The sequence below is a fragment of the Plectropomus leopardus genome, chromosome 17 (assembly GCF_026936395.1).
Source record: "Plectropomus leopardus strain MGB_pleo_1.0 chromosome 17, ASM2693639v1, whole genome shotgun sequence".
NCBI lineage: Eukaryota > Metazoa > Chordata > Actinopteri > Perciformes > Serranidae > Plectropomus > Plectropomus leopardus.
In genome coordinates, this window is record NC_142192.1 from 7,216,980 (window position 1) to 7,361,158 (window position 144,179).

Below are 144,179 nucleotides of genomic sequence, written 5' to 3' on the forward strand. Positions count from 1 at the left end.
GTGAGGAATGAGCTCAGTTAAGATGTAGCTCAGAAAGCCGTACTTGAAATGACACAGAGATAAAGTGATAGTGTGTGAGCTTTAAGGCTGATATTACAATCTTTAAAGGCCCAAAAGAATGATGCAGTCTCACTCCAAATGTGACTTCTCACACTTATCTTTCTTTTTTTCTGTTAAAAGATAGGCGCTTATGCGTTGTTAGCGTTGCTTTACAGCGAGTGATAATGTAGTGGCTGACAGGATGATTTGGAAACAAGAGGAATGTCTGATGGAGTGCCGAGATAGGACCACAGAGCATTACATCAAAAGTTAACTTCTGGAAATATCACTTCCAGTCAGTTGAAAATGCATCACTTCCATAAAAAACAGTCCTATTACAGTGACTGTAAGACCTCGAAAACCCTGTTTATCAATTTTATTGCCTGATGGCTCAAACAGAAGACAATCAGGAAAGTTACAAAGTGAGAACAAAGTTTTCAGAAAAAATTCCATACCTTGTATAAAGACTTCGGGAAAAGTACAAAAACCTTATTTATCAGAAAGGTCACATCTTACAGACGAGGTTTTCTGCCAGGACCCAACAAAGTCTGTCTGTCAGTGATGACACATCGTCTGTTCATGGACTTACGGACACAATGTGACTCCGCAGAACATACAGTTTCGTGTAGACAGTTGGACAGAAGATTTATGCATTACAGTCGGAGGGAGCATTACAGTGGCACACTGTCTTACAGACAGTTTGTAAGAAACATAGTTATTTTAAAGGTACTGTCTGTATGTAACTTTTTACATGTATTATTATTTTTTTTTGTCAATGGGTAAATAGATTGCAACATAATTGAGACCTCTCCTGACCTTCTCAGTGGCCTTAAACAGCCTGTTGCTTTGCTTCCATGTAAAGGACTCGGGACAACTTTCTGGAAAAATCCAACCTTAGCTAAGAAATACCTTTCTGGCAGGATGCCCTCAAGCCAAATTTCTCCCAACAGTATGCTGCTTCTATTTTCAGAGACCACACAATATTTTGAATGGGTTAATTCTTCTGTATCTCTGTCTGCTGTGACCAGGCTTTAACACTGTAACATACTGCGTGGCAAAGTGACCTACTGCCGCCGCCCACCCCCTCTCCTGTCATCAAGAATAAAGCCCATCATCCTGGGCATCCCCGCTCGATAAAGCTAAGGATGGGAGTACACCCAGAGCAACCGGAGCATCACGGAAACTTGATAAAGAGGTTTTGCGAGGAAAGGTTCTTTGTTTGAAGGGAGATTCCTCAGACTATAATTAGTTCCCCAAAGATCTGCAGAGTGTCAGATATATTTAGGCTAGAAAATAAAACAAAGATGTCTGAAGTTATGGAACTTGTGAGCTCGTAGATTCATAAGATCAACGTTTGAGCCGGTGTCTGTGATGTTTATAAGAGGATAAACATTCCCAGTAGGGCATTAGATCAGTTTTCCCCCACATGTACAGTAATGGCATGTTAGTGTCTCAGACTGAGATGGAATTCACCCATTGGAACTTACATTCCTTTGCGAACAAGGTCATTGTAATGGTTTTACCGCCCACATTTTTGGATCAACATGTTAAAACTAAAAGAGGAAAATCCAGCCAGGAGAGAAGCTTAAAATCAAAGATATCTGAACATATTAAAAAGAAGATTAGATAGTAATGTGCTGAGGATCATAGTCCAAATATTACCTGAAGACACTGTTCATGTTTGAAGATAATCTGCTTAATTGTGTTCACTGTGGTTTGAGTGGGTAGCACAAATAAAGGGTGTCATTGCCATGCAAATTGCTGCTATTGTCTGATCTTCAATGTGCATTAGCATGTTAGCTGCAGAACGAGCAGAGAGCCTGAGGCTGGGGTAAAAGTTGTGTTTGGATGAGTTGAGACATGGGTCAGGGTATCATGTGGTCTGCAAAAAAACAAACAAAAAAACACAGTGCCCGCTGGTTTCAGGAGAAACAAGCCCTAGGTGAACAATTTGGCAAGAAGAGAGAAGAAGGAATGAGGGAGAGAGAAATTATTTATCTTTATTCATCCAGGATAACCTGCTTTTTTTTTATAGTGCTATCCTTGAGGAAGAGCCATATGTCGTTGTGACAAAGCTAGAATCAGGATGTGGTTAGCCTAGCTTAGCCAAAAGCACAAAAGCAGTGGAAACTGCTAGCCTGGCTCTAAAATCAAAGTAACACCTGCCAGCACTTGTAAAGCTAACTTCTTAAATAAATAATTTGTATATTTTCTGGCAACCCACGTAATAACCAGCAACGCTCCATATAAATACTGGAATACACAACAGCTTCAATGTGGAACTTTTTATGTGTTGAAGCTTTAAGGCCATACACTGTAAAACAAGATGGACGATATGCCCCCACTTTTCCCCACCATGCAGAAGTGATGCCAAAATATCCCAGGTATCCCAACAATTCTCAGCACATTCTCTTCCCAAGGCTTCACAAGTTGCCGCTTTGCTATGAATGTCCATGTCTAAATATAAAGCTCTAGGTATCCTTATGCGCCGCTACTGTAATATCAGCACAAGCACATGGTGGGATGACACTGCACGTGGTTATGTTTAGACAACACAAGCACATGGCAACCAATGCTGGGATGTCAACCAACGCACATGATGGCTAGGATAAAGCAAAAGAAGCAAATGGTAAGGTGTAGAAAAAAAAGGAAGAGAACACCAGACTCAAGTCCGGAGTTTGTTTTGACCCATCCACTGCCCCTTTCACCTGTCCTAAAAGAACCTTTGTTCTCCTTATTTTACATCATTACCGACAGTGTTTCAACCTGATGCTATCCAGTGATGTATCATGGAGATGCTACAGATTCCATCCGGCCACGCTTTCAACTGACACCACCCGTCTGCACATCATGCTGATGCAGAGGATGCTGCCTGGCCATCCCATTGCATATATTTACACCCCGTATGGTTCTGTCCAGCCTTATTCTCAGCTGATGAAATCCAGCAGCATATCATGGGGACATGAAAGGTAGCTTTTGGTGTTGGAATTTTACACAAAAAGTTACGGTATTTGATGGCTATAGAATGAAAAGGGGCTAGATACAGCCGCTTCCATCTTCATGACATCATTTGGAGCAAGATTGTGCGTAATAGCGATCTCCGCGGTGGTGGAGCACTGCGAGCACTGCCATATTGATCACACCAACTGGCACAGTTGCTGTCTATCAAGGCATCAAATCCCCTTTTAAAAGCATCAAATAACTAAATAAAATCACATTGAACTGAAAACACTTGGAACATACATCAGGGTTAGAAGAACTACTTAAAATGACAGAAAACATCTTTGGAAAAAATGTATTTGACGTGTATTTTGAGTTTTTAGTTCGGCCCATGTTCCATCCGTTAACATGGAGGGGGCAGGGTTTATTATCTATGCTGCAGCCAGCCACCAGGAGGTGATCGCATTGTTTTAGCCTCACTTTTGGGGAGCTGTCATGTTGTCAATCTTTTGTTGTCATCTTTTGTTTACAGTTTCTGATAATTCCTGCCTAGTGCACCTTGAAGTGGCTCTGCCAGAATGATATAAATCACGTTGCAAATAAGCAAAAACAAGCCGTTAAAGCATTCGTCTTTTTCTGACTGTCACTTCTATTTGACTTTCTGAGAATTGGCAGTGCACTGTGCTTTAGCATCAGATGACGAAGAGCGTATTTCTGGGTAATGGTGAGAAGGTTAATCTGTTCCAGCGGGCAAACAAACACTGCTTTGTTAGATGAGGTGTGAGGCGAGGTCTATGGAGGTTTAGTTCTGCAGGAGTGCGAGCTTCTTCAGAAAATCAAACAAGCACTGCATGCCTGATGCCCGTTTCAGAAGATTAATGGGCAGATATACACAGCATTACATTGATCCACCGCTCACTCGTTTACTCTCTCTCCCTCTCTAGCTGGTAGTGTTGTGGTGGGAGGGCACAGAAGATTTATGGCCCGCATAATGGTTAAAATAGGTGAGGAGGCACTTAATAAACAACCCAGTGGATACCCCACGTGGAGATGAATGACGATAGGAATTCTTACTGCATGACTTCCGCGTGTTTGTGTGCATGTGCATGTCGATATGCAAAACTGCACCTTTTTTGGAGATCATCTATGTAGATGACGTTATTGTGAGTCAAGCCGAGTCCTTTGAGTTTTGAATACCAAACATCTTAAACTCCTCTCTGAGTGCAGGACAGTCTCTTAATAGCAGAAAGACTACGTATGATGCCAAACTCAGCTCGCCTTTGGTCTATTTAAACAACTTTTTTTTCCAATTCCTTTCAAGATTAACAAGCTGCTGAAAATGGCATAGAGGTAAAAATCAGAATTTCTGATACCAATGTATAGAAAACATTGTTTGACAAAATAAAAATACCCTAAAGGCTAAGTTGGCATACATCTTAAGCATCAAAAACAAGTACACAAAATACATTTTTCACATATAAACTTGAATTATTTGAATGAGGAAAAAAAGAAAGCAAGAAAAAGAAATATATATATATATATATATATATATATATATATATATATATATATATATATATATATATATATATATATATATATATATGGGGAAAAGTATATTTATAATACAATAATTACAAATACAAAATTATGTCACAAAGTTATTATTTTAAGTACCTTCCCCAGGTAATTTCCTTCTTTTTTAATACAAAATTTTTCCTGTAATTTTCACAAATTTCTTGCTAGATTTTGGGTCATTTCTTCTTTCATTGCTCATTACCTTCTTCCCATGTATTTCAATGAAGTTAAACATATTTGCTCAGGTTTCAAAGGGTTAAAGTGATCTATAAAAATACAGTGGAATTTGTCCTTACACAAGAAGACACAAATTTTATACAAATTTGGCCTTGACTGACTGTGAAAAGTGTTTTTGGAAGGAATTTTAATGTTCTGAAGTTTTCTGTTGAAAGCAGTTTCTGTTTCCCACTTTTTTTTTCTGAACAGACTTTATCAAAAAGACTGGGGAAGCTGCAAATCAGTGTGAGCTGTCGCAGCATTCCAGAAACTCACCTACACTCAGTCATGCGTGGAATGGGTGTTCAGCTGAGCCCATTGATAGTCATTACACTAACTCAGCTCAGCGTGCTGTTATTTCAGAATGACTGACATTTTCTGATACTTCTGCCTGTCACCTTCAACTGTCAACTATTCCAGAAAAGTAGAATTTTTTTTTTACTGTTCTGATGATACTTTTCTACCATTACTCACTATATGGTCATTGTCCGTTAACATCACACCCGATAAATGTGCCATTTGACTGCATGTTGGCATTGAATTCAGTTATTTCATGTCTCTACTATGAATTATTGGGCTGCATGGCCTAGTTTTTTTAAATGTTTCAAACAATAAAATAACACAAGGTTGTTAAAATAATATATAAATATACTGAATAAACCAATGGGTAGCCATCTCCCTATGCAAGTCTTGTTTTTTTGTGATTTTGTCAATTTACTTTTCAAATTGTGATAAACCTGGATTTGTCTTTCATTTTATGAATTAATATTAAAGATAGTTATATTTTATTCTACAGATACTATTATCATAAGTACTGTATTGATGGCTTATGTTGTACTTTGCATGTTGTTTGATAAAGTTTTGTTTTTTTTAAGTCTTTTAATATACAAAGCTCACACTATACATTTATTGTTTATAGTTTTATGATTGGACACTAGAATCATGAAAAGTCCATACTGTGCAGACAGTCATCTATGCAGTATGTGTCTGCCTTGTCCCAGCAGACATGTATGTTACCACTGTCCCTCTGTCCTCGCTGACACTGGTCTGCCACAGTCCATCACGTATTCACCTGCTGTACCTGTCTGATAGCAGATGGACATCGTCAGGTGCCTGAATGAGACAATTAAGATTTGGATCAGTGTCACACAGAGGACAGTGGCTGTTTACAGAGCTGTGTATACTCTTGCAATGTGAGTGGCTATCGTTGTATCTGGCGTACGTGTGCCCGCACACAGGAGAAGATGACAATCTTAGAAGTATAATGTGAAGAATGCCGTCCAGTACAGGCACGCTGGTGAGCTGTATTAAAAAATAAAGATGTCTGGAGGAGGAATGTCTGGGGCCATTTCTGCAAGAAAAATGACAGACAGGCCATTTCCCTGTAGAAACACTGCCCACACATACTGTTAAATATACTTTCTGTGTGCTGTTAAACACTTTGTCATTGAATGATTAGACTGCTGCAGTTTAATGAGGCTCACCTCTGAGCTCAGTGAGGAAGCATCCAGGAATGCGAGCTATCCAAAACAGCTATGTCACTGTTTCACTGGAGGTTCTTTGAAGTCGTGACACAAAATGATTTCTGCAGAGAAACAGCGTCTCCTTCTCTCCCTAAACGAGCTGGCTTCCTTCCTGCTGCTCCTGGCTGTTTGGTTATGACTAGACTTGATGTTTTGGTATCAGCGGGCATGTTCGGACCAGCGGTGCTGATAGGCCAGTCTGTCCCCGAGCCGCTCTGGTCCCCCAGCAAACAAAACCAGGAAGAGGAGGAATGTACCGACGCCGGCTTTTACTGTAATCGCAGCCGGTCGGGACTGGATCTGTGCAACAGAAAGTAAAAACACGAAAACACTTTTATGTGTTTTATAGTGTAAACATCAATTAAAACCATATATCATAATAACATATCAAACACTGACCCGTTATGATCCAGTTTGCACCCTTAGATCCTCAGGTGGGGCCCTTCTGGCCTTTTCAAAGTCAAGGACTTAAATCCAGAGGTGACCATGCCTTTGCCATCAGGGCCCCTCGGCTTTGGAACGACCTGCCTCAGAGATGTGAATTTTTATTATGTATTTTAAGCATATTTTAGCAATATGGGGCATATTTGAGTATAGGTCAGGATGGTTCCTCTATGATATTATAATTACAGTCCTAGCCATGCAGTGAAAATGCATCAAAAGTTGGATAGACTTACCTCCAAGAGAAAAAAAATCTAATTGTATTTATCTGTATTTATGGAGCTCTAATGTTAAGGTATTAAGACCACTGGACATCTATTCTTTCATCAAACCTTGTAACCACAATATATGATCCCATAACTTTATAACCTCAAAATTTCCATGTACAAACTTATCTAGACAGAAATTATTTCAGGTACTTTTCATCTTTTAAATACTTTAAACTGCACTAGATGCTAGATTTATTCATTACTCTTTGTGAATTTCAAGCCTTAATTTATGTCATTCTTATATAGTTTTTATATTTTAACCAGTTTTTTTTATCAAATGTGGTGGCCTGGATGTGTAGTCTGAAAATGAATGTTTCTTGTTTTCAGGTCTCTTGAAAAAGACTCCTCAATGACAATGTGAAATCGAGTTTAGAAAACAGAGGATTTAACATTGCTCCTTACCCCAGTCATTTTCATACTCTCCCGAAATGAGTTTATCTCTAAATGTATGTCATGTACAATAACCTAACCCTTAATGTACATATGCAAAAACAACAGGCGGGAGCTCGGTCCGACTTACACAAACATCATAATCACACCATCATGATTTACCATCAGCCAGTACGTCGGGGATGAAAAAATGAGGGCAGCAACAACATCGAATAATGACTAAAACAAAGCAATACAGTGCAGCTAGTGTTATGACAACAGCGTGATTAGGGTTGCAATCTCAATCTCCCGTCCAGCTCATATCAGTTCCCTGAGCAAACAGCACATATGCTCCTGTTTTTCCTTTGTTTCTTTTCCTCTCCCGGTTCTCTCCTGCATTAAAGGAATTCAGGAGGAATGCAGAAAAAGCATCCTGTTTTCATTCCACTCTCTTAGTCAGCTATTCACTCTCTGTAGCGTACGCTGGGGGGTCTGAGAGTTCCTCCTGACGTCAGGGTAAATAACCAGGATGTCCCTACATGGAGTAATGGAGACACAGGTGCACATTATTACCGCATGGCCTAGTTTGTTTTTGCGTCCCACAATATCTCTACTTCTGCACAAGCACGAGCCAAAATCACTGCAAAAACAATACAAAAACATTAACCTGTGATTGACTCTGAATGGTGCTAATGCATGACTTGTGTTATCTGTCATTCCTTTAAAACTTGACCTGTAACCTGGGATGTCCTGTAGATAATTGAAAGTCTCCAACATCCTCCACAATAAACAGTCTGAGCTCACGTCCCTCTTAAAGAACAGCCTATCTAAAGTAAACATCGGTGTATGGAGCAACAAAGCAAAAGACTCAACATGATAATCAGCGCACGTTCCACTACAGACAAAGAAATGCTGTGTGTAGTAACCACATACTTAAGCAAGTTCACTGTGTCACTGTTTTGAAGCTAAACGTTGACCTCTGAGTAGACACACCTGATTTTTTTTTCTGTATAGTCAGGCTAAAGTGAAAATTGTTGAGTCATTTATTGACAGCAACATGCTGCAGGTGGCTGTTAAGTTTTTTTGTAGTTTAATTTTATTCTGCGCTCCATTCAAATCCAAATTTCCCATTAGAAATTTTCGACTTTTAAGCTTTCCAGGTGCACAACACCAAACGAGAAAACATGACAGACATTGACAAACTGGTGTTTCTGTGGCTAGTCCATGGACGACTGCACCATCAGCAGGGCCGCCTCTTTGCACATATGAGCGAAACAGAGGAAAACTAGAGTAAACTAGTACTACTTTTGTACTTGAAATGTATCAAAACACGTTATTCACTAGCCTATGTGCTAATAGCTAGGCTAATGTATTGTAGGACTCAAGTATATTGTGATGCTCTGTATATTTTGTGTATATTCACTCCCTCCATGGATGCTGCCATTGATGTGTGACGTCAGGCTGCTGAAGTCGGCGTACAGGTGCTGTGTGGATTTCACCCAAGTTCACAAGTAGGAGCTCGAACTTTGAACGCCGTCCAATTAAATTTTTTCTAGTAGAAGGTCGGAATATCTTGACTTCCAAGTTGTCTGGAACACAGCATTAATTCATTTATATAGAGAGTTACACCTATGTGGACCTATCCATGGATTTAGTTCTGCATGTAATATTGGTTCATACTGAGGCTACACCTTTATCAAGGTTTCACAAAATGCTTTTCATATTCTCAAATGTAAGTCAGCCCATTTTATTTTTGATTTTGTGGTATTTGTCACTAGCAACTCTCCACGAAAGCAGCCCAGCACGAGGACTTCATGTGATGTAGATTTTATTTAGACCAAATTAAACAGGTTAGGCATAAAATCTAAAGTGTGAGGCTTTTGGTGACTATCAGGAATCCTTCTGTTCATAATTACTTTCACAATAATATACACTTGCAAGTACAAACACACAAACAGTAAAATAAATAAAACCTCAACCAATATTAAATGAAGGTAGACAGCTTTTTCCCATAACTTTCTGAAGGACATACTGGCCTCGCTGAAGTTTCTTTATCAGTATGTCAGATATTCTGCACTAGTCGTGTTGACAAGTCTTTAACGCATTGTTTGAAAAGCTGTTTTTTCATTGTTAATTTCTTACTAGACGAAAGAGGAGGAAAAGGTTTTGACATCGTTCATACACTGAAATCATTAGCTGTGGGTAGGCCACTATTGGCACTTTTGTTTAAATGTGGTGTCACACCCAAAGACCAGCTGTAGATGTTCTTTTGTTTAGGTCCAGGAATCATTAGGTTCTTAACAATTGGGGGTCAATGTTTATTAAACAGATGACTAAACTGCTAGAATATTGTACAGCACCAGCTTATATAACCCCAGAGAAAGTTCAGTATGTCAGGGAACATAAACCAGTGGTGCACCCTCTGACAATATTGTCAACTTGACGGTGCAAACTGTCATATCAGTAATAAATTAGTTCAAACAATAATTCAGAGTGTTTACTGGAACATGTATTTTGGAGATCCAGTGAGAAAGGGAAATAATATCATCAATAGTATCATAAGTCAAATAATGAAATCACCATTCTGCAACAGAATATTTTTCTTGCATTTTTATTTTTTTATACGCAATTCAGTGCATCATTCATACAAATATAAATACATCTCAGAATAAGTTAGAGAATAAATAAGTTGTTCCATTTACAATTCAGCATTTAACAGTAAACTCCTAAGGCAGTAAACTATCCATCTTATACAGCATTGAGATATTTAAGGATGAATATTTCCTGAAAACAGGGCAGATGGAGTGAATGGATTGGTGGTAGACGAGGAAAAAGTGCAGACAAATAGCTTCTGAAGTGCATGACACAAGTCAAGAGTCATTATTTCCCAGTGGCTAATTACAGAGGAATTAAGCAAACATTTTTCAGGGAGAAAAAAACAATTGTTGCATTTTTATGGCAAGCTGCGTGTCATTGAAACCTTCTGGCTTATCTTCAATCAAAACATTAAACAGGAGCTATGCAATAAACACTTGAGCCAACACAATAGACCCACAGGAGAAAGTATGTGTTTGTGTGTTGAATAGCTGACAATGGACCTTGTGTAAAGCTAATTGTTCATGAGATAAATCCCAAAGAGATGACCTTCATTTCACTGGGGTCGTGTGTGCCATGAGTGAACAAGCTGCCATTTCAAGCACTGCCTGATTGCCCTGAACATAAAGCAGGACAGCAGATTCCAGCTCTGATACAGAGGAATATTAAACTGAACCAAAGGTCAGCAGTGACAGAATAGTTTAAAGATAATTTGAGTAAACATTGGCAAATAATTCCTAACTAAATACAGAGTTGACATGAGTCTGGAAGAAGTAATGATCCTACAATCCTCAGTGAAGGTGAGTTGAAGGTGAGGAGAGTTCTTTGTCCATAGAAACCAAAGACTTGACAGAGATTCATTCTTCATTGTAAACTTTCTTGATGTGGGTTCCTCAAAATGATGGACAAAAGTTTCCATGTTCTTGGCTTTATGCGTCCTTTATTGGCATCTGTTGTTAAGTTCAAAGAAAGTTCAAGAAATTACTTCAAAATGTCTCCACCCAACATTGTTCCTGCTGTAGGACTTCTGTCTCTGCAAGCTGCCAGTCCTCTGCAGATCTGTTTTGTTGATCAAATGCTCTACCCATTCGCTCTTTGGCCTTCCAACCTTTCACCTTCACATCCTTAGAGTTGGTGAGACCCTTGAGACCCTGGTTCTGGCATTGAAGGTAGCTGGACAAGTGTCCTGCACATGGAGGTTGAATCCACTGATGTTGAACTACTTCAGTATTTACTCAGTCCTCTACCTCCTTGTTCTGCTTTTCAGCCTATTTAACCCGTTCTTGTTTGATAACAGAATCTTTTGTGCGATCACAACATTGGACTTGACCGCGGATCTGCAGGAAGAGCAAAGAAAACAGGTAAGACTTGCTTCATATGTCTTAGTAATGACAATCAAAGAGCACTATGTGCATTTTTAAAGGTTGAATTCTTCTTTATTTACCTGAAAGATGCCAGTAATTTGTTGCTGTTTGATGATTCCACCAATGGGACCACAACATCAGTCCTTGGATTTTCAGAGCTATGGACGGGAAAAAAACAGCACTGGTATTAAACTCTACAAAGTGAGGATCTCTTTTGGCATTTTTCTTTAAATTCAGTCAAAAGTACTTCAGGGCCAACTAAGTAATTTCCTTGGAATTCCTCACTAACATATCATTGATGACTTATGGGCAGACATTTAGGGTGTGTCTTCCTAAACATCACCTTGGATAACATCTAGAGACAGTGACTAATCCATACAGGTGGTTTCATGACAGCATAACTCCAAGATGCAACAAAAACCCCCTTGAGCAAAAGCAGAACTCTAAACTATTCAAAAATAGTTTCACTTCTAATAAACCTTTATGATTTCTTTCAAGAACTTCAAGGAAATGCGGGCTTTTTTCTGTGCTGTGACTACTACCCCTATACTGTAGTAACAGTATCACACACTGTATCATTTTGCCTCCTCCCTGACTCGACATCAACATGCTGCTCGGGCTTGTCACACATGGCCAACATTGAAAGGAGACACAAAAAAGTCTTTGATACTATCTAGTATCCAAAGAGGAGTACATGATAGGACAGTCTTGCTTTGCTGTAGGTCTAGGTAGATGGAAGAAGGAAGGGAGTGGCACTCACTTTTTATGGCAGAAGCCGGTGCAGGTTTTATCGGCTGGGTTGAGGCATTTGCATCGCTCAGTGGAGCGACGGCGGCGACGAGACAGGGGACTTCCAAGACCGTAAGGAAGGAGTTTACTGTAATTGAAACAAAACATTTTAGGATTCATTTAGAAATCACCCCTGATTGCCTTTAGGGGTTTCGGGTTAGGGTTTACCCAATCTCCAAGCCTAGTAACCAATGCAGCTCTCAGAGTGTGTCTGAAAATCTCTGCAGCCTCACCTGGGTGTGTTGACCCAGATAATATCCAGGTGGCAGAAGTAGATGCATTCTTTATCGTCCCAGCTGTTGCAGGAGCAGCGTTTGGTCCTGACGTGGCGTGGATGTGAAGTCTGAGCTGGCAGCTCAGCCCCGTCTGATAAGGGGAGTCCACAACCTAGAAAAACACAAAGGTTCCCGAGATTAAAATGTGCCAACTAATGTTTTGCAGTATGACTGTGCAGTTGGTGACTATCACATGTAAACACAAAGAAATCCACTCAGCGGGTTGACACCTACTTGTGCGGTTTAACAAATGAGATTGTGATTAATAGTGAGACATATTAGCTAGAACTGGTTAAATCAATAATGCTGTGGTAGCAATTTGATTACTTTACAATTAAGGTGGGTAACTTATCAAAGGGAAATATTTTCTGGAGGGCCTATCCCAGTTCTTGTATTGTACTCTCTGTGGTAACTGGCAGACAGTCAAAGGCTGCAGTTAGCCGTTAACCAGCATCTTCCTGCTTTGCTCAATTAATGTGTGCTGTTTTACTATTTTGTAACATTGCTTATTTTGATAAACCTCAATCCCCAACCCCAAAACCTTTAACTAAACCAGCTAAGAGTATAAGTTTCACTGCAAAATTGGATGGGACAGATGTGAAACTGAACATTTTGAGCACCAAACACTAAATATCTTGCACTGTGGTGAATTTTATGCACCATTTCATTAACTGATGCTGAAAATGTCTTTAATTTTGTATTCTAAAGCTTTCTGCTACTTCCATTTTTGTGTTCATGGTCCAAAAATTTTAAAGAAATTTAACTAAAACGCCAAGAAATTAAAAATTGTTACTCACCCTCTTGCAGAGCCATGCAGATGACAAATATAGCCAGTGTCTTGCACATGAAGGAAGCCATCATCATATCTTGATATGTAAAAGCAGCAGCAGCAGTCAGTTGACACACTCCAAAAGGTACAGATGAGTCTTTTCAGATGTGTGTGTTGAGGCTGGAGAGCAGCAACAGGTGCTTTGTGTTCTCGGTCCTGCCTGGATGTCTACTTTATACCCCCTCCTGTGGATGATATCATGATGGCCCCTCCTACTTGTCAGAACAGTGTTGTTACACAATGCACACATACTCCACCTGCCCTCCTCACATTCCAGCAGTGACCTTAACAAACAGTGCTGCCAGCACCCCCAACAGGCCGAGAGAGGTAAGGACAACATGTAAGGGACAGCTGATACTGAAGTTGTTATAGGTCGTAAGTCTTTATAGTCTGCTGGAATTCAGCATATTTAAATTAGATTGAAGTTTTCACACCCAAAAATTAGATCAGATGTGACTAAAAAGCACAAAGATCATCAATGGACATTGAACTGAACTAAACTAAACTAAGAATGTCCCATACTAAGACCGGGCCAAATTTAAAGTAGTGTGCGGTGTACATGAATTGTCCTAAAAGTTACATATGCACCAGAATCTTATCGTATTTTTGTATATTTTATTCATAAGAGTGTTTCTTTCTCTCTTTCTCTCACTGGGACATTCTGGTAAAATAAAGGTAAAATGATATGTTCTTTAAGTAAAAATAGCAATACTACAGTGTAAAAATACATATTACAGTGTATGCATTCAAAATCTTAAATGATGTTAGCATCAAATATACTTAAAGTCCCCAAAGTAAAAGTACTAAATATGCAGGATTGCCCATTTCTGAATGATATTGATCATATGGATGGTAAGTAGCAATTAATGTGTGAGCAGCATTATTAATGTTCCAGATGGGGCTCATTTCAAATTAATGCACAATAACACATCCCATATAAGTTATTTATATTTGCTATTTATAATCTGAATCTGCGAGGTAACTAGTGACTGGTATTGGCATAAAAAGTGCAAAATAAGCATCCAAAATGTAGAGAGGTAGAGGAATAAAGTTGATTTATTTATTTTTTAAAAAAATACTAAACTACAGTGCAAGTTCCTCAAAATTGTATTTATGTGCTCAGTTACATTCCACCAGTGTTCTGGACAGAGACAAAATTCCAAGACAATTAACAGCTGAATTTCAGCACAGTAACGACAGCGGTTATGTAAGTAAATGTCAAACTCAGGTTAAGTGTGAGTGTGTGTTTCAATCTGGGTGAAGACAGAAAAGCAAAGAAATAGGAGACAATAATTTGATGAGGAAAAAAATGAGGTAACAGAAAAAAAAACAAAACAAGTATGCCAGCAACAACAATGCAAACTTCCAGTGTGAGTGTGAGTTTCTATATCCACATATTTGTTTTACAGTAGTAACATTTCATTCTTTTACCAAATTACTAATTACTAATTATTTGACATAACACACAACATTACCTCCCTTTATATATTCCATGAGGTATACACACTTGTTTAATGGAATGTAATACTGTGTGCAGTGCAACGAAAAGGGGTTGTTTTTTTTTATCAAGACATTTTGCATTTCCAACTGGGATAGCACCCTAAAAAGCTGTCAATATTACAAAGTCAATATGACATTTCTAGCAGGGAAAGCGCCATGAACAGCAGTTATTTTTTATAAAGACATCACTGCATTTCCACTTATGATTATGCCACCAAAACCAGGCATTTTGGGTCAAAACATGAACTTTTCCTTGCCATAAAAAAGTAGTTTTTGTACTTGGTCTAACCACAGGTGAACCCTAGCATTGTTGAAGTACGAATAACATACAAATGTAACGTATCCTTGGTTTGCAGACACGCACAATGCCAACATTTACTCTGGCTACTGGGCTGTCATCAGCTATTGAAGAGAACGTATTTAAAATGATTACACTATATTGTCCATAAAGGTTGACACACTAGCTACAGAAGCTTCAAGAAATTACTGACAAATACATTGGGGAACACTTAATCTGCTTGCAAATACATCGTACTGTATTGACCATTTTACTGATTGTCTATGTACATGTTTTACATTTTAAATGGAGAATTAATTCTGTCATCCAGAATAATAAGAATTGAGTGGCAGCAGATGCATGCCACAGAGACAGGAGGTTATGTGAGGCCATGACATGCCTTGTGTTTTTCTCTCCCTTTTTTTTTTTTTTTTTCCCAGAGGCGTCGGTCATGCAGGATGAGGCTGGAGGCGGCAGAGGAAGAGATGAGTGGTGGCATTAGAAACACACAGAGGGCTCGCGTGTGCCACATGGCTGATATGAGGATGATGAAGTCAAGGAGAACTGTCAGCAACCCCCCCGCAGGAAAGTGAGGTCATGGCACCATCGTCCGTCACGCCCCTCTACTGTCACACAAACAATATCTCAGCGAGCAACACGCTTTGACCTCCGTAAAGAGATACGCAGCAGCCTGCCACATCAGCTCTGTGTAACCCACACACACACTCACACCACCATGGGTATAGTGGAATCTCACACACACACACACACACTGTCAGTTTACTCTGCCTATCTCTTACCAGTGACAAAAACAGACATCATGGCTTTGACCACAGAGCCTGGCTGTCTAAACAGCTACAGTGTGTCATGCAAACACCCTCAGGTATTCCACGCTCCTATCAGCTATAGAATGAGTTACATAATCCAAATCCACAGGTATGCACAATCATAGCAGTTAATGAAGTATGTGTATACCTCAGGGAAGAATGAATGGATTGGGATGAATTTGCAATGAAACTCAGATAAAGAAACGGTCGATGTAAAGAACAAACCCAACAGCAACATATTATGTAATAATACAGGCAACCCAGCAAAGGACCGCATGTTTTTATTCTACTGCCTTCATATTAGGAGAATCAGTCAGGAGACAACAAAAGCGAAACAGTTTCAGAAATTTCTGTTTCATTATGTAGCTTATTGTATATTACATATTCTTCCTTTCAGTGGAATTTACCTATTACCACATTCAGTGGTGTCGAAAAACCTGGGTGTCCGAGGCTTTAGCCCCAAATGTTAAATGAGTAGACCCAGATCTATATATGTAGGCCTAATAACAATAATAATAATAATAATAAAAGCCCTGTATCTAATAATCTGTTATTCCTTTCATACTTGTGCTTGAATAGATGTACTTTTTACATTCTACATTACATTCTACCATAGTTATCATACATACTGTACATAACTATTTTTCCATTTCTAGTCAAAAATTGTTATTGATGGCATTCATAAAGTATTTTATACTTAAAACGTATTACTTATTACAAGCAACTACTAATAAAAAAAGGTTTTTAAGGGTAAATAAGGTTAAAATAAAATAAAGCATTAAAATTCCCTGCAGAAGAATCCCCTTGGACCCCCCTACTGAGGTCTGAGAACGCCCCTGCCCACATTTCTCTTGTCAAATTAACAAGTTCATCTTAATATAATCCACTATATAATTCTTTATCTGTTATATTTACTATTTTTTAGTTATACTTTAGTTATATTTACTATTTGCATTTTTTTTTTAACTTGAAACCTGGAGAGATGATTTTCTCGTGCTGCTTTCAGGTGCAGGTAATGTTTTGTAGTTTTTACTAATTTCTTGATCATTTTTGGCTTAATTCTTCTTTCATTCATTCGCTGCCTGCCTCCCATGTTTTTGAAAGAAATCAAGCCAGTTTGCTCAGGTTTCAAGGGGTCAAGTAAGACTTGTGTTAAAAACTATGTTTTTAAATTTCTTTTTCCTTTTTTCATATTTTCTTGCACAATGGCTTCCAAAATGCATTAATTTTATGCTTAAATTTGTGATGTTTTGTGTTCTATCATTAATTAAATTAAAAAGTAAAAGCTGTATAATTCAAGTAAAAAAAGAGTGACCCTCCCTTGTAAACATAAAACATTTAAATTTCAGTCATTTATCTAAGCACTGTGACAATTGAAATATTTTTTGATAATTGTAGGTAAATATTACTGTTTTCTTATCTGCTAAAATGCAGTGGTGCCCCTACACATTTTTCATAGGGCTGGGTACTGAAAATCTGGGGGTGGTAAAACTATGTTAATTAGAGTTAAGGAATTGCATACTGATATAGGCTACTTTGGTTTCTGTTTTTCATTAATTGGGGTGGGGGGCAAGTAATTGTATTAGGGTGGCCATAGCTCCCCCACAATGTTAAAAGAAACTAGTTGTTTTAACTTTGAAAAGCTTTAAATTTTAAGTAGACTAAATGAGAGAAGATAAGTTGAGGCAAAATTATTCTGAACACAGCCTGAACACTTTTTGAACATCTTTATTTTTCAGTTAAAACAAATATTTCCTTTCTATAGCGCACACACTCATTTCCATAAATGGTTTTAAGTCCAATCAAAGCAGAAGCCAGACCAAACAAAGGCAATTTGAAACAGGAAAAAATGCAATTGTTAACTCCTTACAACTAAAGAATGGAAAGTCTTGCAAGTGTTTTTGAGGAATTTTACATCAGAAGTCAAGCAGGGACCCAGACGACAGAAAGAGACACCTACAGAAACCGGAAAAAAAACAATACTGAGCCATGCTTACGTATGTGGTCATAGGGGTTAAGTGGTGTGGGGAAATGCAAAAAGGACATTACAATGCAGAGAGACTGGCATTTGACTAACTATTTGTCACAGTGAAGAAGAAAAAAAAAACTCATCTAGAGCAAATATTTGTTCAGCGGTGCAGACTGGAGGAATGGGCTCAATCTAAAGGAACCTCTTCCTCTGCTGCTGTCTCCAGACAGGGCAGCAGAGGAACACAGTGACTCCGCAGTCACAGTGTAAAAAATGTGCCCTTATCTGTTTATCACTTCCGGCTGCTGCGGAGGGCGACAGAGGAATGTGAGGCGGCATGATGATCAACAAATAGCGGAACCGTGGTTGCAGAATCCTTTGAAATTCCTCTTGGATGAGGTTAAACGTATATGGGCTGTGACACAATAACACACAAACAAGTCCTCATAGTCAGGATACAGTGGACAGGTTAAAAATGTGTCCGCTAAGTCCACTGTAGAAATGATGTCATGAACAGAAAAACAGTGCAATAAATCAGTGTAGTGAAAGAAAATGTGTTTATCTGTTCTCTTTAGCTGTACAGCATGGCCAGTTAACTCGCTTAGCCTGCTGTCATCAAAAGTCAGTTGATGCAGCGTTAGCTTCCAAGGCTTAGACTTCATAATTAAGTAACTACATCTTGTGGGTGAGTTTACAAAACAAGCATATGAAGGCCTTTCCTGAAGGCCTTTCCTGGTTGCTAGTTACATGCGAACAATAGGCTAACGCATAAATCCAGTCTGTGTTGTTTGCCTCTGTTAGCCGCTAAGTAGCTAACTAAGCATCCAAACAGGTTATTTCAGATCAATTAACAGTCACATTCACTTTTTTTTCTTACAATTATAACAAGGGATAACTAACTCTACAGTACAAAAGCAGCTGTTTCTTTGTCTCCTACATGGCTCATCTAAAGATGGTGACATTTTGCTGGGGACCTGTTAGCTTTAGCCTCCATCTTTTGGCATGATATCATTTATGTTGCAATAAAGCATGTCTTTCAGACCTAACATTAGCTTAATTAGCTAGCCAGCTACAGCTGATAGCTGTAGGCTAATATCTTCCAGCTACAGAGTGCCCCAGGGATGACATTTTTATGTAGGCCGATGCAGATGTTATCATCGCCCTGGTTCCATTGAATTTTTCCATTGAATTTTGGATTATGGCAGAAAAAGAGCTCTGTGGTTAACAAACATTTGTGATACTTACATGTTTTGTTCAGCTAGATAATCTTCACAAATGAACACTACTTTTACGTTTTTTTACTTTTACGCTAGCCTATAAACAAACCACACCACAGTTACATAAATCAGCATCACCACAGCAAGGCTGTAGAGCCGTGTTCAGCGGAGCTCAGTGTCATTACATTCTGTAGTTTCCTTTAGCCACTAACCCTCTTTTTAAAGACACATAAAGGCTTCTTGTTATTGTCTGACTCGGGATCACAGTGATGGATAGCAAACTTCAATAACTTAATAAGCCAAAACCCATGGCAACAACAAGTGTGCCCCAGCCTTGTGCATCACCAGTTTCCATGGTGTAAGCTCTTGCAGCACTTTTTCTGTTTGATAAAATTGATGGTTTTGTGTGTTGTAAAGTTGGTGAAGATGTTATTTGCGTATTTACATGTCTTTTCTTATTTGCTTTGTGTCAAAGCTCTCAGGGCCACCATAAACGTGCCATGCCAGACTGAAAAACTTGAAGTGTGGTAACACAAACTAACACAGGAATCAGACAGGGGTTCAGCACATCTCCCAGTAATTTGAATTGTGCCACGCTTCCATCTAACAGAATTCTTGGTCAGGACTTGTCAAATGACCATCACAAAGCAGAACAAGCATACATAGGCACAAACACACTCTTCTCTCAGGTGATTGTGATCTGCTTGATTGAGAGTCAGACAACTCTCAGGCTGAAACAATCAAGTCAGTCTGATTAGAGCAAAGCTGAATGACGCTTTCTGACACTCCCACGTGCACTTATACCTTAATAATATATTTGAGCACCAATTCAATGGTTGCAGATAATTTAAGGGCAATATACGGTTGTAAATAAGATGAAATAAAATAAGATACAAAACTTGCAAAAGTTGTTAACAGTTGCTAAGCCATCTCTCTGAAACTCTGTCCTGTGGCCTATGTGGCCTATAATATGTGGCTTATGTTTTTACTCTCTCATGGAAGCAGCTATTGCAATTGTCTACCCCCGTTTTCCTGTTGTTCTCAATTCAGCTGCTGGCATGACATGAATGCATCGTAAGTTGGAAAGAAAATTTCAACACACCTTCCATGAGATCAGCAGGACTCACTCATCTTGGCTCAATTTGAAATCATCACTGCTGTCAGGAATGTGACACCACATCAGACAAAAATGCAACATGCCATCCCTCTTCTTTACTGCTACACGCGCACATGCACACACACACACACACACACACACACACACACACACACAGAGACTCAACCCCTATATGAGTGAGGTGGAGACTATGTGCCAAACCCCTGGATGAGTAGATGGAGGCTTTGGTAGCAGTATCAGACCGAAACAGCACAACTAAATACACTGAGATGGTGTCAGTGTGTGTGACATGAGTGATAAGGGTGTCTGTAAAATAGTTCATAGTTTATGGAAACTATGAGTCATGTGATGTGTTTCTTCACTGATTACAGTCTCGTTTCCTATTCTTGACCCTTTGTGGCAAACTATTCTAAAGGTTTACTTTCTACCTTTGTATTGAAGCTTTCAGTTGAATTTCATGGCCTTCTCTAACAAATGTCAGGGTTTATGATGACTACCAGCATACCATGTGACCAAAATATACAATTTCAGTCATGTGACAAAAACTGAAATTGTTCCATTTACTGATTGAAGACTGTGGGGTGCAGTCAAAAGCTCAGGAAAAGGTGAAAAAAAGTAAGTTTTCATTCAGTATTTCATCTTAGAATACATAATTAGTTTATTTAAGTGATAGGAATTCCTTACTCACTTATGTTTGTTTGAGGAAGAAATCTCCCCAAAATGTTTCCCATGACATTGTTTGAATCTCCTCCTCTGGTGAACCTTATCACGGCTCTACTCTTTTAGAAATACGTCACAGTGGTTAGTTAATAATTGTCTGTAATCACAGTTACAAAGGGAGTCTTTGGCTCCTGTTGTTCTTGTTGCTGTGGAGTCTGATCCAACATAAGGACAGACCTTTCTGCAGAATCTGAGAACAATAAGTGAATCACAGATATAAAACAATACCTATTGATCGCGGTTTCTATCACTTCGGAATTTGAAAATAAATATGTAAAAGTACCCTGATTGCTCCTGCCCAGGTGTAATTTCCTGGATGATTTATTGCAGGGGAGTTTTCAGTACATGGTAAAGTACCTTCAGTATGTGACATCATCCCTTTCAGTAAACAGGCAGCATGAGGCAAAGGTGGACTTAAAGTTGCTTTCTGCTGCCACCTAGTGGTCACATGTCACAACTTCAGTTCTGGGAGACAAAAGATGTGCTGCCTTGATGAACATGTCAGCACAGAGGAGAAAAGAAAGAGCAAAGTCAAACACACAATGAAAATAAGTAAAAAAGTCAATCAATAAAAGCAGGCTGTAATTCTGATTCTTAATAAAGTTTCCTTCCTGGGAAGTGGATTAAAACATCGAGGTAGAATCTGAGCATAGCCACAGGGTGGTTCCACAATCATCATCACACTATTTGCAGCTTTCAGGACAAACTAAACTAGGCTTTTCTGGGCTTTTCTTTAATATAGCTGGAATTAAGTTGAATTGTAAAGAATAGGAAAAAGAAAGGCAAGCTGTAGCATAAAAGAATAAATAAATAAGGTTCAGTTAACAACCTTGACAGAGGTAGCACTTTTAATCCTGTTGTTGCAGTGGATATGTACTGAAAAGTAGTTATTAAATGCAGAAAATGTATTTAAAGGCCACAAAGGTGCATTTTGCTCTAATTAAGGTCCATACAACTAAGCGAATACTTTTAAACATGCAGGATTTTTTAAAAATTATCCATGTACTATAATGCTGTGGTGCTCATTTGATATTTGCAAACATTTCAACAGCAACATCACTTTCAAGGATTAAGCATCCTTAATTCTCTAGATAATCCACAGAACACACTGCAAATTTTTCAGTGTTAGTTACCTTGGCAACTGAGCTCCATGACAAGTTAGCGTGCTAGCCTGCTAATCCTGCTTTGTGATACGAAGAAGGACACGCCATAGCTCTGCGCACAAAATTCCCCTTTTAAAATCAAGCTCTAAAAACAAATATATCTTAATATTATTTTCTACTTTCATTGACTTAATTTTTCAACCAACATCAATTCTAATCATAAATATCATATCTATTTTCAGAATTCTAACCCTTTAAATACAAGGTTTTTGTCATGATGCCACAATGTTTTAGATTAAAAACAAATAAACAAAAACAATGATTTTTTTCAATATACTACATGCTAAGTAGATTGTTATTATTTTCATTAGTAGTATTAGTAGTAGTAGTAGTAGTAGTATTGTTATTTTGATTATCACAATCTGGGATATGTTAATTTTTGCAGCAACACTAATTGTGACAGTGCACCTAGTGGAAATAGCATATATTTTCTCCATGTGCCAAATATAGTAAATATGATGTCACCTGGTGGAAAATAGTAAAAATTATAAATTCCAAGGCAAAAGCCCAGAATTACACCCAGAAATAATACAATGCATGTTTTTATGCTTTGATGACTGTGTGATCAAAAATTGCAGTTTGTATGGGTTTCAATGGTGCATTTTTTAAACTTAAAGTATGTATTTAACTATTTTATTTCCACAGTGTATTTTAAACATATTGTAGGATCTGAACAGGAAATTCCAAGATTAAACAAAAATATACAATTTTTCCAAAATGTATGCCATATGCATGAACAGCTAACATTATCAAAAAAAAAAAAAAAAGATTGAAAAGCTTATGAAATGTACCAAACAGTCCCTAAGGGTTAAAAAGGTGATATGTGTACATGCTCCAAACTAATGGAGGGCAGCATTAACCCTCCAAATCAATTACTAAGAGGGATGGGCAACACAACGTAAAATCCAGTCAAAATAACACTGCCTCTAATTGCCTAATTTTCAACTAGGAAACAGGAAATCAAGGACATTTATGTCCTTGATTTTGTCCAGGAACTTTTATGTCGCTTGAGAGATCGCAGGTATCTCAAAACAGCAAAAGCTTATACTGGACTTAACTTCCTTGTCCTGTCATGTTGGACTGAGGACAGACTGGACAAGACAGTGACTCACCTCTGGCAGTGGGTCTTCATGACAGGTCAGGCTGGTGCTGGTTAGCATGCTCATTTCAGTGGATATCTCTGCAACACAATACATACATGACTTTGACATAAAGCACTGAAATTGTTACTTATTATTTTGTTGATATTGGAAGTTCATTTTCTCAATGTTTTAATCAAAAATTCTACACTGTACATCTTTAAAGCTCAGTAAAAAATGAGCAGATAAGATAAAAAATACGGAGGTTAATTAATAATAACCTCAATAATTTTTCAAAATAAAACCAAAAAAACGACTAACTTTTCCAATTTCTCAATTTTGTGCTCAATCAAAAAAATGGAAAAAAACAGATATCGAGGGTGGTCGGTAGGTTGTTTTGTAACTTAGGTGACCTGACCCTTTAACTACAACTAAAAAACTTTGCATTGCTTATCAGATTTTCATGTCTAAATATGATTTCCCTACCTTCAGGGGCCACTCCGCAAGGAAAGAAGAACAAGAACTCACAAACCACACATGGAGCACAGTTTTAATATAAATCTGTAAAAATGAGAAGTTTAATGGTAAACATGAAAATGACAGAGTGATTGTATCATTTATAAAAGCAACAACACAAAAATACATGTATCTGTATATGAAAAAAAACTGTACCGTAGCTACCATGTACGTGAAACAGGTTTCCTCTGGATATCAAAGTGTTTGTCAGTGCACTCCAAATGTTTTGATCTGAAACTTCTTTTCCTGAAGACATTAGAAAAGGAGGTGATCGTAACCCTGCTTCTTTGAACACAAACAAAGACAACAACAAAAATCTGACAAATAATAATAATAATAACAATAATAATAATAATAATAATAATCACAGCCTTTTAAGAAGAATGACATTTCAAACCACAATCTCGACATAAAATTGCACTTCAAAATACTGGTTGGGGTGAATAAATATTTGTAGTACCTTTCTATATCCATTTTGGTAATACAGTACATTAACACAGCAATAGTATATTAGAGCTGTCAAAGGGGTTAATAGGGAAACTGATTAAAACTTTGTCTATTTTCATTCCAGCTGCTTTTGCATATTGTACAGAATTTGCATAATAGCACATAAATAAATTAACACCGATGACATCAAACAAGAGGGTAAAAAAAGATTTACAAAACATACTGCATATCTAACATAGTGTCTGTATATATATTATTCATATAATTACATCATAGCATCATTCAGAAGCGGTGCTCAAGTGCTCTTGCCTTTCCTCCGTCTCCGAACCAGTGCTGTTTTTACAGACGCTGGTTTTCAGTCTTTTGCACTGTCCCTTCAGACTCTCCCTCCTATCAGAGTTGTGTCTGGGAGGAAAGAGCCTTTTTTTGGCCTTGGGTGGTCTCGGGGTAAACACTCCTCTCTGTAACATCTGTGCTGACCTCCGGGTGCCTCGTCTCTGTCCCGGGACTCGACGGTTGTTGGGAGCATCCTCGGGTGTTTCTGCGTGATAAAGCGTCTGATTGGCTGCTTCCCTCTGTTGCTTCGGGCTCCTTCGGGCTGGCTCCACTGCTGGGCGACGTCTCTTTGAGAGTATCCTGGCACTGCAGCAGAGGGAACCTCCCCCTCGGAGCATCGCTCAGTCTCCAGGATGTCCCTGCAGGGCTGGTTGTGGCTGCGATGGGGCTGCTCACCAGGCTGTACACAGGGAGTGTGGACCTGGGCTGAATCATGTGAATCCCCCCAATGGGAATCAGGAGGTTTGGGGCCCTGCTTGGCTGCTGGGAGTGCAGAGGGAGGTGACTCAGGAGGTTGTGGGCTCCTCGAGGCCGTGTGGGATGTGGGCTGATGTGGGTCAGACCAACCTCATCCATACACTACAACAACAAAAAGATGAAATGAATAGTTCTGCTGAAGAAACCAGGTCACTTCATCAGCAAAATGAATAGGACACAGCAGAGACAACACAGAAGGCCAATGAGACAGATTTAAAAGGGCAATAAGTAGGATTTTTAAAGTGCTGTAGCCAACTATGATCATAACTGTTGAGGCTGTGGATCAATAGCAATGACTCAACCATTACATGGCCTTGGTGCTGAGAAAACAACTTTTAAAAGCAGAGTTCTGGCGAGGTGCTGTGAGTTAGTGACCAGACATATTAGCTATGAAAATGAAAAAGTCTTGTTCATGAGCAATATGAGCACATTTTAATTATCAAAGTAATAACATTGTGCCAACGTGGTAAGTTTGACTTGATATTTCTTTGGGGGGGGGGTAATTCCCCTGTAGCTGCCTCTGATGTGCTTGTTTGGCATTTCATAAGCAGCTGAAGTTGCTTTTAAAATGAGACTATTTACCTTTTGCTAAACCGTGGCATTTAAATGGTTAAAATACAGCCTAAGACTTAAGTGAAATTACCTTTGTTTTCTGTGATTCTCTTAAGTCAGTAACTTTTAAGAGGGGAACTATGTTATTTTTCAATCTTGGTCGCTGTTTTCCTGTGTTTTTGTGTTTAAGTTACACGTGGAGACAACATTTTTGAAATAAAAGTATATAAAGAGAGATTGCTGCAGCTGGCAGGGGCGAAACAGGCTGCAATGTAATTCCTATGGGCAATTTTCACCATCAGTTTGCATCCACTAAAAGTGCTTGTTTTTGCCACTGACGGACTCAGATTGTAAGCATCTGATAACATCAGGAAAAGAGACAGAAAAATAAAACATTTTTCCGTTCCTTTTGCGTGTTCTGGTCTGTTTTGTATCAAAGATGCGCCAATGAAAAGCCTCGTATTGAAATATTGTGAGAAGTGAGAATTGGAGAGAGGAGTGCCAATTATAGATTGGTTTGTTTGATTAGTCTAGCTTTAAAAAATGTCCATGTCATTAAGCTGATTTTGATTTTTTTAGAAGTCTGTGAGGTTTCAGAACAAGACATCTCCTTTAGTGAGACTTGATTGGACGCTAAAACAAACAGACAGGATTGAGGGAAAGGTAAACAAACACATTACTTTTTCTGTAAGATCCTCTTCACAATGTTGTCAAACACTTTTACCAACAATCTGAGCCTGTCAATGGCAAAAAACAGCACTTTTAGTAGATGTGAACTGAGGGTGCACCTGCCCCTAATGGTTACATTGTAGCCTTCATGAATGGTGTTAAGGCTCCTTCTGTGCCTCCAGCTCCTGGATTTGCCCAAATCTGCTAGGTGATGGGAAATTACACTTTTCGCATTACCTGGCAGATTTTGCTTATGGCCTTGGTGGGGAGGTCCTGAAGCTGCCACCAGAGGGATGCCATAATGCCATTTCACTGCACACACTCCCCACTCTGCAGTGACACAAACCTGGTTGACAATTTGAAAAGTATGCCTTTAAGTATTAGGATTTCTAATGGTGCGCAAAATAATATTGAAACAATCATATGACTAAAACTAGAATTACCGCCCTGCAGTTGTATGCATCTATGAACCAGTCAAGTTGCAGTGACTGTTTACATCGATGTCTGTCCAGACACATATGTAGCCATGGCAGTTTACAATAATTCAAAATATGAATGTCAGAAGATCTATACAATCAGCACATTTTCAAGGTGGCCAACCAAGATCAGTGTCACCAGTTCAGTATGTGGCCAAATGTCTTCCCTGCTGAGTTATGGAGTTGAATAATGGACAGAAACGTGTTTATGCAGAACATTATGATGTCATAGTGAAAGTTATCTTTGACCTTTTGGATATAAAATGCCATCACTTCATTATTTTATTGTAAACATTTGGGTGAAATTTTGTTTTAATTTGTGTATGAATTCTTCAGTTTTGGCCAGCACATGTTTTTTTTCAAAATCACAGTGACCTTTGAACACCAAAATCTAAAGTTCTTCATGAGTCCAAGTGGACCTTTGTGCCAAATTTTAAGAAATTTCCTTAAGGTGTTGTTGAGAAATTGGGCTCATGAGAATCACAGACGAGGTCACAGTGACCTTTGACTATCGAAATAAGTCAGTGTATAAATAAGTTGGTGCCAAATTTGAAGAAATTCCCTTCAGGCAGTCTTGAGATATCGCAGACAAATGGGTGGACAACCCGAATATATTATGCTTTTTGCCATGGCTATTGCCAACGTGGAGGCATATAAATATGGGCGTATGAGAAAGGATAAAGATGGTACTTTAAATTTAAATATATATTCACATAATATATGTTCAAATCAAATATTTAGGTATATAAAAATGGCTCCCCTTACCAAATACACCCAGTTTACAGGTGTAGCTACGATGTAAACAGAAACGTCTGTGTGCAGATGTGAAAAACAACCCTGTAGAGAATCTACTCCTATGAGACCTATAAGTGTGAGGAGGAAGTGGTGAGGTCACACCATAACATAACCACAGGTTTGGAGGAGACATGTTTCTTTTATTTGATGAGGGTGAACTGAGATATTCACCCAGGGTGTTTTCGTCGTCGACATGTGGTTCCAATCTTCGGTATTTAACGATCGACCAGCTTCTCGTTTTATCAGCGGCTGCCCAGGGAAAACATGTTGTGTCTATTTGGGAGCTCTCCCGCATTATTTTAAGGTTGGGAGCTGCAGGCTCGGTTTGAGCGATATAAAACAAGAGAGATGCCTTTCCTTCCTTTTCCAATAAATGTGCGACTTTAAAATAACCTCATATGTACCAGCCTATCTATATTTGTTCTAGATGTTGACTTACTGGGATTTAACGGAGCCACACAAGATTAGCTTTGTGAGGCAAAAGCTGATTTATTTTAAACTGCCGGCTAAACTAACAGAGATGGATCAAGTCACAGGTGAGTGAAGACTGCGGTTTGAACAAATGCCACGGTTTGACCAGCGTTAATAATACACGCGACAAAAAGAGAGCATCATGACAGAATAAGACCTAAAAACAATGGCTGTTAGGTAATACGTAGAAAACTAACCAATAAGCTGCGGAAGATGTCACAGTTGGCCTCATACAAGAAACATAATATACGAACAGATTTTCTTTTATTTTTGCTCGTAACCAGGATTTGTTCTTATTTTGTTGGTATCCACTGATTTTGGGGATTCACCAGTGTTTTCTTATTTTTGCTTTTCCCTTGGGTAAGAAAATTTTTTACAGGTGGTCGAGAGCACTTTTACCAGGATAAAAGAAAAACATCTCGCTTTTACAGTTCACAAATTGTTATCCAACACATGCAAAGATAAGTTTTACATTTGAGGAACATTTAATTAATGCATGAATATCACTTACTCAAATTCAGTTGAGGTTTTAAAGTATTTATAATGACTGGATTATTAAATTTCAGGGCTAAAGAGCTAGGGCTCAGGGCTACGGCATTGATCCCAGTTACTGTCATTGCAGTTGCTATGCCAGAGTCCTTGCACACATCACAAAACCTGCCATAATATAGTGTTTAGGGGGCGTTACCTGTGCTAATAGGTGACTTACGATCAAGTGGGATTCATCACTGAGCACACCTTGGTAAGAGCAGATTTGAGTGGTTAAGATCTGGAGTTGACTTCTCTTATTTTTTCTCTTACCAGAAAATTAAGAGAAGATAACAGACAAATACAAGAGAGAGTTGCTGTATGAGGCCCATTGTTTTTCTGAAGCAAAAGCTGAAGTGACTCACCCGTCTCGCTGTAGACGGTCGGTCTCTTGGGTGCAGACAGGCTTGACAATGAGCAGAAGTGTCTGCCAGGGAGCCTAGAGGCCCAGAGGACTCCGATCCATGGGACTGGACTATTACAGGGGAAAGTCCTCTAACAGGGGACACTGGTCTCAGAGCGGAGGTGGAGATGTGACAGCTGGATGGGGAGGGGGAGGAAGGGGGAGCAGGGGACTGGTGAGGCCTGGGTGACGGGCTGCGAGGTGGGGACAGCTCTCTCTGTGGAATCAGGGGTTGAGGACTCGGAGAGTGGCAGCCTCTGGAGGATGCAGATGCTGAGGCGTCAAAGCGTCTGCGGGCGAACAGAGCCCTCCGCACGCTGGCCGAGCTCCTCTGTGTTGAATCCTTGGGGGCAAGCGGGACGGATCGGCTGGGTTCAGACTGCGACGGCGGGCCTCCTGGATGAGATTTCTCACTATCAGAAGAGGCAGTGTGGGAGCTGTCAGCCGCCTTGGACCTGTTGTCTTCAACACGTCTGCCATCTTTGTCCCTTGCATTGTCATCCTCATCATGTCCGTGTCTCCCCAGATCGGTGCACAGACGATCTTTTTGTTTATCTGGGGGAACTGAACGTTCTTCACAAACTCCTAAGGACAGAACAAAAAGTCTCTTTTCAACACAATTTATTACGCAAGCAACCAACTCCATTCTTTAGTTAAAACAAGTCAATATCAAACTGACACCTTCTCAGGATCTATGAGTAAGACAGCAGTGGGAGACTGATTTAGACAGGATGATGAGTGGGATGAAGTTTTAGACAGAATCCTCTCCTCCTCCATTTGTGTCCTTCATGGCCTGATTCAGCTTGAGCTCATTCATTGAATATACTGGTACAAAGTTGGGCAAAAATCAAATCTGGTCCTCTATGCAACAGATGCAAGCAGGCTTTGCTACATTAATACAAATCACCCCACATTATTCAATTTCTGTAAGTCAATTTTTGACTCTATGTAAAAAGCAGGGGTAGGAAAAAATAAGTGTGTACTTCTTCCTACTCCTTTAAAAAAGGAGTATTTTAGTTTAAGTGGCTTGAATATTTGTTATAGAGATTGATGTGTAGGTTTCGTATAGATGTTTTCAGGTCCCTGAAACGCTGTTGTCTTGTGGACGGAAGGCCAAACCTCAACAAAAGTGTATTGTTTCATGCAAGAACCGTAGCCTTGTAAATGACCCCCAATATTTCATCAGGGGAGCCAGTAGATGGACCATGATCCCTCCTGACCCCCACTTGAGGGCGGCACCAGGCAGTGGGAGAGAGAAGAGGGTGTATCAAACCTTAACTAGCTATACTTATCACTTGTCTTCTTGTTTACATGAAAACAATAAAAATAAAGTTTATTTAAAAAAAACAACATTTCAATTTCAACATTTCAACATTTCAAGCAGTCTGATATTAGTCAGTCATCTATTGTACATGAAACAGAGATGACTATTTAATTTGAACTATTTTTTTGTCTAAAATTATCTTATTTTCAATTAAATTTCACAATGTGTTATTCAAGTCTTAACTTTCCGAACTGCACCAATGTGAAGACATGTCCTGGAAGTAATATGGACCTGTAGTGGTTTAAGTGTGATGTGTTGTGTCTAGTTAGTGCCATTCAAATACATTTTTTCCATGGGTGTAGCATACAAGAGCCTCTCCCACGTTTCTCACCGCAACCATTCTCCCACATATCTCCCAACGCCAGAGATCTTGATATGCTGCTAACCAATATTTACATTTCTCTTCAAACAAATGTGAAATGTTGAAGCTCAATCGAAGTGACAAAGTCTGTAAGCCAACAGAATTGTTGCACTGTTTGAGGCTATATATCAATTCAAATGTCCAACTGAAATCACAAAAACTGGGTTTTGCAGGCTACGTAGTTGGTTTGCTATGTAGCCTGCTAATGTTTTCCCCCAGTGGATATTTGTTGCAAAATCAGTAAAAAGGAGCACAGGACATGTAATTTACAAAGCAGTGCTGTACTACAAACAAAAAATTCAGTTTAATTTCAGGTGGACCATGTTTTAATATAGTTTTTAGCAAAAGTTTCAATTAGGCTTGTATGCTATCACAGTGTTAAAGCATATCAGAGTATGTAAAAAAATCCTGTTTTTTTCAATACCATTATAAATACAGGCACTCCCCTTTCTATTAAAATCATTGTATGTATTGCACAGCATGCACCACCAGAGCTCAGTCTCCGGTCTCTACTGGTGGAACAGGCAGCTGAGCTGAAAAGATACTGCAAAATCTAGTGGTGGAGGGACAAGTTATAGGACTGTAAACAGCCAGCAATGGCAAAGAGAAATCACAGGGAGAAACAGCATATTTTCACATTTAACTGAGTGAATTAAAAAATTATTTTGACCAAACCAAAGCTGGTGATTGTTGGAAGAGCGAACTTAAGAACTAGATTACTAACAAAAGTAATCATGACAGTTTAGGTCAGATTCATTTTGTTTCTGTTGAGTTTTAATGAAGTGAGTATCATAAGGTTAACAAAGCAGTTAAGTCTTTTCAGTCTTTTCGTGACCAAGGGAAAGTTGAATTAAAAAGTTGTATTTCTCTGTTTAATGAGGAAAATGGTGTGAGAATATTATTTCTCACATTCTCTCACATTTTGTTGGTTTCTATTGTGTATTTATTAATCTGAAAAACAGACAGCACACCCATACAGATGTTAGAGTGGTTTTCAGAAACATACAGTTCTGGTGTTGGGTTGTAAAAACACCAGCATTCGCACTTTCTTAGTTGTAGAAGCCACATACCTTCATCTGTGCCATCTGGGTAACAACAGGTGTCTTTTCCATGTTCCTCAGATCTCAGGTGTTCAATTAGGCTTCCTGGAAAATACAAAACAAAGTCTGAGCTCATAATTGATGCGCAGCGACAGACATTGCAAACAAACAAAAATCCTTTCCTTACCTTTGGCTTTGAGAGACAGGTTACACTGTTTGCAGCTATATGGTGGGGATTCTGGGATGTGATGGGGGCATTTTTGCAGCACACTGGTGTTCTTGAGGTGGAATCCACAGTCTTCACATTGGCACTTCCCTCCACCTCCACCATGCAGGATTGCATACTTCTCATTTGATCTGCAGGTGTGAAGAGAGCAAGAGTTTTGTCCTCAGAGTTTTTCCCTGTCGGTTGTCTATTGATGCTGCTGCTCTCGGGATGATAGTCACAATCAATATGAGTGTAACTGGAGCTGACAGACAGGCTCCAGGCCCTTCAGCACCTGTAAGCAGCTTTTTAGTGCCTGTATTTATCCAGTGTAAGTACGCTATCTGTTTGGCCTTGACTACACAGTGAGCTCACACTGTGGCAGCTGGGCCTGGGGTCCACCCCTCCATGTACACTGAGGGTCCCTCAGCGAGGCACCCACTTCAGCTTCAACAGAGCAGCTTTCATAAGCCAAAACCAGACCCCCACCCTCCCACTGCCTCGTAACCCCATCACAGCTCACACCACCGCTGAGTCTAAACAAGGGGGGAGCCTACGATGTGGCCCAAGGTCCGGGGGTTTGCTGCAGCCGGGCCAATAAAAACAGGCCAGAGAGGGAGGGAAACCCTGGCCCAGACCAGCTGCTGCTCCAAATAAGCATGAAATAACACAGAAAATCAAAACACATTCCTATGACAAACAATCGTTCTGATTATAATCGGCTGTTTTTTCTACTATTTTCACTACAGGCTGCACGGCTGGATAAACTCGGCAGGTATCATAAACGGTGGCTTTTAGTCTCGAAAAACTTTCAAGTTAATGAAAGAGCAACACTTTACCATCACGGCAGGACACTATACTCCATATACTGCGCTATAAAGCACCATTGGGCTTTTCATCAAGCACTTATTCACACCCAAGACTGGAGGTATCTTCCCTCTTCCCTCAACCGAAGAAAAAAAAGGCAATGTTCGACTAGCTTGCAGCCTCAGTTTTGGTCTTTTTGTCCCTCAGACAGACTGAACAGACAGCGAGGGAGAAAGCGAGCAGGCGTGAGGATGACTCACTCTTTTAGGAAGGCTGTGAGGAGCGTCAACATGAGTCACAACAGGGATTTGTTCACAGACACACTCCCCAAACCAAAAAGAGACACACAGATGGCACCTCTCTGCACTCGCCTGCATCGCAGCAGTGTTTTTTTCGGATGGGTATCAGAAGTACTGAGCGTGTCTGGTTTAACCTCCCCGCAAATTAATTTGAGAAGACGTGTGTGTGAGTGTGTGTGTATGTGTGCGCTCCTATTAAGACAGAGAAATAACAGAATTGTGTCCAAATAAATTCACATCTTACATGTTTGCGTGCTGCCTTTTATCTTCTTCACCATGGACGAAATGACTCCTTCCTGACCTCTGACTATTATTTTACCACTTACAATCCAATAACATGATAAAATATCACGTCTTGAGCAATAAACAGACGAGGGAAAATATACAGCAAGGTGTCCTGAACTACGAGCCTGGGACAAAAGTAAAAAAAAAAAACAAGCAGAGTGGGCTGTGTTTTTCATAGTTAACACATTGTTGGGTCCATATCAGTGAGAGTTATTATCTGGAAATGCAGCATTAGGTAGAAGTATGGTTGCTATAGTAACTTACATTTTAAGAAACCATTTAATATGCTGTGCTGCAAACTGATTGAGAACAGTGGTTAAGCTGAAGGTTGGATGTAGAGTTGGGTCGATTCCCTGTTTTCCAGTCCTATGTATAAGCTTCAAATTTGATTTAATGCAGACCAGTTGAATTGTCAATTTCATGTTTCAATTTTAAATTAAAAAGTAGCCTACATCTGCAGCCTGTGCTGACATCGTCATGGTGCTGGTCCAACATGTATTGATAGTAATCAGCAATATAACAACATGATGACATCAATGAGATCAAATTTCAGTAGAGATGGGAGAGGCACGGCAGAGCACGCCATGTTTGCTTACACGAAAGTGCATGTGTTTTTTAGGGTGATGAGAAGAGACATTTGGAGTCAATATGGTGACATTTTGGATTTGAAGCTGTCTTATGATGCATGTCCACTATACATAACCAGTTCACCAAAACGTGCACTACCGGTTGCTTGTGGCTGCAGCTTGATTGGCTGCCTTGATGTGAACACCACCTGAATTTCTCACATTGTCTTGGCCTCTCTTTTCGCTGCCAACTTGGCCCGCATTGCAGGTATCCCAGCGTGCTTTGTGCAACAAATTAGTCGCTTCCCATAATCCCTGCAGGGGATGTACCACTAGAGCTGAACTTTTGCTGTACAGCCTGTTTCTATATATTTCTGTTGCTCGCTTTGAAAGTGCGGCCATGGATGAAACACTGCTAATTAATAAAGTTAAATTTAGGAATTATCTTCAAGATGCCTCTTTATTTCACTACAAGAAAACAACATACGTGTCAGCTGGCTTGTGAGAATTCACCAGGGAGCTAAAAGTTTCTGGGAGGCTAAATGACCATCGCTAATAACAAACAAGCTACTTTCTGTTTGTTAGATTAAATAATTTCTAGTAAATATTACAATAAATGAGCATGCTCACCATCTTTTAACTGTTTACACAACTGATCTCAAACGTTGATGTTACGCCATGTAACGTGGGGAGCGACTACTGAGTCAAGTGCATAAAATTCTTTAAACTGTCCCAGCTTTAATATCAAACCTGTTTGAAAACATTTATACCAACCCAACCCTAGTAAAGATATTTCTTTGAGGTGTAATGTACAGATATAAGACATAACCAGCGAATAAAAAAGTACTTTTACAGCAATTACACACAAAAGAAATAGACTTTCTGCCCATTACAATTACATTGCATTGCCTGCATTATGGTCTCACCCTTTACTGAATAATGCTTTTTTTTTTTTTACATCTTCTGCTCATTTCATTAGTGTCAGAGTATGAAACGTGCTGCCGTTTCATGTGAATGGCTGTCATGGTTGTTGTAAATGAATCTCTGCAGGCGCAAAGGAAGCTAGGTAGTTTCCTGGCTTTGGCCCCTCAACAGATGGGCTCTGTTGGTGCAGACAGCCAACCCTTGGCCCCTCCAACATGGTGGACAGACAAATGGTTTCCACAACATACCACAATATGTGACGCAAGCCCTCCACACTGTTAGTAATGAGGGATTTAATGCTGTATATATAGACAGCATGTCACCCGTACACTTAATGTCATTAGCATCTTACACATTGCTGAGCTGTAATACTCACCCTCTCTCAGAGGTCCAAGCTTCAGGAGGTTGTTTATTCCTGGAGCATGACTGCACTTCCTCCTCGTTCTTCTTCTCTTCCTCCCTCTCCGCTTTTCTGTTTGAGCTGTTGTCTTCTGCTGACTGCTGTCCCTTCTTTGCTCCCTCGTGGTCTATGCAGTATGACTGGCTGTTATAGACCTACACCCGAAAGAGACATGGGCAAATTCACCAACTCTGCTCCAGCATGCCCAGGGAGACAAAAGTTGGGAAGTCTCATTGAACGTTGTGTTTGATAGCATTTGTTAAAGCACACATACTGTTTTCCCTTTGGTGTCATTATTGTTAAGATTTTTATACTCATGTTAACATAGGAAAAAGAGAAGAGGCTTGCTATGCTCACCTAGCAAAAATGTAAACCATGCCAGGGAGACCCCTGAATCGATTTAATTTGAAATTAAGCTGGGTTGCACCAATATTTGATTACTTTATAAACCTGTATAAATCATAATTAAACTTAAAATCATGTTAACTTTAATTTAACCAATTAAACCTATTTTTAGACATCAGTTTAGTTTAGTTAAAACTGTCTGCTAGTTGCTGTCATGGATGCTCTTTTTTCTTTGCTGTGCTGTTGATTATTTGACCATACTAGTCCATTACTTTGGCTAAAAAGTTGTAATCACAGGAGGAGAAATTAGACTGTCTCTGCTGAGCCATCATAGGTAACATTAGGCTAGCTCACTGAATTTTTAGCTAGCTAGCTAACAATGTAACATTTTGTTATGGAATATAAGACAGTCGAAAGTAAACAGTCCCCCACCTTTTACTCACTAGCATGCAGATTTTTAGTTTTTGTTTGATTTTATTTGGTTGAGTACGCATCTGCATATTGATTATACTTAATTTTGGTATTGTGGTAGACAACTGGCAATTGATTTGAATAGCGGAGATACGTGAAATCAGAAAACTTTATAACTGTAACGTTTAAGAATCTACAGTCAAGCAAGGTGGTCCGTCCTATCTGATGTTTTTACTGTGCTTATTTTATATACTATGTTGCCTTGCTGGCATCTTTGATAAACAAAATCTACTGGCACAGAAGATACACAATGTACTGCTGTGGACAGGGGCCGCAGTAAAAGATATTTAAGCCACCTTAAAAGACCCATCTAAAAAAAAAGAAAAAACAGTTTAAGTAAATGCTATATTTTTGGGGGTTTTTTTTCAAGTCACCTTACACCTCAAACTAATCTAAGCAGCAGCAGACCAGCAACCCCCATATTCTGCAAAGTAAAATTACTGTTTTTGTCAATGAAATCTAGTGGCTTAAAGATAGTTCCCTATCTGAAAGGCCTTGTAAAGCAGTGAAAATAGTCTAAATATAACATACACATCAATTGATTTTAATCTTTTTTGTGGGCTTTTTGCAGGTGGCTAAAAACTAACCAGTTAATGCAGCATTTGCTCAAATCCATTTTATTTAATGAATGTAATACAGGGATTTTCTATACATTAATAAATTTGAATGTACTAAACAGAGAAGAGTTTTCAATAGTATAACAGAGCTCTTCTTAATTTTGGAACCTGGATTTTCTAATTTTAAACCTAGTTTTGCTAAACTCTGATTAGAACTAATCTTAGATAAAATTCATCCTTGTTAGTGCAACCAAGCCTCAGGGTCTACATAAGTTCTTAACTTTGGGCAACAACCATCTAAAGACTTCCATGTCCTTCATTGTTATCAGTCTAATAAATGTGAAATTCTCTTGTGATGTTTTTTTTTGACTCAGATACAGCGCCTGGACTTTTTACACACAGTGCTATTTTACAGATTTAATTGTAATCAGTGATAATGTTGTAATTACCTCAGTGGAGCATGGTCTTTTGTCGACCTCTTGCTCCATTGACTCAGCTGTCCTGAGTGACATGGGTGATACGGTGTAGATGGAAGGACTGAGCCTCTGCTTGCAGTGCAACAGAGAGAGAGCCATCTTGCTGGAGAGGCCAGGTGGGTTGGGGTCATAGCCGCTTGTGGACCACGATGAATACACTGAGGGCTTCTGTTCGTCCAGAGTCGAAGGGTTTGGTTTAATGTAGTTCAAATAGCACCAGCTATTACAGGTGCTGGGCAGCAGACTGGGATATGATGGTCCAACATGTGTGATTGGAGAACAAACACTGGGTAGACATGACTGAGTCTCCCTTTTGAGTTCCTGATTGCACGTGTCCACTGGTGCCTTATCAACACATCCCACTTCCCTCTCTCCTTCTTCTTTGACTCGTTTCTGCTGCTGCTGTGACTCAGGCGGGAGCTCTATGCTGTTTGAAGGGGAGAGCATGCGCTTGTTGCCCCCTGAGCCTGATATCCTCAGGCCATCGTCAGACCACAACTGAAGGTCGGGACTCATGTTCCTATGGTTTCTGTATTCAGCTGTTGGGATGCCTATATTGTGTGAAACAGCATCTACCGCTTCCTGGCGCCTCGGGGAAATGGACTGAGAAAATGTGGTGTATATGGCACATGCTAAGGTGAGGGTGTCTGTTTGGAGACGCACTGCTACTGCTGGAGATTCGGCTGGTCTCAGTAACTCCAGACTGGAAGTGATGTGAGGGACAGAATGCTGGATGTGGGAGTGGCTAAGTCGAACCTCTGAATAATCATCATGCAGCAAGGGAATCTCTAGCTTCAGTCCTGTAGACATGGGGAGGTAGTGAGCTCTGGCTGCCCCTGATGGTCCGTGTGTAGGATATGACTGTGGTGCTTGAGGAAGCAGCTGCTCTGTATGTGACCCCTCCTCTTTTACAGGACCTACAGATGGGACTTCTGTGCTGCCTGTTAACTGAATGCTTTGACTTAATTTCCACTGAGAAAAGATCTCTTTACATTGTAATCTCACTGGATTTCGCAGGACCGTATCACCCGATGAAGGAGAAGCAGGGGACCTGCTGCAGTACACAGATGTTGGGCTTGTTTGAGAAGATGTGGTGGAGATGACGTGTTCGGGACTACGCCTGAGTACGGTACACTGCTGCTCCTCTTCCTCTTCATCTGGATCTTTGACAGCAGTGTGTCTCATAAGGAGACACTTTCTTCTTTCCCTCCAGCCAACTGCAGAGCGCTCTGGGGAAAGACAACTATAGTCAAAAGATTTACTGCGGGTCTCAGCCAATACGATGTTTGGTTGTGGGTCATGAGGGGCCTGCTCGGACGCAGAGCGCCTCATCTCTCTATGCTGATGCACCCCGGGAACAGTCAACATGTGAGGAGCTCTTGATCTCCTCAGGGGAGTAGATCCTGCTATATCCATGTCTGGTCTGTTGGACTCTTCAAAGGATGTGGAACGGCTTGATGCGTATGAGGCACTACTGTCCTGACTAGGGCTGCGAGGCAACGATATCGAGTCAAAACTGGATTCTCCAGAGGACTGGGCAGTCTCCGCTAATCGCAAGCGCTTTTTTTTTGGAGGAAGCTTTTCAATGGGGAGTTGGGCTAAAGAGGTGCTTCTCTGTGGCCACTGAAACTCATCAGGTTTCTCTGAATGTTTTGTGTTCGAGGTTGACTCTACTGAGGTTGCCGTGCTCATGTTGGAATCCTCGGTGACCAGTATTTCTGGGACCTGCACGCTGTGTTGACGGACAAGCTTTCGGGTTGTTAGTTTTGTCGACTGTTGGGGTTGTTTCTGAGGCACCAGTTGATATTCTTCATGAGGTGGAGAGTTTTTGGTCACCTCAATGCCTTGACTCTCATTGCACAAAGATTCTTGTTTCTCAAATGAACTAGTATGTTGAATTACTGAACAGGTTTGTAGTGTCGGTCTTCTTGCACCCTCATAACTGATATTGCTTTCATCTTTACACTGTCCTGACAAGAGGGCAGGAGAAGGTAATGAGGGAGAAGAGGGGTCATCAAATTCAAAACTCTCCTCTTTCCTCCTCTTGCGCATGGCTGAAGCCCCTGCTCTGACTGCGTGGTTAATTAGCTGCGAGCACCCCATTTGACTAATCACCACCTCATTTCTAGGATGATGGGCTAAGCACAGGCTTTGCTTGTGTTTCTTATAACCTTCCCAATCTTTGCATCCAGTGCCACAGGCCTCGCACTCATATGGCTGCGGTTGGCTTTGTTTGTGGTCAGGCACGGTGGTAGCGGTGTCAGGGTAAAGTGAATGGCAACCCTCATGTTCCTCTTCGGTTAATTCGGCACCAAGTGGGATTTCAATAGCTGGCTGCCGTCTTAGCATCCCGTAACGACGGGAGGCTGGCGTTCCAGAAGGAGGGCGGTCATCGAAGGACTGAGTTAAGCGGAACTTACTGAGGCTGCCACTGGACGCATCAGTTGAACTAGCTGCAGATGGCATTGAATGACTTCTCACCAAAGGGGCAGTGGATGTTTGGCCAGCTGGCTGCTCCACATTTAAAGATGAATGTTGAAATTTTTCACATGGAACACCCATGGTGATAGAGCCACTGTTTTTATAGCCCAGTTCTCCAGCTTTAGGGCTGTGAATAAGTGTTTCTTTCATAGCAGAACTCTTCTGAGACTCTGAACTATTCTTTCTGGAGAGTGAGAATCTCCTTGGCTTTACACTGTCAATTTTACTGGTGTCCACCACTGCCTCATTGATAGTTATGAGTTTGGTAATATGGTCAATGACCTGCTTCTTGGGGACTGTGAACGGGATGCTTTTGTCCTCCTGACCAGAGGGTTGCTGGTTATGGTGTCGAGACATCCTCTGTAGGTGTCCAAGACGGCCATACTTGCCGAGGATGATCTCTGCGTAGCTTTTGGCACTTGTGTTAGGGGGGCTGTCCTGTGACTGCTCCGTACTTTCAGAGCGAGAGAAATAGCCTGATTCTGTACTGCCTTTACTCCCTAAAATTAGAGATGAGGTCTTTTCATCAGATGAGTCTCGAGGACCATGTTTTCCTCGACTCAGACGTAGGGCCAGTCTCTTTTTCACTGCGTAGGAGTCATCGTTTCCTCCAGTGCAATCTTTGGCCCTGTCAGTTTCATGACTCTTGATTGAGGCTACGCTGCCTTGTCTTTCTGTAAGGGAAGATGACAGCTGTCTGGTTTCATCTTCTGACTCAGTGACTTGCTCCTCCAAAGATCTTGGCTCCCCAAGTGCCAGACCTGCCTTCACCCTGTGGGTGTGCGATTTGCGGTGTTTGTACAAATTACTTTTGGTCTTAAAAGAAAAGCCACATGGGGCACAGGGATAGGGTCTTTCACCTGTGTGGGAGCGAATATGTTTCTGTAGGACACTGGGCTTTGCACAAGCTCGCCCACAGTAAGTACAGACGTACTTGCCTGGTCTCTGAGGCTTACGCTCGCGTTTCTGTTTAGGAGTCCCCTCCTGGGTTTCTGGTTTAGACTGGGTGGGGCCACCTGTTGAGGAAGGTGGAACTCCTGGGGACGAACTTGAAACTGTGGTTGCCGTTTCATGTTTGTGTTCGGGCGCTGTATCTGAGTCAACGCTCTGCCGCTGATGCCTGAGACGTTTACGTTCAGGATGCTGTCTTCTGGACTGTTTGGGTTGCTGTTGTGTGCCATGTGGCTTTGGGGAGCCAGTTTGCTGTTGCCGACGGGGCTGGGAGGGAGAGCTAGGCTGCGGGCCTCGGTGAGGAGACTCTGGTTGACAATGTTCTTGACCTCCGGACTGCTCCCCAGTCGTCAGGCGACTATGCAAGGCCTCCATAAAATGGAAAGGCAGCCTCAGGTAGACACGTGGGATGCGTCTGCCTGTGCCAGGCTACAGAGTTCAAGCCAAATCATTAACTGGATAAAGGGTTTAATCTGAGCGAATTCTGTAAAATTACATCCACTTAGTTGACTTCATCATATTCACTTGTTTTGCCTAAACTTTATTGCCTGACAGCAGAATGATGCCATCAAATGTAGAAAAGCGGCATCAAAGAATGCAGCCGTAATATGTCCTGTACTGTGGAAGAAGTCCTCTGCCACGCTGACCTAAAGTATCCCATCATGAAGCACTCAGCCAGTCTTGCTGCCACACAGTCTGACGCTCAGTTGACTCAGCTCAAAATATGATTCTTCTGTCTTCTCAACATGAGGATCTGTGAAGACAAACAACTCATTATATAAAATAGTGCACACAATTCAAAACAGATAACCCTCTGACCCTCCGCTTGCCAAATATAGATATTTATGTTCCATGTGTTACATAACAGCCGTATGTGTCATAACATTCAGCTTTCACTTTCGTGCTGCTGCTGAATGTTGTTAAATTGGAATGGTTTATGTAATTTTTTTGGTATAAAAATACATCAGCATGCAGCGAATAAAAATGATGATTCTGCTAACACTCCAAGAGAGCAGCACTATGTCCAATGACTGTGACAGGAACATTTTAATAACAGTATCATCTGAATTTGTTGAGGTCTTCAATGATTTCTAATCAGCTGTGCATTACTTATTTCAGCAGCGTGGACCACAATATTTTTTTTTGTTGGACAGCCGTAGATATACCATCCACTCCTGTAGAATGAGTCAAGCAAGAAAAAAAAGAGATGCCCAATGAAGAGTTTGTCATTTTCAGAAGGAAAGGGGGGAGTTTGTTGTAATAAAAGCACCTTTTTCTTTTCTGGTCTTAATGAAAATGCTTTGCATGAAGTTTTCTTTGCATAATTAATAACACTTGGATGAACTAAGAGTGTGGCATGTGAACCTGGCTGAGTGTCTCAAAATGGTCTAATTAATGTGGCATGTCTGACATGTGTCAGACCACGCTTCCTCCAAAGTAATGATCATCAGACATTAACATGCATGTGGATGGCTGCTTCATTATTTTAGTGTATGGATCATTTTATCTGTAATTTTAAATACCTAAAAAAGCAAAGACAAAAATGAAGGTGAGGGATGGCTGTTAGCTGTGAATGCATACACAAGGTGACTCAGTGGAGATACTGAAGAGAACTCCCAATGTTTTTTTGTGCCAGCATACTGAAACAGTAAACAAGGCATCCCACGCACTGACCAGCTGGTTTCTACACCCACGTTCTGGTGGAAGACGGCAAAGCTGCTGGATTCTGTCCAAATTACTGATAACAGGTTGATAACCATCTTTGGTTTAACTTGTGGGAAGAGTATACATGCCAGTGTTGGATGATGAACAAACCAACATTACTTTCCTTTATATTGGCATACTAAACATTAACTCTGTACTTTACAGAAGACCATTTAGATGCCAAAATCTCTTGCACTGAGAATAGTAAGTGCTAATTGTAGGTCAGACAGGTAGTGTAACTGGACTAAGAGCTTTTGGAGGAGAGTCAGAGACTCAGTCATCTTACTGAAAAAAACGCCTCAGAGTTCAGACTGTGAGACGTTCAGAGCCCCCGCACACTCTGTATGATGGTGACAATGACTGGAGTGAAATAAATTTCAGATGGAGCTCTTGCAGTACAGAACTGGCACCTAAACCGAGTGACATTTTTAAAATCATGCAATGCATCTGCTAATTTACACTTGCAGGTGTCATACTTGTTCCTTAGTTAACTAAAGACTGTTCATTTACACCTCTCATGGTGTAAATGAAGCTAGCGGGCATTTTTTTTTCTCTTCAACCCTTCTCACCAAACAGATCCTGTTTTGCCCCTCTCTCTGGCTGTCAGCCTCAACGATTCTCTCTAGGTGAACTGTTGCAAGGCTCTGCTAGAAAACACACATCTGGGTGTGATATTTTCAGTGCCACAGGCAGACAGATCTTTGTAAGGGCAAGCTGATATATTTTTAGTAAGAACTGGAAACTAAAATCCTTCTATCACAACAATCCTTTAAAAATAAGAACCATTTAAAAGTTTTGTATGCAACATTCAGAGCATTAATAAAGCAGCAAACCACTATTTGCTATATAAAGATATAGTGAAGTAATGGTGTACTGAGCAGGTAATGAAGGCAAGCTACACCAGTGTGTGCTGTAGTCTGAGCTTCTCTGTGGTTTGTTCTGGTTCAACTATGAATGTCAGTGCATGTGTGTATCAAACAAGCTAGCTTATCACTGCTTATCACTCAGCAGTTACTGCTGATATTTGGACGGCATAATTGTGAAAAGCAAAGCACTCACCCTAAGGTTCCCTTCTGGATTAACACCATTAGCTTTGTCAGCGCTGTTGACATTGTTTAGCCATGTTTATGGAGCTAGCACCATTAGCTGCTAGCTGCCAGCTTTGCCATCTCCATGTTAAGAACCATGTCCAGACAAAGAGCCCCTTTAAAAGGAAACTCCACTGATTTCACAAGTGTGTCTACAGGTGTTTGAGAGTACTACCTGCATTAGGGATGTCAACAGTTGACCACTAATCTATTAACCCACAAGGCTATTTTCGACTGGCCTCACATGTTGGTCTGAAGGTTAATTTTACTATTGTTCCATTAACTGCACTGCGCACCAACTAGGTCTGGTGGGAGCTAGCTAGTGGCGCCGCTCATTTGGCAATTAATGCTACTAATGCATTGCTGTGGACATATTTTACCCACCCTCTGTCTTCAGTCTTCCCCTAGGTCACCCCAGCTCTTTAAGCACAGTTAGCAGCGTCAGCATGGCTAATGGTGTCAACAATGATAAAGTGATTTGTGGCTCAAAATGAAGTTGCTTACTCACCGGGGCTATATTGGTAAAGACTGGGAGGTGGCTAATAGTTTATGCAGCAATGGTGTCTCACCACCAGGACACCATTACCACCAGTAATCGCTGAATGAGCGACACTGTTAGCTAGCTTTAATCTGACCCAGGTGATGCACAGTACAGAGCAGCCAAGGCTAACATTAGCTAGCCAGTGGAGACTGTAGGGTAGACAGTGGGCAATATGTTTCAGCATTGGTAACATAGCTAGCTGTCTGTCAGCAAAGCCAATAAACATAAAACATACAGCAAAACATTTACATCACAAAAAAATAAAGATTTCACCACCTCTACATGGTTAGTGGTTGAAACTTGGCGCTAAAGCTTGTTGACCCAATTGAGTGGCAGACTAAAAGGATAGGCCACTTCCTTGATGTTTTTTTTTCTTAAAAATTTGCCTTTTAGTTACCAGTTAATGGGTGTCAGGCTATCAGAATAAAAAAATAACCAAAACTGACATCTCTAATCTGCAAATGAAAAAGTTAGGACTTTTGTGGTTCTAAAAGGTGTTGCGCAAAATATATTAACTTGCCTCAAGTAATGTCACTTGAGTCAATGTCAGTTAGTGCTAAAGACTAAAAGTTTGAGCATGTAAAAAATCTGGGAGTGTGGAGTTAGAAAAAAGGAAGCTTACCAGACCTTTGTAGCCTCTCTTCATTTCTGCTCGAGCCTAGAGGCTCAAAGCTTAATAAGATTAGCTGCAACTACCATAACAAACCTGAATCGCTAACCAAAGTGTCAGTAGTTAAGCTGCATTGTAAATAACGAAGGCGTTAGGTTTAGGCAAACACACAGAATGCATAGAATTAAATCGCAACATCTAAGTGTGCAATGCCCAATGGGCGAAGAGCTCTTTTTACCACTGTGGGACATCCTTTCCATAAAAAACGCAAAACCAATAGGCCTTTTCTCAGCAGACATTCAGACATGGGTTATACAGTTCATGGCTTTGTTCCATTATGTGTTCCAGCAAGCGATACCAGTTAATCAGTGTGAGCAATGCCAGGTTCATGGAGCTGGCACTACTTAATGTAATGCAGCCATCATTAATGCTACTAATCATGGCTGGGCTTTTCCTGCAAAGATCTGCCATGAACAATAGCCCATAACAGCCTATAGTGCGTATAGTGAAGAAAAAAGTTGGTTTCATAAAGCATTACACAGTGATATGACCTATATGTACAGTATTAAGCTATATTGTTTTAGTGCACATCCTAAAATTCTGCACAGACCGCACAATATAGAAGACAGTTTCTGATGTATTTACAGTGTGGGCATGCAGTTACAGTTACAATCTGCAGAGTGAGCTCAAATCTGCAGGTACTGAAGTAAATCACTTCAAGTTGAGTTAAAAAAAAAACCTCATAAATTTGTGAAATGCTGCATCCATTCATACAACCACACAGAAAGAGAATATTGCATAAATGGCTTTTTAAAAATCTTGTCAATTTCCTCCTCTCACACTAATGGGCACCCAGCGGTGGTTCCTATGGTAACGGCCCTAAACCATGTGGTAGCAGATGGAAGGAGAGCTGGAGGGCTAAATTTATCTTCCAGCATCCTCACCGACTACAGAGAGAGGGAGAGCGCAAAGCAGGCGAAGGTGCCTCCCTCCTCGAAGCTACGGTCTTTTTGGAGAAAAAAAAATCAATACTTTGGGAGTCTTGCATTCGTACTACACTGATACTCCTCCGTTCGGAGAAACCAGAAAGGGAAATGGATACATGGGGGGTGACAAAGAATATTGGACCAATATCTAATACTATATAGATATTCTATACTACTAATATATAGATACTCTATATCCAATACCAATATCTAATATATAATATGAAAATCAAGCTACATTGTCTAAACAATTCAACCGAATAAACCATTTTGAACCCTTGTTTTTTGGCTTGACAAGGCAACATCCTCCCTGGAAACAGACTCATTCTTTTTGCTTTAACTTGTCATTACGAAGTTAATGTTGACTGCATTATGTAATGGCTGTAGAATGATGTCATCATCTATCTTTAGATTGGTGTCCTATCAGCTTTGCTTTTAGTTTGCAGTTCTGACTGCCACCACGTAGCATCATACAAGAAAATGATGGCTCAATTTATGGCACAAAGAATGTGCTTCAACCATTGAGGAGAGAGCTTTTGTTTTCCTTGGTAACTATCCCCTGTCTCTTTGCAGTTATTATCCCAAGTAGTGGAAATGGTGGATGGTAGAATAATCAAGGTAATTGTGGAAATTGTGTTAGTTTCCAGGTTCTGTGGAAAACATAAAGTGATCCGGATGTTTTTGCAACAGCTACTACTTTGAAATGCTAGAGGGGAAGAGTTGAAAAGCTTTTTGAAGGCCAATATGGTCGTTAATATTTCAGAATTCTAGCTATATTGAACAATTAGAGCCTACATTTAAACAACAATAAAACACTTCAAACTAAATACGTTGAAAATAAGCTAGTACAAAGGCAGAAGGGTTCTACTGAACAGAATAATAATATAATATATATAAATAATCGGAGGTTTAGAGGCAGAGGCAAAGGCAAAGGAGAGCAAGCACATAGTGCAGTGAGAGTCACTGTAAATCACCACATCTGCTATCCACCATGTGGCTCACCATGATGAAGTGAAGCATATCTGCGGTCTGATCTATGAGGAAACTCTCAGTGTCTTGAGGTCTTTCTGGAGAACATGACCAGTTAAGCCGTCACCTAACCATAATGAACAGACTGTCAAAAAGGCAGTGACTGCCATAGAAGTGGCGAATGCTCTGTAATAGGCTTGGGTGGTATCACGGTATTACAGTACACCAAGGTACATTTTTTCAGTACTATCATAAATACAGGCACTCCTCTTTATATCAAAATAATAGTATGTAGTGCACAGCATGCACCACAAGAACTCAGTCTCCGGTCTAGAACAGGCAGCTGAACTGAAAGAGACCGTGACACCCAGTGGTGGAAGGATACATTACAGGACTGTAAACAGCCTGCAAACAGCAATGGCAGAGAGAGACAGGGGGAAATAATGGCATGTTCCTTTTACATCTAACTTGGTGAATTAAAGATTTATTTCTTCCCAACTGGAATTGGTGAGTGTTCAAACTGTGGACTTACTGACTAGATTACGAGCAAGAGCAACCAAGACGGTTTGTGTGACTTTTTTCTGTTTCACTCCAGGTTGATTTAAGTGTGTTTTATGATGAGTTAATGAGGCAAGTAAGCCCCATCAGTCTGACTGAGATGTAGTTGAATTCAAAAGATGTACAGTTGTATTTCTCTGTTTAATAATTGAAATAGATATGAGATTATTCTTGTCTTAACATTTTGTGGTGTCACACAATATTAGCCTATCTAATTTGCAAATAATGTATGTATTCATTTATTTATTTATTTGGCATATTTCTCACAGGAAACTGTAGCCATTGATATTTTTATATGCTGAACAACTCCACGTTTCTGTCAAAAAAAAAACAGCATAAGCCAGCTAATGTACACACTGGTTTGGGCTTCTGCAGAACAACATGACAGACAGAAGTGGAAGGACTTGCTCCATATCTAGATTCTAAGGTAACAAAAACACAGCAATTCTTATTTTCAGGTTATTTAAAACCAGTGAAAAGCGTTATGAATATTATATACCATTTCTGTCAATGGATTCCTCTTAATGTAACACACTGGACCTTTATTAGGCAAGATCTAAAAATAGGTCCTAGCTAAAACAATCACATTCAAAGCATCCTGATACCGAGGCAAAAATTAGGAATTTTATTGACAATTTCATGATGAAACACAACAAAAGCTGCATGCTAATTTGAACTTGTTCCACCGTCATCCCAAATCTTCATCTTCCAGACTCATCTGAACTAAGCAACAAATGCCCTCATCTGTTGTGGTTTCCAGCACAATGTCAACTGAGCGTTACCAATGCCATTGAGTCAGAAGGTGCAGCTTCATCAGCAGCCTGATAGCGGCGCTCTCCAGGGACGGAGGAGAGCCCTTAGGGATTCAGTGCATACACAGCCATTCCTCTGTATGTGTGTGTACATGTGTGCGTACGTGCACCTCGGGAGTGCTCCCCAGTCCACGGGGGGACATGCCAAGCATAGGAGGTTGGATGCACAACACAGGGAGCTCATTCACTCTCAGTCTGAGCTGTGAGCTTTAATACATGCACAGCCCACGGACCACTCACTATATGCACTCTCCCTCTCCTTCATTCACACACAGACACACACACAGACACACACACACAAACACCCTCACTGCAGAAGCTGCACTGTCTGCATATGTTTAAAACGGCAAAAATATTCAGCTCATCTCAAACATCTCTGTTAGCACAAAACGATTCTTGCTTTTTCTCCTCCTCTGACTGGCTCATTGATGTATCAGCCTTTTGCAATAACAAAGAATGGAGAAAATCCCCGAGTCCTCACGTCATGTCACACACACACATCAAAATCACTGCAGATGACAGAAAGCATATCAATGGCTTTTTTTTTTACCTGGTAGCAGGTGGTGTTGTCCTCCGACTGTGAATGACTGGAAACGAGGAGAGCGGAGTAAGCCAGAGGGAGGTGAAGGGAAGGAGAGAGAGAGAAAGGATGAATGAGAGTGACGGTGAAGAGAGAGGGGTAATCGAGTCTCCGCTCTACGTGCACTGGGCTGACAAACAGGTAGCTGAGTATATTATGCGTATGAATGAGGAGGAGGGGACACTTTCTCCCTGTCTATCTCCACCTCTTTCATACACCCCCCCTTTAGTGTCTCTCTTTCAGGTCAAAGTGAAGTAGCAGCTCCTTATTTGGAAGTTGACGTAAGCTTGTGTTTCTTTTGGCAGCGGTCTCGAGCTGCACAGCTGGCAGAGCGGTGAGAGGTAGAGGGGCAGGGTGAGTGGTTGGTGTTTTAATTTGACCGGGAAAAGGGGGTGGAGGGGGTTACTTCATATTTTTAAAACACAGTTTCCCCATTCAGGTCTCACTTTCCAGCATAGGTGGATAGCTATTGCCGCTGCATGTTGAGAAAACCGTGGAAAATTTGAAAACATATAAGGACCTGAATGGAAAAAAAAACGGCACAGGGATCCAGTTTTTAAGAGCAGCTCTGGAGAATGTCCACACACCACAGCACGGCGTTCATGCTCCTGCCAGGGGTCCGGCTGAAACGAGTCCAGGCAGCTCTGACATCACTCCCTGCTCTTTTATGCCACGGGTCCCCCCCCCCCCACTCTGCTAACTGACTCCTTTTAGCAGGCTGAAAGCTTGCAGACATGTGGAGCATTGAGGGAATACCAGCCGGTGGGATGAAGGCGGGCGGTCAGCCGCTCATCTGGAAAAGGGGAAGCTGAGAGGGGAATGGAAGAGAGCCCAGGGGTGTCCGTCCTGCATCAGGCAACAGAGAGTCCTTGTGAGAAGGACTCCAAATTCGAAAATGGTCTTTGAAGACTAGCTCGGACATTTCTGGATTAAGGCTGCTGACAGCCAGTTTGATTTTATTAGGGATTTGAAACAACACTTTGCACTTTTTTTTCAAACACACCCAATACTAAAAGTGCTTCCATTCACGTTTTACATACAACAATCTGGAAAATCTGGCAACTGACTGTTGAAAAAGGGCTTGTTTATGTACTGAAGTGCTGATGAGGGAAAGTGGAAACAGGTGAGCAGGTGGGCGGGGACGGTAAAGTGATTGGAATGGCGGTGAAGGGGTTACTGCAGGGCAGGAGGGAGTGGCTGAATGTCAGTTAAGTGACTGGGACAGCCAGAAAAGTTTAAAGGCATGTGGTGGTCAGATAGAGGCTGAATCCAAGTGTCCACCCTCCAGACTTGTTGACAAAATCGTTGTGGATTACAGTTGTACGCACTGTCATGTGAGAGGGCTTCAACCGCAAGTCCTTGATAAACACACCTAAAGTGTTTTCCACTTGCTGCCATGGAAACATTTGAGTGACAAATGAAGCTCTAGCAAAAGTTCTGTCAGAAAGACTATACCAAAGATACTCTATAACCTCATTACAAGCTGCGCCAATGATACGAAATTGTATTCACTTCCATTCTCCTAAGTGGGTGTGGTCATGTAATATGTGTAGTGTACGTTTTGTGGATGGATGAATGAATTCAAAACAATACTCTATATACAGTACAAATTTAATGTTTGTTCCTTATTTGACCTTGCGTTTTTATCTGCTGATTTCTGATATCAACAGAGTGTAATATCATGTCAACTATATATATATATATATATATATATATATATATATATATATATATATGTGTGTATATATATATATATACATATATATATATACACACACACACATATATATATATATATATATATATATATATATATATATATATATATATATGTATATATTGCAAAAACAAAGGCATGTCTCAAACAAAGTTCATTTTCTCCTGATTTTTCAGTCTGAAAAAATTTCATTTCAGTGTCAGTATGTTTAGAAGTGTTGGGGCTTGTGACAAAAGGACCCAATATTTATTTCAGTAAGGGAACAGTCATGATCTGTATACATGATCACTTTTCTCAATGGAATGAATAGTATGGGGACTCCTGCTAGTTCCCTAAAGGGGCAATTCAGTGGCGAAACCCATGTGACACAGATATAGGGAAAGAATCTAAAGTGGAGCATCATGGTTCATCCACTTACCCTGACTATACATTTGCATGTTTAGGTCTGTAATGTAATTCTCATGTCATTAGCATTCAATCCTCGCACTCGTGCTCACTCATAATTTCCTGCTAGGAAATCAGCTGTTCTGTCAGCTGATCGGTTCACCAATAGCACAGCGACACACCTTCTCTGTTAGCCTATCATCTTACTGCTTGTTGTTTTAAATATGGTTCTCTTCATGCTGCAGTTTGTGCACACCCTCCACCTCCTCATCACCGCCTAGTCTTTACAGATTCATCAACTTTATCCACCATCAGTATCAGAGTCATCAGCCTGCACCACCGCCAGTGTCTGCACTCCAAAGGGGATTCATCCTGCTGCTGCTCAGATGCCCCTTGATTACGAAATTTCATCAAAGATTTTCTGTCGAATCTTATCACACATACCGCCTCTAATGCAACCCAACCAAACAGGTAGGTTGTAGGTTAAAAACGACAATGGCGACTCCTTGAAAAGGTTGGCATAGATGCTGCAACAGCAGTGGCTACATCAGAACTGAAGAGTATTTCTTCATCTAAAGATAAACAAAGAAAAACACTGCAAGCTTTTCTCTATGGAAATGACATTTACGCTTTTTGGTGATGGCGACAGTGATTGACAGATGGGCCTTCAAATCACCTTTCAAGTACTTTTTTAGGTGCCTGCCCTTTTCCAAACAGTTTCCAAAGACGGAAGTCTCGGATGGTTAAGAGTTAGCAGCTTATCCTCACAAATTAGAACCTGGAAACCAGACAATATTTCTATTTTTTTTCTTGAAACAATTGTAGAGCAGTTGACATTTCTGTGGCATTAATTCATATACATTACAAACTCAGCTCTGGGTGGCCAAAATATGGATTAGTGTACAATAGTTTGCCGCCCAAAAAAACATGACTATTCAAGATTATGGAATTATTTGGTTTTTGGCAACACCTGGCAACTCTATTTCCCACCGTGGGTGGTAAAATCCTCCTACATTGGATTTTCACTGTCTGTTCTTACATTTGATGCAAGAACAAAAATAAACATGGTTAAGAGCTGGGAGTAGGAAGAAAAACCCTTCACATCGGAGGCAGGGTTAGGGATTGAAACTGTCTCTGAATTTGAACTGGTTCTTCAAAAGGTATTTTACTGCTGGAAAGATTCATAAAAGCAGGTTGTCTATGCAAATTCTTTAAAAGTTGGTGCTACGTGACCAGAGAAAATGGAGAAAAAGGACTGCTGCATTTGCATTTGCTCAAGAGGTAGAAAACCCACAACTAATACAGGAGAAAATATGCCCTCCACTTTCTGTTCACAAACTCTCACATACAGCCAAACAGTGCACTCATATATGTCTGAAAACATCTGAGGCAAAAAAATACAGTAGGAGTATCTTGTTTTATATTTGATCAGTGCTGCTTTTATGTAGCTTTTGATTTGAGTTTGGTCCAGGCCCTAAAGAAAGCAGTTAAGGCTTGCTTCCATTTGTTCCCAGAGGCCACTCACAGGAAGTGGCGAAAAAAAATCCCCTGCAGCCCAAAAATCATTTTTTCCCATCGATGATGTCTATAAAGCTGTTGAGCGGCAACCTCGAGCAAGGTCAATTATGACTCTTTTACGCATTTTTGAGCCATGGTAGTTTTCTATTTGTAAAACTCTCCTGGAGTCGAGAAAAGTGGTCTATAAATTAGAAATATCATTACAATGTAGAGTCTATGAGGCGAACGGGAACTCGCCCCTCTCAACCTCAACTAACTACTGCACATATTCAGTGGGCGGCCGCATACCGCAGAAGTAAACATGGAAGCTAGACAACTTTTTTTGCCAAATGTGCCAGGTGAGCAGCACCATTGGAATAAATAGGCACCATCTTGGCATCCAGTATCTAGGTATTATTACACATCTATGATTTAGTCTGAGTTTGAGAGAGAGAGGCGGATCTTTTTTGATCCGCTTCTATGCTCTGTGGCCATGGTGGCGGGCATACAAAAATGAGGAAATATAATCTGTATTTTGAGCATCAGCCACAGAGCCAGTGAAAATCCACTAGATGGCACACTTGGTGATTTTTCGCTGGCAAATGAGGAAAGAAATCAGGGTGTTGGCAAATAGGTGGGAAGTGTATCACAATTTATTAACACACATAAAACCCACACTGATTTGATACAAAGCTGGTTGAAAATCAGCAAAGTATTCCTTTAATATATTAAACATTTTGTACTAGAACCCTGAAAATTGCTGTTCAATTTTGGACTAAATGCACATCTGTCTGTGTATGTCAGCACATCAACACTATATTAATGTTTGTGAATGTTATTTTAAGTTATTTTTTTCACAAATAACATCCTTAACACCTTGCCATTTATGATAGATTACTGTTTATAGAGGCTCAAATCTGCTGAAAATAAAGATGGCTTTTGCTTTCAACATATTTTGGTTTGTTGTCATATTATTTGAGTATGACATGAAGACTAATATTGGCACAGTAAATCGGTCTTACTCCACTTGTCAGCCTTTCTGGAGGTGACAGAGCTGCCAGTGTTGAGCTCTTTCACAGGGGAGGTTTGCCCGGTGCAGCTGGGGCTTGTCTGGATGGCCTTGTCACAGTGTGAACATCATGCTACCAAACACATTTCCTCAAAAGGGAATATCTCTTTTTGTTAGGAATGTAGGGCGGTGAAGGGATGGAAACAAAAAGATAAGGCCTCACAATAATGTCTACTCTTTCTACTGAACAAACACAGTGAATTCATTTCGTACCCCAAGCTACACAATACATTAACATTTAGGAGTGGCTGAATAAAAATGATGGGCTATTTTTAAAGATGCAGATGGAGAGGGTAGGTCCGCCTAATTTCAGTTTAGCACCATTTTATTTGCAGAATTGCATTTATTCTGCTTCTAAAGCCAGAATAAACCTGTGGTGAAGAAGAAAAGGGTCTTTCAAGGGGAAAAAGCACACAATAATGCTTTGCTCAAATTGAAAAGCTTTTGTGTACTAACATGACAAAGGCATGTTTTTATGTAAAAAATAAAAAAAAATCACCATTTATGGATGGTCACACTTAAAACAGGTTAAGCACTTAACCACAATGCTTTGAAGTAAAGCCTTGTGTTTTCATTTTGCATCGTCCATCTCATCAATCACATAATCTCTAACAGTGATCTACTTTAGAGCAGACTTCAGCAGGACGAGGCCGGGACAGATAACCTTCAGCCGAACAGAGTGCAGGATTCAAGTAAAAGCCTGGAGGCAAATCAGACTGTTAATGCCTCTGGCTGGATGAGGAAACACTGAATACATGCTCATATACCACCTGTTCTACAACTGATACATGGCTGAGATATGCTGAAAAAAAGGAATCAAGACCATCACTTGGTGGTGTGCTGGCTTAACATGGCTGTCCCCGGCTTGTGTGTCTGGGAAAATTACTGCAGGGACATCACCTGTTTATGCCACTTAGGGACTACAAACTTAAAACAGAAAGCATTCGTTAAAAAACTGGGAAAGAATTGGGGAAGAATTTCAAAAATGGGTATATGTACTTGGGTAAGGTATTGAACTGAATACTTTAAAGCAGTGGTTCCCAACTGGGTCATTGCAGTCCAGAAGTGGGTTTTGGGTCCATTCTGAATGGACCCAGGAGACTCGCAAACAAGTTTGTTAAAAGAAACAAACAAACAAAAAAAACACTTTATTTTAAAGTATAGTAAATTTCTGACACAGAGCTTTTCTTTTGAAATGCCGTTTCCTGCTGTTCAGCAACTGTTTTATTGCCCTGCTTTGCCTTTGCAGTGTTTTTATTTCACTGATCTTGACACAATAGTTTGCACTTATTTTGGTTGCAGTGCTAGATTTAGGTAATTGCACTTTAGTCTTGTAATGTTTTATTTCACTGTGTTATAAGCCCATGTGCTGTATACATTTTTTTTTTTTAATAAAATTGAATATCTAGTAATTTTCATGTGAACTAATGACTAAGGATAAAATCTGGACCAGCTGGGAACCACTAAGGGTACTGACCAGATTACCTCAGTACTACAGAGTACCGATTCACGTTAAATCAATTGGTGCCCTATGCCGGTACCTGAGAGCGCATCTGGTTCAGACCTGTGCATGATGACTACGTCACTGAGCTGCTGGGGCGCTGCCTGCCAGCCCTATCTATCCACATTCAGCTTGCCTTTGACAGTGGCCATTAACAGGATTTTTCATTTAATTTCATTGTAAAAGCTGGCATTCCACAAAATTATGGAGCCGTGCAAGTCACTGCATTTTCCACAACACGGACCTGCAAATATTTCACTATAACATCCTTGCGTTAACTTGCTTACAGTATCAAGATATATTGTATTGTAAATCCTGCATCGTGATATGTACTGTATCGGCAGATTCTTGTCAGTGCCCTAGTATTAGGCTTTACACGATCACGATTTTTGGGCCGATCGCCGATCACCGATCAGTGAGTTTAAATAAACCGATAACCGATCACCGATCCGATCACGTTCGGAGTTTAAAGTTTGAGTCAATCCACTGGGCCGTTAAACTCAGTAGTGACATTGGGCTGACGTCCGAGGACCAAATGTCTGTAGTGAAACTGATAGAAGGATTGCCTTCCATCAGAAGGCTCTCTACACGTGAATGGACATCCCGGTGTAGCTCACTCAGACCTGTCTCACTGCAATACGTGTGCCCTGGGAGGCGGTAGCGTGGATCAAAGTAAGTTAGCAGCCGTTGAAGTGCAGGGTTCTCCACAATATTAAACGGCAGGTCAGACAGCACAATAAACTCCATCAGCCTCCTTGTGCCACCCCTTGCCTTCTCACTGTCCCGACTATACGGACGAGCAGCACTGTCCAAAGCTGTTTGCTTTAGCATCCGTTTCGGAGTTTGCTTTTCTTTTTCTTTCTCCGCGCTGTGTTTCTTGAACTCGACATGCTCCTCCGGATGTATCTTTTCCAAGTGCCTGATTAAATTTGTCGTGTTGAAAGTTTTTGCCGATGTTCCCCCGCGAGGTACTGTAGCGTTGCATATATTGCAGATAGCTTGTGCTATGTCTGTTTCTCTCACTTTGAAAACCTTCCACACCTCCGACATCTTTGTTTGTGTCGCAAACAAAGATGTTGCTGTCGTGAAGATTCAAAGAAACTTTATTGTCCGTCACATAGCGACAGTACTCAAAACAGGAAGAGGCACGAAGACGAAAATGAAGTTTTTTTAATCATGAATCATTAGCTCTCAGATACAAACAAATAAACATGTCGATGCTGTGAAACTAGTTTGGAGTAAATGAGACTGATTAAAAAAATTTCAACACGACCATGACGTCATTGATCGGATCGGTGATTTATGACATGACGCCCGATCCCGATCATTTCAAAAAATGCCAAATATCGGCCGATCCGATATAGCCGATATGATCTGTGTAAAGCCTACCTAGTAGTATTGTAGGTGTCTCTGTCGCAAAGACAACTGAATCACTTTCCATTTTCCTCAGAGCCTCGAATCTACCAACAACACAGGACACACTGCATTTTGTTCTCTACAGTTACTTTGTTCTGTTTTGTTTTCCCTTCCATCTGCCATTTCCGCTAATTGGGATAGTAACTGCAAAGAACTAACACTGATAATCTTTTGGTACAATATCTACCAGGGAAGACAGAAACTCTATCCGTCTCTTGGTTTGGTTCATGATAGTAAGTTTAAAACATAGTTATTTATACTTAAATTTGAGTAAAACACCAGAATTAAATAATTTCTTGGACGTCCGAATGATGTCTCACAGGCCTGCTGTAGATAGGGCCAACTCTCCATCGAAAACATGTCCCAAGCAACTTTTTTTTTGTTTTAGAAAGTCAAATTAAAGTTAAAATAAAAAAATAATAAATAAAAATAGCTCCCTGAGGTTTTACAAAGTAAAAGTCCCCCCCATGCTGACACTTCATTTGCACTTTTTCAATTAATGAATGTCATTAGCGATCATTAAAATAAAATGTATCAGCCCCAATAATCGCTCAGGCCGATAAGCTGTTGACCCCTTGATTTTTCCATTGGATTTTGGATTACTGCAGAAAATAAACTCTGTGGCAAACAAACTTGTATAATATTTAACTGTTTTGTTCAGCAAGATAATCTTTTCAAGTCTTTAAAGCTTAAATAAAATCACCAGAAGCAAAGAGCTAATGTTAGGCTATAAACGAACTACATCACAGTCACGTGACTTTAACATCACCACCACAACAAGGCTGAAAGATGTCTTAAGCTTGATGTCCTTCTGTACTTTTATTTGGCCACTCAGTTAGCTACCGCCACAACAGTTGTAACTTGAACCGGGAATCCATTATGCTATCTCATTTCCAGGTTTTAGGACTTATTCCTGGAGCACTTTATATCTGATTTGACCTAAAAGGCCAAAACTGGCAAACACATAGCTGTACTGGTCTGACCTTGGTTGGTTTGCAGTGGAGGGTCAGCAGCAGCATCCATGCTTAGGACAGTGCTGGCTCCATCCTGCAGTGTCACAGAGGGAGTTTCTGGGCACTGAGCCACCTGTCAGAGGAGAGAAAACACAGGCAGTGTCCTCCTCAGCTTCCCAGCTGTCCAGGCTTCACGTATGGCCCTTAAACGCCACAGAGACAGCCAAATCTGTCACCGCCGCTGGCTCCTACAGTACAGGGTGGTCTTTACCAACTCAGCCTGTAGTGTCTAATGACCTCTGAAATGCATTATCACTGTCTGCTGAAAATGTGGGATTGCATGTCTGATGTAGAATACATCTGTGGGAGTGCACACCGTAGGTTCAGAGTCTAGAAAGCAAAAATGAAGAGGGCCTTTTTCATGTACAGTATGTGTTCCTGACTATAAAAATAACAGTGTGTCTGGATCTGGAGGGTTGATGTGTAGCTTTTTGAGCATGTGTGCACATTTGTGTGGAAACCGAGCCAATAATTCCCAACAAATAACCAGAACCACAGGTCCCCTTGCCTCCCTCCAGACACCTAACCACAGACAGACCAGAGACTCCCCCCTCCAACATACAAGCAGAGCGGAATAGATGCCCCTCTCAACCTCAAGCTGCCCCGATAGCCACAGAAAACAGCAGTGTGACCAACACATGGCAGGCTGTGCTGCCGCAATTTAAAGAGTCCACAGAGAGAAATAGCCACCTGAGCTCTAAAAAGTATCTGAAAAAAAAAAAACAAAAAAAAAAACGCGGCTTGCTGGACGACCTTACTTCCCAACAGTAGACCATGTTGACAGATGTTGTGCAGAGCTCAGCTGTGGTGGGGCGGTGCTGGTTCAAACCCGACTACCAAATGTTCCAATAACATACTAATTCCATGTATGTACAAATGTACCTTTATGAACCAAAGAAGCCTCTGTGTGTGTGTGTGTGTGTGTGTGTGTGTGTGTGTGTGTGTGTATAAGGCACAATAATTAAGATTTTTACTGTGCACCACAGCAGTGTGCCCATAATACACCGACCAGCCCACTGCCTTTACAATGCACTCCCAATTCTACACACCATGCTTTAAAGCACATTTTCATTGGTCAATAACTTCATTAGGCTTTTATTTTCTTGCTTTTTGTCTTTTCACAGCCATGATTTTCAGTCCTCACTAGAGGAAAACTTAAACACTTGAATGTACAACATTGTGACAATAGGCAGGTTTCCATTAACCCTCAAATTACACAATCTGACATTATGGATATAACATGCGCCTAATGGAAACACGTCAATTTTGAAAAAACTCCCATATTTCGAAAAAAAGTTTTTACGCTCGCATTAAGTGGTATTTCAGGTGATTCTAAAAAGCTATAATAAGCCTAACTGTGATGGAAACACTTTCTTCTTCGCTTTAAGAGGTCACACAATATTATGGCTATGCACTTGTCGATTGGAACTGGCTCCCCCCGGCATGATGCAACAGGCACTACAAGAGGTGTTACTGCATCACCTAACTTCAAAAGTTTCGCAGATCATCCCACAGTTTTGAGTCCACAATTCCTCTGTGAAATCGTGACTATCACCTCTCATTAATCCCTCATTCATAGCCGCTTCAACGAATAAGGGGCTTACCTTTCCATTATCACTCGCACAACACACCTACATCGCCTTCAAATGGAAATAATGACAACTAGTGAGGTGGCTGCAACAGAAATGACCCTGCTAATGTTTTGAACACCCATCGCCATGCTTTTTTAGAACGTTATCAGAAGAAGTCGCATAACATCACTCAATGGGAACGCAGTAATCTCGCAATTGTGTTTTATTGATATTTTGAAAATATCGTTTAAGTTTTGCATAAATCTGTTATGGAAACCTGCCTGATGACTTGTAGCAGCACTTAAGGATACCACTGTTCCTGTTCAAGAAATAGTCTGGTGCATATTTCTGTCCACACAAAAGACTTTATTTCTCTCAAATTTTGGCTGCAACTTTGTTTATGATTTGTGTTAGTGAACAAGATAATCCATCCTCCTGACAGGTGCGGCATATCAAAATGTTGACAGCATCATTACTACAGAGATTTGCCTTGGGTTAGTCACAATAAAAGGTAACTCTAAAATGTGCAGTTCTATCAAACAACACAACGCTAGTTTTAAAGGAGTGTACTATCAGCCTGCTGACTGCAGGAAATGTCCAACAGAGCTGTTGCCCATGAGCTTTCATGGGTTCATTTCACTACCATAAGTCTCAGATGTCGATTCTATGAATTTGGAAGTATATCAAACCGCCCTCACAACCACAGACCACATGTAATCACAACAGCTCAGGACCTCCACATCCAGCAAGATCATCACAGACCAGCCAACGGCACAGCTGATGCAACAGATGGTTTGCAAAACCGAAGAATTTCTGCACAAACCATCAGAAACCATCTCAGGGAAGCCCCTCTGCGGCTCGTCATCCTCACCAGGGTCTTCACATGACGGCAGTTTGTCGTCGTAACCATCTTGAGTGGGCAAGTGTTCCCTTTACTGTTACATCCCGGTTTACACTGTATTGAGTTTGTGGGGTTGGTATGGTATGGACTAGCATAAGCTATGTACAATAAATGCAGGTACATTTTATTGATGGCAGTTTCCTGGAAGCCGAAAATATCCCAGTTGTTGCGCAACCTGCATATTGACCAGACTTATCACCCTTTGAGCATATTTGAGATGCTCTAAATCGTCATCAGCGTGTTCAATTCCTGCTAATATCCAGCGACTGGGTAGGGGTGAGGGGTCAAGATTCCACAGGCCACAATCAACAACCTGATCGACTCTATGTGAAGGAGATGCGTCGCATTGCACGAGGCGACAAAATGGTGGTCACACCAAATACTGACTGATTCTTTGGGCTTTCTGTGACCAGAAAATGATTTTCTGTACCACATTGTAAAATCCTAATTAATGTTTTTTGGGGGGTTTTTTTCAAAGTAAAACCTCAAATTTAGAGTGGCCGTTTATGGTAAACCCGTAAATGGTGTTCAAAATTTTGTTCATTGTATAAAGCACATTTAATATCCTAATCACCTTATTTAAGATTTCCTTTGAGGGCTGAGCTGCAGCTTGTCCTATCAGTCTGTAAAATATAATCTATATTTTATATGTCATTTTAATGATTTATAAAAAATCATTTATCCCAAGCGCAATTAAATTATTAAATTCTTATGATATGAAATGGAATGAAACTTTAATGTTGAATATTGCACCGTGTGTCAGTTTATGAAATATTATGATGTTTACATTTTTAACTTCTTTTTCTTTCTTTTTTTTTAAATAATGTTCTCTATTAATGAACAATGTTAATGGTGGTGATGTTAATGATGGTGAGCGCACTCTTAATCTCTTTGTTTTTAAATGTTGTTTTGTTCACAGTTCAGGTCATTGTGTTTTTGTGAAGCCAAAGACAATTTTCCAGATTTTAGACAAATAAAGATCTAATCTAATCTAATTTAATCTAAAACAGTGACAGCCAAAGTGGAAACTGAGAGCTGTCAGCACAATCAGTTAACAAAAGCTCATATACATTACAATGTGAACGACAGTGCCTTATAATTCTAAAATTTTGTTTGGTTTTATTTTCGACTAACTGCTCACTTGCACAGGAACTTTTTGTAGTCTTAATTGCTTATTCATGTGTCAGTTATTTCACTATGTTTGAACTCTATTAGATCATCTGAGTGCTGGTGACACATCAGCAATACTGCCACTGCCTCATAGTTTGTAAACAAAGCAAAGTCTGACAACTGCCAGCTAAATGTCTGCCAGTGAAACTGTGACCTGTTGTCTGAAGTGACTCAGAGTTCTGACAACAATGTGCATTTCATTTTTTATTGATGCTTTTAAGAACAGTCGTTTTAATGTATGCATTTCACTTTAACCCACATGCCATAGCATCAGTAATAAACACTGATAAATGCTCTATTATCCTTGTCAACGTTTGCAGGAGGCCCATGTGCGACTGACAGATGTGCAGCATGGACCACCAAAGCGCTGAGCAATCTCTTTACAGTTTCAGTCAATCATGCTGCGCATACTGATCTGCACGGGTGGTCCACCACCAAAGCCCTATTTTGAGCCAGGAAAAACCCTGCTTACAGGCCGCGGGAAGCTGTGCCAGACACTGGCTGATGTTCCTGCAGTTTCTTGGTCAGCATCGCAGGCTGATAAAAGTCGATACCTCATGGCCTTAAATTATACGGCACAGGGGAGGATTTGAATAATAAACCACATACTGTACCTGGGACTTCCAAATAGGAGCACGGATTACAATAATCATTGTGATTATTGTGATTATTGCTATCACAGCCAGAGTATCTAAATTCTTTTCAGCTCTTTAATGGGATGGTTCAGATTTTTTGAAGTAGGGTTGTATGAGTTACTTATCCAAAGTCAGTATATTACATACAGTAGACATATCAGTTGGTACAGCCCCAGTTTGGAGAAGCAGACTGGAGTCTGATATGGAAGCTAAGCAATGTATTGGTGTAGATTGGGGTCATAAACAAAATGTATTTTAGTCACCTTAAAGTCCAACTTTAATAAAAATCAATATCAGTTTAAGTGTACACCATATTCTAGGAATGCTCCTTGAAAGTCTGTTAGCACCATTAGCTTATGAAGTGAATGCCACTGAATGTCCTGCGAAGCCTGTTCAAACTTTTAAATTTTATAAGGAAAAAAAACAAACTGTTGAGTATTCATATTGAACAGCCAAATCTGATTTGAGCGTAATTCTCAGTCGGGTACAGCCCTACTATATTGAGAGTGCTTTCACAGCTTTACCTTAATGTCCGACAGTAATTTCCAGTGGAAAAATAAAGCTGTACCCTATACAGCCCCCTTAAAAATTCTGAACCATCCCTTTAAATGTCATAAAACCTAATGTATATCCCAAAGCTAAACCAAGTCTAAACACTGTATGAATAAAAATTGTGTTATATTGACAGACAGACATACACTCACTGACAACAGGTCTATTTACAAAGAAATGGGGAACACATATATTTAGAGCAGCAGCCAAATCAGGGACAAGGAAACAGGCACAAAGAATCATAGAATGGGAGGCATTGTGCGAGCAAAGAAAAAACAAGTTGAAAATATTTGGAGGAAATGCTAAATATAGGACAAATGACCAGCCACTTGCTATATTTGTCCCCACATCTAAGTTAGGCGAGTGTTTGTGGTTTCAGGGAGTGAGCGTGGGTTTCAGTAAGGCTGCTGACTGAAACTGTGACACTTGTTTGCATACACTCATCACCATCATGATGACAAAGGCTTATTGCTAAAGGCTACACCTGCAGCCAGCATCACATAAGACTGCATGAATCAATATCTCAGGACTTGAACAAGTTATTCCTGGAGACAGAAAGCAAACACGATTCAAGCTAACTGGTCGCATGAGGACTTGCACCTGCCTACATACATTTTTTGAAATAAAAAAAATAAGAAGTCTGAGATTTTTGCACCTACATGTGCTTCATTCAAAAGCAAAGACATCAGCTCTGCAGCAGGAAACTGACTCTCTCTCCAAGTATATGGGCTATTTCTCTAGTTTCTGACTGTCAAAGAAAAACTACTTAGATGTCAAGTTGACCGCCTTAATGGCAAACATTTTGATTGTTAATCCACTTCTAAATAAAATAAATCAATATTCGTTTATAGGGAAGACAGGAGCAATAATCAAGCCATGAGAGTGCATCGGTGCATGAAAAGAGCCAGGCAAAAAAGTGAAATCAGGAAGCTAATGGAAACCAGTGAATAGCTGATAACAACCACATGCAAAGTCTTCGCAGGAGCTTGAACGCGTTCAGCGGGCAGTAACTCTGCATGATGTGATATAACTAAGATGGATCAATACTAACACTGTTGAGCCTGATGCATCTGGCTGGGCTGAGCGCTAGGTTAAGCAGGATACAGAGCACAAAACAGTACATCCCAACCTGCTTTTATTTCAAGCAACACAAAGAGCATGCCAACTTTTGTGGAAAACACAGCTCGGATAAAATCAGTCCTGATACAATGAGCTTTCTTTTTTTTTTTCCTTGAGCTGGGCTGTAAATGCAAACCAATCTGCTTGGATCTCAAGGTGATGTAATGCAGGCAGAGAGCGGCCATATGTTCTCTTATTTCACCAACAGTGAATCAACACACAGGGGTGAGGCAGTCTGCCAAAGAGGCTGCTTGTCCAAGAATCTATATCTTCCACACAGACAGACAGGGAGAAGCTAGTGTTACTGCAGGCAGCCGTAATATTTTGACATACACTCACGATGCAAAGCAATAATTGGGACGTGGCTGCCAATGACACTGAGGTCTACCTGTAGGTACCAGCTGAGTCAGCAGCAGCTCTGCGTGAAGCCAGGCTATCTACCAGTGCTGCAGTCTCTATCACGGTAGGATCATGGACAAAAGACCTAATATGGGACAAATCCAGGAAAATAGACACAACTGCTGTTACATAATAAAACAAGCCTGTGGTCCACTTCCACATAGTCCTCTCTGCCCGGAGAAAACACGACCTTGATCAACGATGACAATGTCAACAGGAGTAAGCAGAGGAGGGGACACGCAATGTGGTGTGGACGTCACTGTGATGCATTTTGGTAAGTTTCCCTGCACTCTAACAGAGAGCACTCTATAGAGACAATGCTGCATGTGTCCGCGCTACATTAAAGATGCTATAATCAATATTTTTATAGAAACATTGAATCACATGACTGTGTGTTAGTACCCACAGAGAATTATCACACAACCCTATCATTCCCCAAAAGAGTTTTTAGCGTCTCTTTCACAGACTGTATGATTTTTCTGTGGTTTTATTTAAATTTATGCAGTTATAACTTAAAAAATTGTCAAACAATGTGCATGGGGTAAATGCAACACTGACACGAGGTATCCTGAGAGGCAAGAGAATGGAATGTATTTTATCCCGTTCCCTAAACCTCACATAAACAGAGCAAAGTGTATTCTTTGGATTAATCTGTGTGGCAGGGAAGATAAACAAACAAAGATGTCGACATTTGTTCTAAGGTGACATAGTGTTAGCAAAATTTGCTGCATGGAATGCAGCCATTTTTAATGCTGATAGTTAAACCTGCAAAATGTCTGTTGTGAAATTATTAGTAGTTAGTACTGACAACCGTCATTTGGAACGGATATGCATTTACAACAAAAATGAAAAAAAAAATCTTTCTGACAATATTCAGAATTTGGAATATAGCAAACTCCAACACAAATCATTATTCAAATGCCCTTAGCAATTGTTTAACCAAAACCTTCAATGTCATAACATTCTCAGCAACTTGTTTAATAAGGTCAAGTGAAAATTTAAAGTAAAAATGAAAAAATAAAAATAGCTCCTTGAGGTTTTATGACTTAAAAGTTCCTCCTATACTGACACTTTTCTTTGCACTTTTTAATTAATAAATTATATTCCCGATCATTAAACTAAAATACAGATACAGATAATTGGCAAAATGCCAAATATCATCCCCAATAAACAACCCTGCTGATAATCTGTTGACCCCTAATAAGAAGAATGTGTAGGGCAAATAATAAAGCCCTCAAGCAAATTTGTGTTCAATCTGATTTTGTAATAACTTTATAATGACTATGAAATACAATTACAGTGCATACACTGTGTTAATGACATGTTTCAGGAGAGCAATGGTGGTGTTGGACATGAATGTAGGTACATATTGTGGCTTATGTGTGCCTGCATTCACTAGGTGATTTGTGAATGAGAACTGCAGCTGACAGGCCTTCTGCCTAACAGGCTGCTCTCTCTACGGGGGTCACAGAAACCAGAGGCCCTTCCACCTCACAGAGCAACCCAAGCTGGGTCCATACGCTCGCCTCCAGGGTCACTGACGGCATCCAACCCCTTCCAGCAGAGGGCTGCAGCTCAGCCAACGGCCTAACAACTCGCAGCGAGTGCACACATGCTCTGATTCCCATGCACCTCCACACACTCACACACACACACACACACACACACACACACACACTGCATGTAAACACGACACTTAACACCCGAGCATACGGTGTCCACAAAGCACACGTGCAAGCTTTTCCGCCAGCACGTTTCCCCGCGCACAAGCACATGGGCAAGCAAATGCGTAGGCGAGGATGTAAACACACACACAAACACACACATGCGAGCGTGTCCTTTCATTAACAAGGATGAGAGTCAATTTCCGCTCCCGTCGTCTTAGGCCGGTTGCCGGCGGGGAGGAAATCTGTTCGCTTACGGCAGTTTTGACATTTGGGCTTGTGTCTCTGCTGCTGGGGGAAGTCCTAAAGATTGATGACCAGAGTCACCCGAGGGTCCCCTGCTGCATGACTAGCTGGAGTGTTGTCACCCCTTATCTGCGTGTGGATGTATGTGTGTGCGCACTATCGCATCCTAACTCGCATGTGAGTGCCGGTTACACGACACATCTTAAATCATGAACACAAGGTTCTGCGCAAGGAATCTATGATTTATCACCGCTATAGTCGCTTGTTAAAAAAAAAAATAGTATTTTCCAGGTTTGAGGGCGAGAGCATGGAGTTTGATGATATATTACATTGGGAGGAGATTTGTTCCAATAAGAGCAATGCAAGTTCAGCATTATGTTCAAAAACCACTGTAGGGAATGGTGACTGATCATTTTCAACTTCCTATTTAAACTGTAGTAGATGGCAAGAAATAATGTTGTGACGTTTTGAACTGGCTTCTAAAGACTGGAAGGACGCTTGGACACATCAGATTTATTTTGTTCACTAATATGAACACTATATATTTTATATGGTAACTAAAACTGTGTTTGAACCTTTATTTATTTATATTATTTATTTGGTAGTAATTGAGCATGTGTGTCCATAAAGAAGAACTTCAACTGATTAATCTATTAAGAAAAAAAATAATAATTTAATAACCAATTATTTTTAATAAACTAAACTGCCGACAAAAGTTTTGCAATCGTAGCTATTTTTAGATTTTCTCTATTATAATAATAATAAACTCAATTCATCTGGATTTATCTATTTATGTGCTGCTTACAGTAAATTGTATAAAAATACTGTTTGCCTGGGTGTTATTGATGGAGATTGTGTGGCTCATTCAAACTAATGAACGTATGCTTCCTTATCCTGATGACTGACTTTGGCATACACGATTCACTTCCTTCTCTGAGTTCGGGACTGGAAAGGATCTGACAGATGAAGGTGAGCACGAGCCTAGAAGTATGCGGCGAGACCCTTCAAAAAAAAGTATGATTTTTCATTCTGCATTGAAACTCAAGTGACATATGTACACAAGTAACATAAACATTTGAATGAAGGACAACCAGCTAGTAATAATAAGGAAACCCATATTTCTTATGCATTTTCTGTCATCAGTACATTCACTTTGTCCTCAGAGGGTTCAGGCCTCTTTTAGATAAGTGCCCTACTAAAAACGGAAAAGTCTTTCTTTTGCATTTCAAAAAAAAAAAACTGTGTTCATATGATCACATTGTGAATCCTCATGTACACAAATCTGCAAAAACAACCAAAAACACTGCAGTATGCATGCCAGACCAGTAGCTGAAGGTGTAACTTTGTAATGACACACCATAGAAGAACACCACGCACAGGCTTGCACATAAAGGTGTTCTTCTACAGAGCGTAGAGTATACACGAACAAGAGGACAATCGGAGAACGCACGCTCAAGAACTGACACAGTTAATGAACTCAGTTAAGTCAGCAGCACAAACAGCTCAGTCTGCCATTGTTATTATTGTTGTCATCCTTCTCACACGTGGCTATTCGTTTGAAACGTAATGCGATAAGTGCGGCCGTGACATCACTGTTCTCACATGATCCCAACATTGCCAGTTTAAATGGCGTCAGAGGAGGTGGCGTTTCAAAAAATTACACCTGGTTCAAAAGTTTGCGTTTTCAGGCCCCCACAATGCCATTGTCATGTGAACAAAAGGCCAAACCATGACAAAAGTTTGCGTTTAATGCAAGAGCCGTTAATGTGTAAACGGCCCCTCAGCCTAGCAGTCATGAGGGATGTTGTCACATTTTCTACTGGGTAAAACCACTCTCCCACCTGGACGACTATTCACTGTATAATCCAATAAGGTTCAGATTGTATCTCTGCTTGGCCTGTCCCCCCTTAACTAAATGCCTGCAGGGTGATACAGAAAACATCAGTGAAGCTCTAGAGATACAAGCACCCTCACATTTCACCTGCTACCAAGGACACTGTAATGACTGACATTTGAGGGATGAGGCGCCTGCTGGTGACTCCATAAGAACGAGCTGCATGAATATCAATGTTGTCCTCTCCGGCTCTGCTGCCCTTGGCTGAACAGAGGGACCTTTGACCGGGCCGTAGCAAAAACCCAGAGTGTATGCCATTTCATCATGCAACGGCACGCCATGAGACTTCAGGACATGCACTGAGACTCCGCACGCCGCATAAATGTTTACCATACCACCACTGTATGTGTTATGAGCCGGGCAGGGTTAACTCCGATACTGGTTGCCCTTTGAGCCAGGCTCCTCATGTCCAGTGTCAGAAAACCACACGCACCATTCTGGCTCCAGTGGAAAACGCAGTGAAAGCCATTTGGGCTTGGGGCCTATCAGTGCCACAAGAAGGCCATTATGCTCCCACTTCAGCCCCCATGAAACATCACGATTTATAGAGGCAGCTCTAACCTACAGGGATCTATAACAAACAAACAGAAACATCCATAATGCTGGTGATGATGGTTTTGGTTATGCTTGATTCACTGGAAGACACATCAAGAGCTCGGTAAGCTGTTCTAGATCAAAGTACTGGCAAAACGTATTACAGCAGGCACCAACAATTTTCTTTACCAAATATGTGCTGTGACAATTTTATCACTTATTTATATAAAAAAATACTGATTCAACATGTATCTAGTGCATGAGATTTAGTCACTGGGAAATGGGAGAACAATGTAGGATATTATGCGTTTTACTGCTTTTGATTGTGTCCAATAAATGGATGCAAAACTGGTAGTTCTTTCAAGCAGCAGTGGTCAACATGGCTCTTTCAGAGACAAATCTGCACTGACCGCAGAAACTCAAACTTCATCAACATACAATCTCAGTGAAAAAGCACTTGGTCCACAGGTTATCATCAGGAAATAAAACCGCTAATACAATTACTGATTAACAGGAAAGATGGACACAAAAGTGAATCAAAAGTTGCATGGCACCATTTTGAAGGTGGACTCCAGTATTGAACTACTATACAGTTGAGGTACTCAAAAGTAGGGTCAGGATCCAAAACCCTGTTCCAAATAAGAACCCAATCAAAAATGCCAAGATGCAATTCAAGATTGAATTTCGTTAATAGTTATCGATTCTGAAACAATTATTCACTGGCAATCTTTCTGGACTAGACGAGGCTTTGCGGACCAACACATTTCGTTTTTGTTTGGTGTCTCCAATACTGGAAGATTATTAACAGTTGTGAATACATGAGCCTGTAATGTTGGTGCAGCATAGACTGCAGGTTTCACCAACATATGTTTGCTGTCAACGCAGCCACCATATTTCTCGCTCAACGACACACTTGCTACAGCACACACGACGCACTGAGCTATACTCTTATAACACCAGTCATCATTCTAAACCCAGCCGTTTGTTTTTCTCTAAGTTGCAGTGAATGTTCTTTTACGTTCCAACTTGTACGTCGTTTCACAATTGACCATCACATCATCTATGAAGTAAACAAGCCAGACACAGTGATGATCCTACACTCTAGGGGACCCAGGCAAAGACCTCCATCAGTACAGTGGATAAAAAAAGTATAATTAATACAAAATTGTTGGACTCTATTATGTAATAACAGCACATTAAACTTTTAAATTGTAATTGTAAATTTATTTACAGATTCCAAAAACTGTTTGGAGTTAATTGTGTAGATTAAATTAATATGAACTTTTTACATTTTAAAAAAAAAGTTAAAAAAAAAAAAAAAGAAATAAGCATGTAACCTGTTTTGACCTCACTCCTTTAAGAATCAAATAAATAAATAATAAATAATTAAGAACTGGAATCGATTAGCAGAATTGAATCGGTAAGACCCAAATAAAACTAAACCCTACAATATTTTTTTTTTAAATTTAAAGAAAGAATGCTTAAAATTCATACAGCAGAGGTCGAAGTACCCCAACTTCCGTCCCTTGTCTGGGTCAAGCTCAAAAACGTTGAATAATACAATTCCCATACTGCATCTCAATAGCATCCTTTGTCCTCCCTGATGACATCATCAGTTATTTTTTTTAGGCTTTGAAAAGCTTCCTTTTGAGCCGTAGAAAACATTATACAACCATTTTTCCAGGCTTTATGGTACCCCTTATGCCGAGTAAACTGGTCATAAAGTGTAAAATCAGTGGGTGTGCTTCATTAAAATGTCTCTATTCATGAGATTACAGACAGATTTCTGTTGTAAAAGAACATATTCGGTACTTTGAATAGATACACGATGACCATCCAGCCTACAACAACAAATGACAGGAGCTGCCTCGTGTTCATCATCTGGGTGAGTGATTGATGCAGGTACACAGCATCAGGCCTGACTGCTGGGACGCAGAGTCGTGAATTGTTATGTCTCTGCGCATCTTTCCTGAGGTGAAGGACACTCAGGGGGAGAAAAATGATAATAGACAACCGCAGTCACAGCCACCAGCTTTTCCATGGAGCCTTAGTTAGGGGGAAGAAATTCCCTGTCGAGAACGCAGTCTGACAAAAAAATGCCAAAAATCTGACCCTGTCACTACGGAGTGAGACAGCAGGACAACATGATGGACTGAGAGGAAGCCTCGGGTTCTATTTAACCCTTTGAAACCTGTGCAAATGGGCTTGATTTCTTTCAAGAACATGGAAAGGAGGCGATGAGCAACTTAAGAGGAAATGACCCAGAAATTTGAAAGACACTAGTAAGAAATTGCAAAAAAGTTAGCAACAACAACAAAATATAACCCCAAAAGAACAAAAACAGGAAGTGACCTGAAAAAAAGCTAAAATAAAAATAAATATAAATAGTAAAAATGATTAGGTTTTCCATAACCTAATTTTAAATATACAATAATAAATACAGTTCTCTTGATATTTTACCCCATTTGTGGATAATTTTCTGATTTTTCTCCTTTACCCTTTTTATAAGCTAGTTTTCTGGTAATGTTCTTGTCATCTTTTACTTTTTTTTTCAATTTGCAAGTCATTTTATGCCAAGCTGCTTTCCTTTTGCCCCATGTTTTTGATTTTGGTTTGAAGCTTGTGAAAGGCATCTGAATGCAGCACAAGATAACTGATGTCGATCCAGATTTCAAAGGGTTAAGGGATGAAAGTGCCACACAAGACTTTAAGGTAACATGGCAGTGAAAGGGAACTCACTTTACTGCTGCCACCATGACAACAAACAAGGGATTATGTTTGGGGGGGCATATGGGGGGATTGTCCAAATTTAAATCTTTGCGTTTTGTATTTACTTTGAATAACCTTAGAACAATTTATCATAGCCAAAAACTATTTGGCTATTGTGAAACATGTTCTTTTTTTATTTATGGTGGAAAGGGATCATGCATTTTCCCGAGTCACTCAGAGAGGCTCAAGGAAAAATATTTTTAGCTATGGAAAGGGTCATAATACAAAAAATAATAAATAAATAAATAAATTTAAAAAAACACAAGTCAAAGCCCAGCCACCCCCTATTCTGATAAATGAATTACAGCCCCTAAGGAGAAACTTTATATTGCAGACAGATCATGCATTACAAAATAATTTTCACATTGTAACAAAATATTTTTTCATATTGTGTCTACAGACATTAGTGCTTAGAAATATTACACTTAAAAAGCCTAAAATTATGAATCACAATCTTAATCTATAAGTAAAACAAAAGATAAATTAATCAGCACAAGTTTAATAATGATTAAGAGTTTAAATCATTGAGAATTTTTATTTTTTATATATATATTTAAAAAAGAATGATTAATAGATTAATCTACCTCGAAAATAATCAGGATTTGCAGACAATGCTCCCTCCCTCCCTCCCAAACTGGTAGCATGACAAAAGACAATACATCAAACTGATCAAATATGGTTTTCCCCTTCAGATACAGCTCCACTTTGAGCCCACAGCTATTTTTAGCCTTTGAAAATTTTTCTTATTCTAAATCTTATAATAAACCAATCGAATTTACATGGAGGAAATGAAAAAAAAGCCTTGTTGTATCAAGTGTTTTTACAACAGAGCAATGTTGCCAGCCTCAGCTGTCCTCAGATGCCCTCTAATCCAGCAGACATCATTGCAATGAGGAGTGTTTTCAGGGCTGCGGAGTTGATCTGTACAGTAGGTCATTTTTCTTGCTCTTTGTAAGCACATCGTCATGCATATTTGTTTTTATCTCAACCGGGATAGAAATAGGAAAAACCGCAAGAGTTGCCGAAATCCACAGTAACATGGGACGTTGAAGCTTATCCACTTGGCCACTACACAGACATCCAAATCAGCACACCAATTTAAGCTCAGTTGTGATTATGTAATATTATCGGCGATTTGATCCTGCGGCCACGAAAATAAACAAATAAATAAATGAGAGTCCGCCCTGAACGGTAGCCTACTGTTTCTCACGCATGATGTCATGTTGGATTCCTTGCAAGCAGGTTATGCAGAACTGTTCGAGCAGCAGGAAGGCATTATGCAGGCGCAGCCGACAGGTTTTGTATTCTGTTGCATGTGGGAAACGACATCGCCGAATCCCGTTAAATTAATCACACATTTTACTCTAAATATGATTCCCAGCAAACTGCATACATCGAAAACATTGATAGTGTTATTTCATAGATAACGGAGGTCTGTTTGTTCATTCGGCATGCATAAATTCAGTAAATATGGATTTTTGGCAGTGGTTCTCACAAATATCTACCAAAATAGAAGTGGTAACTGTCGGGGCTAGTATGTTAAAAATTAATAGTTAAAAAAATGTGGGGGTGCTAGTTTGTGCGTTATATATTTGCAAAAAAACAATTAGACACACAAATAGTTTACAAAACGTCATGCTCACAACGGGCATGCGCGCTGACAGGCGAATTAATAAAATATATTAAAGTGCCAAATTTTTTGAATGGAGGTTGGTTTGCTAACGGGGCGCATAGCGGTGATGAAGCCCATTGCAACAGCATGGCCAAAAGACATAAGCAAATATAACACACACCTGAGTAAAACAGTCCTTTTTGGGGATTTATGGGGATCAAGTGTAACAAGGTAACGGGCGGTAGCTGTAATTATTTGACACGAAATATCTGTCTCTTGTGTTTTAAAGCAACAGCGGTGTCAATACTAAGCATCATCGATTAACAAAACACTTGAAATGCAGACTACTCCAGTTTTCCTGCACAGAATCAGAGACGGAACCATGCAGTTCAGCTACTACAATCAACATCAAGCTAACAGGAATCTCAAAGCCTTCAAATAAAGTGTTTTCAAAATGAAACTGCATCACAAAGTCGAGCAATTTTTCTCATGCCAGCGCGTCATAATTATATCCATTCTGAGCTTTAACACGAGTATTTCAATATCACTTCAGTTGTTCTAAACGCCCATCTGCGCATTGTGCCTATTTCACCACACGAAACAAATTCAAGACCTTTATTTTGAACATGAAATCACTACACTTCCTGTCTCGTTTTGCCCGATTCTGTCTGACTTGCCGCAGCTCTCAACCTCCTCCTCCCTCTCAAACAATGAATGAAGCCAGTTTTGGGGAATGGACAAGCCCAGATTCAGCACAGGTAGCTGAACACCCTTCCACCCTTCTAACATGTTACCACAAAACATGACAGAAACGGGACAACACTGACTCTTGGCTCTGCTGACGCTGTCCATAATAACGCTAGCTACCATTATCTTACCATTCCGAGCAAATAGCGACAAGAAAAACATGCTGGATAATATTACCCGTCCTGCCACACAATGTAAAATGTTACAATAAAATGAAGCTACAAAATACATTGTTATATTTCCAACAACGCCTCAGTGACATCATGTAAGAGATTACATTACCTGCAGGATGCTCAACTTCACTTCTCTGCGGTGCGGCCACGGCTTCACGAGCTGCGTCAAGTCAGCGGAGGTTCTTCAGCACACGGCAGGAAGTCTTCACATACGACTTTCAAAATAATAGCAAGAAGCCTTGGGGCGTTGACAAAAACGCGCAACGTCAATTGGAGCTCAAATACCGAGGAAATATATGTTATTCCTGTATTTGAGTCAACTTGTAAACATACATGAACGGTTGCAAATACAACCACTTTCAACGGCTCCTGTTTAGAGCCTTATTTATTGCGTCGTGTCTTCATAACCAACGGTTATATTTTTGACCGGAAACGCCATGTTTAATCTCAGCTAGCTTGATACAATGCTACTGGCATCTTCAGCAACACCTCATATAGTGCCCCAGACAACTGTAATTATGCTAATTTACCATAATACCTCCAGCTGCCGATACCTGGCTCCCTAATCTCTCGTTACACGTCTAAACTGTAGTTTTTAGCTTTATACGAAACTGTTTTAGCTTAGCGTTGTTGATGCCGGCTAATAAGGTGAGTGGTCCGGTCCAGATGCTGTGGTGGTTAGCGGGACGAAATGAATCCTCCTGAAAGTTGATGCTGCAATTTGCCACCGCGCTAGCATCACCATTGCCAAGTCAGCGCAAACACAAAACATAGCATTTCCGGGCACAACTTTTTCGAGAAAAGCCTGTTTAGCATAGCGACGTAACGCCAGCCTTGAAATGTGATAATGAAAAGAGGCATTTGTGGTCAATAAAACAAAGACGTTTACTATATACAAACGTACGTAGGGCGGCATACACAGCGAGTCGTTTTCGTTTATCACTTAAACTAATAAATAATATCGGTAAAGCGTCTTATATAGTGACACGAAACATAGGAGAATGAAAAAGACAAATATGTTAATAAAAAATAACAAACCTGTCAAATCTCTGTGCAATTATTCTGAAGAAAAGGTCGCTCATATTCCGGATTGTACGCGTCGTATTCATGTCAGCTTGACACTGCACACATCCCGCCACAGCTGCTGCTGCTGCACGCGGCTGCCTGAAACCCACGCGCACTACCGCGAGACCCCGCCCCCTTACAGTAACATTAGAAACACAAATAAAATGACATTTTAACAAGCATTAAAGTGTTTCAATTAGCCATTTATGCATTTTATTGCTATTATTACTATTAGTAGGCCTACTAATGGATAGATAGATAGATAGATAGATAGATAGATAGATAGATATACTTTATTGATCTCAAAACTGAGAAATTGGGATGTAGCAGCGCCATACAGTAAGAACAGAGAATAAAGAGCACACATTATCAATAGAATATAAAGGGTTATAATATAAAGAATATAATGGGTTCTAAATTGTTTTTCACACCGAACTTTGATTTTTGTCAGTGTGAAAATGTGTCAAAAAACATTTTGAGCACAAAGAGACAATAAAGGATTAACCATTTGATACCTGAGTAAATATGCTGGATTTCTTTAAAAAAAAAAAAAAAAAAAAAGTGGCCATCAAAACAAAGAATGACCCCAAAATTAGCAAGAAAATTGTAATTAAGAAAAGTACAAGAAAATTATCTGGGAATTAGAGAAAAAGTGAAAAACAAATAAACAACACAAAAAGTGCTTAAAATTTATATAATTCAATGACATCATTTATCTAATTATGATAAATATTTATTTCCCAATAGCTTTTCTCTTTTTCCCCAGACATTTTTTTCCCTAGACATTTTTCCCTAGCTTTTTTAAAAACTAATTTTCGAAATCTACTAATGTCTTGCAGTTTGTGTAACGTTTCTTACCCAATTACTTTTTTTCTCCATGCTCAGAGGTTTAAATACTTGCAAAATGCATCTGAAAGCTGCACAAGGAAAATGTCGCTCCAGGTTTCAAAGGGTTAATGAGGCGCAAAAAGAATGTGTGAAAGTTTTGGCACAAGTAAATGATGAATCACAGAATCGTCTGATCGTGATCTCATATAAAGTGGCCATTTTAGGATCATCAGTAGATGTACGTGTCAATTATTCAACAAATAATTGACTTATTTTATTGATTGAGTCTTACCATTTTAAATATTTCTTTCTAATGTCACACCTACATCATATTCTGGGAACGTGCGATGTACCCTGGTGTTATTTTGTCCTCACAGTCCTATTAAACCTTTGATAACAGGTGTGAGATGAACATCATACAGTCATTTAATGAGGACTACTGGGGCTGCCCATAAAAACCTCCATGTGCTCCATTTAGCTTGTTTTTCTACCTGGTTGCCAGGAGCCTTGAACCCTCCAAGGAGGAGGGGTGCGGCTGCTGCACCCAGAATACCAAACCACAACAAGCAGAGGAGCATAATGAGCTCCCAATGAGAGCGTGATCCTGTAACTGGCTTATGCAACTGATCAGAGCCTCCTTGGGCATTATATAACAGCATTAGGTCAGCTCGCTGCTCACAGCTGGGCCGGGGACTTCCACTGTCACCGTCAGCTATAACAATGCAGGTCAGATCACAACTTCACACACAAATCGACTGTTTTTGGACTATCGGAGTGTTTGGAGAGTGCGTAGACTTGTAGCAGGTGCGCTCCTGCTTTTAATGTCTTTTGTCACTAACTGTTAAATGAAACATGCGTAAGCAGGCTGCGATTTCCGGAGTGAAAGTGGACCAAGAGATTACTGACATAACTTGTCACTATGCCAAATTAGCCAGCTTGATGTTTTGTGTGTCAACAAACCTTAGAGCTTAGAGGAAACGCAAGCTCTGATTGGGTCCTGATGTGACCTTTTTGGTTCATCTCTCTGGTGTGATACAATAAAAATGAGAATTTCTGATATTTACTTTTTTTTTTCTCCTTTTAATAATGAAAAACCAATAAAGGTCCAGTGAGTTGGATTTAGGGGCATCTATTGGCAGAAATGGTATATAGTAGTCATGACTGTGTTTCAATTAATGCATAATCGCTGTAACCCTTTGAAACTTGGATTGACATCACGTTCCCTGTGCTGCATTCACATGCCTTTCACAAGTATTTGAACCTTTGAGCTAATTGAGCTTATTGGTTTGATTTTCTTTTGAAGTAGCAATGAGCAACTTGGCGAGAAATGTCCTGCAAATTACAAGAAATTACTAGATTTAGAAAACTATATTTCTAATTAGTTTCCCATTAGTTGTTTTTGCTAATTTCAAGTAATTCTATTGTTCTTGTTACTAATTTCTTGCTCATTTTTGGGTCATTTGTTCTTACTACACACTCGACCTTTAATATGTTAATAAAAGGCTGACTTTTTTGTTTTACTACAATAAAACCGACTTCAGTAAAACTGCTGATCTGCTTCGTCAGAATTGTGTGTTTGTGTGTGTGTGTGGTTTTAACAGCTTTAATTGACAATGAAATACCCAAAAATTGTCTGATTATTCACTGAAATCTTGCTTAATTTTAATAAGTGCACAGAAGCACATCAGCTTTTTCCTACTGAGCCCCGCCCACTTCAACCTTCTTCTACACTATCAGTTTATCAATGCAGCTGAAGGGACTAAAATCTGGTTGGCGTGTAATCACTTGTTATGAAAGGCACAAATAAAAACATGAAAACAATCAGGGGAAGTCATAGATGGTAAAAAGAAGCATGGCCAGTATTTCCTCAGATATCACGGTGTACAGACATAGAGTGATAAAGTACACATTATCAAGAGCTTATGATCTTTTTTAAAAAAAACAAAAACATGTCATTTAATTCATTATGTTGAATTATTTCTGGATATGAGTGTATATATATATAAATATTTCCTTTTTTTCCTTTACACTTTGTATTGTGTTCTATGTATTTATTGTTTTTTTTTATCAGATTAATGTTAACTGAGTGGTTACTTTTTCTGCTCAGTGTACTCTTCATTTTCATTCATCTTTTCTTGTATTTTTCTGTAAGATGTTAATTAAGGGGTTTTGTTTGTTGGGATGGGGGTTGGGGGGGGGCAGTTTGTATAAGCCTCTGGCTTCTCGTCTTTTCCTGACACATTTTTTGTTTTTTATCCATCTGGGTATTACTCAGTTTTTAATTGTGTGAAAATAAACTACACAAAACTACACTAAACTCAACTCAACTCAGCTTACCTCAGCTAAAGGGTATCCCAATGTTCAAGACAATATCACATTATAACTGTGTGGGCAGAAATGTGAACGGTAATGTTTCTGGTAAAGCATCTGAGATTTGCCACCAGATGACCGAGCTCAAGTTCAGAGGCTGGTAATTTGTCATTCCTCCCCATCACAAGCCTTGAATGAATATTGTTGAGTAAAATGAAGTGTTGTGTTCAGCCCTCCCTGCTCATGCTGATCTTGTGATGGGGGAAAAACACATTCCCTCTGCACTACTTGCCAAATGTGTGTGTGTGTGTGTGTGTGTGTGTGTGTGTGTGTGTGTGTGTGTGTGTGTGTGTGTGTGTGTGTGTGTGTGTGTGTGTGTGTGTGGGGAGATCCTGCATCGAAGGAGCACAATAAATCACACTTTAGCAGGATCATGTGATTAATGCAGGGAGGGCGGTGAAGCATTTGGAAATCCCTGCTGCAGACTTGATGACATTGGGTTTGCAGTTTCAGGAGATAATGTGGGCCGAATGAGCAAAATGTAAAAACAAACAGTTTACAACACGTGTCCAAACACATTTGCATCATGAAATCTAGCCCGCATAGGTAGTCAAACATGATGGAGAACAGCCCCATCTACAGGACAGAAATGTTGCCTATACTTTGATTAAAAGGGAGAAAGTGTCAACTTTATTGATTATAATGAAAAGTGAACATTCAGTATATCAAGGAAGCAACTTCACACCAGAGACTGAATGTCTTAAAATTCAAAGATATCAAAAAATGGCCCTCCTGAATAGCTTGTGTGCAAAACATAGTAAGGCACTCTTGTTATAAAATCAGGCGACAGAACAAAGCTGTGTCTTAAAAAATGCTTAACTAGAAAAAGTTAATCTGAAAAATTGTAACAATTTTCCACAAAATCAGACTGAAAGTTAGCACAAATAACTAACATAAATGTAGTCAAAACATCAATTCCCTTAAAGGTTCATTTGGTATTGTCCTATTAAAGGCATGTAGTGCTCTCAGTTAGAATATCTGTAAAAGTAAAGGAAAACAATATAAAACAACAACCTGAGCTGGAAAAACTGGAATGTGTGACTGAAGCTCAACTCAAACAATCCTATGTTCCTGCAAAACTGCAATTTTCAACTTGAACGATGAAAATCAACAATACATAAGACCTTTTCATTCTCCAATTTTAAATGTGGAGTTGCAAGCAAGTCAAACAACCAATCTGAAGCTAAAGCTATCTTTCTTTCAGGTGCAAATAGCAAGAGGCTGGTGGCCGAATGTTGACTGACTTCACCGTATTTTAGCTGAAGTCTCTGTCGGGGAGAACCAGCGGGGCCACCAGAGTCCAGAGGTAGATCGCCAAGCCGAGCCAGCTGGAGCAGATCTTCACCCACACGGCCGGCATGGCGCTCTGCATGGTCTGGTAGTTTGAGTCGGGCCTGATGAGACAAAGTAAAATCAGAGAGGAGTCAGTTTTGCGAGAAGTCTGAAGGAGTTAGCGGAAAATAAGAGATGACAGATACTTACTTGTACCAGTTGGTGAGGGTCATCATGATGTAGAGGGAGGCCAGGAAGAGGCTGAAGTGGAAGAAGGAGTAGCTGTAGGTGACTCCGTCCTCCTCGTTGTCCACGGCCCGTCGGACTCCGTCCTCTTCTGACACCGTGTCGGCGGTCAGACCCTGGCCCTCCTCAGTCTGCATCAGCTTGTTCACCTGGGTGTTGTTGGAGGAGCGGATACTGCGGCGGGGCGAGAGCGCGACATGTTATGTCAACGTACATTGAAAATACACGTTATACAAGCAGACAAAGTCAACGACCTCCTTGTTCTGCTGAGGATTTCTTCTTAACCCTTTAATACCTGAAAGATCACTCTGCTGAATCTGTATGCCTAAGCAAACTGTTTTAATTTCTTCCAAAAATAAGAGGAAAAAAAGGCAATGAGCAGTTTGGCAAGAAGTTTTCCACAAATGGCAAGTAATTAATAGACTTAGAAAATAATTTTTAAATAGCGAGAGAAAAAAATAGGAAAGAGCTAGGGAAAAATAAAATTTATAAAGATCATAATTACATATTTAAAATTACGTTGCATAATTATTATAATTTTAAAGTATTTTTTTTAAGTTAAGATGTTGTTGTTTTTTAAATGCTCATTTTCTTTTTGTTTCCTTATTTTAAACTAATATTCAGGTGATTTACTTGTATTTTTCACTAATTCCTTGGTATGTTGGGGGGTAAATTCTCCTTCCGTTGCTCATTGCCTTATTCCCATGTTTTTGAATGAAATCAAGCCAATTTGCTCAGATTTTAAAGTGTTAACAAAGACACTGTTTCTGTGTTTCCAGTTTAAACCTCATTGTAGATGTTTCTGTCTACTTACGGTCCTTCTTTACGCTGCGGGAGGTGTGGTCGACTGGAGTATAAAAAATGCGTTAAAGGGAAAGTTCAGGATTTTTGAAGTGGGGTTGCTTATTTGGACCCTTCTCTTAATTTTTAATAAATTGGTTGTTTTTCCCTGCTTATATTATCTTACTTTGTGTTGCCAAAGTTAAGCAATTTCGATATTCATCAAATTTAAACAATTTCCATATAAGCTTTTCTTTTCAGTCATCTTCTATGACTGTACTGACAGAGGCAGTATGCTAAACTCAACTCACACCTTCTAAGGGTGGTTTCTGACACCAGGAAAAAGACACGACTTGCAGTCAGTGATTAATGTAGAAATTAAATGTGTTATTTAAAAAACAAGTGTTCTTGTAATGGTAAATCATCATGACCACATGAAACCTAAATGACGGCAATAACAGTTAAAATACCTGGCGTAAAGAGTGCAGAACAAGAAAATGATCAGTCCCACGATGCCCTGTGCATCCCACCACTGGACGTTTCCGGGGGCTGCGGTAGGAAGAGGTCCTGGTGGAGGAGTTGGACTGCTGGGCTGGACCAGACTCAACAGACTGGGGTTACACTTCCGGTCTGAGGGCAAAAACACACACATAGTAATAATTACAACTGCAGGAGCGTGTTTGTTTCCCTTTATACTCCTTCCCAAAGTCAGTTATCCAAATTCCATATAAAAGGCAGTGTGCTGTGACCAACATTCACCAGACTTACTGGGGTTGTTGCTCATGGCTGACCAGGTGACGTACATGGTGTAGAGGGAGATAATGGAGGCCTGGAGCAGGCCGGAGCTGGGCTGAGCCTCCTGTGGAGACATGGCATCGGATGAGTCAGAAAATAAATCATTGTCCCAGTAAAACAAAACTCTTCTTTGTCCTTGTGCACAGAGATAACAAGAGGCCACGGCTAGGACGAAAGGTAATTCTATATGAGCCTGTCTTTTAGATTCAGCATCAGACTGCAGTTATCCTCATTTCTTGCTAACATACATAGTCCCTTAGTAGAGTATTATACATGAGGAAGTAGGGCACACATATCAACATGTAGTAGCTTCAGTCCATAAATATTCACCCTAAAATTTGTCTTAAATTACCTGAACTTTGGGCAGAACAGCCACGATGGACACAATGATGCAGAAGATGAAGTTGAGGCTGATGAAGACTTTGTGCTCGGTGCAGTCGTCAGGTTGGGTGTAAAAGATGTAGAAAAGCACGACAGCAGTGAAAGCCAAGGCGAAGTGAATGATGGTGAAGGACAGCAGAGCTGCGAGAAAACAAAGAGGAACATCATTAACCCTCAGGGTCCGCTTCAATATGACACACATTCATATTGCACTACACATAAAATGAGCTTTTCAAAATCAGGCTATAAAAAATAATATATGTTAATAATGACTGATGTTGAATGATTTTCTACTTTCATTGAGTTTTTTTTTCAACCAACATATGTCCTAATCAAGTATAGCAAATATTCATTACTTTTTTGATTTTGACCCTTTAAATGCCAAGTATTTGTCATGATGCCACAATGATTTTGGGTGGAAAAAAAAAACACAAAATGAATTATTTTCAATATACAACATGCAAATAGGTTTTGGGTTTTTTTTTGTTGTTTTTGTTAAAATGCAGATACCACTCATCAAAAGCCCAAAGGAGTAGGTTTCCCTTCTACCTGCAAACCAGCACTTTGTGTTTCCATTCTCTGCCTTCTCCAGCCACGACTGGTTCCAGGAATGGGCGAAGTCCACCAGCAGGATGAGCTGGATGATGATGAAGATGAAAGAGCCCACGGCGCCAAAGTAATACCACACTGAGACCAGACAGAAATGGATTTGGAACATTTGTTTAGAAGGTTATTAGGCTATGCCAAGACGGAAGCATTCATTTACAGTACTAAACCATAAAGCAGGAGACTATCAGTGCAGCATGTATCAATGAAGTGCAACACTTACATATAAACTGATTCTAGCAGGTGTGTGTGTGGCCAACATGTGTAAGCCAACATACCCTTACTAAATCAGCACAAGCCTTTACCCTCAAAAACAGGTTGGAGGTTAGCTTTCAAAATTTCAAGGTCCAGTTTGCAGGATTTAAGGGCATCAACAGGCAGAAATGGTATAAAACATTAATGACTATGTTTTTTTTTGTGTTCATAGTAACCAGAAACTAAGAATTGTTGTGTCTCTGTTACCTTAGAACAAGCCGTTCACATCTATACACAGAGATGTCTTTTTCCACGGAGTCCACCTTGTGTTTGCTACAGAAGCCCTGAATGGACAAATTAAACACATGGCTCTAGATAGGGCCATTTGCATATTCGCGCCATCAGATTAAGTTTTTAAGGATTTAGTGTCATGTAGCAGTGAGCTTGAGGAACTGAAACTTCTTCCATTTTTCAAGTGTGTGGAAGAACTACGGTTGCTGACGTGAAAACATAATAATGCAAACGGCCCCGTATAAAGCCAGCATTTGGTTTGTTTGTTCCATAGACTGACCATTCCCCCAGAAAGCAACTTTTCAATCTCTGTCGCCCCCTGGTGCCTGGCTGCAGTATTGGTCATAAAGCCCTCCCCTCAAAAACTCAAAGTACACACCAGATTTTTCCCCGCTGTGTTGTAAAAATGTAAAAATATATGTGCTTGCATTCAGTGGGGCTGCTTGCGGTTGAACTCCCTATGTAGACATAAAAGACTCTTTCAAAGGCACAAGAAACAACAACTCATAGGTGTTCATACGCTAAATGAAAACACAGTTATGAATATAATGTACCATTTCTAATCAATGGATGCCCTTAAATCCTACACACTAGACCTTTAGACAGAAAGAGCAGCAAAACTAAGAAAGTATATATAGCCAACTTTTAGTTCTTCACAGGTGAGAATACTCAGTGGTACAAACATATTTTGGAGAACGATCGAGGTCCAATACCAAGCCCTAATTGTGACTAAAGAGTCTCAGCTTTGCTTGAACCGAGCTTATTTCTTATTTCTCTGAAGCTGTGTGAGGTGCCGGAGTGTTTGCGGGAAAAAAAAACTTGACAACAAAGAAAGTGCAACACCTAAAAAAACACTAATAATAGATTTAGAGTTCATACCTGTATGAAAGATGCCATTTGGAATGAAGAAAGCTCCCACAGTTATGCCAACCAGCAGCAGGAACTTGAAGAACCAGAAACTGAGAGGAAAAAAGTAAAGTTATTCTAAAAGAACCATCATGTTTTTCTCTTCATCTTAAAGGTGCAGTCCCAACATTTGTCCAGCAGAGTGCAGTACGCCTTCATCCTACAGGACTGTGGTGCTGAGGCTGCAATGCACAGTACGAACCCATTTTGGATGGCGGCTCGGGGGTCCTTGCTGCTGCGCACGCGGATCATGATGATGGAGAAGAGGAAGAAGAAGCAGGCCATGGCGAAGCACATGCGGTACACTGACTTGTAGCCGACGATGATGTCACAGTTCACCTTGTTCTCGATGCCAGGTATCGCTGTACCACCAAGACAGAAACCTGGAATCTGACAGTGTGCAGCACGCAAAAGGACATGATGTGTGAGGATTAAACTGGGTCAGCTGGAAGCCTTTATGAATTTGGATGATCTTAAAAAAATCTGGGTCTTTTAAGTTGAAAAATAAACATTAATCCAAGCATCCTGTCGAGCAGCTCTACAGTATCACTGTTGCTGGGTTACGGCCTTATGAAACTAATTTGAATTATTTTTCTATTTTTTTCTTGAAATGACATGTGGGCTGAGAAAACTCAAAGATGCTCTTGCCTTATGAAACGATTAAAGGTGGCTTATGTAACAGCCCAGTGAGGCCCATTACATTGGATCTAATCTAGTCTCATGTCATGTACCTTTTTAAGATGTTCCTCCATGCCGGGGAGAATCATAATGACAGACACCAGAGTCCCGAGCAGCAGGAGGAAGGAGAAGGCCAGCCGGCTCACGGTGGAGTTGTACGTTGACGGGCAGCATGATGACAGGAGGCAGGAGGCCGAGCCGCACAAACAGGACGCCTGGAGAAGGGTCGGGGGGGACAATTAGCTGGGCGTCCATACAGATTCATATATTTTATTAAACTCAAGGACAGGGGTGGGATAATCAGAGTAATGCATGCATGGCTTGCGATGACTGCAGCAGGGAGAAAAAAAACAAACAAAAAACACTGCTGTCAGGGCAACCATCTTTCTCTTCCTTCTGCACGCTTCCAGGAAAGCAAAGACAAATGTTGATTTACAGCGGCAGTAATCAGGCCTGTGATTAGAGCTGCCATCGTGACAAAGCTCTCCCTCTGTGTTTCTCATCCAGTGCCGTGGACAGGATCACCGAGGATTCCTGCGTGATTCAGACTGCTGAGAGTTGTGTGAAGCACTGAGGCGGAGAAATATGCACCAAAGTACACAGAGTACACACAGGCCTTTGGTGTAAACATGGCGGCCGTGATGAGAAGAATCCAGTTTCCATGGTTCAGACTTGCCTTACTGCCTCGGCAACCAATGGCTCTTAAAAGTAACCCTAAAAATAACGAATAAAAACAGCCATAGGAGAACTACACAAAACAAAACTCCAAGTTTACATGTGAAAACATGTAAAAAAAAAAAAAAAAAAACCTCACTGATACCACAGGATATTAAAAATAACAGTGAAGATTATTAAAATAAAATGCAGATACAGATAATCGGCAAAGAAAATCCAAAATATATGAGTTTGTCATATCGGCAGAAATCAGCATTTTGGCTGATTGCAATATTTCATTCTAGAGCCAATATCAGCTGATACCGATGATGTGCAACGACAATTATCATGCATCCCCGTTGCATATCAAACCTAAATACTCATCTGGCACAATACATTGTGTTCGTAGTGCAGAGTATCAAAAACAGTCAAGCACAGAAGCTGCTGTCTAATGATTGCTGATTTAAAAGAATCAGAATTGTGCCGATTCATTTGTACAGCAACTTTAGGTATGGCTTTTTGTGTTTTGACAATTAAAGGAGCAATCTGAAGGATTTAGTGCCTCCTGGAGGTGAAGATTTCAGATTACAAACAGCTGAAACTTTACTGAAAGCTAAATCATCAACAAACGAGCCAGGTGATTAAAACCAGTTAGAATAGACAGAAAATGTCAAAATGAAAACAAATCTCTCAGAATGGATCTGAATTAGATCTGCCTTCTTGTGGGAAAACTTACAGCTTCCTCACACACTTTCATTTTTATTATTGACCTTTGTGAACTGAGGAGTCGTCAGTGTCTTGTATTTTCCCACTGTGTGTGAAATGACAATAACCTTGTTGTGAATGTGTTTGGAGCCTTTCAGGTAAATTTTACCCAAAATCAGCAGTCACACCTTAAATAATAGCCTGCTCGCAGAGGTGCATACTACTACTGAGTGTTCTGTTTTTTTCTTCTTCTTTTTTTCAGTTTCTATAAGGATTTGTTTTTTCAAAATAAAATAAAATCACACATATACACTGGGGTTCTACGTTGTTAAAAAAAACGCCGAAAAAGTCCAATAAGGGTAAATACACAACAAGAGGATCGCATATAAATCAATGTAAGAACGATTATAATGGCCATAACAACGGCAGAGAAACAAAACAGCGGCGCCTCCTCCAGAGGGGGTGACCTCAGAGCCTGAGAAAAACCCGGAAACTGCGCCGTTTAGGAAAACACCTGACGTCGTGTGACAGACGGCGTTACATTTTGTTCATAATACTTGTTGGCTGCGGTCATAACAAAACGTGAACAGATGAATTTGCCCCATAAGTTAACTGTAAATAAAGTCAAAGGTCAAAAATGAAGCCCCTGCTGCTCTCAGACCACCAGCGACAAGAAATCTGCTTTTCGCTGCTACCTTGACGTCGTTTTGATATAACATTTTGTAAAATACATCTATTCGGTCGAAAAGTTAGGTTAAACCGGACAAAACGTTCAACTTTCAACGCGGTATAAACTTGACGTGTTTAAATGCTCTGCTCGTTTCATTTAATAACTTTCCAACGGCGGACACATTTCAGATTCATGTAATGTTACCTGTTATTGTTAGTTAGTTTACCCGATTCTACATAAGTATGCCACATTTTAAAAGTAACTACTCTTCAACTATCCACAATGAATATAATTTTACTAAAGACAGCGTTAAGTCAACGGTAAAACATCATGCTTTAATGGTTACTTCCACAAGACGCTGCATGGACATCATAACGCAATGTTTTCTTGGCTCAACAACGCGCAGCTAAATTAGCCAAGAAGTTGTATAAAATAATAAGTGTACGCGTATCCTGAAGCAACGTCACAACTGATAAATGTTTACTTACACAACTGGCGAGGGAACCCACTGCCAAACAAGCACCCATGGTGTTTTAATTCGCAAGTCCGATACAAGTCGTCAAAGCTTACAAAAGTTCAGGAAGAAACTGTCGAGTCAAAATGGCGGTGTCAAGTACTTTAAAAAGAATAGACGGAAATCCGCCCATTTTCTTCAAAATAAAAGCTTTTTGTCGTGTATACATTGTAGTGTGCACAATATGACATCATTTCAGTTTGTTCATTTCTACATTTTGAGGGTTTATGTCCATCAACGAATTCGTGGCGTATATTGAAAGTTACTGCTGTAGACACCATGCATGTTGATGTGCCCACTTTTATTTTTTACAGCATATTCGCTCTACTTCCGTAGATACTTCAATTATCTGGGTAAATTCGGAATAAATAATCAGTGAGTTAATTTACGGGGTTAATAACATTGCTTTCTGTAATCTAAAACCCAAAATATGATTGAGTGACTGAGTCCTCACTACAGAGTTTTGACCAGTTGGATGTTAATGTGATAAAGAGAAACTCTGCATGCAGCTTATAGCCCTAACATTTACCACCCCAACACGGAATTTATTATCAGTGAGCAATTTAACAACACGACACAAAAAAAGTTGTAAAAATAAATAAATAAATTAAAAAACAAACCTGAAAATCGAAAAATACCTACTAATTAGTAAACTTAAAAAACAAGAACAAAAAAAACAAGAAAATAACACAAGAAAGCTAAATAAATAATGTATAGTTTTTTTCATAGATATTGATTAACCTCCTCCTTTTTTAAACTTATTTTCAAGCCATTTTCTTCATCACTTTTTACTTATTTCTTCCAATTTGTGAGCAATTTCGTTCCAAGGTGGTCATTCACTCTATCCTTTATATGGATACATATAGAATAAAACATCAGAATGCTAAACGAGTGTACAAAACATAGGTGAAGCAAAAGTGAAGCAAAACAGAAAAGAATATGTGGAGGGGGAAAAAAAGATAAATATGATATCTCTGGGCTGTCATTACATTGACAGTCTCACTGTTCTAGGGGAGAGCTTTTTTTCCTAAGAAGAGTTTACTGTAAATGAACATAAATAATTCAGTGGATTGTATAATTATGTCTTTAATAACTACTGAGCTCCAAAGAAGAGAGGAAAAACATAATCTATAATGACATCATGTGATATGTTAACCAACTATCAGAATAAGGATGGCATAGGTGTGCACCATCACAGATTTTCAATGTACAAGAGAATCAAGTTATTTCATAATTAAAGAAAAAAACATATGATAACCACACATAGAACCTAAACTAATAATTGTGATGTGTTTAATCATATTTGTATTTTTTACACTAAAGGGAAATCACAGGGGAACACATTATTAGCTTACACATGCAATATGGCCATTGCAAAAACACTGTAAAGCATGATTATATTGCAACATATAAAAGCAAATAGGAATAATACTATTAACTTTCACCACAAGTAGCAAGCACTAAGTAAACAGTTGTGACATTAAAGGTCAGACAGTGAGTTTAAAGCAGCAGGAGGCAAACCTCCATCTGTTTGTGTCTGACCTTCAGAGATACAGTGAAGGTGTTCACCTGGAAATAATTAGGGCAAAGATAAAGCTTCTCCTCACCTTCTGTTTGTTTGTAGAGCCTGATATTAGTTAAAGGGACCAACATTTGCTTCTTTATCTTTGATACTATTATCAATAGGCTGCAATATAATCCTTCTTACTGTCCTGTGGTTTACTGGGACGTGTTTCACATGTGTATCAGTGGTATCAGTTGGTCTGCTACATTGTAGATGTAGTTCATATCATTTACTAAGATAAATAAAACAAAATACTGAGAATGCCAAAAAGCCTATAGACTGAAATCATTGCAGCTTTTGATGAGAACAGTTAACCTTTCTATCCACTGTTTTTCTGTTTCTATAAAAGGTGCTAGTATGTACAATACAAGTGCCTTTAAGTTAGCTTTATTATCTGCATGTTAAGAATGTGCAGCAAGAATAGGTAAAACAAAATACTTATATAACCTGTTGTAGGGCTGACGACAGATTACAGAGTGATTGTATTATATCAAACTTCAGGTGGAAAGGCGATTCCATTTCGTAATATTTGAGGTGCGCCCCTCAGTGAGAAAAAACAATGGTACAAACCTTTGAGCGCCAGCGGCAAGATAAAACGCCGAGAGTTAAACAGGAAACGGCACCAATCTAACTTCAAAATAAAACCAAATATTTGTTAATCGCAATAAAAAAAATCTTGCACAGTCACTCTCTACTGCAACACTTTCTACATCTACACGATCATTTTGATAATGAAAATCACAATTGCACCATTAAATACGCAACACTAACAAAAAGCTATAATCTAAATTGAACTGAACAAGTGAAATGAAAACGTTTGTAAAATTGTATTTCTTGAAGCACTACACTGTATTATGGCCATAAACGAATGTCATTTTAAGTTAACAGTTTGAGATTCAGGTCAGACAGAAAAGCCTCTTTTTAGGGCCATGGGGCAAGACAATGTTTTAAATATTAAGCATTACAAAAGCTAATTTATTTTTATATCAATATATCCTGTCGGTCTGAGCAACATATTGCCATCACTCATTATTATATTATTATATTCATTATTATTATTATTATTATTATTATTATTATTATTAGTTGTAGTAGTATTAGTAGCAGCAGTGGTGCTATTTATTTATTTATTTTTGCTGTAACTGTTTCATTTGTGGAATAATATTCCTTTCAAAATCTATATTCTATTGTGTATGTTCTGTGTATATTCTGACGCAATTTTTTTCTAGAATATTCTAATTTTCTGGTCATAATCAAAGCAGTTTTCTCTCTTCTCTACTTAGACAGCTGCTCTGCTTTTACTTTGAAGGCCTTATCCCTTCTCTTCCTGTATCTTCCGCTGTAAGCGTGCGCACCTGACGCTCCTCCCTGTTGCTGCTGGGAATGAGCCCACAGTGAAGTGCTGGGCTGACCGTGTGCTGTCAGCGCGGTGTTGTCCAACACTCCGCCGCGGGTCCAGCGGTGTCAGCGGTAATGAAGCAGTGTAATGTGTCGCAGCAGACGGACCCCCTGACACTACACACTTACTCTTCTTCGTCCCTGCAGAACATGGTGGCTGGCGGCTAGCTCCAACTTCGGACTCCGTGGCTTTTTTTCCCCGGCGAAGCGCGCTGAAATCAGTTGGTGAGTGTCCGTCGTTGCGCACATACACCGTCACCTGCTCTGCTCCACAGGTAGGACATTAGACTGGCGTCTGCTTCCGATAAACCTTTAAAAAACAGTCCGAGGAACGAGTGCTCGAGAACAAGCTGTTTCAAAACAGATTACACAGGGGAATCAGTGAGGCTGGGGCCACTATGTTCTTTGAAACTGACACTTAAAAACACATCTGAACAAAAAGGAGCTGAAACCGCAAATTCCTCATGTGACTCGCTTATCTGCTAATACCAATCATAGACTATCTATTAAAAATTAACAATTGTAAATGTCAAAAACAGCAGGCACATTAAACTCCAGCAGCCTACCTGTCACATCCATATTGGCTTGCAGCATTGTGTGTATCAGCTGTTTAAATGAAAAGCCCACAGGCTCCCTACAGAGAGCTCTATGGCAGATTTGGTTCAACAAAAGGTACTCAAAGTGTGACCTTCAGAGCATGATCGTGATGAAGTGAACTGTGAGGTAAAAACCACTCTAAGAATTTAGCAGTCTGAATCCAATACTTCATATTTTCTGTTAAAATTACATAGAATAATATGTTAGGGAGTGTTCTTTATTAATCATCTTTATCAGATTAAGGGGTGGCTGGGGTTTGACTCCCCCCCCCCCTCTCTAAAGCTACAATTATTTTCCCATGAGCCTCTCTGAGTGGCTTGGGGAAAGTGCATGACCCTTCAGCTCGCATAAATTAGTTGTTAGATTTTAAAGCTCACCCACTGATGTTTGAAAGTTAAAAGTTGAATAAGATAAAGCAAATGGTAATTTTTGGCATTTTTTTTTTAATGAGACATTGATTTGATCAAGTGATTTGACTGAAATATCAGTATTTAAAGGTCAGATTTTTATAAAATTTCAATTTATTTATTTTTTTATGACAAAAGCTTTCATTCTATGAAATGTGTCCAAGCACTGGGGAATGTGAAAATCCTCCAGTAATGTCCATTTTTACAACTTTTGGCTATGATAAACTGTGTGTTTAGCCCTTCATGTCCTTATCCTTGTAGGAGTTCATCTCTTCTTATACAGATAAGTGGCAGTTCCACCAAAGGCCTGTGAGTAAGCCTCAGTCTTCATGCTTTTGTGAAAGATGCGCAGATAATGTTTTTTTATTTTTCATTAGGAATTTAAAGCCCTTTTAGGGCGTCTGACTCTGAGTAGTTGTTATAATCATCATCAATGTGATACACAGTGTCAAGTAAGGGAAATGAAGTCTGAGTCTGCTGCTGGCGTACCAGCAGCTCCTCCCTGTTTTTAATATTCACTTTAGCTCCCTGGCACTTCCTTTAATTTTATGATTTCACCCTGTGTTAATTACATTTCCATGAGGTCATTTCTGAAAATCAGACTCATTTCTTGGTCTCAGTTCAGTGGCTGGCCGCTGTGGTGCCTTTGCGCTGCTATGCAGTGATCACCTGTCAATCAAACAGTGTGAGCAGTATACTAGGGCTTTTACATTATTTCTGTTTTTCTCGTGTCTGTGTGTATGATGCTGTTTTTGTGTGTCTTGGCCAGCATGGCTGACCTGTCTTACAGGTCAGCCATGCTGGCTCTCACTGTCCATGCAAACCAAGGAGTTCTTTTGTTTATTCTAAAAAAATGTAAAAAAAAAATTATTAGAAGGGGGAATGTAAAAGCTTTTATAACAGGCTATAGGTTGACTCAACTGAAAAAAAAGTTTTAAATTTAAATTTAATTTAATTTAAGTCAGTCAATTTATTAATTTACATCAATTAGATTTAGACTGTAATGCCATTCAGTATAATAAAGCTGCATTAAATGGGCATTTCTTTTGATGTGTTTTTCGGTCATTTGGTGGCAGCAGAACAAGCTGTAAACCATAGACTGTATAAAATAATGAATGTAGCCACAGTGATGTCACCCTCATGCGAGGTGCTAGCTTAGCTTGCACGGTAGCCTACATTCACAGCTAGGGTTAACAGTGATAATACTAATGCTAATTGTTAAATTTGCTAGCAAAAACAAACATCAAAATGTTTAGAGGGTCTTTCAGTCCGACCCAACACTGAGCAATACTTACAAGTGACCAAAAAGTTAAAATTAACTTTCAATTCAATTGAAGACATACTAAAATAGCAACAGTTACAGCTATGCTTAAACTTTGTAAATCTGGGGTTACGCCACAGTTACGTTTACCTAACCAACGTTGTTGCAGTGCTCGTAACTTGAAAACGGACCACACCTACATGTTATAAATGGTCCTGGCCCCACTAATGCATGAATCTAAACCCTAATGACATTTATACGGCTAGTTATATAAAAATTCCCTCCTGGTGTTGTCAGGAATGGGTAAATTAACTATAGAGAGCAAAACCATTTTTGTACCAGGCTGTAAACATGTTGATTTCTGCTGTAAAGTTAGGCATTTTAACATGGAAGTCTATGGGGTTTGGAGCCAGCCCCAAGTGGCCATTAGAGGAACTGCAGCTTTTCTCACGTCTGTGTTGGCTTCGTTTTTCAGCCCTGGAGGTTGATGCTTGCTATCAACACAACAGTGGCTTACTGTTTTATCACCTTATGAAGTTATAATGGCAAACGTGTGTGCAAATAGTTGCTTATTTACACATCAGTCAGACCTGGAGCAACATTAGCATTCATTTGAAGTCATGTGTCAGGCCACCTGAAGAGTAGTAGTCCATTATTCAATTTTGTTTTAGTCTTGTTTTGGTTTCCACCAAGCCCTGAGAAAAATGCTAAATGCTAACTCCTGCTGGAAAAGAGTCTAATAGAAGCAGCGAGTAGATCCAAACATCAAGCTAAAAGAGGCTAAAAGCATCAAAGAGCTGAAGGGAACTGTGGAGTTGGCTGATAATTTCATAATTGTCACTTTTCACATGATTCATTCATTGCATTCATGCAGCTTTAAGTTGACCTACAATATGATATAAATGAATATAAGAATGTTAGATAAACAGTGACCTAAATGTCTCTGAGGATGGCAGACTACAATGTATAATGATGGTGCGAGGGGGGGCAGGGGGGGCAGTTGTAGTCAGATTCAAACTCCATTAGTTAGTATTTTTTCTTGGGAAGTAAAGGAACTTTGCTCACACTGCTGTCGCTGTTCTGTCACAGCTGGGTGAATCATCTGACTTCCTATCATCTGTTCTCCTTCCGCATTCTGCTCTTTCTTGGAAATCAGGCTGCATGTCACTGTGCGTTAACGCAGGCCATAACAGACAGATGATGACATCACACTGGTTGTGCTCACCCACCAATTTCTGATTGTGCAGTCCCAGAGGTGGCAGCCTTTATCGCAAACCTCCTAAACAGCCTCGGGCAGCTTTACTTTTATCGTTCACAAGGAACAAAGGGCGCCACTGCAGCCAGTGAACATGTAGCTGCTTTGCCTATCAAATCTCTTTAATCTCCAGTGGCCTTGTCATTACTGAGCAGCTTATCTTCATCCCCTGTCTAAAAGTTTCGCTCGTGAAAGAGCCATTAAGCAGACACATAAATAGACTTTGATCATTTGTGTGATACAGGTATTTCTGGTAAGCTATACCTTGAAAACTTCATTTCTGTCAGTTATTTGTCTCCAGACCTGCTTCCTATTCTCCTTGTCTTTTGGTTATACAGCCTCGGGATGATTTTTTTTTAAAAATATATTTTCAAGTCAGTGAACATCCAAATAACTGCTCCAGGTGCTGAATCAACAACAAAAAGAAGGCAAACGTAACATAAAAGACCTGCCCAGTGTACTGATACCACACAGTAAATTTAATTTTACAGATACAGTGCAGATCAGTTACAATCAACCCAACCGGAGCTATGTAAGCCAAATTAAAAATGATGTCATCTTTGTGTGCTTGGATGATGTATCGAGAAAAATCTGGTGTCAGTCCCATTACACCAAGCTCCCAGGAACAGCACTAGCTGGGCTTTAAAGCCAGTTTTTTTACTGCCTGAAAGTTTAATTACACTGTCACGTCATGGCCTTGGGCCCAAAATTTTTTTTTCCCACAAGTCGTCACACAGCCCGCATGAAATGAATCATTTCATTATCATAATTTGATCTATTCAATCCAGTAACATTTTCAAAGTCTAGATGAGCCTCAAGATTAAATCTTTCAATCCACATTTGAGTTAGCGGAGCACTAAACTGGGTGTTAGCTGTTTGGACAGCAGAAGTTAGTCAGTCAGTCGTGTTCAGCTTCCTAAGTCACTAGTGCGTGTGCTTTAAGGCCCTCATGATACTGAAGATCTGGATAATTTCATACCATGGAAATAGAGCAAATTTGGCTTCAAGCTCCACCAAGCAGCAGTCATAGGAATGAACAGGGTTCCACCTCGAATGCTGTATCCAGGTCCCTTGATATATCCATGTGTCACTTCTCATAGAGAAACCCAGTAATGAATGCAAAAACCTGGAAATCCGTTCGCTTGTCTTAAAGTCAGTGTGTTTCTTGAATGGGTTTTGGGGTAGAAGTAATAAAAATAAGGTCTATGATTAACACTAGTTGAAGAGACTTTCATGTTTTGTACTAAAATATATCAGTATGTATCCACTCTCAAACTGTGAAGCATTTATGCGTCTTACGGAAGCTCACCTCAGCTAGCGTCTGAGCTGATATTAGCAAGCAACAACAACAACACTGTTTTTACAATACATCCATGTACTGCATGGCAACGTAGCTATTGGTTAACTCTAGAGAGAGAGAAAATAGGAAGGAAGTGTGGTGCGTCTGCCGCTGGACACTTCTCAGAAAAACAACCACAACAATTGGGATGTATTTGAGTGAGATTGAGGCTGCCTTACAAGTTGTTGCAAGTCAATTTAAAAGAAATAACCACTCTTAAATGTGCTCCTAGCAACTCCTGCTGCACCTTGTTAACTGAAAATGATTTGGGCGATCGGATACTTCTGACTGATTAGGGCAAATATCAACCTCTCCGAAACATAAAACAACAGGCATGAAAAATCAGCACTGCAGGAATGGCAATTTTGTCTGACTGTCAGGACACAATTTTGCAACTTTAGGACTGTATTTTGTTTCAGTAAAATTCTTGCACTGCAGCTTGTGTTTAGACAGAAATCAGAAGTATGCCTGCTCTTTGATGATGGTTGTGGAAAACCCTGTTTATATCCTTCAAAGTAAGGTATCGTCTTTTGCATTTTTGTATCAGCCCCAAAATTCAGGCAATTTGGCAATAGGCATAAAAAATTTCCCAGCTCCAGAACACTTGTTGTTTTTTTTTGCATCTGCTGACTGCCATAAAATCACAATTTAAGTCTTAAAAAGTGTGCTTCATTTTTTAAAAGTGTTTCTTGGCAGCAAGATAAACCACAGCCAAGTGTCGCCTGTTACTTACAAATTTACCAACCAGCACTGAATTTAATTCCCATTGATTGCGGCTCTCGCCTCTCTGAGGATGGAAACGGTAATTTGCCAGGCTGAATTCCAGTCATTTATTATTCCTATGTATTGACCACTGACCTATAAGACTTTAGTCAGGGTCGGAGCTTCTTTAAAGCCCATTGCCCTTTACCGTGACCTATGGCTGGCCGCCATTTGGCTACTTTTATCTTCGTTTTATTAAAACATGGAAGTCGATTCTTTGCCCACCTGGGTTTGGAGGACATATAAGACTCCAGACATGTTTCGTAAAGATGTAGAGGATGATAATAGGAACAGAGGGGACCTGTTTCCTCCGAAGCCTTGTTAGACCGCTCTGACCTCAACCTCTCCGTGCCCATTTTCCCAGCAGCCTGAGAGGCAGGGGGTGGCAGCATAACTCAATACATTTCCCCCAGCATGCCTCCGCTTGACTCTATGGGAAAGGACTGTGGTTCGTCAATGTCATCTCTCCTGCTGCCAGCCTCTCCGCACTGATTAGATGGGAAGGGAACAGTAGGTGAGATGGGTTGGTTCCTCTGCAGAAACAAAGGGGTTATTGTAATTCCCAAGGCATCCATTCAGTCCACAGATCAGTGACCTTTTCAGTGTATCGGACCACACAATAGAATCAGCAGCTTCGTTTTCCCCCGTAATTACCACATGGAATTCCGTCTGCCCTAGAAACCAGCACGGCATCTCAAAAGGTTTTGTCAGACATCAACCATCTGAAGAGCTCATTCTGTTGATCGGCTAATGGAGGGGCTATGAGAGGGTGAGAGGTGCAACTGCTGTTTTGAATAGCGTTTCAATGGGAACCATCAAATGTGGTTTTCTTTGAAGACACCTCTCTACAGCTGCACCCGGAAACTGCACATTTGCATCTTTAAAAGCCAGCAAGAGGGACATGTTTGAACATTTCGAGTATCATCAGCTAGAAACCAAAACAATGTTGTCTTCAGTCTTCATTCAAATTAGATTTACTGTAAATTTGTCTGAGAAGAGAACCAATGACCACAACCCTGGTGCAATGCAAAGCTATGCATATCAATGTTTTTACATCAACAATGGATGGAATTACTCAGATTGTAATTCACTGTCTGTACGTATACCTACAAAAAATCATATATAACATGGTATTATGAGCAAGAAATACGTGCATACGCCACGATATTAGGAAGGCTTTGATCACATGAGTCGTGACCAATGTGCTGACAGACTAGAGGAGGAAGAGTAAATAAGGAAGTAGTATAAAGATCCAGAGTCCGTGTAATGAGGCAAATTGCCGTGATGGATGGGTCAAACACAGGACTTTCCCCTGGGAGACCAGTCTTTGTGTCCTGCTGAAAACAAAGTAATTCTTGGATTTTTTGAATGTGTGTTATCACCATGTTTCTTATCCTAAATCTAAAGTTCATAACCTTACCTGCCTAAAACTAAACTATCTAATTTTATGTCAAGTACGTAAGTAAATATGTGTATAAACTATTCTATTTGAATTTCAAAAGATGTCATACAAACTGTTGTATAAGCAATCTCCATGTGCTGAATGACTTCATGCAATATGAAAAGGTGCTCCTCGTTATGACATATTATAGAAAATGATCACCCAGTTGTAGTTTTTGTTTGAGAGCTTTTGTAGTCTTTTTTAGCTCATTGTTTTAGTTTTATGGCTGCTTTCATCATCTGATTTAAATGCAGCTGATCTCACATAATCAAAACCTCTGATAAGTGCACTTTACACTCCCTGCTGAGCACCAAACATCAGACAGACACAGGCAGAGATTAAATTTGCATTACTTGGTAACTCCGCATGATAGTTTTACGACAACAGCTAAAACAAACTGTAAAAACGAATAAGTTGATACACACATACAGAAAAAATAATAATTTAGTCATTTTTTAAGAAAATATGCTTAATTTTTTCTCAGGAGTTTTGAAGAATGTGCTACTTTTCTTTGTCTCATGTGACAATATTCTTAATATTTTAAAGGGACAGTTTAGATTTTTTTGATGTGGGGTTGTATGAGCCAGTTATCCATAATCTGCGTAATACCATCAGTAGATGGGGGTTGGCATGCCCCCAGTTTGGAGAAGCAGGCTGGAGGAACAACACTAAGCTCAACAATGTAGTGCTCTGGATGGGGGTTAGCAGACAAATGTATTTTAGCCACCAAAAAAAATCTATATAGGTTTAAGTAGATGCTATATTTAAAATATTTTTACTGCTTCACCTTGCTGTATGACAGCACTTTTCTTTGGCACTACATTTTCTGAACCATAGAACCTTCATATTCCTACGCCTGTTAGGTCTCCCTCTGCAGATTATTTTGTGGTTCAAAATGGTATCCTTTTGTTTCCACAGTGAATGCCATTTACTCGTTGCTGTCATAATCTTTTTTTTTTTGTATTTTCTTATATTTGTTGTGCCCTCCATAAACCCCTGAACGTCTGGCCAGCTGATTGTCAGCATGATACAATGCATGGCCGTTTTCATGGTTGAGAAAATGTAGTGCCGAAAGAAAGGGCTGTCTGACCGCAATGTAAAGTGGTGAAAATATTCTCAATATAGCGCACACTTTAACTGATACTAAGTTTTGTAAGTTGGACTTGTTTAGGTGGCTAACTGCATTATTGCTTCTAACCCCCCTCCATAGAAGTACATTGCGTAGCTTCCATGGTAATACTCCTGTCTGCTTCTCTAAACTGGGATCATGCTGACTGACATCTGCTGTAGGTAAGATACTGACTATGAATAAGTACTCCATACAACCCTGACCTCAAAAGATGTGTCCCTATCCCGTTAGGTCTTGAACTGTTGGTTGGACAAAACAAGTAATCTCATACCACCATTGTAGGTTTAAGGACATTGTGACGATTTAATAAATTGATCAGTTAAAAAAGTAAAGGTCAGATTAAGCCACAAGACTGTTAGTTGCTGCCCCAAGGTATGATGAGTTGCAAATACAGAGGATTTGATGTCAGTTGGTTTTGACCAAAAGCATGCAAGTGGGACTGTATGACCTGTTGGTAACACTTTGGAATTTCCCATGAGGAACTGTAGAAAATGTTTGGGAAATAGATGCTAGTCACTCTCCGTTAGGTTTGGACTTGTATAAATGTTTGAAAGTGCACAGATGAGAGGAAATCCCAGGGTCTCTCCTGCTGGAGATGAAATCCTCTTCTGTTGCAGCTCTTCTTTTATCCTCATTGCTGAGTGCAGCTTTAATCGCAAACACTACCACAACACAAGAGCTTGACACTTGTGCTGATTCAGGGTGGCAGTGTGTGTGTTGGCTTTATAGCATTTTTTTTTATTTGTGTATGTGTGTGTGGGTCTCAGCCGATGCCTCATTTGCCAGGGTTGTTGTCAGAGAGTGCTAGAGGCCCATGGGTGGTAGCCAGCGTGCAGGAGCGGCACGTGCAGCCGCAGCCACCCAGGCCGCATCGTTCTTGCCACGATGGTCTAGTTCGGAGAGTGCCTGGGGTGGAGGACGGCCTCAGTTACACTCCTCCGAACAACAGGCTTTGTGCTGAAATATTGATGTGACGGCAGCACACACTGTCCTCCCGGTGTCACACGTATCGGACATGTGTAGATTTATTCTCCTGGCCTTACTGCTACTAGGGTGCAGCTGATATATGGACCATAAAGTCATGGATGGACAATATAGTGAAACAAATAGTGAACTGACAGCATGTTCTTTATCAAAACATTGATGAAACATACATTTCTGATGTCATAGTTCAAGAAAAAAATGCCAAACATTTCAGCTTGCAGCTTCTTAAAGGTGAAAATGTCTGCTTTTCTCTATTTATTTGGTCTACAGTCGAAATAACTATAATACCATTGTGTTTTGGAGTGTTGATCAGACAAAGTTAGCTCTGCAAAGCACATACTTTTGCCCCATTGTCCTAAACACAATATAAAAAGAAACACCTAGAAGGAATTTCTTCAAATTTGGCACAAGTGCCCACTTGGATTCAAGGATGAAATAATTAGATTTTGGTGGTGGAAGGAAAAGGTCATTTTGAGCTTGTCGCTCGTTCTTGTAAATGCAAAATGTCAAGAAGGCTTGAGGGAATTTCTTCAAATTTGGCACAAACAGCCATTTTAAGCTTAGGATGAACTGATTAGAATTTTGTGGTCATCGGTCAAGATCACTGTGACCTCATCTCATGAAAGTGGTATCTGGAACATTTTTAGGGAATTTCTTGAGATTTGGCGCAAACATTCACTTGGACTCAACTATGAACCAATTAGATTTCAGTGGTCAAAGGTCAAGGTCAGTGTGACTTGTATGCATCTCAATCTCGTAAACATGATACCACAAGTACACATGTGGACAGCACACACATGTCCACTTTGACTCAAGTCAAAGGTCAAAGGTCACTGTGACTGTGGATCTGTCACATTCTCATCTACACAATATCTCAAGATGGTCTTGAGAGAGTCTTCTTAAATTTGGCACAAACTTGGCCTCGAGAATTAACTGATTAGAGTTTGATTGTTGAAGTTAAGCTAAATATGACAAAATTTCACACAAAATGTCTAATAGGATAGAATGATGAATTGATGACATTTTATATCCAAAAGGTCAAAGGTCAACTTCAGTGACACCTTTGCCGGCTCTTCATGCATTCTTGTGGAAGCTGTGTAGGTTAAGTGTGTCTGTATAGGTATCTGATTGATTAATAAATACAGTAGGTAGTGACACACAAAACCATATTACATGTCTAATTCTTGAAGTTAGAACCTCCCTTTTTACAAGAGTCTTAAAGCTTTGTCTTGTCTCACGAATAAATCATCCTTTGTGGAATTTAAGTTGCAGTCTAAATGATTGATAGTTGGCTTTACTCTGGTATTGTGAGTGCTGTAGTGATGTAGTATTGCACTTCTGCAAAGTTTGGAAACTTGCATGAGATGGATTAAAAATGGATGTTCAAGATCGATGCAGCAAAGGCAGAGATATTCTGACTTTTAGTTCTCAAGCTGCAATAATGCTGGATCCTACAGTACATTTCTCATAATGCAACTCTGTAGTGTCATTGTGTAAAGCCTACCATGCTTGGTAAATGGTCAAACTCTTATCAGGGTTATTTTTTCAGAGGGTTATTATATTAACAATAAAACTGGCTTTGATGTGTAAAATCTATTAAGATTTCCTGTAAAGTTCTGCGATTGAGCAAAACAGGTAAAGATCAGGGGCGAAAGGTTGACACTGTAGTCGGGTACTCCATACCCTGAAAAGATGTCAGTAGAAGTCAGTATGTAGTAAAAACATTTAAAGCATGTGTTCAGAGATGTATGAAGCTAAGGGTGGGAGTAAAACAATATGAAGCGAAGAAGGTTGTAATAGTAGCCCCAACAAGAACTTAACCCAAGGTAAAGATAGGACCCAGAGGTCACCAATCTATGCTTACTCTTAGAGATGGGGATTAAAACCCAGTTCTATTGAGACTCAGTTCTGCTTTTTTTTTAAACCAGAAAATTAATAAAGTTAAGGTTATCAATACTGCTGTCAAGTCCCATTGGTCCTATTACATAACATTGCATCTTGAGTCAAGTCACATCATTTAAATCCACTGTTCTGCATGCGTATAGATTGTACATCAAATTAAACCTAAATGCAGTACCTTCGAGTGTCTTTGGGTTAAAAAAAACACTCCTTTAACGCCGTCTTCATCGTCGTCAAATCACAGGAGCAGTGGTAAGCACACCCAAACATTGTAGTAAGTCCTTTCAGTTAAAAATAGTAATCCAATGTTGAAATCCAAGTTGAAATGGGCAGGATAAGAGCTTGTTAGCCAAATAAATGAGGTTGAATAAGGTTACATTGTGGTCTGTTCAAGGTCAGCTCAGTAAAATGACTTAAGCAAAGGTAAATAAATGGTCATCATGATGTGCTCAAATGTAACATCAAGAAAAAAGGAAATCGTTTTTGGCGAGATAATACAGAGGTTTGAGATAATACAGATGTTTGGGTGAGAATTTAGTTTTCCCAGCAGTATAAAAGAAACAGTCACATTTTAGGTAATAAAAGCAAAACCAGTTATGTTAAAAATGTATTTTTGCCTCATCTTTCCACCAAATAATAGAAAGGTATCAGTAGTAGTATCGTTAAAGACTTGGAACATTAAGGAGTCTCGATAATGGTATCAGTTCCAACAAAAATGAACTATCCCCATCTCTACTTACTGTACTTGTACTTAGTCAAATTATAATGAAAGTAGAGATACATCCATGGCAACACTGGTGTCACGTGTGCAGCCACCACCAGGCAGAAAATAGGACACACTGTGGGGTCAGGATGATGTGATGGTCTCATGTCTGACCTTTATAATAGAGCAAATTGGAGTGCCATTTTTGTATGCTCAGGATTAATTGATTAATCACAGTTGAATCAGTACATGAAGTGTAAAAGTCGTACATCCCTCAAAACAGTTTGTTCTTGCTTGAGATGTTCTGTTCTTCAGATCATCCCTGAGGCCTTTGCCAGCGCTGCCTGCACTCCTTTCTGTACCGCTCCCTGTCAAGTGTGCTAATTGCTGTAAATAGCTGGGTGCTCTGTTGTTGTGATTGACCCTTATGAAACCCGCTCAATCTGTCTCATATTTGGCAACGTGCAAGGCACTTTGTCGGCCTCATTTCGTATAATGGCTTGTTGTTATTGCACATTAAACTCAGTTAATTACAAAGAGGGCGGATTGCTTTTAGATGTTTTTTGAAAGACTGTGGCAGAAGGTCCTCTCTACTGGTACTTGATATTGGTCTTGGTCTCGAGGTCTCAAGACCACATTTGAAGGTCTCAGTCGTGTCTTTGGCTCATACTTAGACAAAAAGGAATCTGGAGTTTTACCTCAAGGCAGGTCAAGACAACAACTGCAGGGATATCACTAAGCTGCCAGTGCAAAATAGGAGTGGTGAGTAAGATGGTTAAGTTAATTTCAGATTTACAGTGTTTGTATTTGGGGGAAAGGAATTTCCCAAACATAAAATTTATCTTAGCAATGCCTTTTGATAAATTCATTAAGACATTTCTCATGTTGTACTCATACACGCATACAGTATAGCAACAAAATAGATGAATGGAGAGAAATAATTTGTTTTCTGTAGGTGTTTTTGTGGGAATGGAAGATCAATTTATGGACCGCCAATGCTTTGCATGTTATACTCTTTATTGTGAAAGTGTGTGCCCTACCTTGGTCTTGACTTGGTCTCAACCCCTAAAGGACTTGGACTTGTCTAGGCCTTATTACACTCTGGTCTTGGTCATGACTTGGTCTCATTTTAGATTTCTTGACTACAACACTGTTGTGTACCAGGAGACAGTTGGCTTGCTTATACCTGATATTAACAGAAGTGTCTTGGTGATTGGGTAAAAAGTGGACAGCCCTACATACACTTTTGTGTATTTCCCACATTGCGACTCGATCATTCAGATCACCTGCTAATTTGATCTGGGATGCAGTTGACCACATATCTTTTGTAGTGTAAATGCTAATGTTTCCTGATGCGTCCAAGACATGGATGACATCATCAATGCAGGATGTGGTGGTTGTTTTGTTGACAGTGCACTAAATCTCTTGCCCACTTGCCCAGTTTATGACTAAATGGTTGAAGTGTTGCGTGACCATCCATTGTTTTGCCCTGTGGAAGGAGAAGTGTTGAATTCTGCTGGCAGCAATATCTCCAGTTGAAACGACAACTGGTGATGTGGCTAGTGAGCAGCTAATGGCAGTGACATAATTACCGCGTGGGACCTTTTGACCTTTTAACTTGAGTGATGTAGACAGTAACGAAATCATGGTTAGCTGGAGCCGTGTGATAAACACAGGTGCTGACGGTAATGTGCCGCCTGTCAATTTTTTTTCAGTCTAGCATGATATGCAGTTTACAATGATAACACAGGCGGATTATCTGTATTCCACTGAGTTTATAATTTTAATCGGATGCTGGGAAGACCTGTGTGCAAAGGTGCCCAGTTTATGGTTACTGAGCTAGGTGTGGACAATTGCTGATCAGGAATGTGTACAGTTCATCCCAAAATGAAAAATAAATGTTTTGTCCTCTTACTTTTAGTGCTATTTTTCAATCTTGATTGATTTTGTGTGAGCTGCCCAACTACACCTTGCAACCATATCACCTCGCAGAGGGAAGCATGCATCTACTGCTAGCTCACCTAGCGCCACTGAGCTAACTAATGTTACAGCTCAGTTAGGGGGGACAACATACTGTTGACAGGTAGTTTATTGGTAGAAAAAAAGTTCCTACATGAAACTGCTCACAACAAGGTCTGCAGATTATCTTGAATAACCGGGTCATGATTTCTGAGAGAGACATGATGGGTTTTTTTAAGCGTCATCTAGTTCCATTACATTGGAGAGAAGGTAGAAGTCTCTAAGGCCAATGTATCCATCTCTACGGCTGATATCTGCAGCACTCTGCAGCTCACACCAAAACAATTTTGACTAATTTTTTCCTAATTACTTTATTAATAACTTTGGTAATAATAACAATGATGAGATATTATCCATCCATCGGATTACTTGAGAATTGGTGAATGACTGGTTGATTTCTAACAAAAGACCTGGAAAAATCTTTATATCGAGACTTTTTGCCCGCCAAAGTGTACACGCCCAAACCTGTAGCACAAGACCTTGATGGTTTCTTTCACCAAAGCAAATTATCTACAAAGCAACCTGCGTTGATGCGTGTTTTTTTTGTCAGTGAGTCGTGGCTTCTGAAACATGAAAGCAGGCAGCCGTAGTGAGAAAAAAGGCTGCACAGATCAGCGGAAAAGACGGGAGGATCTGCCCGGGATGTTTGTGAGATCTGAGGGGAGGCTGTGATCACGCTGTCTCATTAGATCAGTCTCAGCTCCCTGCCTCTCTCTTTCTCTCTCTCTCTCTGTAATGCTTCTCAGGAAAAAAAAATAGCTTTTCTGAAAATCAACTGCAGATATCAGGGTCTCATTTCACCTTCTGGCTTTTGTGCATATGTATGACCTTCTGTGCACTTGTTATTGTGAATATGACGAGCGAATCCTACTGCGTTTCTTCACATTTTTTTCCTCAGTTGCTGTATTTAGCATATAAGTCGATAGTGTTGCACTTATGTCATTATATTTTTACAACATAAATGCTGCATTTTTCATCTTTTTTTTATTCAGTCAATTTTTAAAGGGATTAATAATTGAATGAATTCTTACACACAGTATTTTCATTGCTTTTATTTGCAGAAACAATTCCAGCATCCCCAATCAAAATGTTAACGTAAAATCTGACATCATCATAACAAAAGACATCTCCATGAGCAGAAAGAAACAATGCAGTACAAAGATAGTCTACGTCTTCTTGTCTCTCCTCCTCCACTGTATAGCAGCCTTTAAAGCAGCGGTGCAGTTTCCATGGTAGCTAGAGCATGTTAAGCTTTAGGATAACAGTGAAAAAGTGGGGAGAAGGACAGGGAATAATCACAGGGTATGCAGGACTAAAAATAGCGAGGGACTTAATCCCAGGCATTATTTATTCATCTAAAATGTCTCGTGTCTGCGCCGGGTGTGTAAACATCATTTCTTCTGCAGTTCCTCGTTGGCAGGGCACGTTGCTTTCTGACCTAAACCCCCACAGTCTTACTGACTAATGCCACGACTATAGGAGAACACAAAGACTCAGGATGGACATACAGGGATGGATTTGCTGTGTAAGGCTGTCTGCTTAGGGAAACTGATTCTGGATTATTGCAAGCAATCTGTTACCGTTCCTGCGTCCAACAAGACTGCATCTCAGGAAGGGAAATGAGAGCAAAAGTATTGTTTTGTCACTGTCACAGCAACGTTTTTAATTAAACGTCTCTCTAACAATCGAGTCATATTAATGAGATCATTGCCAGTTCTCGTGCAACATGCATTGAAATATATTGCATAGACTACAGTGGATCTGTAGTGTGTGCAGTGACTGTTGCTGTCACACTGTGAGTGTGTTAGACTGATGAGGAGCAGAATAGAGGTCAGCCTCAGGCAGCAGGCAGGGCCAGGCAGCTTGGCTCCAAGAGCTGATATCTATCATTGTCTGTTGTTTGGAGAGAAGAAAGCTTTGACTGATCTGGCTTTTTAAAAGGCCGGTACCAGAAGCTGCTAATAGCTTATGTTTTGTGCTTTTTTTTTTTGTTTTTTTGTTTTAAATATATGAACAGTTTATAACCAGTTCAATACCTGAAAAAAAAACAGAAAAGTGAAAGTACTGTGTAATTTTTACAGCCTCTGAAATACTCATATCTTATGACACAAAATTGAATATGGGTCAGTCATTTCGGAATATTTTTTTGTAGGCTGTCAAGCAATTAAAAAAAAATCTTATTAATTACATGCTCTTAGAGTAATTAATAGCATACATCAGTTTTTGCTGTGAAAGTATTTTAAAACATTCAGTTCAGTTAACTTGGTTAACATGGTCAATGCAAATGACTGAAGTTTCCACTCTCTGTCAATAACGTGTAAAGCAACACTGAGGTAATTGTGATTGCTAACTGAGGTCCAGTGATCCCCATCAATGAAATACATTCAGCCCCCAACACTACACTACACTACTTTCCCCCCCCCTCTTTTCTGTGCTGCAAAGCTGCTAGATTTTGGACACAGTTGTACTTCTCGATGGCTGCTTCTTAGCTGTGGCAGAGGATGCTATCTGTAAAGCCTCTGATGACCCCCAGTCCTCCACCACCCAAACTGGTCTGCAGTCCATTGCAATCCATGTTGCAAGTGATTTAGTTAGTCGGTCACAGGTAGACTTATTCTGTTTGTGTCTGAACGTCTGGTCGAGTGTGACTTGACGAGGCTGGCTGCTGGAGCTAGCATTAGAGGCTGTGCTAGCTTGGACCTCTGGGTTCGCTGCTAAATGCTTTGCATTGAGGTGATATTTCAGGATTGAAGTACTCCGATGGTGTGAAAATTGATGTTACAAAGCCACTGTGGCCTTCAATGAAACACCAGGTCAAAGGGCACCATGGAACGCGATTAATCAGCGTTGTTTTTTTTGTGATTAATTAATTGAAGTTAATGCGTTATTTTGACATCCCAAATTTTGGATATTTTGGAATAAATTTCCTTGAAAGAACTATTTTATTTTGAACAAATAAGTGACGTGGTGCTCATGTGTTACACCTCCAATTCATTACCTTACCTTTCACTTATTCCTCCTCCAGCTGTCAAGTTTCCTGAGTTCCACAATCTCTCTTATCATATTCAGTCTAATAAATAAACGATAAAAATGTAAAAGAAAGTTAATGTTTGTATGCCTATTTTCTTTACTTAACAGAAAAATAAATTCCTCTCAACGAACAAACTCCTACTCAACGGCCTTGTCATAGTCAAACATAGTTTATTCAAATTTGACAGAAACAAAATAAAATTCACCATAACTGTCTTAGTTCATTTTGTTGGTCATCTTGTTAGTTAGTCCACTGTTCCAACAAGAACTTTGCTTTGGTCGAAATAAAGCCTTAATTCACAGTTAGAGTTAGATGTGAAAATAGCAGTTTTTTCCTGCAGTTTGTCTGCCATTGCTGCCCTGCTGTTTACAGTCCTGTAATGTAATCCCCAACACTTGCAGTTGTTGTCAGCTCAGCAGTACAATACCATTGTTTTTGTTTGCTGATGTTAAAAAAATGACTATAGGTCAGTGTATTGTCATCAGATATTTATATATCAATATCTGTATCAGCCTCAAAAGTCCAGTATCAGTCAGGCTGTAGTGCAGTTATATCTGACACTGAAGGTTTATATACTAGCTGTAAATGTCTCGGAAACATTTGATTGTATTGTGAGTTCTTGCATGGGAGTACATACTAGTACCAATTTGATGGAGGAGGCTGTTTTCAAGTCACTGCAGTAGTCAGCTTTATAAAAATGTAATTTTTTGAGACTTGAGAATCAGACATTGAGGTTTTTTGACCCATTTAGAGCAAGGCTTTCTCAGCACTTTGTCCTGGTTTATTGCTAAACAACATCGTTTCCAAGTGTCTGCAAATCACTCAAGGAAATGAGACTGCAGAAAACATGACACATTTATCCTGGCATAACCACTGACAGTAATGGACATGACATTTTCAAACACCTTCATGCATTTTTTTGCACTGCACGTGGATCCCTAAAAGCTTCTTTTATGTAACTCAAAGATCCACGTGTCAAAAATGACCCAATTTTTTAAATTACAGTTTTGATATTGTACCTGATTGCTGATATATTTGTCAAGTGGGAAACCAGTAAGCTGATCAGTATTTTAAAAATGTATTCGAATCAGCTTTGTAATTCATAAAACCAGCTGCCACACCCAACCACAAAATATTGAAGGTATTCTCATTAATATGCTTATGTAAATAACAAATTAAATTACTGTGTGTGTTGTGAAAGCGATCGCTCATGGTGACAAACCCACAGAAAATTATCACCCAATTACAGCTTCACACAGTGTTTGGCTTCTTTCAGCTTGTTGTTTTGGTTTACATCTAAAACTACTCATTGTTTTTGGTTAACTATCATTGTAGGTGTTATTTTCAGCTACAGCATATAGAGAAAAAGCTCGATAAGCCCATTTTGCACTACCAGCGCACACCGCCAAACAGCAGATGGCCACAGTTAGCATCTAGCTGGTAAACTAGCTGGTAAACATATATCAGCTCCTAAAAGGAGATGATATATATTGGACTTAAATTTATCAGGTGGACTGAAACGTCGCTAAACAAATACAAAGGCTTATGCTGCTTATGTTATTCAGACATTTTTATGGGACCTTAAGCGCAGCGCAGGTGGAACTCTTCATGAGTTCTTTTTTTTCTTCAGCTGCAGTTTGAAGAGTTGAGTGGCAGGGTGGATATAATTATATAATTGATCTGTTGATCCAGTTTCAATAAGTGGTAGAGAGGAGCAACAAACTTGTAGACTCACTACACTAACCTTGTAAGATTTACTTTCACTGCACCTGCCGTTCTGCTGCTCAGTCTGTGCCCAGAGTACACTCTGCACTCCAAGAGCGTGGTGTGCAGAGTGTACTCTGCGTGGTGTCATGAATAATTGAACATTAGTATTACAATAATGCTCCTAATGAAGGGTCCAGCTCCAAAAATGTTTAAAGGGGCAGCAGACGTTTTAATTGTGGAGGGCCTTTATAAAATAAATGCATGTGTAGGAAACCCTTGTTGGTGGATCTCTGGACCAAAAGGAGAGGCCATTTGTTTTTTGTGTCATTTCTGCTTTTTTTTTTCCTCAAAAATGACCCGTTTTTTGCTGGTCAACCCCTTGAAAACTGAGCAAATTGGCTTTATTTCTTTCAAAAACAATGGAGGAAGGCAATGAGCAACTCACGAAGAAATTACTCAAAAATGAGCAAGAAATTATTAAAAGGAACAAAAAAAAAAAAGATGTCTAGCGATAACTAACTACAAAAAAGGGAAAATGAAATATGAAAATAAATGAGGAATTTACTGGATGAGTAATAATAATAATTTTGTGTAAAAAACGAATATATAGTTATGATAATAATAATATTTTTTTTTTTGGATAATTCCCCTAGCTTTTTTAAAAAACATTCTTAATCTACTATTTTTGTGCAGTTTGCAGAGCATTTATTTCCAAGCTGCTCATTGCCTTTTTTACCCATTAATTGAAATAAATAAAACCAATTTGCTCTGGTGTTAAAAGTTTAAATACCTGTGACAGATGTCTGAAGGCAGCACAAAAAAAAGGGTTGTATATTTACATGTATATACATTGAAACTGACATTCCTAATCCTGCCGTGTGGAATGAAAGGTCACCAGTCATGTTCTACGAAATGTGTAGCATCAGTGAAATAGTTACCTGGCAGGAGCTTGAACAGAGACTGATTTCAACATTTTCTACACACAAACAGAAGAGGGAATATGTGATTTATGTCTGTTGGTTGCCTGGGTGCAGTCTATGGAGCTCTCAGCATCTCTCTCTGTTTCTTGCTCTGTCCGTGGTGCTGAAAGCTTCCATTCACTGTCTGAGAAAATGTCTGTTGAGACGAGCTTTCTCTCTGAGGGTCCTTGGACTTGTATTTCCATTTAAAAAAAAAAAAAACAGACTCTCTCTCACAAAGCCAGCAAGGTCTATTGAGAATAGAGCTGCTCTCAGCACCGTTGAGAGCAAAGCTAGGTTTGACAGAGACAATACCCTGTGCTGTTGTGGCGAAAATTACCTTTCAACGTTAAATGTAATGTGAGGTGAGATACAACAGCCCTGCTCTGTTAAACACACAGAGGAAGGCATGAGTGAATGGGCTTTTTTTTCATTTGCACATGTCAAAGTGACAAGTTTTGAAAGGATAGGTTTTTGCTCCGTGATTATTTACACACAGTGGTCCTGTGATAAGGAGGATTTTTTAACTAAATACTATGTAATTTGTTTGTTTTTTAGAAACAGCCCCAATATGATCATTTGATTGAAGAGCTGTTTGCAGTTTTAAATAAGAAAAGACAGCCTTTTTGTCCTCAGCATCTTTCTGTAAACAGCCATTGCCCTCTGACAGCTCTTCAATCAAAAGGCTTCCATGACTTGTTGCGTAACATACCTGCGGCTTGTTCCTGTGTCTGACTGTGCCGGCACTGATATCACAGTATCTAGGTCAGTTTCCCTGACAAGATAATCCTATCTAAACTGTTGTTGGATTATCAGCTAAAATAAACCTGTTCTGATGACGGGTCACTGCCTGTTCAATGTGTAATCCAACAGATTAATGAAAGTTACCAAACAGATGTTATAATTAGGACTGCAGCAGTGGCAGAGGCTGTCATCGACACTAATGGTTAAGCTGTTGAAAGGCAATGCTTTGTACTCAATTTTTATGTTTACCCATAATATTACAAAGAGGGAAAACATCAAAGCTACATTTAACCCTTTGAAACCTTGAGCAACATCACTTTTCTTGTGCTGCCTTTAGACTTCTTTCACAAATATTTAAACTTTTGAGCCCTGATCACACTGGTGCAATTTCATTCAAGAACTTAAAAAAAAAAAGCCAAAGAGCAACTTGGTAAGAAAATTTCCACAATTTGCAAGAAATTAGTGACGTTATATTTGTATTTACTATTCTATAATGGGAAAAATAAAAAAGCTAGAGGAAAACTGTATTTATTATAAATAAACAGAAAAAAAAAATAATAATTTTAAGCACTTTTTCCTTCTTGTTGTTGTTTTTATTTACTTTTTTTGCTTATTAGTTTTTTTTTTTAGTTTAGTTTAGCACTAGTTTTCAGGTAATTTCCTTGTTCACTTTATTCATTTCTTGCTAATTTTGGGGTAATTTCTTCTGTCTTTGCTCATTGTCTTTTTCACATATTTTTTGAAACAAATCAAGCCAGTTTGCTCTGGTTTCAAGGGTTAAATCATCATTGGGTGCTGAAATAGAGCTAACAGTATTTATTAGTTGGGCAAACAGCTTCCTGAGATCCACCGAGGCATCCAAATTGTGTAGACTAAAACCCCTGCAGCTGCCAAAGAAAATCCTCCCACATCACTCTGGAAAGCTGTCGCATCAGCTGTGGGCGATTGCGGCCAGTATTTTACCAGTATCAAACGGAAGGTCAATATAGACGTGACATTACGGCAAGTCACTCTGTCAGCCAAAGTCTTAATTACCCAGATCAACAAATAAATCCTAGCTTCTCAGTGACACTCAGTCATTCAGCTTGACAAGCCTGTCAGATAGATTGAAACAGGAAGGAGAGAGGAGATGTGTGAAGTGTCCCTCCTGCTGCATGGCCCTGATTACACTCCTATTGTTGTCAGTTTAACTGTGGCCTTTGAACCCGGGACAAAGAGAGGCGTTGACACGTGAGAAAGGAAAACTGGAACAGTATTCTAGTTTCCTGGGACGCCTACAGTAAGATCCAACTGAAAGGTCAAGTTTAGTTCTGCAGCTACAAAATGGTTCACTGGAGAGGACTTCAATTCAAAGAGCTGAAATTAGAGTCAGTTTACTTGGTATTTTGAACTTCACGTGGGGAGTAAAACATGGTAATAACGTGGGAAAAAAAATATAGGCTATATTCGATCTGTTTCAATATATAGACTGTGCTTCATTCTCCCAGGCTAGGTCATTTTTGCGCATAGTGTCGACACAATACTGGATTTTCTAACTTCAATAGACTGAATCAGGGTGACCAGGTGATCAGGCTAACACATTTTATTTTAATGATCACTGGTAAAAGTGATTAATTAAAAAGTGCGAAGAAAGTGTCAGCACGGGAGGAACTTTTACTTTGTAAAATCTCAGGAAGCTAATGTTATTAATTATTTTTAATTTAAATTTTCACTTTATAAACCTAAGTTGCAGGGAATCAGTTTTGATCACACATTTTCTAAAGGCATTTAAAGTTTTGTATTGGAGTTTGTTATTTTCCAGATTCTAAATACTGACAGAAAGATTTTCATTTTTATTTAAAATGCATATCGGTTCCAAAAAGTTCTTATTAACTTCTAATAATAGGTATCAGTATCGGCCCTGAAAAAACAACATAGGTCTGCCCCTAACTTCAATGTAAACAGTTGGCAACTGATTTTATTTGTGGAAAAATGTGAAATTGGCAGACTTGTTTATTTCTGTTGTCATTTGCAGCTGTAACTGTAATGTTTAAAGATATAGTTCAACACGGTGGTCTGATCGATTTCTGCTGTGCTTATTTTATGCTCTGTGTTGCTCTGTCAGGGGCTTTAATAAACAAAATATATCTGCATGGAAGCAGCGCAATGTATTGTACTCAACTGTACTGCAAAACGTATTTTAAAAGCAACCTAAAAACTCAGTGTGAGTTTAAGTGTAGGCTATATTTGGAACATTTTCTCAGCTGTACCTTTGCACTAAGTGAAAGAGGCAGCACAACTCCCATGTTCTGTGAAGTAAAATTACCCTTTTTGTCAATGGAGTCTGGTGGCTTTGAGTTAATAGCAATTTCCCATTAGAAAGAGCTAAGTGATGTCAAGGTAAAACGGTTAAAATATCCCATATATAGCAAACATTTAAACCAATGGAGATTTTTTAGGAGGGTCTTTTTGTATGTGGTTTACAAATTATGATGATTTGGGCTTTTTCCACCTGGAAGTCATTGTAGACAAACATTGTGACTCAGTTTAGACAATACCGTGAAAAATCTCAGTATCTGATACCATTATCGATACAAGGTGGAAAAATATACAAGTTAAAATTTTATTAGAAGATACGTAAATACAACAAGGCTTTAACATGTCAACTTTTATTTGTTAGTAGCAGAAACCAGCAGAATGACTGTAGTAAACATTAACAATAAGAAAAAACGAGAAAGCGCTGTTTCTGTATAGATATCATACTACCAAAAAATGAGTATTGAAACCATTTCAGATATTCAGAATTAATAACTTAATATTTTTGAAAACATGATTTGCTTTTGCAAACATGAAGTAAACTTTTCATCAAGAAGTAATACTGCATTTTCAATTTAACGACAGATGGAAAATCATGGATGAAACTTTGCTGATGCTGTAAAATGCCACTGCCTTACAGCAGTATCAGTTTGTCATTGAAGTGAGGCAGCAGAGTTATTGAACGTAGCAATATCGATTCCACAACACTGTTCAGGATATCATTGGATGCGTTCAGAATGACTTCAATACAAAGCATGTATTGGTTCCAGTTTGTTCAAACTATTATTGTAATGGTTTTACATTTTCACAGTACAATAACCTTGTCATGGAATATCACGGTTTCACAGTATTACACTGTTCTTATTATTATTGTTATCATTATTATTATTATTAGTAGTAGTAGTAGTAGTAGTAGTAGTAGGAGTAGGAGGAGGAGGATTATTAGTTATAATGATCCTTACAGGAATAAACACGGAACTTGAAACCTTAAAACCATTTTGAAATTGAATTATGTGTACAGTCGAGGAGGAAAAGAAATGCAAGTGTTAAGGTGATTATCTGGTCTCTGGTTGTTTTTTGTTCAATACTTTCTATAAGTAAATGTGCACAATATGATTACTGTCAATTGTCATTCATGGTATACATTGAAACCTGTATATCGCTGCAACCTTAGTTAAAACTTGATTGTTTTTTAATATGTGGTTATTTTATAGGATGACTTATAAGCAGTTGTTTTTCACACAGTACATTGAAATTGTCTTCTTTTATGCCAACAAAATAATAAACTAACGAAGGCTTTGGCTGTACTCCCCCAGACCTCAGCGTTTAAATACTGGCTGTGGTCCTGTTCAGAATGTTGTAACGGAGTTCGACAGGGCATAACATTAAATGTGTAACAGCATTTGACATCAATAAATCATGAAAGCATAAATTATTACTATATGTTTATCTTGTACAGTAAAGCCAAGGGTGCTGTGATGGGAGGGCAGACATGTGGCTATAAACACTAACATTATTTCTCCTGTTAAATAAAGGCTATCAATCATTTACAGTAATCCTAGGTAGTTGTAGAGGACTATATATTGAAGAGGCAAAAGCTGCAGTTTCATTGTGCTTACATTCTGTTCATTTCTCCCTCTGCATGTAGTGTCACAGGCTTAATGGTCGACATGCGATTATGTCAAAGTGTTGGGGGAAATATGTTTATGCTCGTGGAATTATTGTCAAAAATAGGCCACAATTCACTCCTGTGGCTTAAAAGAGCTCAATGGCTAAGCTACAATAGTGCTTAAGGCTAACAGATGGCCAACCTGTGGCCCTTTTTCTGGAGATCTAGATTGTGCGTGCGTGTGTGCGTGTGTGTGTGTGTGTGTGTGTTTTCTCAAGTATGTGTGTGTGTGTGTGTGTGTGACAATATAGCTGCAAGTGCACATTAACTCACATGTCATTCCTTTGTTGAAGGAGCAGGATGGGAAATGGGATTTTGCTCCACAGAATAGTATGGCTATTTAAAGCGAGGCAACACAACATAAGGGGGAGACTGGGAAGAGAGAGTGAGATAGGGAGAGAATGGATTTGAGTCATATGTTTACCTGCCAGTGCTGCTTTTTCTATATTGTTGCCATAGCAACAGCGGCTCGCTGTATTTGTGTGTGCACTTGCTGTGCTGTGCTTGTGTGTGTGTGTGTGTGTGTGTGACGAGGGATGTAATTCAGCCTGTCACCAGCGTAGCCTAGAGCTGACTCCCCAGCTGCTGGTTGCCATGAGACCAGACAGACACATCCTCCGCTTCAGTAATAAATCTTTTCTGTTGATTCTCAAATCACTAAACAGAGGAGGTACATTTTGTTTTCTGAGATATGCCCAGATAAATGGCCACTGCTATGTTCTGTGTCACTCAAAATCTAACATATCAGTCTAAAGCAATGTCATGAAAATGATCAGCAAACATCGTCTTGGGGAAAGATATTGGGATAACGAGATCATTAAAATGTACTTGGAGTAGGACTTATTGTACTATACAGCAGTTTTCCACATCTAGTACATACTAACAAGGCAAAAGCACAGGGACTAACTGGATGGTTGAAGAAATAAGACTCTAAATATCATATCATGTAAATCAATCTGTTATAAATCAGGCTAAAATGCGCATCAATATATGCACCATTACAACATGCTTTTTGTTGCTATTATTAGCCGCACAATAAGTCTTTTTGCTAGCTCTAGCTACACTAATTAATCTTATGGACAAACCAAGCAAGCAAAGTAAAATTGTAACTAGTCAGCAAATGTTAATTAAAAACTCTGAATAGAAAATTTGATGGCTATACTGGTACTGGTTTATTTGGTTTTAGCTGGTCGAAGATGGTCTTAGATGGTCCTGACCCAGTTCTTGCTGGTCTTTGATGGTTTGGCATGCTGGTGTAACCAGCCTATCAAGCTGCGCACATTTATCTTTATGCATAACATATGACAGAAGACTTAACTGATTTATGCCCTTTGCTTTCGTACAGCCCTCATGACATCATCCTCATGTTATTTCTCCATACTCAAGCACATTGATTTGGTTTCAGTTTTACAGGAACTCGAATGGATATCCAGCTAGAGTGACCATCACAAGCTGGTATGACCCAGTAAACAATCAAAAATGGTGCAAAAACGTACCTTACCTAAAGCTCGTCAACCAGCTCAACCATCTGAAACTGGTCAAGCTGTTTAGTTTTTTTTCCAGCAGGGATGTTAAGTTGATGTCTCCTACCAGTTACTTAGCTTACACACATGGCTTTTCCGATGTATGCTAACAGGAGAAAAAAGCTGTTTATGGTTCTGAGTTAAATACTCCGAATCATGTATAATTAGTGCCAATGGAAGATATTTTAAATGCATATCCTCAATATTTAACAACATTAGTACAATTCTGTGTCTTTTGATATTAGCCAAATCCAGTGGACTTTTAAGCGTGAGCTAGCTAACTACCAAACCAAGCTAATGAAGAAGTAAAGGAGAATGTGAAGTGGCTTTCACGTTGTGTCTGGCTATCTTATGAGATACACCCTCTGTTACCTGTACCTGATACGGTGGTCAAGTCAATTCACACACCCGGAGATTGTTTTCCGACAATCAGTGGCAACTCAGGCAACTCATCGGTATCTTTGAAAAATTGAGAAAAAAACTGAGAAAAGTAAATAACGTTGAATGGAGTAGATGTTTTCTTCATTTTAGTTACTTTACTACACAAGGGTTTTCCTGTGGATAGCCATGCCCAGCAAACTAGTTTACAAGACTAGCTAGCTAACTAACCAAGCAAACAAAGCATTTGCGTACTGTATCTGGGCAGCTAATGTTAATTTAGCTAATGTCACAGATACTACTTTACTCTCCCATGCTTGGTAAAAGGGCCAAAAGAAGAATGTGGTAATAGGATAAGACACTGGACATTCATTTATATCACTGTATGATACATCAAATGCACATCCTTTATATTCATCAAATTACTTTTAAGCTAACTAACAAACCAAATGAACAAAGCAGCAGTGTAGCTGGACAATTAATAATTCAGCTAAAAATACAACTTTAATTTACATTGAAATTTTAAAAAATCCATTCATTATGTCTCCCTTGCATGTTAACACAAGAAGATATTAACTAAATTTATTGTGATTTATGCCTATATGTTAATAATAAAACACAAACATTGTGCTTTACTATAAATTTTCATATGGTAACAAACCAGGGTGCCTTTGAGTCCTTCCTTTTATTGAACTGCTAAGCTAATCAAAACTAAAAGCTAAAAGCTAAGCTCTTTTTTTTCTTGTTGCCAATGGCAGGGATCCTGAGATGACGGAAGTAGAGCCAGTGTTGGACTTTGCCTCCTCTGGGCGTTCGGGGAGGAGAAATGCCCTACCTGACATCCTGGGCTCGCCAGCAGGTGTAAACCCTGGCGACCTGCCTCTAAAGCTGGCTGAGCTGTCCCTAAAAGGTAAAGTACACAATGTTTTCTTTTTATTATACCAAGCACATGGCAAATTGAATGTGTAATCAACTTGTAAATAGAGACATAACATAACATAACATAACATAACATAACATAACATAACATAACATAACATAACATAACATAACATAACATAACATAACATAACATAACATAACATAACATAACATAACATAACATAACATAACATAACATAACATAACATAACATAACATAACATAACATAACATAACCATATATGGATGATGTAGTTTAAGTCTTTTAGACAAAGAAAATATGCATGAAAACAGTGGGGGATGGCCTTATCAAATATGGTGACGCATCACTTCTTATTTAGTTTAACCCAGGCCTGACACTGCTCGCTACCCATGTAGTTAAACACACTCTGCTGTGACATTCAGTCCTCTGTGCCCGGCTCTGGTCCAAATATGGCCAGCACCAGGAAGAAGCATTCAGGCCATCTTTGGGCAAGGATTGCCACCTGAGAATCAGCTACAACAGGCCAACTCCATGCCATAATCGTCCTAAGTCGTTCATCACGACTCTGGCATGAGTGTAGCTGCCAGGCGTGCCAAATATAGACCACTGTTGGGCTGAGTATTTTTGACTGCATGGGCAGCAAGGACAAGCTGCTTAATCACATATAATGGCCCATTTATTCTTGAATTCTCCGAAACTTTAATATATGCTGGCTGTGCTCACTCTTTCTTATCTTACAAGCCTGTCTTTGGACACTCTCAAATGTTTCAGTGTCTTACTGTTTTGTTAAACAGTTTTATCAAACTGTTTTGGACTAAAGGACGAACTTAATAATATTTTGTGGCCCAAGGTCAAGGTCATTGTGACCTTGCATCCATCTCATCATTCTCATGAATGGGATGGCTCAAGAGGGCCTTGAAAGAATTCAGTCAAATTTGGCACAAATGACAACTTTGATTTAAGTATGAACTGAGGTGAATTTAGTCATCAAAGATCAAGGTCACTGTGATCTGACAAGATACATTTTTGGCAGTAACTCAAGAATTCATGCGTTAATTCTGACAAAATTTTGCATAAATGTCTGATAGGACAAAATGATTAAGTTATGACATTTTATATCCAGAAGGTCAAAGGTGAACTTCACTGTGACATCATGTTCTGCAAAAATATGTTTCTGGCCATTATTCAAGGCCTATAACTCTGAAACAGACACATCATTTGTGTTAAGCTATGTCTAAATGATCTCTTTATATAACTTTATATTGTCTTATGGTGTGTAGGGCTGGGGCGACGCGTCAACGTAATCGAAGTAATTGATTACGTAAATACATCAATTTACGTAAGGTGCATCGACATGTCGCACCGTTTTACACAGCACGAACCATGAGAGCGTGAGCAGCGCCGATCATGTTGTTTGTGTTTCGGCGCTCATGTTATCAAGTTAGAGCGTGCACACTACTCGCCTGAGCAGCGCTTGTCAGGCGCGTCTGAGCTGCGTGTCAGCTGCAGCACAGCTAGAGAAACAGTGACTCGTTTTTTTACGTGTGACGCTCGTGTTTGTTGACTCTTTACCACTTTATACTGCAGTTTAAAGTCTCTCTGATGAGGAAATACAAAGTTGTTTGTTTTACCTCAACGTCCTTGCTTCCTTTTCAAAACAAAACCTGTCTCTGTAGACAGAATGGAATCAGTTGCTGATATATGCATTTTATTTTGAAACATTTACAGGATGGGGTTGTCAGCTGTGCAGGTTCACTAATTTGTCATATTCCTCTGATTATGGGGGTTAACCCCCCAGTTAACTGCAGTGGCCCACAACATATACATCAGATGTTTTATTTATCTTTTTTGATTACTTAAGTACAGTACAGTACAAGAGGTTAATAGGAGCCGTGAACCCCTTATTTAAATGCATTTTATTGATATAATTGTATGTGTGAGGCAGAAACTATTCCGACGTCTGTTCGTATTAATATTTATTCCTGATGAGGTGCATGTTTTTGGCCGCTAGATGATGCCGTTTCAGGCTGTACTTGATATCTTTAACTGAATGTACCCTGTAGCTTTATATTTATCTACCCAATTGGGTTACATTATATACACGAGTTAAAGTAATGCATAATTTATTGATTCTGATCACATTTTCACGGTTTGATTTTCATCCCAGCCAGTTCTACAGTGGCCAAGAACATACGCACCTGAGGACATTGGAAACAACAAAACTTTTGCTGTACCGTTGAGCAGACCTACAGGAGACTTTAAGCCCTCACAGAAAGTTACACATTGATGAACGTTTTTTTGTTCATGTGTGCGCAAGAATAATTCAAATATCATTTTACTAACCATTATTTGGTCCTTATGATGTGTATGTCTCTTTTTGTCTTATCTGATGTCTTGTACCGGATGTATGCTGTCACTTTATAGGACCTTTTTTGTGCCCTACAGGAATACTTTAACAATCTATTCTTCATAGTTTATCTATACTACACCCCAGTTATCTTAACTCCAGCATACACATTGTAAGGATTGTGAACTAAACTTCTTTTGTATTTTGATATATACTGTGTCTCAGTGGGAGTCTAAGAGAGAGAACATTCTTATGGCACTTTATATCGTGTTTTAGGCTGTATTTTGATATCTTGTATTATATATACTCTGTAGCCTGATACCAATTAATTTATTCACCCTATAGGGATACATTTTTTGTATGAACTAAGGCAGAGCGCGAATCCTCTACTTTAAAACTTTTATTATTGGTGGAGTGACATCCTGTTCAATCAGCAGTGACCAAGGACATGCACATCGGAGGTTTTTAATACGACGTTGCTTTTATATTTATTTATTTTATGGTGTATCTGGATGCGACGCCCATTTCTGAAAAGGCATTGATTTATTTGGTGTTGATGTTTTATTTTGTAAGCGTATTTCCTGCATATAAGGGATCGCTTCCGCTAAGTATTCACGACGATGATGAAGACTTTTGGTTGAAACACATACGTTGTGTGGCTGCCACAAGCCTCAGAATTAAAGACATCTAAAAAGAACATTACTGTGTGCTGATGACCAGTTTTTTTTATATGAATCTGGACCATAGACTGTATATTAAGATGGATGACACACCCCCACTTACCTCTGCTACGCTTAAGTGAGGCTAAATTATCTGGAATACAGGCACTGCCATCTTGCACTGGTGATATCATTGAGAGCAGGTGTCTGTGCAGTAGTGATATCTCTGGATTGGGTTTCACAGCTGTCAATCATGGCAGAAAATCCCCTTTTTTTATTATTGAATAACTCATTAAAACCAAACTTAGAATAAAAACAAACACTTAAACAAACACCAGGGCACCAGCCTTCGGTGTCAGAAACTGTCTTTGAGAAAAAAATTTTTGGCGTGTACTTTGAGTTTTTAGTTTGGCCTATGTCTCATTCACTAACATGGAAGGGCTTTGTGACCTATACTGCAGTCAGACACCAGGGGGCGATTAAGAGTAAAAAGTTACACTTTGGAGGATCTGTCATGTCCATCTTTAGAAACGATCTAAGGTGAGGACAGTTTTGGATGTAAACTGTAATTGCAACTTGACGTAGAGTTTGAAAGTCTAGGTTACACAACCGGAGCCATAAAATTACTGAAAAGCAAAAAATGTCAACATTTAATGATGTGATAATCGTAAAGTTATTGGTATTGATTAACAATAACTTCGGTCAGTCTAATTCTTTCTTTTTGCCATTGAGTGCGACTGCAACATATCTGTAATTGTTTCTTCTTGGGATTGTGCACAGATGGTCCGGGAGGGGCCCAGTCACCCACGGCGGAAGGGCCTCCGGCGCCGCCGGAGAGCTCAGAGGGAAAAGAGGGATCGTAGGGACTTGTTTATTTACCTCCCCCGAGACCTGCAAAGATAACCTGAGAGGAACGAGTTAAGAGGGCGACCTGTGGGAGAAGCAGTGATTATCTGTGGAGAGTCAGTCTGTTTGAGAAGCAGCCGAGCCACGGAGGGAGAGTGACGAATCGACTCCCCAAAGACTGGAGCCAGGCACTCGGTACTATCTGAAAAGTGTCAGGCGTCACTTAGTCATGAACCAGTGAGAGTGTGTGTGTGTGTGTGTGTGTGTGTGTGTGTGTGTGTGTGTGTGTGTGTATAAAGGTGAGTTATACACTCACCATGGACATTGAGAATCAAAAGGACCAAGACAGATTGTATACTGTACAGTACTATTTTTGTATGATTTATTTAAAGAAAAACAGGAAGTCATAACTGTAATACGTACCATTTCCTTGCATTTCCTGCTGGTTTTTGTTTTAAAGTGATATGTGTTATTTTACATTGGGGAAGTGAGAGGGACTTTGATAGCAGCCTGTAGTTGCTTTTTCCAACTGGATGCAAAATGACACGTGACGCGTGAAGAAAAGAGTAGATTTAAGAGAACTGGGAACTCTTTGTGTTGTCTTCTGCTTTTCCACTAAATGTATGTTTTCAAATCTGCGGCTGTTGCATAGTATCTACATTGTAAATGTACAGTTTTTACCCCTCATTGCAGACTGTTGTGATCCTTGCAACAACGACCAGGGATTTGATCTACTTTTTTAGGTGTCCATATAGTGCAAGGTGATATCGTGGAAGAACCGTCCATATCTTGAGACATTCCTTTAGAGAATAGTGTCCCACTGCCAGCAATGTACACACTGCTTCATTATAATACTGAGAAAATGTCCTTTTTTGATTTTGCTCAAGGCTGCTCTCAAAAGTCTCGTCACTTTCCAAACCTCTGAAAATGTGCCTAGTGGCAGTTCACAACCCAGAACGTGTGTTGTGTTCTTTCTGTGTGAAGTACTGTTATTGACTCTTTCGGGCTACTGATATTTCCTTGGTATTAATAGGAGGTATCGTAACACATCTTTACTGCTTGAACTGTAAACTGAAGACACTTTTGTAACATTCTGCAGAAAAGCGTCTGCAGATCCTACACTTTGTCAGGAAAAACCAATCAGTTTTGCGTCAACTTCAGCAGGGCTGCTGGGGTTCCTCGCACGTGCTTCATACAGCGACAGCAGCATATGTCTGCTGAATGGGCACTGGAACAAGCAACACTACCACCACAATGTGTTTCCAGTGCTGAAAACGGCAGCTCACTTGCCTTCTGCCTCTCCGCATGGAGAGAAGTCTGTTCACACTCATCAACACATAGGCAGAGCTGTGAATAGGATGCAAGACAGAGAGCAAGAAACAGCGAGAGTCCACATTTGTTAGCTATCCACTCACTGCAACTGTATATACTGTATTGTAGTATAATCCATGTGTGTCATACATGCTGACTGTATGATTACGACTTAATTCACATACTGTACCCACTAAAAAATGGTGTTTTGTAATTGTCTCTATATGACGACGTTTTGCCGGTGGCTGTGTCTTTATGTGGATGTGTTTCACAAATGCAACAAGGAAAGCCTGGTGTGCTGCTGCCCAGCCTCTGTTTCTGATGCTGCGCTTCTACTGATTCTGATGGAAAGTGTTCGCAGGTCTATGTAAACTGTAGGATCAACACTTTTTATAGGGGGTTGATGAGTCAGAGGTGTATTTTGTAGTGTCCTGATCTCTAAGTGGTGCATATATTTTACTTAGCTGGATTGAATCCCATGTGTTGATTCTATCTGGTGGTGAAAATTGCCATATTAAACCCACAAGCTTTACATATACAACTGTGTGTCAAGCACTTTTATTTCAATTTTTGTAAAGGCATGAATGTTTTCCCTCCCTGATCCCTGATTCTTCATCTAGATAACAGCATGTGACCATGGTCATAGAGTGCATGTTCAACATAGACCATATAAAATGATGGGCCTTGGATTTTGGACTACTGTTTTAGAGTTAAGCATTTTTACATAGTATGTAACACAGGTCATATGATAACAAGTCAAAAAAAGGCATTGTGTAGAATGTAATAAAAAGCATGGTATGGAATATTAGAAAAAAAATTGTATACTATGTTAAAAAAGTTAATATAGTATGTCATAGAACAATTAGAAAAGTATCTAATAAGTCATACTACAGTATGTCATGAAAAAGTTACAGTATAATATCTAAAGACAGTCATGGTATAGTATTACATAAAATCATATTTTAGTTTTTTATCAGGCTATACTCAATAAGATCTAAACTTGCTGTCCTATGACTTTTTAAAGCATTCTGCCTGATGACGTTTTTGACCATTTTTACCTGAGCTTTTGTATTGTTTTTTTCTCCATGCTGTACTTTGGCTCAAAACGCTAAAAATATTGACTTGTTGGACAGTTTATTCACCAGGCTATAATATAAACGACCTGAATAAGCTATCCAATGCCTTTTTAAAGCGTTCTGAGTGATGACTTTTTTCACAATTTTTCCCTGTGCTATATTATGGCTTTTTTCCCCATTCTGTATTTTGGCTCAAAATATTGACTTTTTGGACAGTTTATTCATCTGGCTATGATATAAACAAACTGAATAAGCTGTCCTATTACTTTTTAAAGCATTCTGAGTGAAGACTTTTTTCAACATTTTTCCCTGACCTATAGTATGGCTTTTTCCCCCATTTGGTACTTTGGCTCACATCGCTCAAAATATTGATTTTTTTTGGACCCTCTTTTCAGCAGGCTATACTATTAAAAGACCTCAACATGCTGTACTATGACTTATTTGAACATTTGCAACCATGACTTTTTTGACCATTTTCCCTGTGCTATAGTATGATTTTTTTTTTCCCAAAACTGTACTTTGGCTTAAAATGTTTAAAATATTGAATTTTTGGACCGTTTTTTCAGCAGACTATACTAAAAACGGCCTAAACATGCTGTACTATGACTTATTTTAATATTTGGAGACATGACTTTTTTGACCATTTTCCCTGTGCTATAGTATGATTTTTTTTTTCCAAAACTGTACTTTGGCTTAAAACGTTTAAAATATTGAATTTTTGGACCGTTTTTTCAGCAGACTATACTAAAAATGGCCTAAACATGCTGTACTATGACTTATTTTAATATTTGGAGACATGACTTTTTTGACCATTTTCCCTGTACTATAGTATGACTTTTTTTGCAATATTGTACTTTGGCTTGAAACGCTCAAAATATTGACTTTTTGGTCAGTTTTTTCACTGGGTTATACTAGAAACGGCCTCAACATGCTGTACTATGACTTATTTTAACATTTGGATCCATGACTTTTTTGACCATTTTCCCTGTGCTATAGTATGACTTTTTTTTGCAAAACTGTACTTTGGCTTAAAATGCTCAAAATATTGACTTTTTGGTCAGTTTTTTCACTGGGTTATACTATAAATGGCCTCAACATGCTGTACTATGACTTATTTTAACATTTGGAGCCATGACTTTTTTGACCATTTTCCCTGTGCTATAGTATGACTTTTTTTGCAAAACTGTATTTTCGCTTAAAACGCTCAAAACATTGACCCTTTGGTCAGTTTTTTCACTGGGTTATTCTAGAAACGGCCTCAACATGCTGTACTATGACTTATTTTAAGTTTTGGAGACATGACCTTTTTGACCATTTTCCCTGTGCTATAGTATGACTTTTTTTGCAAAACGGTATTTTCGCTTAAAACGCTCAAAATATTGACCCTTTGGTCAGTTTTTTCACTGGGTTATTCTAGAAACGGCCTCAACATGCTGTACTATGACTTATTTTAACATTTGGAGGCATGATTTTTTGACAATTTTCCCTGAGCTATAGTATGACTTTTTTTTTGCAAAACTGTACTTTGGCTTAAAATGCTCAAAATATTGACTTTTTGGTCAGTTTTTTCACTGGGTTATACTAGAAACGGCCTCAACATGCTGTACTATGACTTATTTTAACATTTGGAGCCATGACTTTTTTGACCATTTTCCCTGTGCTATAGTATGACTTTTTTTGCAAAACTGTACTTTGGCTTAAAATGCTCCAAATATTGACTTTTTGGTCAGTTTTTTCACTGGGTTATACTATAAACGGCCTCAAAATGCTGTACTATGACTTATTTTAACATTTGGAGCCATGACTTTTTGACCATTTTCCCTGTGCTATAGTATAGTATGACTTTTTTGCAAAACTGTACTTTGGCTTAAAATGCTCAAAATATTGACTTTTGGTCAGTTTTTTCACTGGGTTATAGTATAAACGGCCTCAACATGCTGTACTATGACTTATTTTAACATTTGGAGCCATGACTTTTTTGACCATTTTCCCTGTGCTATAGTATGACTTTTTTTTGCAAAACTGTACTTTGGCTTAAAATGCTCAAAATAGTGACTTTTTGGTAAGTTTGGTCACTGGGTTATACTACAAACCGCCTCAACATGCTGTACTATGACTTATTTTAACATTTGGAGCCATGACTTTTTTGACCATTTTCCCTGTGCTATAGTATGACTTTTTTTGCAAAACTGTACTTTGGCTTGAAACGCTCAAAATATTGACTTTTTGGTCAGTTTTTTCACTGGGTTATACTAGAAATGGCCTCAACATGCTGTACTATGACTTATTTTAACATTTGGAGCCATGACTTTTTTGACCATTTTCCCTGTGCTATAGTATGACTTTTTTTGCAAAACTGTTCTTTGGCTTAAAATGCTCCAAATATTGACTTTTTGGTCAGTTTTTTCACTGGGTTATACTAGAAATGGCCTCAACATGCTGTACTATGACTTATTTTAACATTTGGATCCATGACTTTTTTGACCATTTTCCCTGTGCTATAGTATGACTTTTTTGGCAAAACGGTATTATCGCTTAAAACGCTCAAAATATTGACTTTTTGGTCAGTTTTTTCACTGGGCTACACTATAAATATTTGGATCCATGACTTCTTTGACCATTTTCCCTGTGCTATAGTATGACTTTGTTTTGCAAAACTGTACTTTGGCTTAAAATGCTCCAAATATCGACTTTTGGTCAGTTTTTTCACTGGTTTATACTATAAATGGCCTCAACATGCTGTACTACGACTTATTTTAACATTTGGAGCCATGAATTTTTTGACCATTTTCCCTGTGCTATAGTATGACTTTTTTTGCAAAAGTGTACTTTGGCTTAAAACGCTCAAAATATTGACTTTTTGGTCAGTTTTTTCACTGGTTTATACTATAAACGGCCTCAACATACTGTACTATGACTTATTTTAATGTTTGGAGCCATGACTTTTTGACCATTTTCCCTGTGCTATAGTATGACTTTTTTGCAAAACTGTACTTTGGCTTAAAATGCTCAAAATATTGACTTTTGGTCAGTTTTTTCACTGGTTTATACTATAAACAGCCTCAAAATGCTGTACTATGACTTATTTTAACATTTGGAGCCATGACTTTTTTGACCATTTTCCCTGTGCTATAGTAATAAGTTTTTTTTACAAAACTGTACTTTGGCTTAAAATGCTCCAAATATTGACTTTTTGGTCAGTTTTTTCACTGGGTTATACTATAAACGGCCTCAACATGCTGTACTATGACTTATTTTAACATTTGGATCCATGACTTTTTTGACCATTTTCCCTGTGCTATAGTATGACTTTTTTTGCAAAACTGTACTTTGGCTTGAAATGCTCCAAACATTGACTTTTTGGTCAGTTTTTTCACTGGGTTATGCTAGAAACGACCTCAACATGCTGTACTATGACTTATTTTAACATTTGGAGCCATGACTTTTTTGACCATTTTCCCTGTGCTATAGTATGACTTTTTTTGCAAAACTGTACTTTGGCTTGAAATGCTCCAAATATCGACTTTTTGGTCAGTTTTTTCACTGGTTTATACTATAAACGGCCTCAACATGCTGTACTATGACTTATTTTAACATTTGGAGCCATGACTTTTTGACCATTTTCCTGTGCTATAGTATGACTTTTTTTGCAAAACTGTACTTTGGCTTAAAATGCTCAAAATATTGACTTTTTGGTCAGTTTTTTTCACTTGGTTATACTAGAAATGGCCTCAACATGCTGTACTATGACTTATTTTAACATTTGGAGCCATGACTTTTTTGACCATTTTCCCTGTGCTATAGTATGACTTTTTTTTTGCAAAACTGTACTTTGGCTTAAAATGCTCAAAATATTGACTTTTTGGTCAGTTTTTTCACTTGGTTATACTAGAAATGGCCTCAACATGCTGTACTATGACTTATTTTAAGTTTTGGAGAGATGACCTTTTTGACCATTTTCCCTGTGCTATAGTGTGACTTTTTTTGCAAAACTGTACTTTGGCTTAAAATGCTCAAAATATTGACTTTTTGGTCAGTTTTTTCACTGGTTTATACTATAAACAGCCTCAACATGCTGTACTATGACTTATTTTAACATTTGGAGCCATGACTTTTTTGACCATTTTCCCTGTGCTATAGTATGACTTTTTTTGCAAAACTGTACTTTGGCTTAAAATGCTCCAAATATCGACTTTTTGGTCAGTTTTTTCACTGGTTTATACTATGACCGGCCTCAACATGCTGTACTATGACTTATTTTAACATTTGGAGCCATGACTTTTTTGACCATTTTCCCTGTGCTATAGTATGACTTTTTTTGCAAAAGTGTACTTTGGCTTAAAACGCTCAAAATATTGACTTTTTGGTCAGTTTTTCACTGGGTTATACTATAAACGGCCTCAACATGCTGTACTATGACTTATTTTAACATTTGGAGCCATGACTTTTTGACCATTTTCCCTGTGCTATAGTATGACTTTTTTGCAAAACTGTACTTTGGCTTAAAATGCTCAAAATATTGACTTTTTGGTCAGTTTTTTCACTTGGTTATACTAGAAATGGCCTCAACATGCTGTACTATGACTTATTTTAACATTTGGAGCCATGACTTTTTTGCCATTTTCCCTGTGCTATAGTATGACTTTTTTTTGCAAAACTGTACTTTGGCTTGAAATGCTCCAAATATCGACTTTTTGGTCAGTTTTTTCACTGGTTTATACTATAAACAGCCTCAACATGCTGTACTATGACTTATTTTAACATTTGGAGCCATGACTTTTTTGACCATTTTCCCTGTGCTATAGTATGACTTTTTTTTGCAAAACTGTACTTTGGCTTGAAACGCTCAAAATATTGACTTTTTGGTCAGTTTTTTCACTGGGTTATTCTAGAAACGGCCTCAACATGCTGTACTATGACTTATTTTAACATTTGGAGCCATGACTTTTTTGAACATTTTCCCTGTGCTATAGTATGACTTTTTTTTGCAAAACTGTACTTTGGCTTAAAATGCTCCAAAATATTGACTTTTTGGTCAGTTTTTTCACTTGGTTATACTAGAAATGGCCTCAACATGCTGTACTATGACTTATTTTAACATTTGGAGCCATGACTTTTTTGACCATTTTCCCTGTGCTATAGTATGACTTTTTTTGCAAAACTGTACTTTGGCTTGAAATGCTCCAAACATTGACTTTTTGGTCAGTTTTTTCACTGGTTTATACTATAAACAGCCTCAACATGCTGTACTATGACTTATTTTAACATTTGGAGCCATGACTTTTTTGACCATTTTCCCTGTGCTATAGTATGACTTTTTTTGCAAAACTGTACTTTGGCTTAAAATGCTCAAAATATCGACTTTTTGGTCAGTTTTTTCACTGGGTTATACTATAAACGGCCTCAACATGCTGTACTATGACTTATTTTAACATTTGGAGCCATGACTTTTTTGACCATTTTCCCTGTGCTATGTATGACTTTTTTTGCAAAACTGTACTTTGGCTTAAAATGCTCCAAAATATTGACTTTTTGGTCAGTTTTTCACTGGTTTATACTATAAACGGCCTCAACATGCTGTACTATGACTTATTTTAACATTTGGAGCCATGACTTTTTTGACCATTTTCCCTGTGCTATAGTATGACTTTTTTTTGCAAAACTGTACTTTGGCTTAAAATGCTCCAAATATCGACTTTTTGGTCAGTTTTTTCACTGGTTTATACTATAAACAGCCTCAACATGCTGTACTATGACTTATTTTAACATTTGGAGCCATGACTTTTTTGACCATTTTCCCTGTGCTATAGTATGACTTTTTTTGCAAAACTGTACTTTGGCTTAAAATGCTCAAAATATTGACTTTTTGGTCAGTTTTTTCACTGGGTTATACTAGAAACGGCCTCAACATGCTGTACTATGACTTATTTTAACATTTGGAGCCATGACTTTTTTGACCATTTTCCCTGTGCTATAGTATGACTTTTTTTGCAAAACTGTACTTTGGCTTAAAATGCTCAAAATATTGACTTTTTGGTCAGTTTTTCACTGGTTCATACTATAAACAGCCTCAACATGCTGTACTATGACTTATTTTAACATTTGGAGCCATTACTTTTTTGAACATTTTCCCTGTGCTATAGTATGACTTTTTTTGCAAAACTGTACTTTGGCTTAAAATGCTCCAAATATCGACTTTTTGGTCAGTTTTTTCACTGGGTTATACTATAAACAGCCTCAACATGCTGTACTATGACTTATTTTAACATTTGGATCCATGACTTTTTTGACCATTTTCCTGTGCTATAGTATGATTTTTTTTTTTTGCAAAACTGTACTTTGGCTTGAAATGCTCCAAATATCGACTTTTTGGTCAGTTTTTTCACTGGTTTCTACTATAAACAGCCTCAACATGCTGTACTATGACTTATTTTAACATTTGGAGCCATGACTTTTTTGACCATTTTCCCTGTGCTATAGTATGACTTTTTTTTGCAAAACTGTACTTTGGCTTAAAATGCTCCAAATATCGACTTTTGGTCAGTTTTTCACTGGTTTATACTATAAACAGCCTCAACATGCTGTACTATGACTTATTTTAACATTTGGAGCCATGACTTTTTGACCATTTTCCCTGTGCTATAGTATGACTTTTTTTGCAAAACTGTACTTTGGCTTAAAATGCTCAAAATATCGACTTTTTGGTCAGTTTTTCACTGGGTTATACTATAAACAGCCTCAACATGCTGTACTATGACTTATTTTAACATTTGGAGCCATGACTTTTTGACCATTTTCCCTGTGCTATAGTATGACTTTTTTTGCAAAACTGTACTTTGGCTTGAAATGCTCCAAATATTGACTTTTTGGTCAGTTTTTTCACTGGGTTATTCTAGAAACGGCCTCAACATGCTGTACTATGACTTATTTTAAGTTTTGGAGAGATGACCTTTTTGACCATTTTCCCTGTGCTATAGTGTGACTTTTTTTGCAAAACTGTACTTTGGCTTAAAATGCTCAAAATATTGACTTTTGGTCAGTTTTTTCACTGGGTTATACTATAAACAGCCTCAACATGCTGTACTATGACTTATTTTAACATTTGGAGCCATGACTTTTTGACCATTTTCCCTGTGCTATAGTATGACTTTTTTGCAAAACTGTACTTTGGCTTAAAATGCTCAAAATATTGACTTTTTGGTCAGTTTTTCACTGGTTTATACTATAAACAGCCTCAACATGCTGTACTATGACTTATTTTAACATTTGGAGCCATGACTTTTTGACCATTTTCCCTGTGCTATAGTATGACTTTTTTGCAAAACTGTACTTTGGCTTGAAACGCTCAAAATATTGACTTTTTGGTCAGTTTTTTCACTGGTTTATACTAGGAATGGCCTCAAAATGCTGTAGTATGACTTATTTTAATATTTGGAGCCATGACTTTTTTGACCATTTTCCCTGTGCTATAGTATGACTTTTTTTGCAAAACTGTACTTTGGCTTAAAATGCTCCAAATATTGACTTTTTGGTCAGTTTTTTCACTGGTTTATACTATAAACAGCCTCAACATGCTGTACTATGACTTATTTTAACATTTGGAGCCATGACTTTTTGACCATTTTCCCTGTGCTATAGTATGACTTTTTTGCAAAACTGTACTTTGGCTTAAAATGCTCAAAATATCGACTTTTTGGTCAGTTTTTTCACTGGTTTATACTATAAACAGCCTCAACATGCTGTACTATGACTTATTTTAACATTTGGAGCCATGACTTTTTTGACCATTTTCCCTGTGCTATAGTATGACTTTTTTTGCAAAACTGTACTTTGGCTTAAAATGCTCAAAATATTGACTTTTTGGTCAGTTTTTTCACTTGGTTATACTAGAAATGGCCTCAACATGCTGTACTATGACTTATTTTAACATTTGGCGCCATGACTTTTTGACCATTTTCCCTGTGCTATAGTATGACTTTTTTGCAAAACTGTACTTTGGCTTAAAATGCTCCAAATATCGACTTTTTGGTCAGTTTTTTCACTGGTTTATACTATAAACAGCCTCAACATGCTGTACTATGACTTATTTTAACATTTGGAGCCATGACTTTTTGACCATTTTCCTGTGCTATAGTATGACTTTTTTGCAAAACTGTACTTTGGCTTAAAATGCTCAAAATATTGACTTTTTGGTCAGTTTTTTCACTGGGTTATACTAAAAACGGCCTCAACATGCTGTACTATGACTTATTTTAACATTTGGAGCCATGACCCTTTTGACCATTTTCCCTGTGCTATAGTATGACTTTTTTTTTGCAAAACTGTACTTTGGCTTGAAATGCTCCAAATATCGACTTTTTGGTCAGTTTTTTCACTGGTTTATACTATAAACAGCCTCAACATGCTGTACTATGACTTATTTTAACATTTGGAGCCATGACTTTTTTGACCATTTTCCCTGTGCTATAGTATGACTTTTTTTGCAAAACTGTACTTTGGCTTAAAATGCTCAAAATATTGACTTTTTGGTCAGTTTTTTCACTGGTTTATACTATAAACAGCCTCAACATGCTGTACTATGACTTATTTTAACATTTGGAGCCATGACTTTTTGACCATTTTCCCTGTGCTATAGTATGACTTTTTTGCAAAACTGTACTTTGGCTTAAAATGCTCAAAATATTGACTTTTGGTCAGTTTTTCACTGGTTTATACTATAAACAGCCTCAACATGCTGTACTATGACTTATTTTAACATTTGGAGCCATGACTTTTTGACCATTTTCCCTGTGCTATAGTATGACTTTTTTTGCAAAACTGTACTTTGGCTTGAAATGCTCCAAAATATTGACTTTTGGTCAGTTTTTCACTGGTTTATACTATAAACGGCCTCAACATGCTGTACTATGACTTATTTTAACATTTGGAGCCATGACTTTTTTGACCATTTCCCTGTGCTATAGTATGACTTTTTTTGCAAAACTGTACTTTGGCTTGAAACGCTCAAAATATTGACTTTTTGGTCAGTTTTTTCACTGGTTTATACTATAAACAGCCTCAACATGCTGTACTATGACTTATTTTAACATTTGGAGCCATGACTTTTTGACCATTTTCCCTGTGCTATAGTATGACTTTTTTGCAAAACTGTACTTTGGCTTAAAATGCTCAAAATATTTACTTTTTGGTCTGTTTTTTCACTGGGTTATACTATAAACGGCCTCAACATGCTGTACTATGACTTATTTTAACATTTGGAGCCATGTCTTTTTTGACCATTTTCCCTGTGCTATAGTATGACTTTTTTTGCAAAAGTGTACTTTGGCTTAAAACGCTCTAAATATCGACTTTTTGGTCAGTTTTTTCACTGGGTTATACTATAAACAGCCTCAACATGCTGTACTATGACTTATTTTAACATTTGGAGCCATGACTTTTTTGACCATTTTCCCTGTGCTATAGTATGACTTTTTTTGCAAAACTGTACTTTGGCTTGAAATGCTCCAAATATCGACTTTTTGGTCAGTTTTTCACTGGTTTATACTATAAACAGCCTCAACATGCTGTACTATGACTTATTTTAACATTTGGAGCCATGACTTTTTTGACCATTTTCCTGTGCTATAGTATGACTTTTTTTGCAAAACTGTACTTTGGCTTAAAATGCTCAAAATATCGACTTTTTGGTCAGTTTTTCACTGGGTTATACTATAAATGGCCTCAACATGCTGTACTATGACTTATTTTAACATTTGGAGCCATGACTTTTTTGACCATTTTCCCTGTGCTATAGTATGACTTTTTTTGCAAAACTGTACTTTGGCTTGAAATGCTCCAAATATCGACTTTTTGGTCAGTTTTTTCACTGGTTTATACTATAAACGGCCTCAACATGCTGTACTATGACTTATTTTAACATTTGGAGCCATGACCCTTTTGACCATTTTCCCTGTGCTATAGTATGACTTTTTTTGCAAAACTGTACTTTGGCTTAAAATGCTCCAAATATCGACTTTTTGGTCAGTTTTTTCACTGGGTTATACTATAAACGGCCTCAACATGCTGTACTATGACTTATTTTAACATTTGGAGCCATGACTTTTTTGACCATTTCCCTGTTCTATAGTATGACTTTTTTTGCAAAACTGTACTTTTGCTTGAAAAGCTCCAAAATATCGACTTTTTGGTCAGTTTTTCACTGGGTTATACTATAAACGGCCTCAACATACTGTACTATGACTTATTTTAACATTTGGAGCCATGACTTTTTTGACCATTTTCCCCTTTTCTATAGTATGACTTTTTTTTTTGCAAAACTGTACTTTGGCTTAAAATGCTCAAAATATTGACTTTTTGGTCAGTTTTTTCACTGGTTTACACTATAAACAGCCTCAACATGCTGTACTATGACTTATTTTAACATCTGGAGCCATGACTTTTTTGACCATTTTCCCTGTGCTATAGTATGACTTTTTTTTACAAAAGTGTACTTTGGCTTGAAACACTCAAAATATTGACTTTTTGGTCAGTTTTTTCACTGGTTTATACTATAAACAGCCTCAACATGCTGTACTATGACTTATTTTAACATTTGGAGCCATGACTTTTTTGAACATTTTCCCTGTGCTATAGTATGACTTTTTTGCAAAACTGTACTTTGGCTTAAAACGCTCAAAATATTGACTTTTGGTCAGTTTTTCACTAGGTTATACTATAAACGGCCTCAACATGCTGTACTATGACTTATTTTAACATTTGGAGCCATGACTTTTTTGACCATTTTCCCTGTGCTATAGTATGACTTTTTTTGCAAAACTGTACTTTGGCTTAAAATGCTCAAAATATTGACTTTTTGGTCAGTTTTTTCACTGCGTTATACTATAAACAGCCTCAACATGCTGTACTATGACTTATTTCAACATTTGGAGCCGTGACTTTTTTGACCATTTTCCCTGTGCTATAGTATGACTTTTTTTGCAAAACTGTACTTTGGCTTAAAATGCTCAAAATATCGACTTTTTGGTCAGTTTTTCACTGGGTTATACTATAAACAGCCTCAACATGCTGTACTATGACTTATTTTAACATTTGGAGCCATGACTTTTTGACCATTTTCCCTGTGCTATAGTATGACTTTTTTTTGCAAAACTGTACTTTGGCTTAAAATGCTCCAAATATCGACTTTTTTGGTCAATGTTTTCACTGGTTTATACTATGAACGGCCTCAACATGTTGTACTATGACTTATTTTAACATTTGGAGCCATGACTTTTTTGACCATTTTCCCTTTGCTATAGTATGACTTTTTTTTGCAAAACTGTACTTTGGCTTAAAATGCTCCAAATATCGACTTTTTGGTCAGTTTTTTCACTGGTTTATACTATAAACAGCCTCAACATGCTGTACTATGACTTATTTTAACATTTGGAGCCATGACTTTTTTTGACCATTTTCCCTGTGCTATAGTATGACTTTTTTTTTGCAAAACTGTACTTTGGCTTAAAATGCTCCAAATATCGACTTTTTGGTCAGTTTTTCACTGGTTTATACTATAAACAGCCTCAACATGCTGTACTATGACTTATTTTAACATTTGGAGCCATGACTTTTTGACCATTTTCCTGTGCTATAGTATGACTTTTTTTGCAAAACTGTACTTTGGCTTAAAATGCTCCAAAATATCGACTTTTTGGTCAGTTTTTTCACTGGGTTATACTATAAACAGCCTCAACATGCTGTACTATGACTTATTTTAACATTTGGAGCCATGACTTTTTGACCATTTTCCCTGTGCTATAGTATGACTTTTTTTGCAAAACTGTACTTTGGCTTAAAACGCTCAAAATATTGACTTTTTGGTCAGTTTTTCACTGGGTTTATACTATAAACGGCCTCAACATGCTGTACTATGACTTATTTTAACATTTGGAGCCATGACTTTTTGACCATTTTCCCTGTGCTATAGTATGACTTTTTTTGCAAAACTGTACTTTGGCTTAAAATGCTCAAAATATTGACTTTTTGGTCAGTTTTTCACTGGGTTATACTATAAACGGCCTCAACATACTGTACGATGACTTATTTTAATATTTGGAGCCATGACTTTTTTGACCATTTTCCCTGTGCTATAGTATGACTTTTTTTGCAAAACTGTACTTTGGCTTGAAATGCTCCAAATATCGACTTTTTGGTCAGTTTTTTCACTGGTTTATACTATAAACAGCCTCAACATGCTGTACTATGACTTATTTTAACATTTGGAGCCATGACTTTTTTGACCATTTTCCCTGTGCTATAGTATGACTTTTTTTGCAAAACTGTACTTTGGCTTAAAATGCTCCAAATATCGACTTTTTGGTCAGTTTTTCACTGGGTTATGCTAGAAACGGCCTCAACATGCTGTACTATGACTCATTTTAACATTTGGATCCATGACTTTTTTGACCATTTTCCCTGTACTATGAATTATTTGCAAAACTGTACTTTGGCTTAAAATGCTCCAAAATATTGACTTTTTGGTCAGTTTTTTCACTGGTTTATACTATAAACAACCTCAACATGCTGTACTATGACTTATTTTAACATTTGGAGCCATGACTTTTTTGACCATTTCCCTGTGCTATAGTATGACTTTTTTTGCAAAACTGTAATTTGGCTTAAAATGCTCCAAATATCGACTTTTGGTCAGTTTTTCACTGGTTTATACTATAAATGGCCTCAACATGCTGTACTATGACTTATTTTAACATTTGGAGCCATGACTTTTTTGACCATTTTCCCTGTGCTATAGTATGACTTTTTTTGCAAAACTGTACTTTGGCTTGAAACGCTCAAAATATTGACTTTTTGGTCAGTTTTTTCACTGGGTTATACTATAAACGGCCTAAAAATGCTGTAGTATCACTTATTTTAATATTTGGAGCCATGACTTCTTTGACCATTTTCCCTGTGCTATAGTATGACTTTGTTTTGCAAAACTGTACTTTGGCTTAAAATGCTCCAAATATCGACTTTTTGGTCAGTTTTTTCACTGGTTTATACTATAAATGGCCTCAACATGCTGTACTATGACTTATTTTAACATTTGGAGCCATGACTTTTTTGACCATTTTCCCTGTGCTATAGTATGACTTTTTTTGCAAAACTGTACTTTGGCTTAAAATGCTCCAAATATCGACTTTTTGGTCAGTTTTTTCACTGGGTTATACTATAAACAGCCTCAACATGCTGTACTATGACTTATTTTAACATTTGGAGCCATGACTTTTTTGACCATTTTCCCTGTGCTATAGTATGACTTTTTTTGCAAAACGGTATTATTGCTTAAAACGCTCTAAATATTTACTTTTTGGTCAGTTTTTTCACTGGGTTATACTAGAAACGGCCTCAACATGCTGTACTATGACTCATTTTAACATTTGGAGCCATGACTTTTTTGGCCATTTTCCCTGTGCTATAGTATGATTTTTTTTTTTTGCAAAACTGTACTTTGGCTTGAAACGCTCAAAATATCGACTTTTTGGTCAGTTTTTTCACTGGGTTATTCTAGAAACGGCCTCAACATGCTGTAGTATCACTTATTTTAATATTTGGAGCCATGACTTCTTTGACCATTTTCCCTGTGCTATAGTATGACTTTTTTTGCAAAACTGTACTTTGGCTTAAAATGCTCCAAATATTGACTTTTTGGTCAGTTTTTTCACTGGTTTATACTATAAACAGCCTCAACATGCTGTACTATGACTTATTTTAACATTTGGAGCCATGACTTTTTTGACCATTTTCCCTGTGCTATAGTATGACTTTTTTTGCAAAACTGTACTTTGGCTTAAAATGCTCCAAATATCGACTTTTGGTCAGTTTTTCACTGGGTTATACTAGAAACGGCCTCAACATGCTGTACTATGACTTATTTTAACATTTGGAGCCATGACTTTTTTGACCATTTTCCCTGTGCTATAGTATGACTTTTTTTGCAAAACTGTACTTTGGCTTAAAGTGCTCAAAATATTGACTTTTAGGACTGTTTTTTCACTGGGTTATACTATAAACGGCCTCAACATGCTGTACTATGACTTATTTTAACATTTGGATCCATGACTTTTTTGACCATTTTCCCTGTGCTATAGTATGACTTTTTTGGCAAAACGGTATCATCACTTAAAACGCTCAAAATATTGACTTTTTGGTCAGTTTTTCACTGGTTTATACTATAAACAGCCTCAACATGCTGTACTATGACTTATTTTAACATTTGGAGCCATGTCTTTTTTGACCATTTTCCCTGTGCTATAGTATGACTTTTTTTGCAAAACTGTACTTTGGCTTGAAATGCTCCAAACATTGACTTTTTGGTCAGTTTTTTCACTGGTTTATACTATAAACAGCCTCAACATGCTGTACTATGACTTATTTTAACATTTGGAGCCATGACTTTTTGACCATTTTCCCTGTGCTATAGTATGACTTTTTTTTGCAAAACTGTACTTTGTCTTAAAATACTCCAAATATCGACTTTTTGGTCAGTTTTTTCACTGGTTGGTACTATAAATGGCCTCAACATGCTGTACTATGACTTATTTTAACATCTGGAGCCATGACTTTTTTGACCATTTTCCCTGTGCTATAGTATGACTTTTTTTGCAAAACTGTACTTTGTCTTAAAATGCTCAAAATATTGACTTTTTGGTCAGTTTTTTCACTGGGTTATACTAGAAATGGCCTCAACATGCTGTACTATGACTTATTTTAACATTTGGAGCCATGACTTTTTGACCATTTTCCCTGTGCTATAGTATGACTTTTTTTGCAAAACTGTACTTTGGCTTAAAATGCTCAAAATATCGACTTTTTGGTCAGTTTTTCACTGGGTTATACTATAAACGGCCTCAACATGCTGTACTATGACTTATTTTAACATTTGGAGCCATGACTTTTTTGACCATTTTCCCTGTGCTATAGTATGACTTTTTTTGCAAAACTGTACTTTGGCTTAAAATGCTCCAAATATCGACTTTTTGGTCAGTTTTTTCACTGGGTTATATTATAAACAGCCTCAACATGCTGTAGTATGACTTATTTTAACATTTGGAGCCATGACTTTTTTGACCATTTTCCCTGTGCTATAGTATGACTTTTTTTTGCAAAACTGTACTTTGGCTTAAAACGCTCAAAATATCGACTTTTTGGTCAGTTTTTTCACTGGTTTATACTCAAAACGGCCTCAACATGCTGTACTATGACTTATTTTAACATTTGGAGCCATGACTTTTTTGACCATTTTCCCTGTGCTATAGTATGACTTTTTTTGCAAAACTGTACTTTGACTTAAAATGCTCCAAATATCGACTTTTGGTCAGTTTTTTCACTGGTTCATACTATAAACAGCCTCAACATGCTGTACTATGACTTATTTTAACATTTGGAGCCATGTCTTTTTTGACCATTTTCCCTGTGCTATAGTATGACTTTTTTTGCAAAACTGTACTTTGGCTTAAAATGCTCAAAATATCGACTTTTTGGTCAGTTTTTTCACTGGGTTATACTATAAACGGCCTCAACATGCTGTACTATGAATTATTTTAACATTTGGAGCCATGACTTTTTTGACCATTTTCCCTGTGCTATAGTATGACTTTTTTTTTGCAAAACTGTACTTTGGCTTAAAATGCTCCAAATATCGACTTTTTGGTCAGTTTTTTCACTGGTTTATACTATAAACAGCCTCAACATGCTGTACTATGACTTATTTTAACATTTGGAGCCATGACTTTTTGACCATTTTCCCTGTGCTATAGTATGACTTTTTTTGCAAAACTGTACTTTGGCTTAAAATGCTCAAAATATTGACTTTTAGGTCTGTTTTTTCACTGGTTTATACTATAAACAGCCTCAACATGCTGTACTATGACTCATTTTAACATTTGGAGCCATGACTTTTTTGGCCATTTTCCCTGTGCTATAGTATGACTTTTTTTGCAAAACTGTTCTTTGGCTTAAAATGCTCCAAATATCAACTTTTTGGTCAGTTTTTTCACTGGTTTAAACTATAAACAGCCTCAAAATGCTGTACTATGACTTATTTTAACATTTGGAGCCATGACTTTTTTGACCATTTTCCCTGTGCTATAGTATGACTTTTTTGCAAAACTGTACTTTGGCTTAAAATGCTCCAAATATTGACTTTTGGTCAGTTTTTCACTGGTTTATACTATAAACGGCCTCAACATGCTGTACTATGACTTATTTTAACATTTGGAGCCATGACTTTTATGACCATTTTCCCTGTGCTATAGTATGACTTTTTTTGCAAAACTGTACTTTGGCTTAAAATGCTCCAAATATCGACTTTTTGGTCAGTTTTTTCACTGGTTTCTACTATAAATGGCCTCAACATGCTGTACTATGACTTATTTTAACATTTGGAGCCATGACTTTTTTAACCATTTTCCCTGTGCTATAGTATGACTTTTTTTTGCAAAACTGTACTTTGGCTTGAAACGCTCAAAATATTGACTTTTTGATCGGTTTTTTTACTGGTTTATACTATAAACGGCCTCAACATGCTGTACTATGACTTATTTTAACATTTGGAGCCATGACTTTTTTGACCATTTTCCCTGTGCTATAGTATGACTTTTTTTTGCAAAACTGTACTTTGCCTTGAATCGCTCAAAATATTAACTTTTTGGACTGTTTTTCACTGGGTTATACTAGTATAAGTGGCCTCAACATGCTGTACTATGACTTATTTTAACATTTGGAGCCATGACTTTTTGACCATTTTCCCTGTGCTATAGTATGACTTTTTTGCAAAACTGTACTTTGGCTTAAAATGCTCAAAATATCGACTTTTTGGTCAGTTTTTCACTGGGTTATACTATAAACGGCCTCAACATGCTGTACTATGACTTATTTTAACATTTGGAGCCATGACTTTTTTGACCATTTTCCCTGTGCTATAGTATGACTTTTTTTGCAAAACTGTACTTTGGCTTAAAATGCTCCAAATATCGACTTTTTGATCGTTTTTTTTTACTGGTTTATACTATAAACGGCCTCAACATGCTGTACTATGACTTATTTTAACATTTGGAGCCATGACTTTTTTGACCATTTTCCCTGTGCTATAGTATGACTTTTTTTGCAAAACTGTACTTTGGCTTAAAATGCTCCAAATATCGACTTTTTGGTCAGTTTTTTCACTGGGTTATACTATAAACAGCCTCAACATGCTGTACTATGACTCATTTTAACATTTGGAGCCATGACTTTTTTGACCATTTTCCCTGTGCTATAGTATGACTTTTTTTGCAAAACTGTACTTTGGCTTAAAATGCTCAAAATATTGACTTTTAGGACTGTTTTTTCACTGGTTTATACTATAAACTGCCTCACCATGCTGTACTATGACTCATTTTAACATTTGGATCCATGACTTTTTTGACCATTTTCCCTGTGCTATAGTATGACTTTTTTTTGCAAAACTGTACTTTGGCTTAAAATGCTCCAAATATCAACTTTTTGGTCAGTTTTTTCACTGGTTTATACTATAAACAGCCTCAACATGCTGTACTATGACTTATTTTAACATTTGGAGCCATGACTTTTTTGACCATTTTCCCTGTGCTATAGTATGACTTTTTTTGCAAAACTGTACTTTGGCTTAAAATGCTCCAAATATTGACTTTTTGGTCAGTTTTTTCACTGGTTTATACTATAAACAGCCTCAACATGCTGTACTATGACTTATTTTAACATTTGGAGCCATGACTTTTTTGACCATTTTCCCTGTGCTATAGTATGACTTTTTTTTGCAAAACTGTACTTGGCTTAAAATGCTCCAAATATCGACTTTTTGGTCAGTTTTTTCACTGGTTTCTACTATAAATGGCCTCAACATGCTGTACTATGACTTGTTTTAACATTTGGAGCCATGACTTTTTTGGCCATTTTCCCTGTGCTATAGTATGATTTTTTTTTTGCAAAACTGTACTTTGGCTTGAAACGCTCAAAATATCGACTTTTTGGTCAGTTTTTTCACTGGTTTATACTCAAAACGGCCTCAACATGCTGTACTATGACTTATTTTAACATTTGGAGCCATGACTTTTTTGACCATTTTCCCTGTGCTATAGTATGACTTTTTTTGCAAAACTGTACTTTGGCTTAAAATGCTCCAAATATCGACTTTTTGATCGGTTTTTTTACTGGTTTATACTATAAACGGCCTCAACATGCTGTACTATGACTTATTTTAACATTTGGAGCCATGACTTTTTTGACCATTTTCCCTGTGCTATAGTATGACTTTTTTTGCAAAACTGTACTTTGGCTTAAAATGCTCCAAATATCGACTTTTTGGTCAGTTTTTTCACTGGGTTATACTATAAACAGCCTCAACATGCTGTACTATGACTTATTTTAACATTTGGAGCCATGACTTTTTTTAACATTTTCCCTGTGCTATAGTATGACTTTTTTTGCAAAAGTGTACTTTGGCTTAAAACGCTCTAAATATCGACTTTTTGGTCAGTTTTTTCACTGGGTTACACTATAAACGGCCTCAAAATGCTGTAGTATGACTTATTTTAATATTTGGAGCCATGACTTTTTTGACCATTTTCCCTGTGCTATAGTATGACTTTTTTTGCAAAACTGTACTTTGGCTTAAAATGCTCAAAATATTGACTTTTAGGACTGTTTTTTCACTGGTTTATACTATAAACGGCCTCAACATGCTGTACTATGACTCATTTTAACATTTGGATCCATGACTTTTTTGACCATTTTCCCTGTGCTATAGTATGACTTTTTTTTGCAAAACTGTACTTTGGCTTAAAATGCTCCAAATATCAACTTTTTGGTCAGTTTTTTCACTGGTTTATACTATAAACAGCCTCAACATGCTGTACTATGACTTATTTTAACATTTGGAGCCATGACTTTTTTGACCATTTTCCCTGTGCTATAGTATGACTTTTTTTGCAAAACTGTACTTTGGCTTAAAATGCTCCAAATATTGACTTTTTGGTCAGTTTTTTCACTGGTTTATACTATAAACAGCCTCAACATGCTGTACTATGACTTATTTTAACATTTGGAGCCATGACTTTTATGACCATTTTCCCTGTGCTATAGTATGACTTTTTTTTGCAAAACTTTACTTGGCTTAAAATGCTCCAAATATCGACTTTTTGGTCAGTTTTTTCACTGGTTTCTACTATAAATGGCCTCAACATGCTGTACTATGACTTATTTTAACATTTGGAGCCATGACTTTTTTGGCCATTTTCCCTGTGCTATAGTATGATTTTTTTTTTTTGCAAAACTGTACTTTGGCTTGAAACGCTCAAAATATCGACTTTTTGGTCAGTTTTTTCACTGGGTTATACTATAAACAGCCTCAACATGCTGTACTATGACTTATTTTAACATTTGGAGCCATGACTTTTTTGACCATTTTCCCTGTGCTATAGTATGACTTTTTTTTGCAAAACTGTACTTTGGCTTAAAACGCTCAAAATATTGACTTTTTGGACTGTTTTTTTAGCAGGATATAGTATAATCGGCCTCAACATGCTGTACTATGACTTATTTTAACATTTGGAGCCATGACTTTTTTGACCATTTTCCCTGTGCTATAGTATGACCTTTTTTTTGCAAAACTGCACTTTGACTTAAAACGCTCAAAATATTGGCTTTTTGGACTGTTTTTTTTAGCAGGATATAGTATAAGTGGCCTCAACATGCTGTACTATGACTTATTTTAACATTTGGAGCCATGACTTTTTTGAACATTTTCCCTGTGCTATAGTATGACTTTTTTTGCAAAACTGTACTTTGGCTTAAAATGCTCCAAATATCGACTTTTTGGTCAGTTTTTTCACTGGTTTATACTATAAACAGCCTCAACATGCTGTACTATGACTTATTTTAACATTTGGAGCCATGACTTTTTTGACCATTTTCCCTGTGCTATAGTATGACTTTTTTTTGCAAAACTGTACTTTGGCTTAAAATGCTCCAAATATCGACTTTTTGGTCAGTTTTTTCACTGGTTTATACTATAAACGGCCTCAACATGCTGTACTATGACTTATTTTAACATTTGGAGCCATGACTTTTTTGACCATTTTCCCTGTGCTATAGTATGACTTTTTTTTGCAAAACTGTACTTTGGCTTGAAACGCTCAAAATATTGACTTTTTGGTCAGTTTTTTCACTGGTTTATACTATAAACAGCCTCAAAATGCTGTACTATGACTTATTTTAACATTTGGAGCCATGACTTTTTTGACCATTTTCCCTGTGCTATAGTATGACTTTTTTGCAAAACTGTACTTTGGCTTAAAATGCTCCAAATATCGACTTTTTGGTCAGTTTTTCACTGGTTTATACTATAAACAGCCTCAACATGCTGTACTATGACTTATTTTAATATTTGGAGCCATGACTTTTTGACCATTTTCCCTGTGCTATAGTATGACTTTTTTTGCAAAACTGTACTTTGGCTTAAAACGCTCAAAATATTGACTTTTGGTCAGTTTTTCACTGGTTTATACTATAAACGGCCTCAACATGCTGTACTATGACTTATTTTAACATTTGGAGCCATGACTTTTTTGACCATTTTCCCTGTGCTATAGTATGACTTTTGTTGCAAAACTGTACTTTGGCTTAAAATGCTCCAAATATCAACTTTTGGTCAGTTTTTCACTGGTTATACTATAAACAGCCTCAACATGCTGTACTATGACTTATTTTAACATTTGGAGCCATGACTTTTTGACCATTTTCCCTGTGCTATAGTATGACTTTTTTTTGCAAAACTGTACTTTGGCTTAAATGCTCCAAAATATTGACTTGCTTGTCAGTTTTTTCTCTGGTTTATACTATAAACGGCCTCAACATGCTGTACTATGACTTATTTTAACATTTGGAGCCATGACTTTTTTGACCATTTTCCCTGTGCTATAGTATGACTTTTTTGCAAAACTGTACTTTGGCTTAAAACGCTCCAAATATTGACTTTTTGGTCAGTTTTTTCACTGGGTTATACTTATAAACAGCCTCAACATGCTGTACTATGACTTATTTTAACATTTGGAGCCATGACTTTTTGACCATTTTCCTGTGCTATAGTATGACTTTTTGCAAAACTGTACTTGGCTTAAAATGCTCCAAATATCGACTTTTTGGTCAGTTTTTTCACTGGTTTCTACTATAAATGGCCTCAACATGCTGTACTATGACTTGTTTTAACATTTGGAGCCATGACTTTTTTGGCCATTTTCCCTGTGCTATAGTATGATTTTTTTTTTTTGCAACACTGTACTTTGGCTTGAAATGCTACATATATCGACTTTTTGGTCAGTTTTTCACTGGTTTATACTATAAACAGCCTCAACATGCTGTACTATGACTTATTTTAACATTTGGAGCCATGACTTTTTTTGACCATTTTCCCTGTGCTATAGTATGACTTTTTTTTTTGCAAAACTGTACTTTGGCTTAAAATGCTCCAAATATCGACTTTTTGGTCAGTTTTTTCACTGGTTTATACTATAAATGGCCTCAACATGCTGTACTATGACTTGTTTTAACATTTGGAGCCATGACTTTTGACCATTTTCCTGTGCTATAGTATGATTTTTTTGCAAAACTGTACTTTGGCTTGAAACGCTCAAAATATCGACTTTTTGGTCAGTTTTTCACTGGGTTATACTATAAACAGCCTCAACATGCTGTACTATGACTTATTTTAACATTTGGAGCCATGACTTTTTTGACCATTTTCCCTGTGCTATAGTATGACCTTTTTTTTGCAAAACTGCACTTTGACTTAAAACGCTCAAAATATTGGCTGTTTGGACTGTTTTTTGAGCAGGATATAGTATAAGTGGCCTCAACATGCTGTACTATGACTTATTTTAACATTTGGAGCCATGACTTTTTTGACCATTTTCCCTGTGCTATAGTATGACTTTTTTTGCAAAACTGTACTTTGGCTTGAAACGCTCAAAATATTGACTTTTTGGTCAGTTTTTTCACTGGGTTATACTAGAAACGGCCTCAACATGCTGTACTATGACTTATTTTAACATTTGGAGCCATGACTTTTTTGACCATTTTCCCTGTGCTATAGTATGACTTTTTTTGCAAAACTGTACTTTGGCTTAAAATGCTCCAAATATCGACTTTTTGGTCAGTTTTTTCACTGGGTTATACTATAAACAGCCTCAACATGCTGTACTATGACTTATTTTAACATTTGGAGCCATGACTTTTTTGACCATTTTCCCTGTGCTATAGTATGACTTTTTTT

The 144,179-nt window shown here is 38.7% G+C and overlaps 4 protein-coding genes across 6 annotated transcripts; 1 reads left to right on the forward strand and 3 right to left on the reverse strand.

Moving 5' to 3' along the window:
* Positions 1–9,970: 9,970 nt before the first annotated feature.
* Positions 9,971–13,383, reverse strand: edn2 (endothelin 2). The gene is made up of 5 exons (XM_042506690.2): positions 13,196–13,383; positions 12,357–12,510; positions 12,095–12,211; positions 11,415–11,492; positions 9,971–11,307 (listed from the first exon to the last, which is right to left on the reverse strand). Exons 1-5 carry the CDS (start codon positions 13,260–13,262, stop codon positions 11,214–11,216), a joined length of 510 nt encoding a protein of 169 aa, XP_042362624.1. The 5' UTR covers positions 13,263–13,383; the 3' UTR covers positions 9,971–11,213.
* Positions 13,384–23,639: 10,256 nt separating this feature from the next.
* Positions 23,640–73,365, reverse strand: hivep3a (HIVEP zinc finger 3a). Of its 3 annotated transcripts, XM_088090324.1 has the most exons (8): positions 72,799–73,365; positions 48,077–48,113; positions 36,800–41,012; positions 34,954–35,132; positions 31,679–31,848; positions 31,522–31,596; positions 28,729–29,351; positions 23,640–24,974 (listed from the first exon to the last, which is right to left on the reverse strand). In XM_088090324.1, exons 3-8 carry the CDS (start codon positions 40,631–40,633, stop codon positions 24,453–24,455), a joined length of 5,403 nt encoding a protein of 1,800 aa, XP_087946450.1. In that variant the 5' UTR covers positions 40,634–41,012; positions 48,077–48,113; positions 72,799–73,365; the 3' UTR covers positions 23,640–24,452. The 3 variants fall into 3 exon arrangements, with proteins under 3 accessions (XP_087946450.1, XP_087946451.1, XP_042363072.2); XM_088090325.1 differs by lacking the exon at positions 48,077–48,113; XM_042507138.2 differs by lacking the exon at positions 72,799–73,365 and having other exon boundaries at positions 48,077–48,744.
* Positions 73,366–77,554: 4,189 nt separating this feature from the next.
* On the reverse strand, positions 77,555–85,754 carry serinc2 (serine incorporator 2). Its single transcript, XM_042506530.2, has 10 exons — positions 85,620–85,754; positions 83,156–83,317; positions 82,627–82,814; positions 82,398–82,477; positions 80,976–81,113; positions 80,398–80,567; positions 80,019–80,109; positions 79,721–79,880; positions 78,435–78,644; positions 77,555–78,346 (listed from the first exon to the last, which is right to left on the reverse strand). The coding sequence occupies exons 1-10, from the start codon at positions 85,656–85,658 to the stop codon at positions 78,208–78,210; spliced, it is 1,377 nt and encodes a 458-aa protein (XP_042362464.2). The 5' UTR covers positions 85,659–85,754; the 3' UTR covers positions 77,555–78,207.
* Positions 85,755–88,561: 2,807 nt separating this feature from the next.
* On the forward strand, positions 88,562–121,317 carry LOC121957382 (cAMP-dependent protein kinase inhibitor beta). The gene is made up of 3 exons (XM_042505925.2): positions 88,562–88,832; positions 115,468–115,619; positions 119,400–121,317. Exons 2-3 carry the CDS (start codon positions 115,478–115,480, stop codon positions 119,480–119,482), a joined length of 225 nt encoding a protein of 74 aa, XP_042361859.1. The 5' UTR covers positions 88,562–88,832; positions 115,468–115,477; the 3' UTR covers positions 119,483–121,317.
* Positions 121,318–144,179: the final 22,862 nt, after the last annotated feature.

Bases quoted from the DNA above. Each gene is read 5' to 3' on its own strand.
- edn2 (XM_042506690.2), bottom strand. From the start codon at position 13,262: ATGATGATGGCTTCCTTCATGTGCAAGACACTGGCTATATTTGTCATC. The intron at 12,511-13,195 runs GTGAGTAACAAT...GTGTTTTTCTAG, and splicing joins CTGCATGGCTCTGCAAGAGG to GTTGTGGACTCCCCTTATCA. The intron at 11,493-12,094 runs GTGAGTGCCACT...TCCCGTCCATAG, and splicing joins ACCGGCTTCTGCCATAAAAA to CTCTGAAAATCCAAGGACTG.
- hivep3a (XM_088090325.1), bottom strand. From the start codon at position 40,633: ATGGAGGCCTTGCATAGTCGCCTGACGACTGGGGAGCAGTCCGGAGGT. The intron at 35,133-36,799 runs GTAATTACAACA...TTTCGGGTGTAG, and splicing joins AAAGACCATGCTCCACTGAG to GTCTATAACAGCCAGTCATA. The intron at 29,352-31,521 runs GTATGTGGCTTC...TTCTGTCCTTAG, and splicing joins CCCAGATGGCACAGATGAAG to GAGTTTGTGAAGAACGTTCA.
- serinc2 (XM_042506530.2), bottom strand. From the start codon at position 85,658: ATGGGTGCTTGTTTGGCAGTGGGTTCCCTCGCCAGTTGT. The intron at 82,478-82,626 runs GTTCGTACTGTG...TTTTCCTCTCAG, and splicing joins CGAGCCGCCATCCAAAATGG to TTTCTGGTTCTTCAAGTTCC. The intron at 78,645-79,720 runs GTATTTTAACTG...GCCCCGCCGCAG, and splicing joins TTCTGCACTCTTTACGCCAG to TATCCGCTCCTCCAACAACA.
- LOC121957382 (XM_042505925.2), top strand. From the start codon at position 115,478: ATGACGGAAGTAGAGCCAGTGTTGGACTTTGCCTCCTCTGGGCGTTCG. The intron at 115,620-119,399 runs GTAAAGTACACA...GATTGTGCACAG, and splicing joins GGCTGAGCTGTCCCTAAAAG to ATGGTCCGGGAGGGGCCCAG.